At 49.8% G+C, this 129,953-nt stretch overlaps 5 protein-coding genes and 1 long non-coding RNA gene across 11 annotated transcripts; 3 read left to right on the top strand and 3 right to left on the bottom strand.

The window, feature by feature from the left end:
• Positions 1–9,682: 9,682 nt before the first annotated feature.
• On the top strand, positions 9,683–73,768 carry MAN1C1 (mannosidase alpha class 1C member 1). The gene is made up of 13 exons (XM_027740159.2): positions 9,683–9,797; positions 10,653–11,609; positions 30,689–30,785; positions 52,356–52,471; positions 54,574–54,654; positions 56,866–56,960; positions 61,178–61,301; positions 63,791–63,884; positions 67,386–67,501; positions 67,691–67,910; positions 69,423–69,595; positions 70,556–70,671; positions 71,384–73,768. Exons 2-13 carry the CDS (start codon positions 11,043–11,045, stop codon positions 71,502–71,504), a joined length of 1,920 nt encoding a protein of 639 aa, XP_027595960.1. The 5' UTR covers positions 9,683–9,797; positions 10,653–11,042; the 3' UTR covers positions 71,505–73,768.
• A 4,727-nt stretch (positions 73,769–78,495) lies between these two features.
• Positions 78,496–95,263, top strand: SELENON (selenoprotein N). Its single transcript, XM_027740301.2, has 12 exons — positions 78,496–78,638; positions 82,362–82,479; positions 83,568–83,698; positions 84,182–84,394; positions 85,185–85,309; positions 86,047–86,184; positions 87,940–88,021; positions 88,949–89,137; positions 90,044–90,149; positions 90,882–90,994; positions 91,671–91,772; positions 92,922–95,263. The coding sequence occupies exons 1-12, from the start codon at positions 78,525–78,527 to the stop codon at positions 93,090–93,092; spliced, it is 1,602 nt and encodes a 533-aa protein (XP_027596102.1). The 5' UTR covers positions 78,496–78,524; the 3' UTR covers positions 93,093–95,263.
• Positions 95,264–95,494: 231 nt separating this feature from the next.
• Positions 95,495–105,723, top strand: MTFR1L (mitochondrial fission regulator 1 like). Of its 2 annotated transcripts, XM_027740312.2 has the most exons (8): positions 95,495–95,616; positions 95,758–95,852; positions 97,194–97,298; positions 97,965–98,074; positions 98,936–99,147; positions 101,318–101,630; positions 104,745–104,870; positions 105,165–105,723. In XM_027740312.2, the coding sequence occupies exons 2-7, from the start codon at positions 95,838–95,840 to the stop codon at positions 104,848–104,850; spliced, it is 861 nt and encodes a 286-aa protein (XP_027596113.1). In that variant the 5' UTR covers positions 95,495–95,616; positions 95,758–95,837; the 3' UTR covers positions 104,851–104,870; positions 105,165–105,723. The 2 variants fall into 2 exon arrangements, with proteins under 2 accessions (XP_027596113.1, XP_027596112.1); XM_027740311.2 differs by having other exon boundaries at positions 95,497–95,616; positions 104,745–105,723.
• A 440-nt stretch (positions 105,724–106,163) lies between these two features.
• LOC113998006 (membrane progestin receptor alpha) lies at positions 106,164–115,718 on the bottom strand. 4 transcript variants are annotated; one of them, XM_039381227.1, is made up of 3 exons: positions 109,239–109,438; positions 108,429–108,564; positions 106,164–107,197 (listed from the first exon to the last, which is right to left on the bottom strand). In XM_039381227.1, the coding sequence occupies exons 1-3, from the start codon at positions 109,326–109,328 to the stop codon at positions 106,350–106,352; spliced, it is 1,074 nt and encodes a 357-aa protein (XP_039237161.1). In that variant the 5' UTR covers positions 109,329–109,438; the 3' UTR covers positions 106,164–106,349. The 4 variants fall into 4 exon arrangements, with proteins under 4 accessions (XP_039237161.1, XP_027596110.1, XP_039237162.1 ...); XM_027740309.2 differs by lacking the exons at positions 106,164–107,197; positions 109,239–109,438 and adding exons at positions 110,371–111,616; positions 113,625–113,680 and having other exon boundaries at positions 108,503–108,564; XM_039381228.1 differs by lacking the exons at positions 106,164–107,197; positions 108,429–108,564; positions 109,239–109,438 and adding exons at positions 110,225–111,616; positions 114,698–115,718.
• Positions 115,719–115,795: 77 nt separating this feature from the next.
• On the bottom strand, positions 115,796–122,020 carry STMN1 (stathmin 1). Of its 2 annotated transcripts, none has more exons than XM_027740317.1 (5): positions 121,959–122,020; positions 118,588–118,658; positions 117,675–117,847; positions 116,702–116,893; positions 115,796–116,327 (listed from the first exon to the last, which is right to left on the bottom strand). In XM_027740317.1, the coding sequence occupies exons 2-5, from the start codon at positions 118,598–118,600 to the stop codon at positions 116,259–116,261; spliced, it is 447 nt and encodes a 148-aa protein (XP_027596118.1). In that variant the 5' UTR covers positions 118,601–118,658; positions 121,959–122,020; the 3' UTR covers positions 115,796–116,258. The 2 variants fall into 2 exon arrangements, with proteins under 2 accessions (XP_027596118.1, XP_027596114.1); XM_027740313.2 differs by lacking the exon at positions 121,959–122,020 and adding an exon at positions 120,212–120,297.
• A 3,313-nt stretch (positions 122,021–125,333) lies between these two features.
• LOC120323241 lies at positions 125,334–129,373 on the bottom strand. The gene is made up of 3 exons (XR_005563535.1): positions 129,206–129,373; positions 128,903–129,103; positions 125,334–125,481 (listed from the first exon to the last, which is right to left on the bottom strand). It is a non-coding gene; the product is annotated as an uncharacterized LOC120323241 (long non-coding RNA).
• Positions 129,374–129,953: the final 580 nt, after the last annotated feature.

The raw sequence follows: 129,953 nt of genomic DNA, 5'->3' as shown, positions 1-129,953 counted from the left end.
TTCCAAGAGCCCCAAAACCTGGGAGAATATCAGCAGCATGAAGTGATGGCATTGCAGCAACCCATCAGCAAGGCTGATGTCCCCACAGGTCATGTCTTCCACATCTTGACCGAGAAACCTCTGGGTTTTTTGTCCTTTCTGAAGCTGAGACAGGAGGATGCCACCCTGAGACAATAATTTCCTTACCTCTCCCTTCCCCTGTAACTACCTGATTTCCCCCTCCCTCACATTTCTGATACCTGGCAGGTAGTTTTATAATCCCAAAACTGTTATTTTTCTTCAGCTCTCATTTTCTGTTTTGCAGCCTGGCCACCTGGTCAGAGCCTTTTCCATCTGTATGCGGCGTGCACGGCTGGAGCAGCCCACAGGAGACCAGGATTAAAAACTGTGAGCTAACACAGCAGCTCAAGGCTCAGCAACACAAATACCTCCTTTCCCATTTTTTTTTGGGCACTTCAGCCAGGCAGAGTGTCACCCTGACACGGAGGAGGGGGAGAAGGCACTGATCTATACAGGGTTTGTTGGGGTCCTTGAAGAGGAACTGCTTATCCTGGATGAGGATCCAAGGAAGATTTTTCTTCTTTCACATGGATTAGGCATTGCCCTGTGTGCAGGCTTAAGGTAGGAAAAGGGAAGCTGAAATGTAGTTGGATCTATGGGTCCAGCTATGAGATTTGTCATTCCATGGGACCTCTTCCACAACAGATGGGGAATGACGAGGTGGCGAGTCTGGGCTGGGACCACCCGGAGACACCAGCAAGGAAAAGCATTTTCCCATTTCACAGGGCTTCAGCACCAAGAAATTGTTTTATTTTATACTGATCCAGGAAAAATTGAGAGGCCTCTGAGGACATTTCTGAAGTCAGCAGCAACCTGGAGGATGAAACCTTCGTCTCCCAGCACAACAGGGGGGCTGTGCTGGCCGTCTGGCACCAGCAAAGCCCCACAGTCAGGATACTGGATGATACTGGAAAAGGGAGCTCCTCTGTCAGGACAGTGCAGTGTCCTCTCGAGGGCTGGGATGACAAGGCACCTACAGGCCATGCCCTTGCAGATGCCACGAGGTAGGTGGGACATCTCTGCTCACTGGGCTCAGACTGGCAAAATGTCAACAGTTTGGTGCAGACCTCCCCAGGCTCGGGATAAATATAGTGCAGACAGTGATTCATCCCAGCGAGGTTTGGAGTGACCTGTTTCTCAGGTCGGGATGGATGAACTTCACCCTGAAGGTGACTTGGAAGTTATTTTGGGCTGCACTGAGCCCTTTCTGTATTTCAGGGTTTGACAGGGAGCTCAGTGCGGTGTCCAGGACAACCAGCTGAAGGGATTTGGCCTTGCAGGGGGACATGGACGCTCAAGAAAAGTTTATTTTTAAAACAGAGCAACAATCCTGCCTTTCTGAGGGGAAAAAAATAACCTGCAAAATAGGACTGTGACACCAGCACGTCTGCAAAGTGCGGACTCTTCTTTCATGGCTTTAGCTGATGACTTCCTGTGATGGTTTAAAATCTTAGCTCTTTTTTCTGGCCTGGATCCTGATGATCTGGCACAGAAACTCCCACCCTGGAAATGCTGAACTCCGCAGGGGCTCTGCTTTCCTGTTTTGGTTAATGGCTGGGCAGGGAAAAGGGTAATTCTGTAATTTGGCAAAGCGCTTCAACAACTTCTACTCCTCTCTACAGGGAATAGAAATACATTTAGTTGCTGGAACATCTGCCCCATTAACCTGATATTTTCTTTTTTCCCTACGTACTATTGACCTCCTTGGAAGAGGTTTAAATTCTGCTTACCTTGAAAGTCCCTGGGGAGGGACTTCACCTGACAGGCACCAGGATCTGTGCAATTTATCCCAATCAATAACCTGGCAGCTTTGCATCACTCCAGAAGGAGGCTGGTGACATCTGAGTGGTGCCAATAAAATGCCCTTAAATCTTAAAATAACTGCCCAAAGGGATCTCCTGATCTGCTTCACCCTCCAGCCTGAGCTACAGTTGACAGATGATTTTAGCCAAGCCTTAGTGGTCACCCGAGGATGGCCAATATAGAGAGCTATAAGCTGGAATTTTCATTGCAGCACCACAGTTTAAATGACTTTTAGCTCTTTGGAAATGCTTCCTTTTCCCTACAATGGAAGTATTTATGTTATCCCATTCAAATGCTCTGAGGTGTCCTTATTTCTCTTGGCCTGGCTCATAATGGCCTGGCTCAAAGGCATTAAAGTTTAAGGGAAATGAGCCTGGCACCAGGGCAAGGGGGAAAATACTTTTGGCTCTAAGATGGATCTGTTTGCTCAGGCTTCTCACTGACCACGTGCAGGGGAGTGACTCTGCAGCCCACTCAGGGTCTCTCTGCATCACTTCAGGAAAACAATCAAGGGGGGTCGAAAATTTGATCCAGTGAGTTTATCAAGGATTTTCTAAAAAGTGTCAGAGAGAATCCAATTAAAATCAGCAGCGTTGGACAGTAACTTACCCTGTCTGTGGACAAATGGCCTGAGGACCTCCGTGGCTCCCTTGCCATCAAGTCTAATAACTCCAATTAATAACTCTGATTAATAATCTGACCCCAGAGTTTCTCATACTGTTATCTCTTGCTGAAAGATTCCAAAACTGCTTGTCCTGTAACAGCTGCTTTGATAAATTTCTTTGCAATGTGTGTAAACTGGTAGGTTTTAGTCTTTGACTTGTCTCCTAAAGACAAACGTCCTCTGTGTATCTTCCCATATGGTTTATATGAAATTGGTTTTTTCTCCAGTATTTTTTAATAGATTGCTACTGAGCAGTGTATTAACCCCAAGGGTCTGCTAACCACAAGCTGGAAATCTGTCCTAAATTATTGTAGCACTTATCTATTAGTCCAGAAGAATTCACACACTAATCCTCATCTAAAACTCTCCCCGTTGGGCAGGATCCTCTTCAGACTCAGCACCAGAGCTGAAAACTGTCACAGCTCTGCTGAAATCACTGACCCTGTGGCACAATTATTAACCCAGGGGGCAGCTGGGGCAGTGGGGCTGATATAAACCACGAGAGCTCTGAGGCAGGTAATGAAAATGTACGGCTGTGTTTCATCTTTGGCCAAAACACAGAGCAGAACCAAAAGAATATATGGGTTTGTTGGGGTTTTTTTTTGTCTTCTAGTCTGTGGACAATGAATATGATGAGCAGAAAGGCTTTTCTTCCCGTGTTCCCACATGGTGATTAATCTTCCCAGTGTTTGAAGGTATTGGTTGTTATTTTCTGGCTTGCCTTGAAATTCACTGTTTAAAAAGCAGCAACAGTGGGATATATTTATATGATGAAAGAAGATTTTTTGTGTGTGTGAAATATGCATTCCTGACAACGTTCTCAGAGCAAACCCAGCCCACCCCTTCGAGGAGAGCAGAGATTATCACACTGGGGGAGAGCAGGGATAGCTGCTGGCACGTGAGGATGCCTCTGGACTGCACAGATGGTTGTCAAATGAGTGGAAATTCACCCTTTGGGGGTTATTTTCCTTAAAAACTAAACCAGTCTTTAATGACTACTAGGAAGCCTGGCAGTTTCCAAAAGCATTGGTCTGCTTGGCTCCTTCTGCAGCCGGAAAATTCCTGTATTTTCTCAAGTAGGGTCTCCTGGCACGCTTTTAGCTGTTCTCAGTCCCCACTGATGTCAGACGGGTCTGTCACCTCCTGGGTTCTTCCCAAACAATTCAGATGTCTGCTAGGAAATGTTGGACAGCCAGATTTTACCTCAAAAAGAGGGGAGATCTCTCTGTTCCAAACAACTCCAGATGAAAACCTCCTATAGACAGCAGGTAATTCAGTCCCAGGAGGCCATTGGGACCACCACATCTCACACAAACTGCTTCTTGGGTTGACTCCAGATGCTTCTTTGACACCTCAAACAAATATTTAAGTTTGGTTTAAGGTTATTGGGCTTTCTCAGTGCTTCTGTTTGTGGAAAATTGGGTTTGTTTCACCGAGTTCATCATGGATTCACCTGGAGTTCTGCTTTGCCTGAACTGCATTTTCTGACAAGTCAAGTCTCGGGCTGAAAATTATTCTTAGACTTTTTTCCACTTGGGATCTTATTTCTGAAGCCATCTAAAATAGGCTGTTGCTCCACATTCACAAGAGCAGATTCACTGCATTCCCGTGGCCCTCACCTTACTTAAGTAGGGGAAAATGGAACACAGACATTCTGATGATGCTGATTTTAATGGGGAAACAATGTGCAGGCTGCTACATTAGTCACCTGCTATTACAGGAAAGTAATAAACTAGAACTGTTTCTGCTCTTTTCTCCATGCACCTTCTGCTATGTTTCTGCTTTTGTACTATTTTTTAGCTTGTTTTATATTTTCCCTGGCACAGAGGAGGTAAGATTGCTGAGACCTTCACCATAATTAAGCAAGATTCTTCCTCTGATGAAAGCTCATTCCTACACAATTCTGGTTTAAGAGACACAGAACAGGTTGTTATCTCAGATGTGAATGGCTTTTTTCCCTTTTTCTAAGATAAAATATAAGCCTGCCCGAGGTGGTGGGGGTTATATTGTGTAAATGTTTCCTGCTAGCAGAGAACCATTGGAATTCTCAGCGAGGCTTCCGTGCATCCCTAAATGTGAGTGTTAATTCAGATAATTAATATCTCATATGCCTGAATGTGGAGTTGAAGGAAAAGCACCCAAACCTGCAGATATGTGTGATGTTGCCTCTGAATTCTGAGGGTTCGGGGGGCTAAATATCCATTTTTCTACACATTAAGCTCATTAAAATTATCACATGAAATTTGTCCTCCTGCACAGCACAAACTGAATTAAAGCAGGGCAAAATCCACTACTGGTTTATCCGTTCTTGTGCCTTCCAGCCTGCAAACCTCCTCCTGGGCAGCACAGGATGGTTACCAGATGCTGATGGGATCATTTGGAGGAGGAGGAGGAGAAAGGCTGCTCCAAGGAGCCAAGCTTTAAGCATGTCTTCCTATACCTTTATCCTTTCCTTCCTTTTCTTTCCTTCTCCTGCCTTTATCACCCACTTTATACATTAGTCTTCTCACACCATGTGCAGGTTGGTAGAGGAAACTCTCTCTGTTGTCAATACATCCACCCTGTACAGGTGGTATTTCCATCACCTGTTGGATTATTAGTACAGTTTAGCCTTTCAGTGTTTTATTAGAATAATTCCTACGGAAACAATCCTAGTAATCCCTCAGCACATGGTTTAATCTAAGCAGTCATGCTCCCCACTCCCTGTTCCTTAAGTAAGGAGCACACTCTCCCAGGTTAAACACCCCAGCAGCCCACGTTCATGGAGCAGATAACGAGGCTCTTCATTATCCAGGCTTCTCCACAGCCTCATGCCCTCTGCTTGTGTTTCTAAAACCTTAAAATAATCAATACCAGACAGATTTTTTCTGCCTTGAGTCATTACAGGCCATCAGGGACTGTTTTGCTCATTCTCCCTGCTTGGAGAAGTTTGGGGGCTGTTGTTTGTATAATGGATCAGCTGTTTTAAATGTATGGATTTCCCCTTATCTGATCACAACTGCAGGGAGACTGACACATCTATGCTTGGATAATATCAGACCTTGCTGCTTGCAGGTGGGGAACAGCTGCCTTGGGGCTGCACAGAGGAGGAAGACGCCTCAGAAGCTTCGTCCTTCCCGAAACATTCCCCACTGGGCCACGGGTGAGTAAGAGCCCGGGGTGGGAAGTGGGAACAGCCACATCCATCCCACGGAGCAGGAGCCCTCTGTTCCCAGCACGGGGGGACTCATCAGCTCCTCAGATCAGGCTGCAGAAAGCTGGGCCACAAATTGGGCTCCACACCACGGTGAGGTGTCAGGAATCCTCCAGAGGTGGCCCCTTGTTCTGTCACCGCCGCGCTTGTTCCTCGGGAGGTAAAGGAGCCCTTCCTCTCTAAAGCTGGCAGTTCCAGCAGGTTTTGTTGTCACTATCTGTACTTTGTAGTAGCTGTCAACAGAGTTTGGGTGTCTGGTTTACATGCTGAGGCTGTGCTGTTTTGAGGATGCTTTTAGATGTTCTATCCCTTTCCATTACAATGAAACAAGGCTGGGTTGTTGGTTGATTTCCTTTCCCTCCTTTTCTCTCCCTCCCTTCCCCCTTCCCTTCCCTTCCCTTCCCTTCCCTTCCCTTCCCTTCCCTTCCCTTCCCTTCCCTTCCCTTCCCTTCCCAAACCTTCCCTTCCCAAACCTTCCCTCCCAACCTCCCTTCCCAACCTTCCTTCCCCAAACCTTTCCAAACCTTCCCTTCCCAAACCTTCCCTTCCCAAACCTTCCCTTCCCAAACCTTCCCTTCCCAAACCTTCCCTTCCCAAACCTTCCCTTCCCAAACCTTCCCTTCCCTTCCTTCTTTTTTTCCCCTTTCTTTCTTTCCCTTTCCGTTTTTCTTTCACAGAACCACATTAACTCTGGCCCTGCTGCCCTCACCACAGAGCCTCTCTTCCCATCTCCCTGCTCTATCCTTTCATCGCTGTGATGCCTAAAAATCACCAGCTGGAGTGGTTCTGAGAGCCAGAGAGGGCTTTCTGGGGAATAACTGGAGTGCTATTCCAGCATCACGAGACATCCCAGCCTCTCCTGCAGCCACAACGGGAGCATTTTCTGCAGTGAGAGCAAAATAAACATCAAGACTCTTTAAAAGATAGTCTGGAGGGTTGAGTGCAATTATCGGGCCAAACTCCGTTGCCTTGAGTGTTATCTATCACTCTGTAGTTTTCTTCCTCATAGAAAAGTGGATATTAGATTCTGTTTTTCTTATGGCCATAAAAAAAAAAAGTAATTTTCTCTAAATTATTTCTTCCAGACCTGCTAAAAACAAGAATCATAATGCAGCAGGACCCCCATCTTCCCAGTAATTACACTCTGCCTCCTAACTCCTTCAACACCAATTTCTCAATTTATTTGGCCTCCGTCTGGAACCACAGTCACAGGCAGAGCTGGGCTCTGTCTTATTATTACATGGACAAAATTGTTTTTAAAATGTAATTAAACATTTACCTTGAAGACAACGCTTTGTCTTCTTTAAGAAGCATAATATCTTAATTTAACCTAATCTAGAAAACCTTCCATTTCTGAGCTTTTACCTCCAAGACAATGTTATGCTAAACACAAAGCAAAACAAAAAGATTTCCTAATTTAACCTAATTAAAAGATAAGCCTCCAACTTCTCCATTGCTGCTGTCTGAAATGAGGAGGGAGGCGTAGCCCTTCCATTTGCTCAGAACTGTTTTATTATCCCTCTGGTTTGTTCTCTGCTGTCATTTTTATTATCCTCCTTGATGCCCCCAAATCCTCTTAGGAAGCGGAGCCATCTAACCTTTCCCATCCTGGGGCCATGTCTAAGAGGATCGAGGGACCACCACCAGAATAGTTGGAGGGGTTTGGTTTGGTGGCGTTTTGTTTGGTTGGGTTGGGTTTGGTGTTTTTTCTTTTAATAAGGCTGAGACAAAATGCAGCCTGCTGTGTGAGGTCTCCCAAGGGAAAGGGGAGATTTAAGGAAGGTGAAGGATTATTTCCATTCAGTGAGGCCGGGGCAGGTGCTAGGTGTGGGGAGAAGGGGTGATGGAAGCCCATGGAGTGATTCTGTCTCGCTGGTGCTGTTCCCTGGGGGGTTGCACGAGGCAGGTCAGCAGTAAAAGCCCTGCCAAACTGCATCCATGCTCGAAATACTGGAACTGGCAGCTGGCTCTCAGGGTTCTCCCCTTCTCCTTGTGAAGCCGGGCAAAGAAGCAAAACCAAATCGTCCTTTACGGGCTGCTCCCCTGGGCTCCGAGGAGCCTGTGGAGCATCTGCGGCGCTCCGCGAGCTCCTGCGCGACCTGCCAAGATGAAGCAGCTGAGTCTCCTCCTCCTCTCCCTCACGGTGCAGCTACAGGGCAGGGAAGGGAGAGCAGCTGTGCCGAGCGTTCCTCCAGCAGCTGCTCCGGAGGAAACCAAACGCGGCGGGTGAGCGGCGGTGCCCACATCTCCCTCGTGCTCAACCGGGTCCTGCCTCCAAACCGCAGGCGATGGTTGAAAGGGCGTTTCAAACCCAAACAATCAGGATGCAAATTTGCCTTCGAGGGGTGGCTACCGCGTTCAAGGTCCAGTGGGCAGCCACCAGAGCTAAAAGCACGAGGCTTTTCAGGTTTATTTTGACAAGAGGAAAACCTGCAGAGGCTGTGGAGGCGTGGAGGAAGGTGAAGGTGAAGATGATGCTTGGGCATGGCTGCGTCAGGAGCAGCTCCAGAATCCTTCTCCTAGAGTGGTTCTGCTACCTGCTTAAAGTGCTTTCCATAGGAAAATGACAATACAGTTACACAGTTATGTTTCTGATACTCAGCCGAGCAGTTCAAAGTCTGGGGCCCTGCAATCAGCTCAGGTATTTCTCCCCTGCGGTGTTGGTTGTTTGTGCAGAAGGCACACACTGCGCGCAGGCAGACGCAAACAGCGAATGATTTCTTTCCTCTCAGCTCCAGCTCCTTTCCAGCCTACAAAATGTTCTCTTTTAGCTCTTCCAAGTTTAGTCACAGTGATGCTCCAGTGGTTGCGTTTACCCTTTCCTGGGAGCCTCGTCCTACCCACAGCACCCAAATCCCACCTCTGGAGCCCCATTCCCCCCATCCAGCTGTTCCTGATCAATTCCAGGTGCTGCCAGGTTTGGGTGTTGCCCTTTCTTCTCTTTCATTGCTAATTCTGCAGGCTTGGTTGGGGTTGTTTTTGTAACATTTATGAGCAGCAGCTTTGTTTCACCATCTTCCCCTCTGGTACAGTATTACCTCACGGGGTCGCTCTCAAATTTACTTGGTGTGGTACCTTGAAGGTTAAGGGTGAGGATTTAAGGATTTGGGGTTCATTGCATTTGGCTGTGGGCTCATAAAAACCAGAAAGGTGGTTTCCAACCTGCCCCCTCTGAGGGCCCTTCTCCTATCAGGCACTGAGGCAATGCCCTCAGGGCCATGTCGCCCTCCGGGTACGAATCCCATCTTGTGAATTCTGCCCTTCTGGCACACATCAGACCTCGGGCGGGCTGTGCCGGGTAAATTCGCCCCTCGGAGCCCTCACAAGGTGTAAGGAGAGCCCCTCAAAGCCCTCATAAAGTGTGAAGTGACGGAAAAGCAGCGCTACCTCCAAACCCCACCTGCCGAGCTCTCACAGCGTCTGGAGCCACCCCGTCCCCTCAACCCCTTTTTAAAGTAGCTGCGCCCCCCCCTCCACCAATCACAGCGGGCACGGCGCGTTCCTCGCGGCCAATAGGAGGCCGCCGCTGGAGGAAAGGGGCGGGGCCCTCCGCCCCGCGAGCCGGAGCCGGGCAACTGTGGTAAACAAGGAGGCGGGCCCCGCGGCTTGTCTGACATGCCGGACAGCCAATGGAAAAGGCGAGGCAGGCTAGGCAGCCAATAGCGAGCGAGGGAGGGCGGGGCACTGCGCGCTGATTGGCTGGCGGTGGCGGCGGGGTGACCGTTGGCTGGCGGGGGGCGTGGCGGGGGGCGTGGCGGGGGGCGGTGCCCCGGCGCTGTCGCAGTGAGCGGCGGGCGGTGCTGCCGTGAGGGGGCACCGGGCGGCGACAGCGGCCCCGCGGGTCCCCTCCGAGGTGAAAAGCAGAGGCATCCAAGTAGCTCAGTGCAGTTAGGCATTCCCCTCCCGCGTGCCTGGGTGGGCAGGGAGAGCGTAGCTGTCTCCCAGAGAGCCCAGCTTCTCCTAATTGAGCGCTGGCAGCAGCGAGAGTGGGGCTCTCGCTGTTTGGGATGAGCGGGCAGGACTGAGAAGATTTTTTGCTCACTGTAGGAGCCGGAGAGGCTTGGATTTGTCAGAGGGGTGAGTAAAACAGGGCTGGGGGTAGGAAAGCGTCCGCCGAGCGGGGCTGGCGGCGTGTTTTGGGGGGGCAGCGCTGTCCCTGCCCGTAGGAGAAGGTGTGTTTTGGGGGCTTGTAGGGTAGGATTTTAAGCCGTGTCCTGCTTGCTTTCAGGGTCTGAAAGTTGAGCGCTGTCTCTCCCATAAGGAGGGGATTGGTGTGGGGATGTGGATAACTCTAACAGCCAAGCAGAGATTTGGGGGAAAGAGGGAATTTGCCGGCATCTATTTTAGCAAGACCAAAACCCGTAGATTTTTAATTTTTTAATTTTTTTTAATTTTTTTTTTTTGCCTTAAGAAGCTCAGCCCGAGCCGAGCTTTCCGCATGGCTGGTTTGCAGCCCCACCGTCCCCCAGCCCTGCGCGGGTGAAGGCAGCCCCTGGCAGCCTGGAGAAGAGCGGAGCAGCTTCGTCCCTCCCTGTCTGTCTGTGCTGTGTCCCAGGGCACCCTGCCCCTTCCAGGGTATCCTGCCTCTCCCGGGCTGTCTCAGGGCATCCTGCGCCTTCCAGGGCATCCTGCCTCTCCCGGGCTTCTCGCTCCCCGTCAGGGAGGAGCAGGAGGACCTTCTCGCTGCCCCTCTTGCCCCCCGGGCTTCCCTACCAGCCAAGCCCAGCAGCCCGGAGCTGGAAAGGGAGATGGTGCAGAGCAGGAGCTGCTCGCGGACTGGAGAGTTGATGGCAAGTCCGGAGAGAGGGAAAGCGAACTAGTGCAGCTGGAGGGCGGGAGACGGGCAGGGGACAAAAGCCTTGTATCGCCGGCTGCCTCCTTCGTTGGTGTTGAATGACCGCGCTCTTGTGTCTCTCCCCCCCCGCCCCGCAGAAATGCTGCAGCATGAACCCACCGCCTAGAGAGACCGGCTCGCACCTCCCCGGCGCCGCTGCCTGAGCCAGCCCCACACCGCAGCCGTCCGTCCGTCCGTCTGTCCGTCCGTGCGTCCGGCCGGCCGGGAGCCTGCACGGGGAGCGCCGCTGGGAGCAGCCCAGCCCAGCCCAGCCGGGCTCCGGCGGGATGCGCTCGCCGCCGCCTTCATGCCGGCAGGGGGGACGCTGAGCCGCCGCTCCGCCCGGCCCGGAGCCACCCACGTGCGGTCCCCGGTGAAGGCGGCCGGTGGTGCGGGCGGGCACCGCTGAGCCTTTGGCCGCAGGAGCCCGCGGCGCTCCCCGGGGCGGCGGCGGCGGGTCCCGCCCGGCGGCCGCGATCCGGTGCCCCATGGTGGTGCTGCGGAAGCTGCCGGGCATGCCGGGCTGGCCGGCGGCGCTGGGGCTGCGGCTGCCGCAGAAGTTCCTGTTCCTGCTCTTCCTCTCGGGCCTGCTCACGCTCTGCTTCGGGGCCCTCTTCCTCCTGCCCGATTCCTCCCGCTTCAAGCGCCTCTTCCTACCCCGCCGGGCCACCGCCTCCGCCTCCTCTTCATCCTCCGCCTCCTCGTCCTCCGCCTCCTCCTCCTCCACCCGCGACACCGACCTGCCCCGCAGCCCCCCCGCCGCCGCCGAGCCCCGCCACGCCAGCCCCGCCGCCCCCCGCCGCCTGCGGGAGAAGCTCCGCACCGCCGCCCGCATGGCCGGCCCGCCCGCCCGCACCGCGCCCGGCGCCCGGCAGCAGGTGCAGGGCGGCGAGGGGCGACCCGAGCCCGCCACCGGCGCGACCCCCGCCCGGGAGACGCGGGCTCCGTTCCGCTTCGACTACGAGCGGTTCCGCCGGAGCCTCCGGCACCCGGTGCGGGGCGGGCGGCCCGGAGAGGACCCCGAGACCCGCGCCCGAAGGATGAAGATCAAAGAGGTGAGGAGCGCCCGCGCTGCTCTCAGTCAGCACTCACTGCTGGGTACCCCCTCTATCAGCACTCGCTGCCATGTCCCCCTCAGTCAGCACTCACTGCTTGGTACCCCCTCAGTCAGCACTCACTGCTTGGTACCCCCTCAGTCAGCACTCACTGCTGGGTACCCCCTCAGTCAGCACTCACTGCTTGGTACCCCTGAGTAAACCCTCATCCTCCCCTCACATCATGTCCCCCCTCAGTCAGCCCTCACCTCCCCTCAACAGCTGCATCCCCCCTCACTCAGCCCTTGTGGCCGTATTCCCCCTCCGTCAGTTCTCGCCTCCTCTCACAGCCATGTCCCCCCTTAGTCATCCCTCGCCTCCCTTCATGGCCACTTTCCTCCTCAGTCAGCCCTCACAGCTGTGTCCCCCCCAGAGTCAGCCTTCATCCTCCTCTCACATCGTGCCCCCCTCTCAATCAGCCCTTGCCCCTCCTCACAGCCATGTACCCTCTCAGTCAGCCCTCGTGTCTGTGTCCTCCCTCAGTCAGCCCTCACCTCCCCTCACAACCTCCTCCTCCCCTCATTGCCTCCACTCTCCTCACCCTCCCTCACCTCCCCAGCCTCACCCTCATTTCCCACACAACCCTCCCGTCCCCCTTTCTCCTTCCTTTTCCCAAGGAAAGTGGCAGGAGTTGGGGTTGTCCCTTTCCCAGGGGGTGTTCCTGTCAGCGGGTGCACACACCTCCGCTCACAGGAGAGGAAATGTCAAGGCAGCCTGATGGGGTGTGACTGGAAATTAAAGAGCTGAAATTAAGCAAAGGGAAATTTAAATTTCAGCTTGGTTATTATTAGGGAAAAAAAAAAAACTCGCTTGACGGGAGGTGTCTGGTTGTGCAAGAGGTTCCATCCCCAGGGGGGTCGGTGTGAATGTCTGCAGAAATGGGGACAAAACTTGTGCTGGTCCACGGGGATGGGATGGGATGTGCCCTCACAGGAGCTGGGGAGGAGCAGGAGGGTCTGTCCCTGTGAATCCTTGTGGAACTGGCACAGGAATTGTTACCCACTAACAGGGAGCCGAGGGCTGCCCTCGCTGTGACCCCGCCGAGCCAGGATAACCTCGTCGAGGGGGTTGCAGGGGTGTGAGGGTGAGGGGAGAATTTGTCCTCGTGCCCACAGCTCGTGCATAAAAGCCTGGCAGCCTCACAAACATCGCAGACGGGCTGTGACCCAGTTAACCAGGAGCAATAGGCTCTGTGTAGTATTCGATTGTGTTTGTTGTATCCTTTTGCTATGATGAATAACCAACTTGGAGGGAATTTTGCTCCAGAGAGAGGTGCCAATAAGAAAAAAGCACAGATTTAATTAAGCAGAGTGTGAATTTCCCAAGTTTGTGCTCTCGCAGAGGTGCAGCCATTCAGCAAAGATGCTACCCCAGGTTGAAGAGAGGAGAAAGTCAAAGAGTAACACACCGAGGGCTCTCATCCGCTCCAACCTGCATTTTAAAAACAGTTTTTTCAAGCTCTCATCCCGGTATCTTTGTCAGTCACTAAAACAAAGGCTGCACGGCTGGTAAAATTCCAACTTCTGTGCCGGGCAACCAGACACAACACACCCAGGGGTGCTGGGTTTCTTTATGATCCCAGTCGGGATTGAGCCATCCTTTCCTGCTGCATCTCAGCTCCGGGGCATTTGGAATATTCCAGTACCCGACCGTCGCGTGTGCTGGGAGTTGGGGAGCGTGTGCCTGAATACACTGCAGAATCCCACTTCCAAGGTATTCCAGGGAGCACCACATACCTGGGAATAATCCAGCTTCTGCTCCGGGCAAACAAGTCAAACTGAAAATCGAATTTGGGAAAGCGAGTGGTGTTCATTCAGTCCTTTATTTGTAGTTAATTATTTTTTAAATGTAGGATTATTTCAAGTTGTATGGATTCAGCCCCATCTGTTTCTAACAGCCATAATCAGTGCTGGGTAGCAGAGTTAGAGTTTTCAAGGATGAGAATCCATAAATATTAGTTTTATGCTGACAGCTAATTACTCTTCAAACAGAGCCCTTATTCCTTAAAAGTGCCTACACTCTGTTTATTCAGAGAGAGAGAGAGAAATAAATATGGTGCTGAGATATGAGACTGACTGTGCAAAACAAGGGAGGGTGGTGCAGCCTGGGAAGGAGATAAGGTGTATCTTTTTTTTTATGAATCAAAAAGACATGAAGAAAACAAATCGGGAAGGTTAGAAGACAAATGCTGTATAAAAAGAAACAGATGGGGAAAAAAAGAATTGCAAGGCAGAAGTAAGTGATGATACAGCCTTTGGATTAGCAAATATTCCTCATGTGATCTGAGATGCTGGCAGGGCAGGTATTGGGTTTGCTGGCTGGTTTAAAGTGTGTGCAGTAGCTGCAAGTAGCTTTTCTCTCCTTCCTCCAGAGCTTTAAGTCCTGCAATTTGCTAAAATGTGTTCCAAACTATCCTTGTACTAAAAGCTTTGTTGTTTTCTTTGCTTCCCCTTAGGCCATTCTTACAGGTCAGCACCTCTATAACAGAGAGGATGGATGTGGATGGAATTTGTTGATATTTTTTTTCCCCATCTGCCAGAGTTTAGATGAAAGCCAGGAGGAAAAAACAGTGCATTATCAAAGATGCCCAGAGCTGATGCCCAGCCTAGAGACTTGGAACTTTCTGTTTTCCACAGGACCCCTTCAGTCTGAGCAGGAATCCAAGCTTGTATCTGCTCTTTCCCACCAGCCTCTAAGCTGCTGGATGCTTCAGCTAGGGAAGAGGGTGTGTCATGACTTTCTTGGCTGGTATGTGTGGAAAGTGCTAATGCAGCCCTGCCAGACTTTTCCTGTTTTAAAAGATAGAGTGTGAAACCCACAGCTGTGGTGTCTCCCACTTTACTGCTGTTTGGGAAAGCCCTCTGGAGTGTGAGGGGCACCGGAGCTGTTTGCAGATTGAGGAGTCAGGCTGGGGGGGTGTATTTGCCTCACTCACTCATGTGCTTTCAGTGCTGTGTTTCCTCAGAGTGCAGAAAGGAAAAGAGGTGGATTAGCAAGTTGAAATGACACCCAGAAAAGCCTGTTAGAAGAAGTAAGTGCTGCAGGGAGCTGAGCTGACATGTGCATGCAGGTGTCTGCTTTGCACTGGTGGGTAACAGAGTGGCAGACAGCTTGGGTTCTGCTTGCCTTTAAAGACAAGTCCAGGGTCAATAAATGGTTGTTTTCTTGAGAAGAAAAGAGAGCACCTCTCTTGCACAGGCTGTTTACTGCAGAAAGGTCGTTGGTCACCTGGAGGATTGTCTGGGATATACTGCTGTGTGTTCCTGTGGGCAGCTGAGTACTGTGGGCACTCTGACCTTTCCAAGAGAGCTGCAGAAAACCAAATAACAACCTCCCCGTGCTGCAGGTTGGGAAGTTTGAAAGGGATTATTCATCTCTTAAACTGACCTCTGGAAGAGGTATTAGTTCTGTAATTGATCAGTCAGGCATGGCTTCAGGGAATAGCTGATTTTTTACATGTGCCAAATACTAATCACTGATGCTCCTGAAAGAAGGGAGGTGGTTGTAGCTGGAGAGCAACTGCAGAAATGCCACGGTGGGATTCCATATTTATTTGCTCTCAACAATTTCCAGATCAGATTGGCTCAGTGAAAAGTCAGAATTATTTCCCCTCCAACTGCTGGTGTTGCAAACTCAGCCTCAGATCTGGGGAAATCAGACCGTGTGGTTTCTGCCTTTTGCATCATAACCAGTAATAAAGATTTTGCTGTTGGAGCTGAACTGACAGTTTTGCTGATGATGGATGAACCAAACAGACTGTTTCTTGCTGTACTCCTGCTGTGTTGGCTTCACGGGCCTCATAGGTAGGGAAGCAGTGGGGAGAGAAAAGAGCATTTCTTTATTTTTTATACCAACCCTACTAATGCCATCCAGTGCTTAAGGACAACCTCTGTAACCAGCCAGACCAGAAAGTGAAATACTTGAGTTCAGTCACGGGACGTGAGAAAAATGTGAAGAGACAAAGAGATTTACTAATTTTTCTTTTGTTTTTTGGGTACAAAAGGCAATTTTCTGTGCTTTGTGTCTGGGAATACCTCATACCTTAACCTGACAGTGTCCTTTGTCCCTTTCAAATAAGGGAATATGTCAAATTCAGGCAGGTGTTTAGTCCTGTGCTGGGATTGTACCCTTGGGTTTGACACATGCATTAATTTCCTTTGGTTTAGTAATACTGAAGCCTATTTATTTTACATTACAGTTCTCTTCATCTTGGCTTTTCTTCTACTTGCCTCACCTTGCTGTCCTCTGTCCTCTTTTTAAGACAGCTCTAAAGATGTATTTGCTTTCAAAACTCACACCCTGGGGGGAAGGAGGCCATCAGAGTCCGTGTACACAGTTACCCTGCATCACTCTGCAGATTAACAGGTAGATCAGTCTTTTAAACACAAATATCTTGACAGCTTATCACTGAAAGATAATTAGCAAGAAGCAGGAGTGTTATCAGGAGCTCAGCTTTTGTGGGAAGTTCCTTGGTGTTGGTCGCTGAGCTGCCTTTGTGTGGTTTTGACAGTTGTGACTGCAGTGAAAAAGTGCTCGTTTTTGGGGCAGAGCTGGGGAAGTGCTGCTTGTTCTCCCGAATTTGTGCCGCAGCCCTGACCCCTGCTGGGAGAAGTGTCTGCTCTGATGCTCCTTCCCTCTCGCACACCTTTGGGGAGGCGAGGTGTGGGTGTTCTCAGCGGGAGCTCACAGGGGTTGTGGTCACCAGTTCATTGACAGCAGGGCTCAGAACAGTTCCCAGTTCGAGTTAGAGTTGCCCTGTTGGTACAGCGCTGTGAACCACGTCACTGATGGTCTCTGACCATCTCTCCTTTCTGCAGCCAGCAATAAAAAGGTCTCAGACCTCTCCCTTTCCCTGCTCTGTGCAGCTCCTATTCTTCCACTTGGAGAAAATGCCTTTTCTTTGTGTAATCTGGGGCTGAGCAGCACGACAAGCAAATAACGTGATCCATCAGTGGTTTCGGTGCATGAGTAGCACCACGCACAGTTCCAGATGGAAATGCTCCTCCCCGTGCACATCTTCCTCCCTGAGACACCTGGAAAGTGTCTAATCCTTTGTGCCGGCCAAAGGTAAAACCAGTGGCTTCCAACAGACTTGCTTTGGGTGCTGGGGGTAAAGAAAAGAGTTCTCATGAAATATTGGCTATAATGGAGTGGGATAATGATCTCAAGCCAGTCAGATATACTGTGATCAGATCGTAATTCTTCTTTCTCTGGGGTAAAAACACCTTTCCAAGAGAGAATTTCTCTGCAGTTTGAAGCACTGGCTGGCTCCAGGCTTGCTGGAATTTTCCTTTGCTCCACGCTCCTTCTCTTGCATTTATTTACTGAACCTGTGAAACGGGTACTGTAGTGTAAATCCCACAAATGGTGCATACAGTGGATTTTTTGCTTCAGTAGCCTTTGGTGGATTCATGCAAACACAATTTAGAGCTGACCTAGAGCCTCTTTCAGCTGTAGGGTGTACAGTTAATTGACTAAAAATGTATTTGTTCTGTTGATAGAGTGCATGAGTACAGAAAATGCCTCACATGCTGTGATCTGTGCTGCTGTGCTGTTTGCCTCAGATGCCAGTGATACCTCAGTGCTCGCTATTACCGATCTCTGTCGAGCTGAGGGTGTTTTGGAATTTGGGAGTACTGTGCAATTTGAAGTCATTTGTTCTTATCTCCCAAATCTAGCACTGAAAGCACTTGTTCCACAACAGCTAAATTTGATGCTAGACTGGTTTATAAACTGCCACTTAAAGGCAGTGCCCTGTTCACAAGGGCAGAATTGTTGGGTTTTGGACCTCTCTGGGCGGATGATGAGTGACTGCAAGTGCTGGGCATGGTGAAATGAGTTTCCAGGATGCAGAAGGGCCTACAGCTTCCTGAATCACTTCAGTAGAAACACTTATTTCCCTGAAAATGCTCAGGTAGAAAGACGAGGGATTTAGGGCAGGAAGGATGGAGCCTGGCCTGTAACCTCCCTGTTCTACCATCAGTCTGTGGGGCTGTGTATGTCCAGTTCTTCAAATATTTACTAAAAAGCAGTCACCTGGGTTAAGATCCCATCTTTCCAGTCAAAATTTTTATAGACTCTTGATTAACTTTTTAATCAATGATTAAATCTGCCACTTAATGGGAGAAAGATTTTTGTGCTAAGTGTTCTTTCCCTTGGCTCTGTATGCAGGGCTCTACCAGAGGAGGTTAATCAATCATGTTTGGTTTACCCTCTGATTCTGTTACTGTTTAGGTTGTTTATCATTTTGATGGTTTTGAATATGTTTTCTAGTATTGAGAACAATTCAGGTTTTAGATGGGAGGCTGAGAGGGGGAAAGGGGAATGTATCTTTAGTATTAAATGACAGACTGATCTGAGCATAAAACTGACATGAAGCTGTCAAAAGGAGAAGGCAGAAGGAATATTCACTCCATCGGTGGGAAGAGGAGGTCTTATGCTTGGAGCATTCTGATTCTTAAACTTAGGAAAGAGACTACATTTACATTCCCCAGAAAAGTACTTCTCACTGAATGCTGTGAATGGATTTGGCAGGAAGAGCACACACTCCCATGATTGCTGTCTTTACTGCGTGTCCCCTTGGCACTTCAGTTCATCATATGACACAACATTTTGGAAGGGCTCCAGAGGAGCTGTCATGGGCAGTGATGTCCCTGATCCGTGCATAATGTGAGTGCATTGTGCATGATGGACCCAGACCACTGCAGGAGAGAGAGCACAGTGGGAACGCTGAAGGACTGGATAATAAACATCCTCTGTTTATGGGACAGGGATGTTACTCATTTGTACCCTGACTGGAGGAGCAGAGCACCTCCTGTTAATGAGATCAGGACACTCGGTTCTGTGTTCTGTTCCTGATGGCAGATTCGTTGTGGCACCGTGTGGTTCCACTGGGCACCTCTGTGAAATGGGCACAGGTTTTTTAATCCCTAATCCAGCAAGTTAATGTACAGCAAAACTGCTTCCTCTCGGGCCCTTCAGCGTTCCCTGGGAGGACTCTGGAGCGTAAGTAATGGCAAGAGGTTGCACTAAACTGAAGTGACTTTAGTGCTTCCCTTCTGCATCTACTTATCTTGACAGCAAGGATGCAGAGTCCCTCGTGTGCCTGTCTGCTGCGTGCTGGAATCAAAGGAGAGATCTCCACGGTGTTGGAAAAGGGGAAGTGTGTTCATAAAATTTCTTCCCTTAGCAGGAAAGGTGATGGATTCTGGTTCTCTAGGAATGGGAGCCCCGTGTGCTGAAACCCCCATGCATCCTTAGATCCATCATGGGGGTTTGGGACTTTCCCCATCCTTGTGTTTGTAATCCTGTGTCACCCATCCCTGCCTGGTGGTGTCCATTGCTCTTCCCAGTGTCCCTCCTTGGCCGTGTGAGCCAGAGGCACCCATCCACACCCAGCTGCCTGTTCCTCAGCGGGCTCTGGGCGACCAGAGCAGGAGCCTGTTGTACCCCCCTGTAGTGGGACACTCTGTGGGTCTCCCCACCACTTTGTTGGCATTTTGCACTGAACTCTAGTTTGTCTGTGACCTCTCCCCTCTGTCAAACCCGTCTGGAGTTTTCCAGCTCAGGAGTTTCTGGGGAGGACGGGCAGACGACAGCGGAGCAGAAAACGGTTCTTGGGTTTATTTGAGCTAATTGTTCTGATGGTTGTGATTGAGTGGCAGCCAGGAGCTCATTAGTTCTAATCTGGCCTCCAACACTTGCCTTGCATGGCCCTAGAGCCGTTGTTAGATTTCTCTCTCTTAGTTTATTAGTGGGTAGAATGATATTCTGCTGCAAAGAATAATAAATGCGAGAGATGTAGAAATTCTGCAGCATCTCGTGCCAGCAGCTCTAGCACAGATGATGATATAGAGTGAAGCTGTATCTTCAGTGCATCCTGGAGAGTGTCTCTTCTCTTCAGAGGAAGTGACAGAACTCCCACTGATTTATGGAGCAGGATGGCTCTGAAGACTGTCTGTACTGAGAATTGGAGCCGTGTTAGTAACGTCCAAGCAACCATGTTTAAAGCAGGGTTCTTGCTCTAATTGTGTTAACATGATTTCCCTGGGCAGTGAAGAAAGTGCATAACCGTGTACTTTGCAAAGTAACAAAGGATAATTATAATGTAATCGTATTTCATCCATCCTGAAACCCTCCTGCTGTCTGGGTTAGCCAGCCCAGCTCACAAGTGAAATACTTCCAGTGGAAATGGGATGTTTCTGCCTCTTCTTCCATCTGAGCCTTGTTTTGCTCTGGAGTTTTCTGGGAAGGACACGTATTTATGTTGGAGTTCAGCGTTGTGCTGAACCCAAACAAATCCTTGGCTGATTTCTGGTGCCGTTTTGGCTTTCCTGAAGTCCTTCCTCCAGCACCAAGACCGTGTTGGGATTCCTCAGTCCTGAACCAGCACAGTTGTGTTCGATTATCTTGTCTATGAGACATTTGTTCTGTGTGTTGGTGAGCCCTCAACAACCAGAACATTGTCACTGCTGGCTGTGGATCTGCCCACTCTCATCGGTGGCTGCACAGTAGCATAACTCAAAAGGTTGGTTTCTGAAAGGCAGCCCTGGCTGCAGTAGGATAAAGCAGTCTTCTCACTTGGTTCTTTCATTTCTGGATTTCAAAGACTTAAACAAAATTTGGAGTTGAATATTAGGGCAGAATTTGGTAAGTGGAACAGAGTGGAACCTTGTTCCTTAGGTCTTGAAAGGCAGCACGGCCAGAGCAGTACAGTGGGTGCCTCTTCTACGCTGACAGGAACATGGAGTCTGTGACCTGGGAGGTGCCTTCTGTCTCTAATTCTGATGAATCTTTATGGCTCTCTTCTTTAGTTTATTACCCAGATCCCTTAACTTGCCATTTCTTGCTTTATTCTTTCAGCAGTTCATTAGTCACTGTCGTATGATGCCTGTGTAGTGCAGTGCTGGAGTGATGCCAAGGCCAAGCCTTGATCCCTCTCGGGATGGGAGGTCAAACTAAATGAAAACGAGTCCCCTCCATCCTGCCAGCTGAATTCTGACATTGTTCTAACATCCACTCCTCCAGCTTCATTTTTATTAAAGATCTGGTGTTTGCAACCTGATTTGTATGATTTATTGTGGGCTGTGGGACTCTTGGAAGAGTTTATCAGCCCCTGGTTAATAAATTTGCTACCGTGGTCCAGGAATTTCTTGTAATGCTTTTGTAAGGTGACAACTCTGACATGAGGCTCTAGGAAGGCTGTGAGTGAGTTTCTGGTGTCTGTTATTAGCTATTACCTTTGATAAATTATTGGACTAATCTCAGTGGACTCCTTAATGCTTGAGAACTGCTCTGTTCCTCCCGTCAGAAGTTCAAATCACAAGTAACTCTGGGAAGGGGAGAGGACAGCAGTGCTCCAATCTGTCCCTCTGAGCAAGGACTACAAAGACAGATGGGGAGCAGGTGAACCAGCAAGAAATCATTAAACTAAACTCATCCTCCCAGATCTCTCCTGTTAAGCCATCCAAGTGTGAGATAAAGCACGAGGTGTGCTGGCAGTTCTCAGCTTCCCTCTTTCTCCTGTTCCAGCATTTGGACTGAAACAAGGACGGTTTCCAAACAGATGTTCCTTCTGCTCCCTAAGTCGGTTCTCACAGCGTGGAACAGGAGTGATGCAGGGTAACTCTTGGCCTGTATTTACATTTTTTTCCTTTCTTTCTCCCCTTCCTTCAGTTATCCCATCTGCTTCTGCCTGCGTTTCGGGCCCTTGAGCCATCCATGTGTCAAAAGCAATTCCCTCTTTGTGGATGCTGGGAGGGAAGAGGCAGCTCAGCTGAAATGGGAAGAGCGAGATGAGTGCACTGAGCTCCGAGTGAGCCCGGGATGCTGCTAAGGTTTCCTTCTGATGTGGAAGGACTCCTTTTGTATCTTGCAGTGTGGGTCCTGCTCAGAGCTGGGATTTCCTTTTCCAGATTTAAGGGCCTGTTCAGGTTGTCATCAGCCAGGGCTGGTGTGAATCGGTCCCGTTTATCCACCTGGCTCCTGCTCTGACTTAGCAGCTCCGTGTCACTCGTGTTCCAAAGCCTCTTGCTGTATCCCAGGCCGAGAAATCTCTTCCCCAAAAGAGGATTTGGCAACTTTGAGGCTGGTCTTCACTTTTTGTATATCTGAAAACGCCTTGGAAATGTTTCTTGGGCTGGACTAGAGCTCTCCGGGTGTCCAACTTGGACTGTGGAGCCTCACACAGAACCCCAGCCTGGTGCATCATGATTTCCATAACCTTGTACCACAGTGACTGTCAGGATGTCTCTGCTCTGGGCGAGGAAGGCTTTATTTACTTGCCTCAGGTTGGTTTCGTGGCAGATTAACACACAGAGACTCTGGTCCCTGTTTAGTCTTTCACTTCCATACCCACAGAGGATTCCTGCCATGGTGCCACATCCAAGGCTCAGGAGCACAAAGCCTGGTATCTTCTCTTGTTCTGTTTCTTTTCAATATTGATCTGTTTGACATCTGTCCCCACAGACAGGCCTAATAGGTTCTAGAGACTTTTTTCCCCTGTTCTTATTATCCTTGAAAAAGTGAAGCAAACTGTTTCCACGATCTTTTTTTTCTGTTCCTCCATCTCCTTGCAGTCTGCCCATTTTGGGTTACTTATGGCTACAGCTCCTTTTAGAGCATCCCCTTGGGCTGCAGCTCTCCAGAAATGAGAATCTTGTGCAGATGGTATCTGTAGGGAAAGAGAAAATTACTTACCTTGTCATAATGCAGGTCTGTAAAAACAGCCTTGCTTAGTGCTTGTGTTTCCATCCACCTTCCCATTTAGCATGGGGACGTTATGGTGAGGAGCTGATGGATTCTTGGCCTGGGTGTTTGACTGCTGTCCATCACTCACCTGGAACGCCGGTCACTTTTCTGTAGCCTGGGTGTAATTAGGGATTTACAAAGCCCGTGTGCTGTACATGCTTGAAGGGACTTAGCTGAAATGTAAGAGCCCTCAGGGCAGCCTATGGGTATGTGACAGTGCCCAAAATCTTGAGGGCTCAGGGAGTTTCCTGCGTGATTTGTGCTGCGGGCGCAAAACTCAGGAGGGGACTTGGAGGTGACATTTGAAGGAGCATAATTACTTGGTAAGTAATTTTTCCCCACTTTCTTTCCTCAAAGCCTGCTGGAGTGAAATAGTAGTTACTAGCAAAAGCGAGACTGTCCAACCTGGAGTTAAAAGGACTTGAAAAATCTAAGTGACAGTGTCACACGGTGTGTACTGGTGGCTTTGTGGGTCTGCCTGCTCTCCTGTGTTCCTGCACCCCCCACAGTAGCTGAGGAGTTGTGGTGTGTTTGACAGACACCTCCTAATACACAACTTTGTTAGCAAAAGTCATCTTGTGAAGTGAACCAATACGTTGGATTGTAAATGAGTTGTGATATTTTAGCAGTGTCAGGGAAAATATCTGCTTGATGTGCCTCCATGTGTGTTTGGGTGTATGGGGTACCTTCTCACTACCAAAGTGCAGCATAGCCCATAATTCCTGTAACTAGGAGCGTGGAAGAGTATAGCACAGTGTGATGTAGTTGGGTATATTTTAATATTTTTAAGTATCTGCTATTATTATGTAGCATTCCAGTATTTTACAAAAAGGGATTGATTCCTGGTCTTCCGTTTTTCACATTCTGGTACCTTCCAACACATTCTGGTACCTTCTGCTTTGAAAGCAGTACTTAAGTGCTACAGATATATCCTCACAGCTGCAATTTCCATTTACAAAATCTGATTTGGGTGGGAAATCTGGCTGCAGGGAAGCCATAAACCAGGGTTAAGTTCAAATTCTGCACAGTATATACATTTTAAAAAAAAACCCACAATGTTTTATAAGCACCTTAAATTTCTTTCCTGATTTCCTCATGTTGCTCAAAGAGCTACTTCTGCCTTCATTCTGCGGTAATAACGAGGGGAGATCATAACTATTGCTGTGGTTTTAAGCTCATCTTTGTTGCAGTGTCACCTCTTCAATCTCTAATCCTTCCTGTATCTCACTATTCCCTTTCCATGTGTTTGCTGGCACAACATCTTCACTTTGGTCTCCATCACTCAGTTAGACTTGCCCTCCGACACCAATTCTTTTTTGCACCATCCCAGATTACCTTTGGAGTGTCCATCCCTGGAAAAAAAATCACCTCTCAGATTTAATGGGGTCAGTTTGTAGCCTGGCTGAGGCTGCGAACTGGACACCATGGATTGCCTTTTCCTGCCTGTTCCCCAAACCTCGTGACAGCCAGTGCCTGAGTAGCTGTCAGGGGCAACAAACTTAGGGCAGAAAGAATCTTTATTGGTTTTTATTGCTGGATTTGTTGTGCAGCATCAGCCTGGCCGTGCTCTGGAATATCCTGTGTGTGATCAGCTGTAGAGGCTCGCAGGGAACATGAAGCTGGCAGCACTGGGAACACAAGTACCTTTTTATTTCTATTAGATTTTTCCCCAAGCTTTGATTTTTGGGAAGCGAAGGAGCCGAGGCTACAGCTCTTCTCATGTCTCTACTAAATCACTCTGTGCTTTGGTCTAGACTTGCAAATTTGTTCTCAAAACCGTTGTTGTCCTCTTCCAGTCCAGCATCTCATTACTGGGCTAACTGCAAAATCAACTGCTCTTGCTGACATGTTTCCTGATTTAGATGCAGCTGGATCCAGCTGGGTCTTAATGCCTGAGATAGCCCTATCAAAGAGTTTTAGTGGGTTTTTTTTCCCCTCTTGACACAGTTAAATCTAGTTACATTAGGAATTTAATTAGGTGTTAGTTTAATTGTGGCTTGAGCTGTTCTTTTCCCCCATTCAGCTTTCCTAGCAGGGACTGTGAGTCAGGGAGACTCTTGAGTTCTATTTCTGTCCTTGTCACTAACACTAATGACCTTGGACTGCTCTGTGCTGGGGTGTTTTTCCTGTTCCCCCAGTGCAAATCAGGCTTCTAGCCCTGCTTTTTCCCTGATTGTGGCGGGGAGAGAGTGCTTACCTCTGCAGATCTGAGCTGGATGCAGCCATTACTCAGCTGGACTGTCTGACTGGGAACAAGCAGAATGTAAAACTTACTTTTTTCTTATTGTAACTTGCTGGAAGGTGCCTTGTGTCTGGATGGAGGGTGATTTCTTCTATCTTCATAAAGAATTCCTCTGTTGTTCCAGTGATGGGGATCAGTTTTCTTAAGCAAGGAGCTGTTGTGCAAGAGAGAGGGAGCTGTGATAGCAACTGATGGCATGAAAAACCACCCATGCCAGTTTGAGGACAAGCTGCCAAGACTTTGCCAGAAAAAATCTGAAGCAAAGCCCCACTAACCTGTTGCTTGAATTACTGTTATATTTACTTTTAGATAAAGCTGCATGTAGCAAGTGATTCACAGTCTCTATCTGCCATCTAACACCCAACTATCAGCTGATGTATTTACAGTCAGTAGGCTGACAGGGTTTGAAATTTTGGGTTAGAATCCATTAGGAAGAGCTGGAGCAGAAGGGAGGAGTTCTGTGCTCAGGCTGGTGCTTTAGGTGTGGAAACATGAGCATTTATCTTGTGCTTAAGGAAAACTCAGCAGAACATTGTGCAAAATGATTCTGGGTTTGCAAGATCTTTCGGTGAAAGAATATTGAATCGTGGAGTCACAGAATGGTTTGGGGTGGAAGGGACCTGAGAGATCATCCAGTTCTACCCCCTGCCGTGGGCAGGGACACTTCCACTAGCTCAGGTTGCTCCAAGCCTTGTCCAACTTGGCCTTGGACACTTCCAGGGATGGGGCAGCCACAGCTTCTCTGGGCAACCTGGTTCACCAGGTGAGCTCAGTCCCACAGTGTTTATTTAATGCACACTGGTTTCTCTCTATTCCCCCCAGTGCTTTGAGAAGAAAGGGGTGAGGTCTGTGTTGCAGAGGGATGAGCTGAGGCACAGGGTGGTGGAAGTTGCCCAGACAATGTGTGAGAGTCAAGAACAGAACTAGAGAGGAAATACCTGTCCCGTTGGAGTCAGGACTGTGTTCACTTGGCTTTGCCTGGGCTTTCATTTGGTAGTGACAGACTCAGGTTTTACCCTCAGTCACCCCTTTGCCATCAATTAAAAGAAGAATGATATTTGATTCAGAGTTAGAGGAGTGAGGTGACATTAGATTAACACTTCCCAAGGTGAGACTCTCATGGTTGTCAGTTGTTTGAAGGCCAATTAAATGAAAATCTCAGCAATTCACTCAATGTTTTATTCACAGACAGGAGCTAACATGGCTCCTGGAAAATAGACAGGTTAGCCAGCGTGTCTTTGAATTGCTCAAGTTCCTGTTGGGATCTATTGGATTTACTGTAATCTTTAATTATAAAGTTTAATTACTTTAGAATGGATTATCAATGTTGGTGTCCGTCTCGGTGAGTTGCCTGGTAACGTCTCTGGTGCTGCAGCACTGTCTGTTCTGCAGTTCCAGGCTTTTAAACCCACCAAGTAAAAGCCTCTGGATATTTAGTGCCTGCCTAAATGGAACATCTCAATCAGCTGAGTTAACACACAGCCTTTTTGTTATCCTTTTGCTGTTACGTAAAAACATTACTGAGGACAGAGTCCCAAAGAAGTAATCTGAGGAGTTGCTCAGCTTTCTATTCAAGATTTTCCAGTGAATTCCAGCTTTTTTGTATCGTTCTGTTTGTATGGATATTTATATCTCCATGTGATAATACTAAAAACAGCAACACGTAATAAACATGATGCTGTTTCATCACCTTTCCCGCAGTCAATCCTGAATTATACAAGTTTATGCAAGTCTGATTAGGGAAAAATACATCCATTATTCCAAACATAAATGGCTTATCCTGGTGTGTTCAGGCAGACTTTTTCTTCTGCCTGCAACACTGGCAGTCAGTCTCTCTTTTTCTCTGCATCTTGTCATCTGGCAAATTATTTTTTTACACAGTTGGGGAAAATATATGGAATTATGTTGCAGCTTAAAAATCCAAACCAGAACAGGGCTATTTCGGGGAAGCAAGAAAGTTAGAGGTGGGAAAGAACAGATCTTGGGTTTGAAAGGGATGAGACAACTCATCTGCCTCCAACTCCAGAGAAAGGAAGAGAGGTGGGAAAAAACCAGTTAGGAATACAATGGGGAAAGAAATATTTAAAATTACCCTCACTTTCCCTTTTTGTTAACCCAAACTGGAAATTTCCCAGAAGCTTTATAGTGAAATGTTTGAAGGGGAGTTAAAGAAAGGAGGCTGAAGAGCCACAGAAGTGGTTATCTTGTGAGGATAATGGCTTTGTGTAATGTTCCTTGGAAGTACTTGAAAGGGGCTGATTGGTCAGTATATTTAGATTTCATCTTTTAAGCATTTACTAATTAACCCAGTCTAGATGGATCCAACTAATCAAATAGCTGTTTGGGAATGCTCTGTGTTTGGGAGTCTTTCCTGTTAACAAAAGGAGGGCAAGTGATAGCAGGGAGGAGGTTTTTCCCCCTTTTTTTTGTATTTTTTCTCTCATCTCTCTGCTTTTTGCAAGACCATAAACTCAGAGATTTCGAGTGGTTTAGTTATTAAATGTGCTAAAGATCTGTGCATCTCTTCAAAGTGAAAACACTTCCTTGGTCAAGTTTTTATCCTGAAACCTGTTTCATCATTACCCGGATCACAGAATTCACCAAACGCCTTTTTGTTCTGCTGCTGCCTGTATGAAATATGTGGGCTTGAAAGCCAGATTCTTTTTGGGTTTGGATGGACCAAAGCACAAGGAAAGATAATGGCCTAAATGATGAAAGTGGTAGTGCAGATTTTCAGAATTCAGTTTCGTTATTTCTGGTTGATTTTAATACATAATTGTCTGACTGGGCTGCTGAAACTCTCAAAAGTAACAAATGACTTACAGGTTGTAGAAAAGAAAGAGCAATCTGACAAATTAAATTATAAATTTGGAAGTCTCTGCCATAAATCAGCTGAGAGCCAGAGTGATTAGAATATCAGGGCCAAATAGATAATTATCTATTAGATGGCAGATGGCTCACTGGTAAGAGCAAAATCTAAAATTATGGATCTATTTCCATAATTTTTGTGGTTCTGGGGCCATTTTTCAAATGTAAAATGGCATAGTGTTAACACTGATGTATTGTGATGTGTCATGACTGGAATGGCATAAAATATTCACTTCTAACCTTCGTGTCTCATCAGAAACCTGCCCGAAACACCTCAGCAGGCACATTCCTCTCCTGCACCTCTCAGCTCCAGCCCCTTCCCTTTCAACCTGGAATTTGGAACCTTGGTCAGAGAAGGCTTTTGAGAGCTCCTATAAATGTGGACTCCCCACTTTTAGAAACTTAATGAATCTCTTCAGTGGTTTGGAAGTTGAGCTGCTAAATTTGGCCTGGAGAGGCAGCTGCAGGGAGCCAGCACGGGCAGAATGGTGCAGATGCTTTTGGCTCTTAAACTTTTCCAGTTGCTGCTTTTGGAGAGAGGAAAGCTTGATCTTGGAAAATGAAAAGGGAGAGGAGGGGGCCCACATTATGCACCTTGCCTCCCAAATCTACAGGGTTTAAAAGCAGCAAGCGAAATTTTCTTCACGTAACGGAAAAAACCGGCAGTTTGATGAGGCAGCATATCCAATCTCATCCATCATCTGTCTCCCTGACTATCAGCTCAGGACAGAACAGAGAAGGAGAGTTTAAGACACCACAGCCAGTGCAGCCCAAGAAATCATTTTGTAGGGGAACTTTCTGCAGCACCGTGACAAATGCAGCTTAAGTGGCTGAATAGGCAAATGAAGAATAAACGTGTTTATTCGAACAGCGCTCGGAGCCCTGTGTGAAGTGGGTCACTCTGGGGAGCCTGTCAGGCCTCAGGCTGCCCCTCCTTGTGTGAGGAGACAGAAGAGAGGAGGAGATTTCCCTTGTAGGACATAAGAGACTGTTGAAGAGAAATCCAGGGTAGTTTTCCATCACCTCCCTGCAATGGAGGTGCTGGGGAGCTCTGGATCACGGGGAGCCGTGTGAGGCAGCGTGGCAGAGATGCCTGGGTTTGGAAACTTTGGGTCTTCTGGAGTGGAGGGGTTAAAAAAGCAGAGGGAAGGAATTAACTTTAAATTCCGTACTCAGCTTAAAATGAGGCCGATTCAGAATTACAACGTTAGGAGTTTCAGGCAACAAAATAGAGTCATTTCCACATCCTCTCCACGTCCAGGCTCTCTGTGTGCCAGAAGGGTGGGTCCTCCTTCCTCAGCTCTGATTTAGAAGAGGAGTGAACCCAGTAGATTGACTTGCTGTTTCCTTTCTGTCAGGAGCCCTGCTGTGGGAATGCTGTCTTTATGGAAACACCATCTTTCCTGCAGGGAACTTCAGGATCAAGCTCTGAGACATAAAAGCATTTGCTCCCTACTGTCCGAGAGAGGCCAGAGTCCCTCAAAGATTTGCCCTCTTATCTTGATGAAGAGTGAGAACTTCCCTTTTTGAATAGCTGCCACTGGAAAAAAAAAATCCAGAGATTTAGCAAAAATAAAGTAAACACCCTGAGTCATATGATTGAGACATGTTCAAGTGGATTTTGTGGAGGATTTCTTCCCCCCCCCCAGTCATTATTTAGTTTCCTCTCCGCTGACTAATTCGTCCCACACTGAGTTTTTAAAACCCAAGTTGACTTTATTTGTTTGTCCAACATTCCATCTCCTGGTGGTGTCAGAGTCCGAATGTTACCAATCAGTCCAGCAAATGTTTATCCTTCCTCCATATGACCAGCTTTATGAAACTTTACTTTGGAAGCTTGATGTTTGAAAAGGGCTGGGGGGGGAATCTGGCGATGTGGCTTTTTGGGGCCGTGTGCTAATTAACGAGGGTACTGCCAGAGGCTTGTGATGTTGGGCTTGTGAAACACACAGCTGGAGGGGAAAGTAAGAACTGAAATGACAGCAGAAATTCCAGACCAAAGCAACCTGCACATTCCCAATGCTGAAATAGAGCAGCAGAGGCTGCTGCAGACACGAGGCAGGGGCACTCTGTGGAGGAACGACTTGTTTTAAACTGTCATTTTCTCTCAAAAGTCTGGTTTGAGTGAAGCATTTTAGACAACTCTTACCTTTGTTAGGCTCAGCAGAGAATATTGTTGATTCTCTGAAGCTGCTTTCCTCCCCTTTGTTGTCTTTTTTTCCAGGGATGGAATCAAAGAATGTCCAGGTCACTGCGATGCTGGGGCTGGAACTGCTCAGAGCCAGGCTGGGTGGGTTATAAAAGGCAGCTTTATTTGAGGCACTCCTTAGAAGCTGACAAATCCCAGTCTCTCCCAGATGAAGAAAAGTTGCTTGTAGGTTTAATTTTTCCTACCAGCTGGAGCCAAAGGGGCAGGAGGAAAGAAAAGGCTGTGCTGGGGGGTGTGTGTGTGTGTTGGAACCTGGACAGACTTGCCTTGCAGTCCTCAGGGGAAGGTTGATGTGCTGGGCCCGGGCAGGACAGTTCAAATGTCCCAAAAGGAATTGTTTGAGTTGGAAGGGGTTTCTCAGAAATCACCCAGCCCTTGTGCAGAACTCTCTTAAGGATGAGACTTTGGAGTTTTGATAGAAGATATCAAAATTTGGATTTCCCCTTTCTGAATGTATTCTCTTAATTAATAGAAAGAAAACTTCTGTGCAGTCCTTAAGACCAATTTCTTCCTGTACTTAGGGATAGATCAGCTTTGGCTTTACCATTTTGAAATACTGATAAAATTTAAATACTGATAAAACTGAAATTCTGAAATACTGATACTCCCTGAAAAATAGGTCAGAAAGTCAGAGGTAGAGACATCTTCCTACAACTCCCTCTTGGTTTGGATAGCTGAGGGGAAAAGTAGGCTCTTGGTGTGTTGAATACTGTGGTACTTCTGAGATGTGCCAGTCCCAAGTTGTGCACCAGGAATGATGAGTTGGAGACTTCCTCAAACCTTTGGATGCAGCTCCACTCATCGTGTTCAGTGTGAATTCAGATTTTCTAATTAATGGGCCATTGCTTGCTGGGTTTAGCAATAAATGAGAAACTCCCATTCCTTCCCAGAGCTGAGGTTCAGAAGACTTTCAGTCCTGTTAAGTGTTTTTATTCAATTTTATTCAATTTTATTCCACTTTTCTCTTCACAGATGATGAAATTTGCTTGGGATAACTACAAGCAATATGCACTTGGAAAGAACGAGCTGCGCCCGCTGACCAAGAACGGCCACATCGGGAACATGTTTGGTGAGTTCAGACTCAATTTTAGTGCAATTTCATTGAATTTTTTAAAGGTCACATGTCAGTTCCTCTCTCTGCAATGCGGTGAGGAGTCTGGAACAGCTTTGATCTCCTTCCTCTCTCCGCTTGTGTGAAGCAAGACTTTGAACCCCTCTCCTAGAGGTGACCTACCCCTGTGCCATCGCTGGGAATCTCATTCCTGCAGGCATCTCTCAGTCCCGGCCTGTATCACCTCTCTGTGCAGGTCTAGCACCAAATGTGTCTGCAAACAGTGCTAAACTGAAAGTGTCTTTATTAAAACATGAGGGCAGTCCAAGCCTGACAATGGTGCTATTTGTCTGAGCTTGTAGACATCAGGACCTGACCAAACTGAGCATTTTCTCACCCGTTTCTCCACTGTGGAGCAAGATGTGAGTTCCATGAAATATTGAGTGAATCAATATTAAAAGTTCCTTACAGTATGTGCACACTGGCTGGTATAATTTTACTCTTTAGCAGATTACCTCTTTTTATGTGAACTGCTTATATAATTTCAGTGCTGTTCCCCTGCTCCTTCTGCTGGGATACTTGTTGACTTCTTGGGGTACTTTTTGATGCTTTGGGATATAAATCATCTTTTTTTTTTTTTTCCACTCAAAGCATTTCCCTGCTCTGCTCACTCTGCCCCTGCTTGGCCTTGTGTCACAGGTTATGCCATGGTGAGACCAGCAGAATCTGCCTGAGCAGCACTTTCCCACCCATCCTTAGGGAATTCTTGCTGAGCAGGGGTCTCTCAGCTCCTTTACAACAGGAGTCTGTTTTGCAGAGATTAACTCCTGGAGTTTCCTCACCCAGATTAGAGCAGAATAGAGTTCTTTAGTGGGCAAATTATCTGTGAGTTTATTTCCTCGGGGCAAAGGGATAGGACTGATGGTATGAAGAACACTCCCATTTCCTGTTTTGTACTCTGTAGGTGTCCCAGTCTTTCCCTACATAAGGCACATGACGTGGGGATCTTTCAGAGTGGGTGTGGAGATCTTCTGCTTTGTGTGGAGACTGAGTTCAGCCTCCTACAGAGACCTCCTTAGCTCTGGGGGGCCAGGAGATGTGTGTGAAAGGGAAGGTTTGAAGGTAGAAAGGAGTCAGGTGTCTTCTGACACCATCAGCCTGGGGAACAGAAGCTTCAGGGTGACCTGATCGTGGCTTTCCAGTACCTGAAGGGGCTAAAAGAAAGATGGAGGGAGACTATTTACGAGGGCCTGGAGTGCCAGGACAAGAGGGAATGGCTTCACACTGACAGAGAGTAGGTTTAGATGGATATTAGGAAAAAATTCTTTGCTGTGAGGGTGGAGAGGCCCTGGCAAAGGTTACCCAGAGAAGCTGTGGCTGCCCCATCCCTGGAAGCTCTTCAGTTCCTCAGAATATCCCAGAGGGTTAACTCACATCTGATTGTGCAATACTGGGCTGCAAGAAAGCCACGTTAATGGCTGTGGGATATCTGGAGGAAGCAGTGCTGGAAGTGGGCTGGAAGTGTGTATGACAGCCTTGCTTTGTCAGGAGCTTTGATTCGGGTTGGTTTGTCCTTTTTTCTTGTTTCTCTTTTCAACCCCCTCCAGCAAGACCCAGGTTTCTTACTTGAGAATTAAGTTCAGCACTAAGTTAAGCATTTTGCAGCCTTTCCATTCTGGCAAGCTTGTCAAAATTCCTCAAGGAGCATGCCAGTAAACAGACAAAAATATTGAAAGCTTTAAAATGCATTTATCATGCTAAAACAATTGACAGTACTTATGCTTGTTTGTAGCGTGCCTGTGAGCACTCTCAAGGAAAATGCTTTGGAGCACAAGGATTTGCAGACAATTGCAGAAAAGAAGCTACATGGTACATTTCAGCCTTTTAATAGGCTTTTCCTCCTTTTAGCTGTGACTGGTAAAGAAGGGAAGCATTAGGCAATCCCTTGCTGCAGCCCTCTATCCCTCTTCCCTTCAGAGACTTTTAGAAATTAGGACAGGGCACTGTTGCCCTTCATTGTTGCCCACTGCCCCTGCTGTCACATCTTGCATCTTTTTATTCCTAAATGCAGATTTAATGGAGGCCAGTTGGGTGCTCTCCAGGCTGGAGATGTCAATATTAAGCTGAGATTTCTCTGCAGCTGCTTGCATGTGGGAGGGAAGGAACCTCTTTGGGGCTATTTTCGCGTGTGTTTGTGTGCATGAGAAGCAATCAAGCTCTTGAAGGGTGATACATTTTGCTGTTGTGGATGTGATGCTCACTTGTAGCCTTCAGTTTAGCATCTCGCCCTGGGGGAAGCGGGGGAGCTGCTCTGTATCAAATATTCTCTCTCTAATCAAAGTAGAAATAAAAATAAACATTCACCTTCTGCTCCTACGTAGCATCCTGCTTCTCCTGACAGCTGTGAGTAGCATCCCTTCCCAGCGTTTTTCCTGCCCAGGTGGCAGGAAAATCACTGGCAGGAAAACTCTTGTATCCCCAAATCAATCAATCTCCTTGCTCCTCTGCCCTGGAAGGTGGCAGCTCACCTGGAAATTCAACTTGCCCACTCCCCAAATGATTTCTAGGCTGCTACACCCACTGCAGGCAGCATCCCACTCCCTTGGACTTTGATCTGGTGACTTGGTCCTTACGTTCCTGCTTGTGATTGATGTTCTCCAGATCCTATTTCTAGGGCATCCATTTCATCAAGGCTCTCCCACGTTCTGGACGTAGTTTATTTGTACAGAACTCCTCTGATTGCTGTCATTTATAATCACTGCAGCTTGAGAGCCCTTTCCTCAAACCCACAAGCTGTGCTTCTTTCATGAGCATTAATTATTCATCTGTGATGCTGGTGATAAGATGGGCTCTGCAGTGGGGTAAACATGTTTTACACTTTCAGATGTGGGATGATTTGCCTGGAAAATGTGCCGTGGAAATGGGCAAAGCACTCTGCCAGGGGTGGAGGGATGATCCCTTGCTGGAATAAAACCTGCACCACAAGGTTCCAGTGGGGATGGCTGCACAACTTGGGGGTTTTCAGAACTTGCCTGCAAGGTTTCTCTCTGCACTTAAGGTGACTGAAGGGAAACCAGCAGAATATCAGGCCCAAAACATGCTTTTTAAGGGAGATTTAAGGAAAATGACACCGCTGAGCTCGTGGCTGAGGGTAAGGCTGGAGATCTGCAGGCACTTATGATGCTCCCAGTGCTGATCTAGTTATTTTAACCCTTCTTAACCATCTCAGCATTCCTGCCTTCGGTGCTGCAAGCATTAAATTTACTGATGTTTGCAAAGCCTGTTGGATTCCTGGGAGCAGGGCTGCTGGAGAGGGCAGTGGTGTTGTGTAGCACAGCCCTTGAAGTGCACCTGTCACTGGGATATCCAGCAGCAGAGAGCTGAATTGTTATTCTGCCCGCTCCCCAGGTCTGTCATAGCCACTTATTTCTCTGACAAAATGTTTTTAAAATCCTGTTAGCTTTACAGAGTTTCTCTAGCTATGGGAGAGCGAGCTGGCATCTATTGCTGCTCAGGCATCAGCTGAATTGTCAGTTCCATTTTGATTGCACAGTCTTTTAACAATGATAAGGTAAGAAGCCTGATTTTCAGATATCTCCTGAAGTGTGCAGTGCTGGCAGCAGAATAGAATCCTTCTTTGACTTATAACCTGAGCCAATTTGCTCTGAAATCAGTGAGAGAAAGTAAATATGGAGCCTTGGTGTGCTGTCAGACATTTTTTACCACCTTAATGCACGTTGGTATATTAATTTTAGTTTAAAAATAGCAATCCTTAACTAGGTTTCCCCTCTTGCTTCCTCTTTCCCCACTTGAAATCACACCTAAAATTATGAATTGCCTCGTTGCAGCCATTGCTTCTCTCAGCATATGCTGAATTTATGCAACACTGTGAGGCTCTGTAGCTTTATCTGATGTGAATCCATGTGACAACTGTCACATCCAGGGCACATCCAGGTCACCACGACAGGATGGCAAAGCTCTGACAGCAGCTGGATCTAAAAGGTGAGAGGTGTGTTTAGACCTCACCCTTGAGCAGGGCTCTTGTGTTGCTCCACGTTTGTTTGCTTGGTGACAGGACACAGGGAGATAGATCTGCACAGGGTGGAGAAATTCTTGGAAAAATCCGTGGCTGTGTTTGTGTACTCGGCTCAGACTTTGGCCTGAGCTGTCCCAACAGTTTGTTTGGAAGACAGGAGGTCATTGGTCTCAGCTGCCTGGAAATGGTGCTATTTTGGCTCTCCAGCATAAAAAAAAAGGGGTTGAAATGGCTGGGGAAGCAGAGCAGTGACCACATGAAGAGGCAGAGAGGCCTCTGGAAAATTGTCCTGAGATCCAGAGCCCTTCAGGTTTGTTCTCCCTGGCAAATCCCACCAGGCCTTGTCACTGCACTGTGACACTGTGACCTGCCAGGCTCAGATCTGGATGGGGATTCAAGGAACATCTTCCCATTGGATTTAACACCACCAAGCTCCTGTCACAGCCAGCTTTTGACAGCAGCTGCTCTGTGACTGTCACCTCAGGTGCTGGGCCCAACTGGCCCCAAAAAGCTCCACATCCCAGGATTAGTGCCTTCAACCATCCAGTCTTGCCAGCTGAGCCAAACATTTTCCAAACAGCTGCTTCCTTCACCACTGATTTATCTAGGAAACCATGGAGCAGGCAGGAAGTGTTCCCACCTCAATTAGAAGCAACAGGAGTTGATGTACGAATACATAACACAGGAAAGGTAATTGGATGAAAATATTAATTCAGCAACATTCCAACTACCAGAAGGAAATGGTAACCTCCAATTGTGCTGCACCTTTTCTGTCTATAAGTCTCTTACCCTGGGATCACAAAATTACAAAACCCTGGAGTGTCCTTTTATGTGATTAAAATAATAATAATAATAATAATAATCATCGCTTTCTTAATTTGTATGCTGAATTATTCCTGCTGCCTGTTGCACATGACATTACATGGTTGGCTCTGTGGGCTCTTTAAAGAGAAAAATATATTGTAATGAAGATGTTGCTGGAACTCTGTTGCTCCCTGGCATCATCATCTTTTTAGGGTTTTTTTTTGTGTGTAATGTTACCCAGTTGAACATTATTTTCAGGAGGGTGTTTGGAGTTGACTTTGGCTTTTGCTGTCACTGAAATCCGTAGCAACAAACTTATTTCCTGTCAGCAGGAAGCAGCGAATCAGGATATCCTCCAAATACCAACCTCATCAGGGACTGGCTGTGTGATGCATGTTGGTGCTGACATTAATCCCTGTTGGGGGGTTTTTTTTTTTCCTTGTTTTGACCTGCCAGAGATCACTCCTTGCAGACCCCAAGGTGGCCATTAATACTTCAGGAGACTTGTTCCCACTCTGCCCTCACCTTGGGTCGTGCTGGGAGCGGTGGCTTCCACTAAATGTGCTGTTCCAAGCATTAGCTCAAACATCAGGGCTCCGCTGAACCCTGAACCTCACACAGAGATTTAAGCTTATTACAGTGGCTCAGCTGACAGGGAGCAACTTGTCAGCTTGAAATACTCATTTCAAAAGTTTAAACAGGAAAAACTCAGTGTCTCATAGGGTGGCCTGTGGCCTTCTGCAAACACCTTTGCTACCAAAGCCTTGTTCTGGGGCTGAGCAGAGCGGCAGTTATGGAAAAAACTTCATTTGAATCGAACAGATTCACCTCCCTTCAGCTGAGATTTGCATCTTAGAAAAGAAAGAACCCAGGGAGGAGAATGGAGTGGAGAACAGCCTTGGCCTGAGCTGCAGAGCCCAGATGCACGTTCAGGGTCTCTCTGTTTGTGTTCAGCCCTGGAGATGCGAGGGCAGCTGCGAAGGCTGGACAGCGTGGTTTGGTCTGGGCCTGTGCTTAGCAGGAAGCTGGGCAAGCCTCACGTTATCTCCATGCAAACCCATTAATCATCCCAGCTTCCTCATGAGCTTCATGAACTTTCCATTGACCCTGAACACAGTTTTGAGCTTAATGAGGCCTAAAAAGTGGGAGAGAGTGTCTTGGGATTTGTCAGAACTGCTGTGCGCAGCAAAATGGAGGAGAGGGAAACGAAACGAAAAAAATAGAAAAACAGCCACTAAAGTAGCAAATGAAAGCAGAAAAAGAGATAAAATTGTGTTGAATTGTGACTGGAGAGGGTTCTGTGGGGCCTCTTTAAGTTGCTGAGGAGTGGAACGTGCAGTGGCGTGGAGGAAGCCCCGCGTGAGCAGCCCCGTTACCAGGCACGCAGGGAACAATCAGGCTGTAGCTATTTTTTCATCCCTCTTTTTCAGATTCCGAGGGCTGTATTTCAAAATACAGTGAGCTTGGCTTTAAGATTTTTTTTTCTCCTTTTTTAAAAATTTTTCTCCTTAAGCACCCCGTTATGGATGTTGTCTGTGCCTCATTCCGGACACTAATTATGCGGAAATAATTGCCTAATCTTCAGCGATATTGAGCGTGTGATTAAAAGGCAGCCAGCTGAGAGTGGGTGGTGTTGGACTGCTCACAGATTCATCTCTGGATTACGGAGGCTTTGGTGGCAACTCCACAGCAAAAGCTGAGTTGGAGGTTTGGCACTTCCAACCGGCTTGAACAAACATCCGGCGTCTCCTCCAGGGACCTCACCGGCACCACTCGGTGTCGGGTTGGAGTTGTTGGACAGGCCTTGGAGCAACCAGGGGTAGAACAAGATGAGCTTTAAGGACCCAAACCATTCTGGGATTCTGTAGGGAGTTCAGTTGCAGACTGGAAGCTCCTGAGTGCACAGATGCCTCTGCCTTGGTCAGAACGTGTCTTTCGGGAGCACTGAGGGCCAGTTGTCTTCTGGCCACCGTTGGCAGTCAGATGCTTTACAACATTTCCTGCCAGAATCACAGGATTGTGAAGGTTGGAAAAGAGCTTGAAGATCATTAAGTTCTACTGTTGATGCAGCACTGCCACCGTGTTCACTATTAACCCTGTCCTCAGGTGCCACATCCACATGTTTTTGAACACTTCCAGGGATGGTGGTTCCACCACTGTCCTGGACAGCCTGTTCCAACTCTTTCTATGAAGAAATTTTCCCTGATATCCAATCTAAAACCTCACCTGGTGTAACTTGAGGCTGTTTCCTCTTCTCCTGTCACTTTTTCTCTTGGGAGCAGAGCCTGACCCCCAGCTGGCTCCAACTTAATCTCAGATGGAGGTTGCAGACACAAACCCACCTGCAGACAGGCACTACCACAAACTACGTAAAAAAGCAGAGCAAGTTAAGAATATTTTAAAAATATACTTTTAGCCGTGCCTTTTAATGTTGGAAATATCTTGAGGCTTCTGGGTTTCTTATCTTTATCCCTCTGTATTTAGCTTTCCCTTGTTTATTCAGAGGAGATGGGGAGCTAGAAACTGTGCAGCAGGAGAACCCACTTACTTTGGTTTTAATTCACTTGTTTTCCACTCTTGAAACTTCTGAGGAGATTAGGCAGGTTCCGAACTGATTTTGCTGTGTTAGATTCCACATTTAGAACTTAACTGCTTTATCACATCATTTTGTGCTGCTGCTAAAGCTTTTTTCCACCCTCATTATGTATCTCATTGGATATTCATCTGGATTAGTGTTAGATTTTGACATTTTTCTATTCAACTACAGGAGATCACATTTCAAATGGCTCCTGCTACAGCATTTCCTTCCCTATAATTTCTCCAGGTACTTGTTTCTGATATTTTTTTTCATCTCTGGTGCCTTTTGGGGCCAGAGAAGTCCCTTATCTCACTTAATCAGTGGGTTTAACATCATCCCATAGGACATCAACTTTCAGGTTTGTCACTGGTTTCCAGGCTGGATCTGTGTGCTCTGAATGTTGTGGTAGGCATTTGTCATTCAAAGACCTTTATGCTTTTAAAAAACACTTTCTTTTAGCCTCTCAGGATTGTTCTTGTCTCTAGAGAGGATTTTTTGGAAGTTCAAGAAAATCCCTTAGCCTTTGCTTGAGGCATCAGTGTGAAAAACGTGGATGATTTTTTTTTTTTTTTGGACTTACTAAAATTGTTCATCCTTCTTCTGATGTTTTATTCTCCAAAAAAAACCCACTGCACCCTAAGACACTTTATATGCAGCTCCCAAAAGAAAAAAAAAAAAAAAGGAGAAAAAGCTCAGTGCAGGAAAATGAAGGTGTTTCAAGAGGAAGTTCTAAAGGCAGAGGTCGTTTCCTGCGAATTTCAATATACCCAGAATATATTTCTCTGATAGAAACATGCAATTAAGAACACCTAAGTTGGGCCTGTTTCTCACCATGGTGCTTTTATCTGAATGCATGATTACATTGGGATATCATTTCCTCACAGCTGGAGGCTGGGAAGGCACAGACTGTGTCAGTGGTGAAGTGCAGCGTGGTCCAGGATCACAGCATTCCAGTGATGGTCTCCACAGCCCTGCTTTCTCTGCTTCAACTTAATTTCCAAACTCCAATCTGTGCTGTGTCCTGCAGGCAAGAGCAGATAATTCAGGAACAAAGAAACCAAGGATCCGTTTTTTCCCTTGCATGAGTGCCAGGGAGAGCTTTCATGGACTTCTCCAAGGCCTTCTTCAGGCATCTGGAAGTGGAAGTCGCCTTCAGGCATTAAAATTAACACCTTTTGACTAGGCTAGAACATTCCTTCTCTCTTGGCAGGCTCCATCCTGGTTGCTGTGGGAACGAGCATTTTTAATTTCCTGACTTGTGTGTACATCCCAAATTGTAACTGTGATGTTCCCTGTCACTAAGGTAGCTTTGGGGGTTTGAAGGGAGCGGAGCCATCAGAAAGCATTTTATGTAGCACTTCCTTCTCTCAGAATCACTTTGTTGCATCTGCAAGGGGCAACTTCATGAGGCTTTTTGGAGACCTGCACTTCTCCTTACTGTGAGTAACAACAGAATACAAAAGTAACAGCGAGAAGTCATTTAGTCCTTCCCTTCCTAAGGCACCCTGAGGGCTCCCCCGTGTTGGAAAGTCGTGGCAGGCATTCTGCTTCAGTGCTTTACAGCTTTAAAGCCTGTGCTGGTGTCTGACCCTGCTCTCCTGCGGGGAGTTAAGCCGTGACTTCTTGGCCTTTCCCCGTGGATGTGGAGAATGGTTTTCCCGTCTTATTCTTTGCAGCATCTCTCTGTGCCTTTGCAAAACGTTGTCAAGTTTCCCTCAGTCTCCTCCCCTCAAAGGGTGAGCAGCCCCAGACCTTGCCAGCTTTAATTGTAGGTCACATTCCGTGCCCTCCTCCTCACAGATGTTGCCTCCCTCTTGGAGTCTCCCGACGAGCCAAACGCTGCCTGAAGTGGGACGATGTGGAGAGCGGGGCCAGAGCCCTTTCCCGTGTGTCACACACGTTATTGCTCATCCTGGGGTGGGGTTTGCTCCTTTTTGGAGCATTGCAACGGTGTTGATTTGAGCTGGATTCCTGATCCTCTGCAGCCTCAGTATCGTTTTCGGCCGAGTGCTGCTCGAGCTGTTTATTCCTTATGCTTCATGGTTCGTTGTGCTTCCCTCGGGCTGGAACGCGTTGTGTGTCCTTATTGAATTGCATCCCGCTTGTTTCAGACTATTTTCCCAATTTGCTGAGATTATTTTGATATCTAATCCTGTCAAGTAACATACTGGAGAGCATTTGGAGGCTTTCAGCCGGGGTCTTGTTGGTGTGACTTTAACAATATGGGAGAGAAAAGGAAGAACACGGACAGATGGTCCCAAGTGACAGAGTTACCACAGCTTAATGTGTTCCTGCTCATCGCTGAGACATGGTAATGGACCATTTGCATTCTCCTGACCCACTGCATTCACAAATAAAATGCATTTAAATTCCTTCATCCTTGATTATTAGGGTTCCAAGCTCAGCTCGTGGAGCTCTCAGCAGTTGTCCAGACCAGCAGCTCCACTCTGTTCCGTGCTGAACAGCACAATTAATCCTATTAATTTATTTTTGAGGCAAAGGATGGTTTCATTCCTTTTATCTCTGAATTCTGCTCTTGCACCTGGGCTTGTGTTAGGGACCGGATCCTTTCTGGGAACACACTCTGGGAGGTGATGTTTGCTCCTCTGGACTGTCGATAAAACCACGTCAGGGATGAGCAGTTTTATAACCCCAAACTGGAACGTGGTGTCTGCTCTGCAAAGCCCATCCAGAGCAGATCTGCTGAGGGAAAAACGCTGTCAGGACTTACAGGCTGCATTTCTGCTGTGCTGTCATAACACATCTGCCACAGCACTTTTTGGGAAGTGTGTTTGGAAGATAGAAGGGCACCTTCTTTCTAATTATTGTAACGAAGTGCCTCTCCTTTGAATTCTAAGGTGAATTAGCAGTCTCTGCTCATTAACTGCTACCTGTGTCTCTCGGAGAACATGGATAATAGTTGCAGGTAGGACGTGTGTCTTTGTTTTAATGGGCCTGTTGGGACCCCTCACATTAAATGATGCAAGTCCTCGAGGAGGTGTGTGAAGGAGCAATAAATAGTACATAATCAGATTACCTTTAACCACTCTAAAATTAATTTCAAGCATCCAGACCAGGAGGCACCAGCAGCATTTTGCCCCACCGGTATCGCTGCTGTTGTCTTCTGCTGAACCTTCTTGAACTGGTCCTCCCAGAATTGCTCCTTGCTTGTCAAATTACCCATCATTGTCAGAAGTGATTTCCTCTGCCTCGCCGACATCTGAGCCCCCTTGCCCAAGAACAGGAGGAAACCTCTTTCCCCAAGGAGCATTTGAGTGATGATCACTTCCCATTTTCTGCTGAGCTCTCCATAGCTGATGTAGCCTGCCTGCAATAGAGTCTGTGTGTCAGGGGAGACAGATTGGATACACGTGGAGAGTGGATTTGCAGTATCTCTGCTGTATCAGGGATTGTGTTCCTGAGGCTCAGTCAAACCAGCTTCCTCCTCTGTGACACTTTCAAATGGAGACAGTTTGATTTGAGCTCCAGGAGGTTTGGAGTCATGCAGTGACGGGCCAGGGCCTGTTGTTGGAGGATCACTGAATGATGAAAGATGGTTGGAGAAACTGGGGAAAAGAGGATTAAACTGGGGAGCTGCTGCCAAGTATTAAATGCTTAAGAATCAGTTGGCAATAGGTGCTTATCATATGTCTTCTTTCCCCTTCCTGAAGGAAGTAACTATCTGAAGGGCTGTAGCTGTGACAAGCAATTCGTTTTTATGCTGAACACCTTTCTTCTCTTTTCTTTTTTTTCCCAGTGCATAATAAGAATATTGCTAACCTGTTCCCATCAGCCCACTCTCCTCCAGACTCTACCTGCTTTGCCACGTTCCTAAATGAGCACGAGCTCTCTTTTTCTGTCTCTCACCCATGGCTGGTTCAGGGGAGAGCTGCCACCGCTGGTTCAGCCTGAACGACAGGCTTAATTCTTCAGGGGGAATTGATATTGGAAAAAAAACATGAGTGGTTTGTAATCCAAAAAGGCGATTTCTCCCCCAGCTGGAACAGGTTCTGTATTAAATTCGATCAAAGCCAGCACTTCAAGATGCTCCTCTGTGGTGCCAGATTTGCCCAGAAGCTGTGCAGGCCATGTGCTGACACCGTCGTGTGGTGCAGGTGGAACAGGGATTCATTATCACTTCCCGGGAACTCGGACGATCGCTCCTGTTGACAACGAAAAACAGACTGGGCTGTCTTGTGAGCCAGATGTTTGGGTGATTTCCCCAATACCAGTGTTGAGAATTCCTTTCCTTTAGGCGGGAGGCTCATCCTTGTTTGGCAGGTGGATTTTTTTTCAAGGCTCTGTTACCTTTTAAGTCTCTGCATGGTCTGATGTGCTGTAGGCTCTGCTTCTTCCAAACCACATGCTCCAGGATCAGTTGCTCTCCTGTTCCTAAGCATCTCTCCAGGGAATGATCAACACTTTGACCTTTCCTTAGGTGGAGCAAGTGTGACTCTATCCACCCTACAGTGGCACAGGACTAGGGTTTGAGTTGATTTAGGTATGAAGCTTATGGAGTGGTGGTAACCTTGGCATGGTCTTGAGTGATGTCCTGTGTGGAATTCTGATGGGTCCACTAAGTATTTCTTCTAGAAATACAAGAAAATTCACCTCTCCAGGTTCAGGGAATTGGTAGCTGGAGAGATTGGTAGCCCCTTGGTAGCCACCATCCTTCTGAGGAAGTCCCTGAAGTGTAGGTGTTTATTTGGAAAGCAAAGAAAAATGAGGTTGCTCCAAAGCTAATGGACTTTTTTTTTTCCCAGTCTGCAAGAGAATGTGCTGATAAAAAAAGAAATAGATCTAATTCTTGGACTGCTTCTCTGTCCCCTTCATCTCTCTCTTCTGCTTTCTTGTTGCTCAGATGTAATTTGTTTAGTTTACCTTAAATAAAGGGAATGAAGTTGCTCTGTGTTACAGCTCTCAGGCTCACAAACAAAAACCTCAATAAATAAGACACAGTGGCAGGGTTGTAGCTCAAGTCTGGTGCTACAAGTCTGGCTTTGCAGGCTTCATCTGCAGTGTGTAGGTACCTCTCACAGGCAGCTGAAGGACTGGGCTGTAATGAGATGATTGTGAAGACTTAACTGAGAAATTTTCTTCCTTTCTGAAAAGGCCTGTAACCCATTTCCTAGTTTCATTTGTGTCAGCTGAACAAATAGTCCCAGCTCTGTCCTGGAGATCACTGACAACTGGGTTGATCCTCCTTGTAATGTGAGCAGATTGAGTTTCTACTTGAGAGTATCAGCTGGAAGTGGAGTGTATTTTCCAGTGCTCATTCTTGGTGCAAGGTGTCTGTGCTGGAGGACAATTCTGATAGGAAAAGTTTAAAAAACAAGCTGGTGGGAGTGTTTCTGCATGGCCAAGAGCACCATTCCAGAGGGAGGATGACTGGCTGGTGCTCAGTGCTCGGGATGAACAGAGGCAGAATTGCCTGGACAGAGGATGGTGGATAAATTCACGGGATCAGAGGAGGTGGTGACACAGCAGCTGGCACAGGGACAGCTCTGTGCACCAGAGGCTGTTTGTTTGGTGTCACAGGGGTCACCTGTGCTTTGCTGTCTGGTGACTCTTGTTCCTTGTCTTCCTGTAGCCAGTGCTGAGAAGAGCAGGCAAAAACTTTGGTCACTGTGCTGCAGCATTTCCCTGAATGGGGATTTTAATACCTTCTTATTTCTCTAACCAGCACGTTATCTTTATTTAAACCCTCTTTCCTTTCAAACTTGGAGGGAAATGCCTCCTGCCTTTTTGCTGGCAGAAGAAATTAAGGCCCAGAGCAGGCAGGGAGCTCTGGCCTAAGCCCAGATCCTGTCTCAGGAGTTCCAGACTCCCATCGCTCTGCCTGACCCGGAGCGCTCCGCAGAGGGGACTGACTGGCAAATCTCTGCTGCAAGGCAGATCTTTCAAGAAACTGTGCAGTGATTTTCACAGTTTACTTTGTTGCCAAGATAATTCTGAGCCGTGTAAAACGTCTCTGTGTAGATTTCTCCCAGAATTCGACAGTTTGCCACCACCCAGAAGCTGTGTGGTGACGTGGTCCCAGCCGGCTCCCAGGCTTCTAGCACGAATCCCTGGATAAATGTCAGAAGTTCAGGCTGGTCTCCAAGCACTGCCAGTGAGAAAAAGAACCAAAAAGACCAAGAAAAGCAGCACTCGGGAGATGGTCGCTTTTCAAACTCCTGCTTTAACAAAGCACTGATTTTAATCAAAGCCAGACCAGCTGTTTGAAGCCTTCAGACCAGCAGAACCAGGCAAGGGCATCTCCATGGTTTTGGTTCTTCTTTGGCCCTGGCACCACCTGCACCCTGAGGGGTGAAGGTAAATAACCAGTAACAACCGGAGCCTCTTGTGCCTCGACAGTTAACAAGTTCATCATGTTTCATAGAAACTGCATCCTAATTTTTATTCCAAACAAGATTTCAGCACTAATTTCTGTTTTGACAAATATGATTTGACATAAGAACAGTGGGAGTCAAGACCTTTCATTTTTGATCTGGGTTTACATTGCGCTGATCTAAATTCCTCCCCCTTCTGCTCTTGCCTTTCAATTGTAAACTCAGTTATTAAAGTTAGCAAAAAGCCATTTGAAACCCTCTGTTCTGTAGCATTTAAACAGTCCTGCTGTATGCAAGATTAAGTCTGATATCTTCCTAATGACTTGTGCTGCTCATTTGAAGCCTTGCACAATGCATTACTGTACAGATTGTTTAAATGGCTTTGTTGAAAAGGAAGGATTTGGTTTCTGTTCACTGGGTAACTTCATAAAGGATTGTTTGCCAAATGGCAGGGCCAGGCCCCCTGGGTCTGAGTCTCCGTGGCATTAGAGACGATATTCCCCAACCTTTTCTTGCTCCAGTGCTTTGGCACTGCCTGACTGGGTGTGTTGGTGAGGTCAGTTTGGGCTTCCATCCATCTCTGGGGCAGACAATTCACAGCAGTCACAGGGATACGTGGCTCTAAACACGGGTGATGTGGCACAAAGAACCTTCTGGGGGAAGGTGTCCCTGCCCATGGCAGGGGGTGGGAACTGGCTGAGCTTCAAGGCCCTTTCCAACCCAAACCAGTCTGTGATTCCATAGTTCTGTGAAAGAAGAATTTTCTTGGAGGTAAACCCTGACATCAGGGAGGTAGTGCTGGAAAGCTGGTGAAGATACTCCCATCTCCTGCTGCTTGGGAATCCTTGCACCATGTCCAGCTTTCCAGAGGTGCATCTGGGAACGCTCTGAATCCGTCCTTGCTCCTTGCACCTCGACAGCAAAGCTGGTGGGAGGTGAGACAGGGAGACTCCTGCATGTGATGTGTGGGTCATTGCAAGGTCTCACCTGTGAGCCCTTGTGCTCCTTGGCTCCCCAGGCATGGAATGTCAGGTGGATTCGGGAATGTCTGATGGAGTCAGGCAGCGCCGTTGCTAAAAGGCATTTCTCCTTCCTCAGGGAAAGGGCTATTACAGACCCCACTCTTAGCTACTTGTCTGCTGAAGCATCACTTTTATGGGTTTTTTTAAGGCTCTCAAGGGACAGACTTGCAGCTGGGAGCCCTTCAAGTCTCATATCTGGCCTGTGATACTCCAAGCTGGCTATTTTGGGAGGAGGGGAGTGAGGGGAGGCGGCGCTCTCTGTCCCTCCCGTCACAGCTGCTCCACTTTGGAAAAATCAAACATTTGCTAAGCTCTGGGGGCTGGATGTGTCCTGGGGTTGGGCCACTTGTTTAGTTTGGGAGAAGCAGGTGCAGGTCTGTGTGCTAAGTCTGGACTTGCACACGTAGATCCCCAGCCTGTGAATACCTCACCCCAAGGAGGTATTTCATTTTGGCCAAAATTCCTTCCTAGAGCCTGACTGAGTAACTTCCCACCAAAAAAAAAAAGAAAAATTAAAACCCCAAAAACAAGGCAACAAAACAGGGCAAAAAACCCTCACAGCCACCACAAAACTGATTTTGACCAAGGTGTGCTTTTTGACCCTGAAAAGTGATACCCCTCAGGTAGGGATGGAGCTGGAAAAGCCAGAAGGAAGAGCAAGGGATTGATTCACCCCTGTGAGCTGCCATGGGGAGCGTGCAGGGGTGTCCTGTGGGATTCTGGAGAGAGGTCCCAAAACCCAGGGTGCTGTACTGGCCATCCCTTCTGTTTGGCCCTGCTGCTCTGCATCCTGCTTAATACAAGCCCTGTGAGGTGAGTGAAGGTAAATGAATTGTGCTTTGTTACCGGTGAGTCACAACCATTGTCTCTTCTCCTGTCAGTGAGTCACTGTCAGCTCGTTGGAGCAGCCTGGAAGGATCTGATGGGGCTTTGTGTCCACGGCAGCTGCATGGGCTGAACTGAGGAGAAGGCAGGAGGCTGAGGCTCCAGGGCCCAAGGGGGTGACAGATCTCCTCTGTTAGGGGCAGCACTTTGGTGTTTGAACTGACAGAGCTGGGGAAGACAAACCATTTTCTGAGCACAGCAAAACCCACCATCTATTTCCTGATGCCAAGGGAACACATTGAAAATATCCTGGATGCTCTTGCAAGTGCTCTGCAATCTCTTTGTTCTTCATTTTTCTTTCTCTGTAGTCCGGTTCTCTCCCTCTTCTTTTTCCTTCCCTGATTTTTGTCCTTTCCTTCAGTTCCCTGCTCACTCCTGAGTCATGTAGCTGCTGTTAAATCTCCCCAGCACTGTCCATCTCTGCTGGCTGTTGCTGCCCGTGGGTGCAGAGGGTGGAGGCCAAGGTTCTTTCGAGCTGAAGGTTCTGACCTTGGCTGCAAGAAGCTTTATGAAAAGTTGTGGCTTTCTCTGACGTGCCTGTCTGCTGTTCTGTGTCACTCCCACAGAGACTGAAGGAGAGCTGAACCCAGGGCAGTGCCACAGTCTCCTGATAAAAGGCAATTCTTTGGTGTGAACTCTTTGTCTTTTGCTCAGTAGGTCACCTTACTTCCTAAAAAATGCTATCCTGGGCCCTTTCTAATGAGGGAGCTGGACTGTGCTGTGTGAGCAGTGCCTGGATCAGTGTTCTGGCCCGGTGCAACCCGTGGCCATCCCTTGCTATTGGGGTGCAAAGCATCACAGTTGAATTTCACATGTGGATTTGGTGGCTCATGAAAGCTTCAGCAAGTCAGGAATATACTCTTAGTGCTCTACTAATGCAGTTTCTGTTGTGTACCTGGTGCTGGTGTGTTTGCTTGGCCTGTTTCTGCCTAAATTGGTGGGTTTGATTTGCAGATAATGGGTAGCTAAAAGGAAGTTCGCTGGCAGAGCAGCAGTTGTGATTGTTACCATAGTTATACTTAGTCCCTGCTTGGTGCTGTGCAGTGCTTTTCAAGCCTTAATTATCCCTTTCATGTCTGGCAGGTGGCAGGGCAGGTACTCCCCTCCTCTGAGAGCCCTCGTGGCCTCCCTGTAAACCATACATGGAGAAGAAACTGCTCCCTGTTCTCCTCCACGCCCGGGGATGCTGGAGGAGAGCAGGGCCATGGGACATGTGCAGATGAGTGAATCTTGTGCTTGTGCCAGGGACCCCCATCTGTTACTTGTAGGTTCCCCACTCACCTGACTTGGAGCTTTTCCCACCCTCCGGCTTGTGATCCGGATCCCACTTCTGTCACTTCTTGGCTCAGAGTCCATACAGATCTTCCTGTTGGGGTCAGAGGAGCCCCAGGCCACGGTGGCAGCTCTTCCCTTCTGCCCTGTGCTCTGCCAGGGGCTCCAGGAGGGTTGTCCCTCACCTGGCTGGCAGCTCCCTGGTGTACTGGACTCGGCTGTAGCCCGGCAGACTTTTGTACCTGTTAGTCCCTTTGGTCATTGAGATTGGCATGTGTCTTCCAAAATGTGTGTGTGTGTGTGTGTGTGTGTGTCCTGGCCCAGTGACACACGTTAAACCTCCTAATGAGCCTTTGGAATTGTGCTTTGTCTTATGAACTCTTGCTGCAAATGGCTCCTTAGAGCCCCTGAGCTATCAGGCATCAAGGACAGAAGAAGAGGATGAGCCCTTCTTATTCAGATTATGTACCCCAGAGCAGAACAAGCTGCTCTGGGCTTTATCTGGGGTTTTTAGAGATAGCACTGCCATTAATTCCCATGAAAGCCCTTCTGAAGCTCCGCTGCATGGAAGGTCTGTTCCTCCAGACTGGCATTAGAGCACACTCCCAGGGAGCCGTGGGGGCACGGTGTGAGTACAATGCCAGCTCCTCTCCGTGGAGGCTCCATTCAGCACCTTTCACAAGCATTCTGTTAATTAATGTAATGTTTGTTAGTGCTCTCTGTGGCAGTGCTCACTCCTCTGGGTGGGTGGGAGCAGGAACAGAGCAGCCTTGTTGCCTACACTCATATCTCCATTCTTTTTGTGCACAAAAGAGCAAATGCAGGGTGGTACAGGCCCTCCTTCGGCTCAAGAAGAGATGAACCTTTGTCTTGCTTCCATGAGCTGCTGCTTCTCCTCTCTTGCTGTTCACTCACTTGCTGCCACTTGCTGTGACAAGAGCTGCTCTGAAGTCCTTCAGCTGGAAATGTCCCCAGACAAGCATCCCTGAGTTCCACCTGAGGTCCCAGTTCTTCTCCCTGGTCCCGGTGGAGGAGGATCATCCCATCCAGGAGGACTGTGTGCTCTCACTGGGCGGTGCAGGAGCTGGTGTGGATCCCAAAGCTGTGCCCCATAGACCCACCTTCCCTTTTGGGCATCAGCAGAGTGACTTTGCCTCTCCCAGGTGAGGTGTATCTCCACTCCAAGCCAGTTTTGGAGCAGGATTAGGGGGAGCTCTTCATAGAACACAGAGCCTTAGGTTTGTGGAGACAGGTAGAATCTCAGACATGGAGTCCTGCTTAAAAGCCACTGCTCCCATCTCTGAGTACTTTCAGGAGCGTTTCTTCTGAGAGTTTCTTGGTTTCTACTTTAAAACTCGAGTACAATGAGGCTGAAACCAGCAATTTAGAGAGGAGAGTGTCAGCAAGAGTCAGAAGTGACACAGTGGGGTTTGCTTCCTTTTTCTTTTGAAGCTGCTTCCCCTTTGATTATATCCCTCCCATGTGCAGGTTTGGAAAGGTGATGATTTCTAAAGGAGCGTGTCAGGCAGGTGTCAGCACCTTTACAGTGGGTGTGGATATGTTGTAGTGAACACACTGGGATGTGGACAGCACCATATTTTGACAGCTGAGTATAATCAGAGCTGCTGGACGTTGTGTCACGAGCTCTGTCGTGACCCGGTGAAGCAAAGTCTGAGCAAGAAGGAAGGAAGATGCTCCTGTAGCAAAGAAGTAACAGGGTCAGGGACCTTCCTGGGTGTCCTGGCAAGTGACAGGCAGAGCCAAGTCCTGATGCCTGGTTTGCTCTGTGGTTTTTTATCACTCTCATGAGGCTGAAGCTGAGGCGGCCGCTCTGGTGTTGTGATGGGCTTTGGGAGAGTCAGTCGTGCCTTTGCAGTGGCTTTAAAGCTGGTCAAGAAGAAAGGAAACATTGCCAAGACCCTTGTACAAAACACACAGTTCATCAGATACAGAGGGTTAGGGGAATATTTAAAACAAATGTTTAAACTGACACAAAGACAAACCAGCAGGGAAGGGAGGTTTGCCCTCCACTTTGTCAAACACAGGGAGGAAAGCTGAGCAACTCCAAGCTCTGCCATAGCAAAGATCCAAGCATGTTCCCAATCCCCAATGCAATTCATGTATTTAAAGGCATTACTTGCTAAAAACATAAAAGGCTCTGTCAATTCAATAATTTTTCACTTCAATTAATCATCCCAGAAAATTGTAAGTTTATTGTCCCTTTGTCTCTGTTTAGCTTGAGCAAATCCAACTTTTCTCATTGTCTCTCTGCAGATTATGAAAAGCTTTGTTGATTATATCATCAAATTAAATCGAGCCCATTAGTGTTGCTCTCAGAACATCACAGTAACAGGCTGTGCCTCAGGTGGCATTGCCCTTCCTTCTCTTTTTAAATGCTTTGCCTGCGTCCGTGTCGTGTCTCTCCTCGCTAATAGGAAAGTGTATAAAAGTCACATAATCATTAATATTGAAGGTTCATTAAGGTTGATAAAAGCAGCGCTGCCTGCCATGGTGTTGTTTTTCCTGGTCAGTGCTTTTGGCAAGCACTCCAGACCCACATCAGCTCAGCTGTGTTTTAGGACCCACCAGTTGATCTAGTGACTGTTTGACTCCATCTCTTGCGCCCTCGGAGATGGCTCCGGTTAGAGGATCATTTCCCAAGCCTGTGGGAATAAATGGATTTCTAGAGGCTGTTTCAACTGTCTCCATCCTTTTCCACAGCTCCTGCTTTTGATGCAGACAGCATCCGAAAGGCAGCAATCTGTAGTTGAGCAGTAAAGTCTTGGTTGGGTTTTTATTAAAGCAATGATGTGCTGGCTGGCTGAGAAGTGTCAAAACTGCAATCTTGTAACATCAACAAAATAAGGCAGGATCCTTCCTTACGGGAGAGGAATGCTGAGAGCAGAAATGAGCCCGACATGGAATTGTTGGATTTCAGCACTTCTCCTCTGGGGATGATGTTCATCAGACACAGTCGGTTTTTTTTCCCCTTAATAAGAAAAGACCAAATTCTGAGGGTTCATGACAACTGATTCACCTTTGCCTTCCCCTCCCCTCTGCAGTAGTTCCCCAACAGTGCATCCAGCTGGGTTTTCCTCTCTTAAGCAGAACAGGAATTGAAGTAACACTGAAGGTATTACAAAGGTGCCAAACCAATCTGAGCATGCAATGAAAGGCCAGGGGCGCTGGGGGAATTTGGGATGGTAAAGTCTGTTGGTGAGAAGAAGGGGCTGACCTGAGCCAAACAGAAATAAGTCTCAGGAAAATCCCTGGGCACAGCAGTGTGTGAGAGTCTTTCTGCTGGAAAGGGAGATGATGGGGACAGAGCTGGTAGGAGCAGCTTCTCCTGCAGAAATGAAAGCTGAACTTCATCCAAGTCTTTGCTGCCGGAGATTCCCAAAGGTCTGGCTGTCAGGGGGTGGGCAGGAATGTGGCTGCAGCTGAGCAGTGTGTGTGTGTGCGTGGGCCCAGCTCGCTGATGGTGATACAGAGGCAGCTTCACGCCTGTGTCCCTGGTGCGTTACATCCACGGAGGGATGACTGATGATCATCCCAAACTGGAGTCCTCCACGTGAGGATTTGTGTTTGCTGAGTTATCCAGGAATGGGGTGGCCTTCGTAATTAAAGCACCAAGGGGTTTGAGTCACGATGTGCTTCATTCCCTCTGCTGTCCCGTGCCAGGAATAATTTTAGGGAACCCAGACAGAAATAAAACTCCAGTGCTGAGGTGTTCCAAACCCGGGGTTGTTACATCTCTAATTCCTTTTCATCTCAACTGCTGTGAGATTGTCTGCCTACACACCCTGCGTTCTGCCTCACTAGGAGCTCTCCTGTGGTCCTTTTGCATGAGACAATGCTTGGCATGAAGTTTTTTACATAAATGACCTGGTTGGTCCAAGTACTTGGTTGGAATTTACTTCAGCCTCGTGTGTCCCATTGCCACCTGCTGGGGAATGGTGAGTGTGCTCACAGGGACTGTTCTGTTGGCAAAGGAAGGGACCGGTCCCTAAAGTCACCCACTCTCTGCTCAGGGTTCACTGAGGTTGGTTTCTGGTCTCTCAGCCTCCAGGGGTGGCTTTTGTCCTTTCTGTGGAGTATTCTGTCCATATGCTGGTGGTGGGACACCCTGGGTCGTGGCATGGTGCAAAAGGATTTGTGCCCCAGAAAAACAACCCTGCATGAGGACAGGAGGATCAAGGTCCTGCCTTGGATGCTCTTGCACAATACAAATACAGTTCTGTCACGTAGAAGGGGCTTGTGCTGGTAACTGGGTTGGAAAGAGGCTGAATTTATGTTTACAGGTAAACAAAGATTAGAGCTGGAATTGCCCAACCACTTTGGCCAAGACAAGACTGGAAAAAAGGCCAAGGCTTGCAGTCGTGACTAGTGGCTTCAAGCGTGGACCTTGAGCTGTCCCTTGGGGGAATTCCTTCAGAAGTGTCAGGCCTTTGAAAATTGGGTCTCTCCAAATTTGGGTGGCAGAGCTCACTAGTCCTGGTAGAAGATCTCAGCCTAGGCCATGGCCTGTCTGGATCCCATCCAAACATCCCTGGTACTGGGGCTGGGAGCTGCTGCCTGTGCCAGCTCCCATAGATGGGTTTGGAGCTGAAGAGGATGGGGTGAGTGGGGCTTCATCACTCCCTTGTGTTTGTCATGCAGGAGGCCTTCGAGGAGCAACTGTGATCGATGCCTTAGATACCCTCTACATCATGGAACTCGAGGAGGAATTCCAAGAAGCCAAGAAGTGGGTGGAGAAGAGCTTTGACTTGAATGTGGTGAGTCACTTACTGGGAATGCCTGTCTGTGTCACCTGTACAGCCAGTTCTGATCACAGTCTTCTCTAAGAATCCTTTGGGGAAGGGAACCATGAGGTCTGTGGGGGGAAGAAACCACTCAACTGATTATTTTCTTTCTGAGGCCAAAGGGACTACAATGATTCACTCCCAGCCAGGGGCCACCAGATCAGACTCACCATGTCTGGCTGAAAATAAGATTCAGTGTTTAATGGTTTTGTGTTTTGGTCTGGGTTATGAAAACAGCTGTAATTATTAGACACTCCAAGGAAGTTTTGTTCATCAAAGAACAAGTTCTGTTTCATCTCAATTAAATGTCTGCCTGTGATAAGACAAGGTTTCTGTTTCAAATGCTGTAGATCAAGATTAAAACCACAGATCTCCTTGTCTGGGCCCTTTGTTGATGTGTCACTGCTGGGACTTGTGCAGTGGGACTGTGGCACCTTGGCAGCAGAGTGAGAGCAGAGGTTTGGAAGGAAGAGCACCTCTAAAAATGGCCAGAGGTGCTTCTCTCTGTGGCTTCTGAACCTCTCCTAGATACTTTTGGGAGCTGTGTTAGACATGCTGGGGCTCTGGGTGCAGCACATGCCTTGCAGTGCAGTCAGCTGCAGGATGCTGTCCCTTATCCATCCCTTGTCACAGCTCTGCCTTGGCCTCCAGGCCAGCTCTTGCATTTCCCGAGGCCCAGCTGATGGGATCTCCTCAGTGGCACACAGAGAATGTTAAAACCAAAGTGCAGTTCAAGCTTTTATTTGTTTAACGCCAGTCTAGTTGTTATGAAAGATGGTTCTCCCAAGTGAACAATGCCTGCAGCTGCCTTTCTAGAAAAGCATCATTTGGGAGGGCATGACTGGCACTCGTGGATTCATAAAAGGCAGACCACATCTGATGGATTTGGTGAATGGTCTCACAGTCTGTTACTGAATCAATAAACAAGGGACAATATCAACTGGGATATAATTTATCTGGATTTCATAAAAGCTTTTACTCTTGGTCTGCAGAATAGATTGATCTGTAAAGACAAGAGTGAATGCTATGGATTGATCGGTGGACTCAGGGAGCTCAGCACAGGGACACAGGGAGGGAAATTAATTAAATATTGGCTCTGTACAAGGAACTCCAATAGTCCAGAAAAGCAAGATGGGAACTCCAAGGCCCACAAGCTCTGTTGGAAATCGGGTGCTGTGATCTGTCTCATGCAATTGCACTCATCATCTCCAGAAAGCACTTGCTGTGATTTGTGACCTGCAGGTATTTGCAAAGGGCAGGGTAGTGCAGAGGTTCAAGTGTCCCTTCGCTCACTCAGAGTGTTGTGTTGGTGGAAGATCTTTCTGGTTGTTGGCTTTGTGTGTTTGTGTGAGGGTAAGGAATCATTTATGGTGCAGATTTGATAGCCAGGAGCAGGTATTTTTTGTAGGCCTTTTTGAATGCAATTGTTTTGACATTTGCTGATCATCAGCTGAATTGGCAGAGCAGGACTTGTTCCAGGTGAGTGGGTTCCTGAGGGATTCAGTGAACCACATCCACGTGTGTCTGCTCTGTGGGGTGTGGGGCACACGAGCACCACGCAGCCTGTCTGTCCCTTGATATGACCAGGCTCTGGTCCTCTCCCAGCCTGCACACAGGTGAGTCCTTGAATGACTGAAAATATCTACCTAAAGGAAAGCAGGAATTGCATCACATCCATCTGATGCAGTGCCCTCTTCATGAGAAAACAGAAAGTATTTTTTTCCATGGGGCTGCACAGTTTCCTCGTCAAATAAAAACACTTTAAGGGGTAAATTTTTACCCTGAACTGGCTCTTTGCAAGGCCTAACCCAAGAAAAGGGCTGGCTGGACAATACATCTTCCCTGGCTGACTTAGGTGTTGTGATAAATGGGGCAATTTGGGTGTTTCTCTTCCCTTCAGACTCCACCTGTCACTGTGGAGCAAATAAAGCGCTGTGAGATCTTGGGCAAAAAGCTGTGCTACCCTGTGGGTGGGGGACTGGGAGACTGAGGGATCTGCCTACAATCTGTTCCCCCTCGGCTGCCAGTTGCCTGTGCAGACTTTGCAGTCAAGTGTTATCCTCGTGTTCTTTCAGAATGGAGAAGCATCCTTGTTCGAGGTGAACATCCGCTACATCGGAGGGCTGCTGGCCACGTACTACTTGACTGGAGAAGAGGTTTGTATCAGCAGCTCTTTGTGCCTCACACAGTCCCCTGTAGTGAACTGAAAGGGTTCTCCAGCAGCTTTTCTCTGAGCATCAGATAATCCCTCCATAACAACAGGCTAAACCTATCGTTTTTTGTGAATATGGAAATGCCACTAATGTTCTTTTAATTAAGCCTCGCATAATTACCTTGCACACACCGGGCACGGCTCATTTGCAAAGATCTTTTCTCCTGTGGGCAATTCTAGCAAGACATGTTTCCAGCTTGGACACATTGCTCCCCAGGGAAATGCCATTTGCAGGGATCTTTGTCTTTGCACTTGTTCCTTTCTTTCTAAAGGGGCAGTGAGATTTCATCAAACATCATTCCAGATTCTGCCTCGGGCTAAGGAGGGCAACTGCTGAGGGGCAGGTGCTCCAGACTCTGCCTGGACAGTCTCTCTGTAGCAGTAGTTTCTGAGATGAAGTGCCCTGGGATACAGGGAAGGAGGCTGGCAAACTGTTCCTAGAACACCTTCTGGTGGAAAGGGGTTGGAACTTCCTTGAGGTCCCTTCCAACCCAAACCAGTGTCAGATTCTATGTCCTGCCAACTCCTGTGACAGTGGTACAGCTCCACAAAATGTCCCCTTGCTCTGCAGGTGTGGGCTGGGTGTCACAGCCCCTCCTGTACCGTGGTGGAGCAGCCTTTTGGTGGATTCTCCATCCCCCTGGAGTCCTGGATAAAGCAGGAGGCTCTCACTTCCACTTCCCTTCTTTCTCTCCAGCCTGGCAGAGGCCAGGGCTTAATGCCATAATCTGTTTTATAATGTGGCTGGGCTGGAATTTTACAGCTGGCTGTAGAGAGATGAAGAGATTATTCCTTTGCCCTGGAAGTCTTTGGTGAGCAGAAACTCTGATTCAGGGGGGAGTTTTGTGAGTGAAGGAACTGGAGGACTGGCTCTAAATGACAGCTCAGTGCCCATGGCTGGGTCCTGTCCACCACAGCAGGGTGGGATGGCTCCTCACTGCAGAGTGACACCATTGATCCAAGGAGGAGTCACAGGAGCAGCTCTGTTACTTTAGTTGCATTTTAAATGAGTTCCAGGAATGACTTCTCTCCGTGATTTCCCTCCAGGGAAAGCTCTCAAAGACTCAGTGCCCTGACTTGGAGTCTGTCTCAGTGACAACTTCAACAGGTTTCAGATCAACAGAGCAAAAAAGAAACCACATAAAACTCCAGCAGTGACCTCTTGAAGTCCAGTCAGCAGTGATGCTCAGGAGCCAGGGCAGTGCCTGTCATTTACCCAGTCAGTGTCACTGGGCTGAAAGGCAAAAATCAAGGCCCTGTCTCTTGCTTTTCCTTCTGAACCAACCCCCTTTTTCCTTGTGAGTGTATCAAAGGTCTGCAAGCCCACAGGAGAGCTCAGGTTTCCTCAGTGCTGTATTTTTAGAGCAATAAATTCCTGCCTTCTGAGCACTACCACGACAGGGCTAGAGGTAAAAGGCTTGTGTTTTATCTCCTAAGTCACTTACAGGCTTCCCTTGATCAGGACTAATCTCTGGAGCAAAGATAAGTGCTTGTATCAGTTTGTCCCAAAATAATTGTAGATGGTTGCCCTGTGCTGCAAACCACCATAAGCTATAATTTGACTTGAAGGCCCCAAACTGAGGCATTAAAAATGGAAAAGGAGCAGCTTAGCCATGAAACCACGAATCCCTCTTGGAAAAGAGTTGCAAGGGAAAGATTGCTCTTTGGAAATCAAGGTTTTTACAACAGGAGATGACACAAGCTGGACAAACCCATGTTGTAAATCTTAACAGTGCTTCACCCTAGAAAGGTTTCCTTTGATTTTAATTCAGTCATTTCACCTCAGCCACTCTGGGAAAGGGAAAAATTTGTCCCCAAAGAGTATCCTTTGGATCAGCTCAGATCATAGGGATTTACTGCCAAAGTATTGGGGGTGTTGTGAGCTCTGGCTGCTCTTGTCCAGGCCAAGGGTTTGGCAGGGGACTGGGCACAGGTTTAGTGTAGATTTTAGGGGAAATTCAGAGAGATACCAAAATTCAGTGTGACTCTTGGTTCAGATCTGTCAGTGGAACCAGGGCAGCAGCACACCTGAAACAGGGGATTCTTGCAGTTTTTTATGATGGTGTGCTTGAAAAAGCGGATTTGAAAGAATCCCAAGTGACTCTTATTCACAAGGAATCATTCAGACACTTATCCTCTCTTCTTCTTTTAACAGGTGTTCAAGAGTAAAGCTCTGGAACTTGGAGAGAAACTTTTGCCAGCTTTTAACACCCCCACTGGAATCCCACGTGGCGTCATAAATCTGGGCAGGTAAGACACACGTCCTTACAGACATGTCCCTTCAGTGCTGAGCGTTTGTAAAAGCCCAGGGCTCGAGCAGGAACAGCAGCAGTTCCTCAGAGGTGCCCCCTTCTAGTGCAGATTCTTCGAGGTCATTTGTTTTGCCAACTCAAACCCAAGAGGTGCCTTGGCAGATACTGCAGGTGACTCAAGTCAAACCCAGCTGTGTTTTATTAATTTTGGGCTGTCCACAGTTTCTCCCTCTACCTCTTGGCAGGGCTCCCTGCTGCAATAGCATTTTCCTCACTCTCATTTTCTTTGAAAGGTTGTTTTGTAGTCTGCACGCAGCGTGGATTTTTGCAGTCTGCCCAACTGGATGCATGTGAATTTATCCAGGCTTCATGCTTGGCAAAAGTGGGAAAGGGGGTGGATGGGACTGGCTGACAGTTTTGCTGCTGAAAAGAGGGGGAAAATACAGATCCTCTGGTGGTGTCCCTGTGAGCAGCACTCAGCCAGGTGTGTCCTTCCCTTGGAGCCCCAGCATTCTGTGTCAGGTAGGGGATGTTCTCATGCCAGAGGGGAGCGTTGGGGCAGTTGAGTTAAATACCTGCTGGAGGGCTGTCAGCAAGCAGAGACAGAGCTGGAGGCTGCACTCTTGGTCTCTGCTTCTTGCTCCCTGCCAATAAGGGCTGATTTGCTTGTTTTGATGCCTCCAAACAAATCCCCCGGGTAAGAGCTGAGACAGACAGCAGGAAATGTGGGTTAACAAAAGCCTTTCATCCTCACCTCTTGCAAAACTGGGAGCAGCAGCCATGAAAGTCATTATTCATCTCTTAGCCCAAATCTCCTCTTTGGCTCTGCAGAAGCACAAGACTTCCAAATATTTGGCTCGTGCTGCTCCGTTGCTCAAATATCACTGTCACCCTTCGTTTGTCTTATGTGCTCATGATCCCAGTGAAAATTTGAGCCACCACCACGACTATAATTGTCTCTTTTTGCAGAAGAGACATCCTGCTTCCTCTGCAGCTGATAAAGGCTCGGCAGAGGCTAACCTTTCACAGAAATGCCAAACCCTCCCCTGCCCTTTGTGAAGACAGTTGAAGCAGCCTGTGTCTGCCTAGACATTCCCAAAATGTTTTGCTGATGACCTTGACTAAGAGCAAAGAAAATCAACGTAACACTGAGCCCACATCCAGAACCCCTGTTACTGCCTTGAGCTCTGGCTCCAGGGCCGTGAAACTGCTGTGAGGGTTGGAGCATCAATTGATTTAGGAGCAGGGATGAAGGGAGCTGTATCCATAGTCTGACTGCTGCAGGAACATGATGAACAGCCAAAGGCTGTAAACCCAAAGGGGAAGGGATTTACTCAGTGTAAGGGAGTGTGTGGAAGTGGAAGCAGAGGAGGAGATCGAGGTGATGCTGTGAGAGCACACTGACCCAAAATCGGGGCCAAACCAAAGCCCAGAGGAGTTTTGCAAGAAGGAGTTCTCTCTCCAATTCTACTTTTGCTGATTCCAGAGAGACATCTTCATCCCAAAAGGAGAGTCTTGCAGCGTGTGTGGGCTTATGTTGGTGGTTGCTCGGGGGGGTGGGTTAAGAATGACATTCAGAAATTTGAATCAGAACACCCCTGGCATTAGGACAGTTCTGCATATTTTTGAGGGCCCAAGCACAAAGACAGCCACCCCCCACCTCTTCCATGGCCAACTGGCTTTATCTCTTACTATCAGCTCACACCACCTTTTCCTGTGTCCCCTCTCTGCTGATGTCCTTCCCTGTGCCTGTTTTCCACGAGCACTGGATCGTATCTCACACAGGCTTGTTTTCCATCCTGCTGCTCCAACTGCCACGTTGTCTGCCAGGTCCTGGAGTACTTTGTCTTCTCCAGCTGCTGCTCTGTGCTCTCTGTGTTGCTCTGTGATATCTCTCCTGATGCCTTCTGTGCTGTATCCCTGGCCCCTGCTTTCCTTCTCATCTCCCCTAAACCCTCTTCACCTCCAGATTTTTCCTCATTATTCACTGCTGGCCTCTCTCTTGACTTGGCACTGGTTTGCTGCCTTGGATCTCCATGAGGGAAGGAGGTGATGCAACATTTCAGTCCATGCTTGCACTAGACAGTGTTTAAGGGAGACCCACTTCTGTGGGGGATAAAGAGAGTTCTGGGCATGTTCTTTTCCCTTGAAGGCCAAGCCCCTTTGAACAGTGGCTTCCTCTGAGATGTTACAAAACAGGGCAGCTGTGAGGACCCAGTTTGTCCAGTCTGTAATGCTGAAAAAATGTTTTCCTCCAGAGAGTCATTCCACGCTGCTCTTTAACCCAGGGACACGTTGCAGACAGACTCTTGTTTCCCCCAGGCCCCCTCCCCAGGAGTTTTGCTGCGATTTTTAACCCGAGGCTCGGGCTCCTGGCAGCACATTCCATGCCCTGCTGTGTTTTTGGGAGAGGGTTGTGTCGGCCGCTGTGACCCCACATGGCCGCTGTCACAACAAACACAGCCCCATTTGGCTGCTTCCAGCACTCCTGAGCTGTGCTGGCTGGGAGGGCAGTTTCTGTTTGTGAGATCGTATTCGTTACAGCGTCCCTTCGGTGCAGTAAATAAAGAAAAAGTAATTGACTGTTTATAGGTGTGAGAACACTGTGGGGTTGTTCAGCTCACCCAGCCCAGGGCCAGCTGCTGCCAGGATCAGCAGATATGGCCACTGTGATCTTAATTCCACATTCACCTTGGTCAGGCTGCGGGCCCCTCCTGCCTGCACGGGAACATTTCTGCCGCAAACCCTCGATGTTATTGGGGTGCCCATTTGAGCTGCACTCGGCGTTTCCAAATGAAAAGTGGTGCTGCAGCCTCCTGACATTTTGCAGGGCAGGCTGACGTTTGGCAGTGACTGAGCAATTTGAAACAGCGTGAACATATTGCTTATCTAATGGCTCTTTTTGTCTGGAGGCGAAACAAACAGCTCTGGACCTGGAATGGTTTTCCGTATATCACATGGAGGGAAAACTTCTTTTTATTTTTTTATTTTTTTTTTTCTCCTCCTCCTCGGAAGGATCATTAGTTTTCGCCTCCTGTAAACAACAAACCCTTCTCTTCTCCCAGCCAAGCTTCCAGGCGCCATCTAGTGTCACCCCCACCCCCATCCCTGGAAAGCTGTCACCTCCCGGGGATTAACTGCAAAGGGATGGAAAATCGAAGCTGCGTCACGTCTGAGGTGGCTCAGCCAAACTTCCCTGGGCCAGCACCTGCAGAGGCTGGTTTGGGACCAAGGCTCGAGGTCCTTATGTATATAACCCTATATTCTTGAGGACACTGTCATGTCTGAGTAGGTTTCAGAGGGCACAGAGCAGAGGGGTACCAGGAGGAAGCGGTCGAATGTAAAAGCAGATCCACATCCTTTGGTTAGTTTTCTTTAAGATTTAAGGGAGAATTGTTGCTCTCCTCATCCCCAGAATCGATCCCTTGCTTTGCTTCAGTGCTGATCTCTCTCTTTGCCTGGATTTGGCAGGTGAGGGAAGTCAAAGAGAACCTGAGAAGGGATCCCAGTACATCAAACACAGGGGCAAAGGCACTTTATGTAACTGCCTTTCTTCACACGGTGTTTGTAGTGCTCTGCTGCCCTACTGTTCTTGCAAAGCATGTGAGATGAGCACCAGTGGGGAGCTCTCAGAGTCAGATTTCTCCTGTTAAGATTCCCCGTGGCTTTTCCTTCCAGTCAAGTGTTCCCAGTGGCAGCTTTCCCCTCTCCCCGATGTTGCCCTGTGAGCGGGCACACACTGGGAATGTCAGTGCCATGAACACTGTGAGGTCTCCTTGAAACAAGGTGCCTGGGGACTGTCTGGATTCTCCATAAAATATCAGGACATTGAAGATGTGAGAGTTCAACCCAAAGCTGCTTGCAGACGTGTTTTACCCCAAAATGTCTCGTGTAGGGCAGGGTGTCAGCGTTCTAACAAAGTTTGCTTGGAGCTGATCCGTTTGGGAGCGATTCCTCTCCCACAAAAAATGTGTTTTCCCAGTATATGCGTTAGCCCAATTCTAAGCAATCCTCTGTAAAACTGCTGCTCCATCCCACTGGAACTGTTCCTTGTGAGAGTCCTGAAAATCTGTGTGTGTCCTTTCCATGGCCCCTGTTGAGACCTGGTGTGCAGCACATGCCCATAGCAAAGGGAGATCTGCACTGGGGCAGGGGGAACCTCAGGCTTTGGCTGTGTTTTCCTGGCAATGAAGGCTCCCTTTTCTCTCCTTGCAGTGGCATGAGTTGGAGCTGGGGTTGGGCATCAGCTGGAAGCAGCATCTTGGCAGAATTTGGTACCTTGCACTTAGAATTCCTGCACCTCTCCGAGCTCTCTGGCAACCCGGTGTTTGCAGAAAAGGCAAGTACTTCCCACCTTGGTCTTTAGTGAATTGGTCTCTTCATAATTCTGGGATGTTTTTCCCCCTGTGTGTGACGTTGTAGCAATTTTGCTCAGACAAGGACACAGCCAAAATTAAACCATCAAGTGGATGCAGACTGCACAGGGAATTGTTAATTCTGATATCCCAACAGCAGTGCCTTGTACTTGCAGAGCTTTTGACTCTGAACAGGCATTAAATGTTGTGCTCCAGCCAGCAAGATTTCTACAGAGGTTATTTTGTGTAGGAAAGGCCTGACGGTCGACATGCTGCATCCTTTTGTGTAACTTTAACTGAAAATCTATTAATGTTATACATTACCTTGTGGTTTTCTATTCCACAGCTGATCTTGTAGTGCATGTGAGAACATCTTAATAAATACCAGCAACTCATCAGCTTTTTCTGCTCGTCCCTCAGGAACCATCTCTGAGGGAGACAAATTGCTCCAGTTAGAATCCAAACTGCTCCTATGAGCCCAAGGGAAATGGGGCTTGTCCCAAGTCCCAGAGCAGGGTGAAAACAGGCAGAGGTTACAGGATTGTCAAAAAAAGCTCAAAATGATGGTTTTCCAGGGTGTGTCCAGTGCAGGTCTGTCAGATGTGAAACAAGGAGAGAATCTGAAGGAAAGACAGGAAGAAAGAGGAGGAAGAAGCTGGGAGAGCAAAGTGGAGACTAGGATGGAGTGAGTGTATGGAAAGCAATAAGGGTGGGGTGAGCAAGAGGAATGTCAGGGGGTGAGCAGGAGAGAAAAGCAGAGGGTGAAGGGAAACAAACTCTGTAAGGAAGATGAGGAAAGACTGGTGATTTGAACTGAAGAGACAAGCTAGAGATTCCTGAGGACAGTGATAATGACAAATTGCTCAGAGGAAGGAGGGAGCTGAGAAAAGGCCAGTAAAGGGAACAGTGGTCTGGAAAGAAAATGTGTGTGAAGGAAATGAAGGGAATGAAGGGAGGGGAGTTGTGTGGGGGGAGATGAGCACAGAAAACACAAGGGCAGGGAGATGCACTGCTAAAAACTAGAATTGCATCTACATTCCAGTCTCAAACTGTGGTGGCATTTTGAGCCAGGGTCAAGCCTCTGTCCCCAGCCTAATATGTTTTCCTCTTTTCCTCCTAAGCCCATGGAGGGAAAAGGGCAAAACCTTTCTAATGGACTCTCCTGAGCTGATGTGTGCACAGAAAATATATCACATTCATCCTGACACCCTCTGAGAGGCAAAATATAGGATGATGTGGGCTCAAACAGCCCATCCTGTGGGAAATTACTGCAGAGGAACCGATCAACTCATTAACTCACAGCTTGGGACTCCTGTGATTTTAGGAAGAATAAAGTCCATCTGTGTCTTTTATTCAAACATGCCATTAATATGCCAGGCTCCTAAACTTCAGTAAATATTATGCAGCCTGACGACTTACTTGGAAGCACCGACTTAAGTCTGTAGCCAGCTTTGGGCGTACAAATTGTCTAATTTTATAAAAGGTTTAGAGGGTATTAGCTGCTCTGTAGGTTATAATAGAATATTTATGCTGCACAGCATTTAACTGGGTCCCTTATGGGAGAGGCCTATTGGATTTAATGGGAGTGAAACCAAGGGGAGGGTTTAGAGAGTAAGTGTGGCTGTTCTGGGGGTATTAAAGGAGCTGCCTGTCGTTGAAATTAAAGGCCCCAATTCATCATGCTAAGTGACCACGTGGTGAATTTTAGTGCTGTGTGAGTCACTCGTCCCTGCCACTCCTTTCCCTTTGGATCATGGAAAAAATCACCCTCCGCATCTCTCACGTTTCACATTTCCACCCAGATCCCAAGTCATGGAATCACAGAGTCATGGAATGGTTTGGGTTGGCAGCAGCCCTAAAGATCATCCAGTTCCACCTCCTGCCATGGGCAGGGACACCTTCCACTAGCCCAGGTTGCTCCAAGCCCCGTCCATCCTGGCCTTGGACACTTCCAGGGATCCAGGGGCAGCCACAGCTTCTCTGGGAAACCTGTGCCAGGGTCTCCCCACCCTCACAGGGAGGAATTCTTCCTAAAATCTAATCTAAACCTGACCTCCTTCATCTTAAGGCCGTTCCCCCTTTTCCTATCACTCCATGCCCTTGTGAAAAGTCCCTTTCAGCTTTCTTGTAGCCCCCTTAGGTATTGGAAGGTGCTATAAAGTCTCCCTGGGATTGCTTCTGGACCATGTTAGTGAGCTGCTTCCACTGCCTGCTCAACTGAGGCCTTGCAGGGTTTTCAGAATCATTTCTAAAATCCCACAGAGCTGGATAAAGATTGGGCTGAGCAGTCCAGCCCAAAAGCTTCTCCATCCCAGAGAGCCGTGTCACTGGGCTGTGCCTGATCCCAGTGTTCCAGGCTGCTGTGCCTGTTCAGGAGGGATCAGCACTGAGGAATTAGAGACCTTGGTGACAGAGCAAGCCTCCAGCTCTGTCAGCAGAGCAGTAACACCATTCTGTCTCTCATCTCTCCTAGGTGATGAACATCCGCAGAGTCCTCAACAGAGTGGAGAAGCCCCAGGGCCTTTATCCCAACTTCCTCAGCCCGGTGACAGGGAACTGGGTGCAGCGTAGGTATCTCTCTGTGTTCAGCCCTGCCTGGAGCGTTTCAGTCTTTCCATTTTTCTTCAGGAAGCAGTAGCAACTGTCAGAGCAGCAAGCCAAGAAAATGTCTTGTCAGGCAGCCTGTTATACATGTGATTGGATAATACAGCCCGATTTGTAAGATGCAATACAGTAATTGCACACTTATTCCATCAGCCTTGTTTCCAGCTGAGTGTCTCACCTCCAGAGAGAATTAGGGCCTTTCTTGCACGGGGGAGGATAATGGCACATGGTCCATCACACAGATATTAGAAATCAGCACATCTCTTTAAGACTTCATCCTGCAGTCAGCACAGAGCCCGTGGACCTGCTCGGGAGCCGCACGGGAAGGCTGAGCAGAAGCACTGTGAGATTTACCTCTGGAATGTGCTGCAGCAAGTAAGGAGCCACCTGGAGAGGCAGAGGGCTTGTAAGAGTCTTGGATCCCCCTCGGATCCGGGGCTGCATTCTCCTGTGTGCACTCCTGTTCCTGTTACCATGGTACCTCTGCATCGTGCGGTTTGGTGCGAGAAGGATGAGACAGGAATGTTTTCCTTCCTCTTGTTGAGAACCCAGCACGGGAGATGTGGGCATGAAGTAGATACTGCCCTGGTATGAAAGGGGAGCAATAACAAGGAAAGGGCTAGAAAAGAGCAGGGAAATATTAGAAGCAGTGTGCCCAGGGACAGGTTATTTACTTTCCTGCTTTAAACACACAGCCCCCTCCTTACCCAGAGAAGAGACTGTACCCCTCTTCTTGGGTCACCCAGGTTTGCCCTCTGCTAGGAACAGAAGGTGCTACTTCTGCTGCTCTGACCTCAACCTTCTGCTCTCTTATTGATTTGCTTGTTTTGGTTGCTGGATTTCGTGTTCCTCTGTCAAAGGAATGAAAAGTCTCTTCGTGCAGAAGATGTTTTGAACCTGTCAGTGGATTACATTTGTTGTCTGGGCAGGTTGCTTTTAGTCCTTACATTACCCGGTGTCTCCATGTCTCGCTGCACTGTTTGTTCAGCTGGATCACTCCAGGCCTTTCCAACTGTATTAATGGCTCTGATGGTACCTGACAGGCAGTTGTGTGGCTGAGGCAGGGACAGAGCTGTGGCTGTGAGCAATCCCTGACCTTCAGCTGCCACATGAGCACCTCTAATAGTGACTGACAGGTGTCCCAGCAAAGTGTCTTGGATGGTCACAGTTATCCTGTTAAACCAGAGCTGTCCTTTGGGGCCATGGGGAAAGAAAACAGGTTTCTGTTCAACCCAGTAATTGATCTTCAGAGTTATCCCATCCCTTTGTAAGCAGTTCAGCTTCCCCTCTGCATTTGTCTCTGCAGAGTTGTTGTTATATGTTCCACTTGAAAAGCTCATCTCCCATCCCCTGCTGCACCCTGAGATCCCATTTCCTTGAGGTTATTCCCAGTGGCAGTTCCCAATTCCACGCTGTACATTCCACCAGACACCAGCATTAGTTCTGCCTGTTCAGTGGTGCTGAGAGGAGGAGAAGTGCCTGGCTTTGCCATAACTGGTCATTACAGAATCTCTGGGAAACTGAGGAGCTGTGCTCTTAACCCAGGTGGGGACGATTCTCAGCTGGATACCCAGCACTCATCTCTTCTGCCACTGATTTAATTCTATTTTATGCCTGCAGATTTCACTTCATTGCCCTGACCTGCTCCCACCCCTTGCTGACGTAAAGAGAGGCCTGTTGCTGGTTTTCAGAGCATATTAAAAGTAGCCTCTGATTACTTGTTCAGGGATAGGCAGATCTATGCCAAAGCCTGCAAATAACCTGACTCCCAGACAGACTTTCAGCCCATGGCACAGGCTGTTTGTGGCAGTTGCTCATCATATGACCTTGTGATCTCAATCCATATTCCAAGGAGTGAAAAGACTGATCAGCCCCTTCTGCATCTGGTGAGAAAGAGATGAGGACCAAAGCAGGGAGGCAGCTGCAGCCTGTTCCCTGTAGGTGCCAGGCTCTCATCTTCTCTCATCTTCTCTCTTGCCATTAAAGCTCTTTGCAGGAAGCTGTTTTTCTTGAAATTGCTGTGATTTTCTTAAAAGGTGTATCTCTGACCTGGTTGGATGAGCAGATCTCCTAAATGAAGAGACTGTGCTGTACCTCTTCTGAGTGCAGTTGTTACCTTTAGAAAATTAAAGCCCAGTCCCCTGCTGAAAGAGGAGATTTGTTTATGCAGAGTGCCTGGGAGGCAAACGCTGGCAAAGCTGATGCCATATGGAAAGCAATTATGTACCAGAGCTCCTGCTTTGGTGATTTTATGAATGACACACTTAGGATCACAGAGCTGCTCTTTGAAGACAGGCTGTGCAGCCGGTGTTTGCAAATAGTCTGTCCTCTCCTTTTTTTTTTTTCCCCACTGAATTCATGCGTCTAATCCCATTGTTGTGCTATGGATTATTCCGTGGATCATTGGACACAGTGTGTCAGGGATGTTTGCTCTTCAGGTCAGGAAAATGCATGGCTGTTGATTTCTTCTGCTGGTAGGATTTAGCATTTAGAATAAGCCTTGGGACTTTATATTTGTACAAGGCAAAGGAAAACAAAAATCCGAACATTTTAAGTCCGAACACCTGCTGCATCTGCTTCCCTTGGAAATGAGGATGGTGCAGACCCAGGGGTGGACACTGTTAATTAACAGGGGCTGCTTAGTCCACGGTGGGTAATTTGTCTTGCTCTCCTAGAAAGGGGAGTGCTTGGCTGCTTAAAGAGTGAACGCTGCTCTTCCCCCCGTGGTACAGTTGAAAGCCATAAATCCATCCAGCAGTTCCCCCCGGGCACAAACCCGCAGCTGTCGTGCCCATTTCGCACTGCAATCCTTCAGCATCCCCCCGTAAGGTCAGAGCAGGGTGTTCTCTGAGCAGACAGCCTTGGAAATCTGATTTCTGCAGAGGGAGATATTCAGTGCACATCCTTGTACCTGACTTTATCATTTTAATACGCCAGCAACCCCAGCCTTCCCCAGGGCACAGAGTCCCACTGTGGGCCAGGAATACAAATGGCACGACGGAGAAGTCCCTCCAGCAGCCCCTTGCTGGCAGCTCTGTGGGATAGAACACACATTCTCCCTTTCCTGAGGCAGGGAGACAGCTCCCAGGGGCTTCATATACATGGAGATCTATCAACACCCCCCCCACTGCTCTTGGTTTATGAGGGTGGGATTTATGATGATCACTTCATAAACAGGAAGCATCTTCAGGTTGCAGTATAAATAACTTGTAAAATAAGACCTCTGAATGGTTTTGGTGAGGGATATTAATGCTCTGTAAAATGACAGGACATTTTTCTTCTGATTGCACTTTCCACCTTTCTTCCCCTTTGAAAAAGAAATGCTGCAAGCTCTCCCCAGGAAAACTGGGAAGAGGAAGGAGAGAACAAGGGCATTAAATAGGACGTGGTCGTTTCCCCTTTGTAAAGCGACTGCTCATTGTATGTCATGAACCTGAGGTTCTTTTCTGGCTTTCCCACTACAGACCACGTCTCCATTGGGGGGCTTGGGGACAGCTTTTATGAATATCTCATCAAATCTTGGCTGATGTCAGACAAGAAAGACTTGGAAGCTAAAAAGATGTACGACGATGCACTAGAGGTAAGGAGCAGGTTGCTGCTCTGTGGTTTTTTGGGGGGGGACATTGTTCACAGGAAGGTTTCAGATCTTCAGAATGTCTTGGATCTTTGGGTTTCCTTGGTGTTCACTCCTGTATCTTGAAATACTTAGTGAGTAAGTTTTATTTACTGTCCACTAAGTGTCTTGAAGCCTTGATTTTCATCCCTTTAGGCAATAGAAAAGCATTTGGTCAAAAAGTCTGCTGGAGGATTGACCTACATCGCTGAATGGAGGGGAGGCATCTTGGACCACAAAATGGGCCACTTGGCTTGTTTCTCTGGGGGCATGATTGCACTTGGAGCTGAAGATGCTGGAGAAGAGAGGAGGCAGAGGCACATGGATCTGGCTGCAGAAATAACAAACACGTGTCACGAGTCTTATGCACGCTCAGGTAAATCCGTGGGCTGCCTGGAAGTGTGAGTGAGGGATCACCCACAGCCTCAGGAGGCTCAGGGTTGTGTGGCAGAGGTTTGCAGTGGGGTATTTTGTGCTTCAGCAGCATCTGCATCCCTGTGTGTGATTTTCACTTGGCTTTTCTGGGGTATCTGGAGGAGACAGCAATATGTTTTACACAGCAGGCAGCTGGAGCAGAGGGACAGGCAGATGTCAGGCCCTGTGGCAGAGCTGGGAATTGAACCCAGGGCTGAATCCTAGTCCTGCCTCCCAGTCACAGAACCAGCCTTCTCCCAACAGGACTGTAGTTTGAGTCTGTCCTTTCACATCCCTGTGTGGACAAGAAGGGAAGATTAACAGAGATTAATTGCAAAGCATCCCACTATATGGAGCAGAGCAGCTGAGAAGCCCAAGAGGGGAGTGCTGGAGACCTGCAGCTGCTGGTAGGAACCAAAAAAATGAAGTTGCTCAGCCTTTCCCAGCTGTCTGAGCAGAGGCTGAGTGAGTCTTTTCATTTCACAAGTTCAGTAAAATTTGTTTCATCACCCAGTGCTTATCAGTGCTCTGGGAGAGCAGGGACTGGTGATGAATGAAGGACTAGGTTAGTTCTCTGCCTGCAGGAGCTGTTTTGGACACCACTCCTTTCTTTGTAGGCATCTCTGCAGCTCCTGGGAGGCTGCAGGCAACGAGGCAGCTTTCCAGGACTCTGTCAGGCACAAGTCTGCCTCCACTAACTGTTTGTAAAGATTGTTTCACACCTTCCTCACATCCCCAAGCCCATATTGGCAGTCGGTGTCCAGCACGTTTGCCCAGTAAACTTCCAGCTAACATGAAATGATGTTTGCAAAGAACTCCTCCCCCCCCAACACTTACAGAGCTAAAACAAACCACATGAACTAACAACCCTCTGGGTGTGAGTGCCTGGAGCCAATTTTCACCTTCAGCAACATCCATCATCTCAGAAAGGACAGCAGCAAGCTGCCCACAGAGTTTCAGTGCTGGCATTTCAGCAGGCTCAGTGTTCTGCAGGAATTGTCTGTGCATGTCACCCTGTTCCCCCCCCTGCCATGGGCAGGGACACCTTCCACTAGCCCAGGTTGCTCCAAGCCCTGTCCATCCTGGCCTTGGACTCTTCCAGGGATCCAGGGGCAGCCACAGCTTCTCTGGGCAACCTCATAAGCAACCTCTACAGTTTCCCTGTTTTCAAACAGGTGTTGCAAATGGGGATCTGAGTGCTAGTTAATGCCTGCAAGAGATTTGAGTGTCCCTCTTATGTAAGGGACACTCAAAAAGACCAAGGTACTCTTGATGCTTTATTTATAAAAGCCCAGTGAAGTTGGTTAAGCTTCCCCATCATCCCCTTGTCTCCTCTCCAAAGAGGCTGCGAGCGAACCAGAAGAAAAGGCTCATCCAAGCCTTTGTTCAGTGTTGGCAGCCCTGAGCAACACAAGAGCACCTGGATGGTCTCTTTACTTGTTTTGTCCTCCTGCATGTGTGTGATTTTGGGCAGATACCAAACTGGGCCCCGAAGCCTTTCGCTTTGATGCCGGGAGTGAAGCCATGGCAACCAGGCTGAGCGAGCGCTACTACATCCTGCGGCCAGAGGTGGTGGAGAGCTACATGTACCTGTGGAGGCTCACCCACGACCCCAAGTACAGGCAGTGGGGCTGGGAGGTGGTCAAGGTAAGCCTGAAGAAGTCACGGTAATAACTTTTCTTGCTGGATTCCTACAAAAATCTTTCCTTCGGTCAGTAAAAAAAACCCCAAAAAGCAGAAATTATTTATAAGTCGTGTTAGGTGTTGAGATACATTAGTGGAGGTGTTCAAGGCCAGGTTGGATGGGGCTCTGAGTCACCTGGTCTAGTAAAAGGTGCCCCTGCCCGTGGCAAGGGGGGTGGAATTAAGGATCTTTAAGGTCCCTTTCAGCCCTGTGATTTTACATCAGCAATGGGGCAGGAATACACAAAATAGCTCAGTTTGGTGTGGCATCTCTGTTGATTGTTGTGGATGTTTCCTCCTCATTTGGGGCTACAGTCAGTCAGGGCAGCGGAGGTTTGTGGACAGGAGTGCTGCAGACAGCAAAACCTCCCATTAATGTAAAAACCCTCTGCAAAAAGGAGTCAGCCTTGTGTTTGAAGTCTCTAGAGTGCTCAGCACCACTGGTTTGTAGTTAGCCAGGGAAACCCAGCAAAGCTGCCTCTGTCCTTTGTTGTGTCTTCTTCCTACAAAGACCTCACAGCCAGAAGGCCCCTCACCCATTCCCAGCTCATGCAAAGCCCCTTGGCTGCTGCCCCATGTCCTGGCAGGGGCTGCTCCTGTGGCAGAACTGTCATTTGTGTGCTTGCCCTGGAAAAGAGGCCCCATAAACAGCTTGAGCTGCCTCTGGAGATCTGAGTTTGCTGTTTGTGTGGTGTCAAGGTCAATCAATCACCTAACTTAGGTGGCTGATGTTTCTCTTACTATTTCATTAGAGCTATCTTGATTCCCAGAGTCTGGAGTAATCACCACACTCTTCAGTGAGGGACAGAGGCTGTGATAAACCCGGAATTTGATTTGTACAGCTGGCTGGTAATGCAGCTGATGATGATTAATGAGTTGCTCCACACTGCTGTGTGTCACTGAGGTTTCTTTTTTCTTTCTCAGGCCCTGGAAAAACACTGTAGAGTAGAAGCTGGTTTTTCTGGCATCAGAGATGTTTACACCACAACCCCAACCCACGACAACATGCAACAGAGTTTTTTCCTCGCAGAGACTCTGAAGTAAGTCTGGTATCACAGAGGCCTTTCAGAGTAGCATAATTCCTGCAGCACCAACACTCTGGTCTGCAATAAGTCTCTTGTACTAAGGGGGAAGTCTTCTCTTCTAGTGGAAGGTGTCCCTGCCCATGGTTGGGGGTTGGAAGGAGGTGATCATTAAGGTCTCTTCCAACCCAAACCATTCTGTGGCTCTGGGAGGAAAACTGGGCAGGCTTTGGGTGCTCTGAAGCTTTGGCAGTTTCCTGCTGTAGAACCACTGCTGTCCTTGGTCTCGAGGTTCCTGCTCATGTGCTGGATTTAAAGAACTCTCTTCCTTGTGCCTTAGAGCTGCTCTAAGTGGGCAGCTCTGACTGCTGATCTCCCTTGAATTTGCCTCTGATGGTTTGAGGCAGCCCTGTCCTCTGCCAGGTTCATGTCCTGCACTCGGAGGCACGACTGTGGCCTGAATCTGCTGCCCCTTGGTGCAGATCTGCTTTGCTGGTTGTGTGAATGTTTGGGGAGGGGCTGAGCGTGGATGCTCATCCCTTTTTGCCCCAGGGGTGGTGGTTTCCAGCAGGAGAGTGAGCCAGGGGGTCGGGAAATGTGCCACCACAGATTGTGACACCTGTGGGCAATGGCAGCCCCATCACAGTCCTGCTGCTTGTGCGTGCTTGGGGTCCCACCTGGGCTTCCTCTGACCTCCCTTTGTGTCCATCTCCTTGCCCTGTGGCTCCAGGTACCTCTATCTTCTGTTCTGTGAAGATGACGTGCTGTCCCTGGACGACTGGGTGTTCAACACCGAGGCTCATCCCCTGCCAGTCAACCACACGAACTTTAAAGCAGCTGTGCAGCAGTGAGGCCCTTGCCCAGCACCTGCTTCTGTGGGTCACTGCTTTTCCTTTCCATTAAAGGAATCCCTGTTGTTCCTAAAATGGTATTTTGGGGCACTAGTCCAATTCCGGACAGTATTCTACTGGGAAGATGGAACCATGATGTAAGCACCTTCTTTTCCTCTGTGAGGAGCTCTATTAGCCTGATAATGAGATGTTTATTCTGGGCCATATTGTACACAGTTCATAGACATTCCTTTATACAGAGAATTTATATGAAATCCACTGATTTTGCTTTATAGTGGCCAAAGGACTGGAAGTTTGCCATAAAATAGACCCAAACACACACACACACATCCTCCTTTCCTTTTTCTGTTTCATTTTTGCCTTTTATATGCTCTTGGATTTATCAGCTTTCTAATGAACAGTTTTCAACATACTGTGCTTTCTGGTGGTGGGCTTTGGGGGCACTTTGGGAAGGGCAGGAGAATGAGGAAGGGGAGTTGCCCTTGATGTGGAGTGTGTGGGGATGGATGAGGAGCCAGCTGAGAGCTCAGGGCTTGGGATTAAAGAGAGGACAGGGAAAGATGACCTTACAGTGGGTGTCTGCTGTAGGCACCTGACCAGGGAGAACAAGAGGATCGGACCCTCCACAGACAGGTAGGAGCAGCATCAGGTGTGAATTTGCAGACCTTGAGTCTTCATGGGGGACTTCAACCCTCCTGGTATCTGCTGGAGGGACACACAGCAGGGAATGAGCAATCCAGGAGGTGCTTTGAGTGGATTGATGATAAATTCCTCCCCCAAGTGACAGAGGAGCCAACAGAGGGGCTCTGCTGACCTCACACCAGCCAGGGGCTTGCTGGGGATGTGAAGGTCAAAGGCAGCTCTGGCTGAAGCGACCATGAGCTGGTGAGTTCAGCATCCTGAGAGCAGGAAGGAGGGGGAAAAGCAAGCTCAGCCCTGGGCTTCAGGAGACCAGACTTGGACCTCTTCAAAGATCTGCTTGGAAGAGTCCTATGGGATCAGACCTGGAGGGAAGCGGGGCCTGAGAAAGCCAGTAAATATTCGAGAGTCATGTTCTCCAAGCTTAAGAGAGTTCCATTCCAGTGAGCAGGAAGTCAGGCAAAAATGCCAGGAGGGCTCTGTGGATGAGCAGAGAACTCCCAGTCAAACTCAGACACATGAAGGAAGCTGAGGGTGGAAGCAGGGACAGGTAACCTGGGACCACTGCAGAAACTTTGTCTGAGCATCCAGGGCTGACATTAGGGAAGCTAAAGCCCAAATGGAATTGAATTCAGCCAGAAATGTCAATGACAAGAAGAAGGGCATCTATAAGAAAATAGGATACAGAAGGAAGATTGGGAAAATGAGGGCCCACTGTTGAACAAGACAGGAAACCTGTTACACGGGACATGGAAAAGGTGGAGATACCAAATGTTGCCTTTGCCTCTGTCTTGACTGGCAGGACCAGGACTCCCAGGTTCCACAGACTGGGGGGGAAGGCTGGAGCAAGGAAAGGTGTTCCTTCTCCTCCCCTCAGCACAGGTGAGGCTACACTTGGAGTGCTGTGTCCAGTTCTGGGCACCCCAGTACAGGAGAGACATGGACAGGCTGGAGAGAGTCCAATAAACGGCCAAGGGGATAATTAAGGGACTGGAACATCTCTCCTCTGAGGAAAGGCTGAGAGAGCTGGGACTGTTTAGTCTGGAAAGAGAAGGCTCCAGGGGGATCTTATTAATGTATAAAAAGACCTGGAGGGTGGGTGCAAAGATGAGCCAGGCTCATGCCATGGAACCCAGTGACAGTTCCAGAGGCCACGGGCACAAACTGAACACGGGGAACGTGAGGAAACACTTTTTTACCCTGGGGGTGACCAAGCTCTGCCACAGCTTGCCCAGGGAGGCTGTGGAGTCTCCATCCTTGGAGATACTCAAAAGCTGCCTGGACACAGCCCTGGGATCCAGGTGGCCCTGCTTGAGCTGGGGGTTGGGGCAGGTGGACCCTGGAGGTCCCGTCCAGCCTCTGCCATTCCGTGATTCTGTGACTCTGTGGTGTCAAAATTGTAACTGAACCAAAACCTCTCTGCAAAATCCTTGATCCTAATGTATTTTTATATACTTTATCTGTGCTCTTAAAACACATTTACCACACATCTCATTTAACTTTCCTTCATCGTTTTTGTGTTTTTCTACTTTTATTTGGAGCTAAGTGTTACGAGTCACTTGTAATAATTTCACTGCTGTAATAGTCAAATCTGTGAAACAGAATAAAAGTCTTGTAAAATAAAATGCCTCTTCGGGTTGATCCTGTAAAATACCTGTTACACTATGTTTGGAATAACTAGGTGACAATACTGGTTGATTTAAAGAGTTTTGCACAATAGATGATGTTGATTTCTAGAGTAATCCAGCCCAGTGTATGGACAGCAATTTCCAACTCTCTTGAATTTCTGGATCTGGGATCAGCATTCCCTCTGATCACTGCAAAGCTGTGTGGCCTTTGAGGATGGAAGATTTTGGTTCACTCTTGTGACATTCTCTCGATAATCGGTTCATTCAGCGACTGGGGAAAATAGGAGTTGCTTCGAGCAGGTTGTGAAGACAAAAAATGTTGTTTCTAAATTCCTGCCTTTGTAATTCCCCAAGAGAAATAAGGTTGTCAGATGGGGACTTAGCATTATCCAGGGGATAAAGATACTGGCTGGTAAGTCTGGCCTAGAGGAATGGTTATTGGTAAATAAACGTCTTGGGAGTGAGCTGTGTTATCCAAGAGATTTGGATACCAGGAAGCTGTTCTAGCTCAGAGGATTTTTATAATGGATTAAGGGAATTCCTTAAATAAAAATGTCCTGCTCTTGGAGTAACTCAGAACACTTTGCCTGGCAAAATTTAAACCCCTAAAATAAACAGCATGGTTCTAGTTTCCTTTAGAAATAGGTGCTTGGTGTTACATTAAAACTCCGTGGTTGTTTTCTCTTCTGCACAAGGGAGCAGGAGCTTGTTTGTGGCATCACACATCTGCAAATGCCTCTGCCTGTGCTCTCAGACATCCACTGAAATCCCCGGGGGCCAGAGGATTAATCACAGGCATCAAGTTAAGCATGCCTGTGTTTAGCAGGAGTAAAGATTTATTCCAAGGATCAGCTTTGTTCCAAGGCCTGGCCCTGATCCATAACCGGGATTTTTCTGTCCTACGGCAAGGCAGGTAACAGAAATGTTTGTCCTGCTGGTGTCTTGAAATGCTTCTGCCCTTCCTTTCCTCGAGCCTTGGCTGGAGGCTCCTGCTCAAGCAGAACTTGGGAGCCTTGTGTGGGATTTGGGCCCGTATTCCTCCTGCCAGGTGGGTGTGTGGGGATTTCTGTCCACCCAGAGGGGAACCCCTTGGTTTCCAGACTGTGAGCAGGTCAATAAATGGGGTGTCACGTTGAACCAGAGGTTTGGCTTTAAATGTCTGATGGGAGGATCTGGGAAGATGTTTGTCTTTGAGCTGCTTTCCTGCCTTTCTGTCCCAGGCATGTGGGACGTCAGTGGGAATTCTGTTGTCTGTTGTTGCCTTTTTAGTGTTTTTTCCCTACTTTGAGCCACCAAGCAATTTGATCAGCCTGGGTTATTGCCCATTTCCCCTGTTACATTCAAATTCAGAAGCCGTGATTACCATCTTAATTTTCACCGCCAGAGCATGTGATATTTTATATCAGAAGGAATTTCCTGTAAAATGAAGTTCTGATAACAGAAAGTTGCATTAGTGGTGGAGATGAAAACTAATCCCTATCGCTGAGGCTGCTGTCGCCCGGCCTACACGGAGATAAGACAAAACCATCCAGAAAACAAATGCATCTTTTTGTAACCCACACTTCATTTTTACGGCGTTATTAAATTCCCTTGGAAGGCTTTCAGCAGAATTGGTTATTGAATTCAAAAGCCTGGCAGCCAGAGTATTTTTCCACATACGTTTTGATCTGATCTATTTATCTGATTGTTTCAGATGTGATGCACGAGCACTGGCTCCCAGTGCCAGCAGAGTTCCAGCAGCTCCTCCTGATCACGTTTGGCTCTCTGGCTTCATTCCCTGTGTAGCCTCCAGCAGGTACCGTGCTGGAGTTGAGAGTCCTCTCAATAAAACACCTGCTTTGTGAATGATTTCGTCCAGGGAGAGCCACGGTGTCCAGACTGTAAGTGACCCACAAGATTGGATTGCTTCCCCCCCAGGAAAGGCCAGGGAGGAGTTAGGAATGCAAGACATGGGAATTGGCTCTTGCCCTTCAGCTAAATGGTTTACTTTGAAATGTCTCAAACTTCATTTCCCTCCGCAGCCTTTGCTGGCCTTTCATTTTCTGGGATGAACTCTGTGATTTCCATGGCTGTGAAGCTTTGTCACCTCTGGTTTTCTCGTCCCCTCCAAAAAGCCCCACGTGAAACCAGACTTGGCTACTCCTTGTCCCTTACAGTTTCCAGAGGATTAATGTTTTTGAGCCTCAGTCTGGTCGGGACTTGCTTCCCCAGGGAGGGGGGTTCTGTTTCCAGGTGCTTTTTCCATTCGAGCACAGAGCTCAGGTTTTACAGCCTCATTCCATTGCTCTGTGATGGGTTTGGCTTTTGATCCAGGGTTTCAGGCAATGGGAACAGGGCCATGGATTGAAACAAGGACAGGGTTCCTCTGCTCTCCCAGCGTGCTGCCCTGGAATGTGGAGTGACTGCCTGTACTCTGACACATGGAAAACCCATCCATCTCCTGCAAAAAAGGTTGCTCCAAGTTTTTCATCCCTGCCACCAATTTCTCGCTGTTTTTATTAACGTTCTCCCTCCTGACAAAGGGAAAATCTGGGATAGTTTTTCCTGCTGGGTGAATTCTCTTGGTGGAAGTCTTCCCTGTTATTTTTCTGGGATTCCCTTTGATACAGGTGTGCCTGGGTGGGCCACACAGCAGAAGTCTGGATATTTAACATTCTTCCCGAGTGCTGTAATCTCAGGACCCAGCAGTGCAGAGCCAGGAGCTGCTGGGTTTGTTCTCTCTTGAGGAGGATCAGCTCCCAGCAGGCACCCTGAATTATTTGACCTTTTGTCTTTTCATTCTTTTTCCTATCAAATAATTCTCCCGTTTGTCATCTTTATGTGGTGGCTGATGACACTGGAAATGGTTCAGCTGTAAAATGAGCCTCTCATTTCAACAGGATCACCTCGGCTCTGCCAACCAACCTTGTCAGGTCTCCTCCACCGAGGAAGCTCCAGGCGTTGTCATCTCATATCACCTCTTGCTCTTGCTCATTTCCCAGACAACCAAGTCCATTTGTCCTGTTACATTTTGTGCTGTAAAGGTACGTGCTGGGTTATTTGAGGTCAACAACAGCTCTCCACACCTTAATGGGGCCGGGAAGTTTTAAAGCACATCTAAAGTGCTTGAGTGTTCACCTCATTCACACCTGTCTCTGCTCCAGACACCATTTCAGTCCTCTGCTAATCCCGTTCCTCCCATCTCCTTCCCATGGCCCAAGCACAGGTTCTGTGATGGATGGGGAGGTGCAGAGTGAAGAGCAGCTGTAGAATCACAAATTAACTCAGCTCTCAGCTGATTCTGGTTTTTGGGCTCCTCTGCCTGGTCCCAAGCTTTCACCTTCACTGCCAGAGAAACATCAAGGGCTGTGGGGATCTGTGGTAGAGAGAGGAACAGTCCCAAGTCCCAGTCCTGGCCCAAGACACCACACAAGTTTTGCTGGCTGGTGAAAACCACCCACTCCCATCCTGTGCTGCCCAGGGGGACCATCCTCATCCTCCCTCCTCCATGCAGTCACCACTGCTCTCTTAATGGCTTGGTCATGCTCTCCTCATCTCCATCTGAAATGCTCTTTAAACCTAAAACAAAAATGATTAGGCAGGCTTAGGAAACGGCAAAAGCTTCAAAGGATTAAATGCTAACACTTCCTGCTACCCTTGGAGAGATCAAACACTCTGTGCTGTTCGCCCTGCAGCGGCAGAAAACGGCACTAAATCTTCCCCTGCAATCAGGGGATTTCGGGATTGCGTGTACTGAGGAGCAGGAGGCTGAGTTATGAGGAAAGATTAAAATGACAAAATATATATATCTTGGCCGAGCCACTGCTAAGAGACGGTGTGACAACAACGTGACACCCGTGTGGATGGACCCGAAGGGCACAGAGAACACGGGGAGGTGGAAGAGTTTGGGGTGAACGTGGGGTGATGGTAGAAATGACCTGAAATGTGAGGGTGATGTTGGAGGCAGGAGGACTGAGCACCATCGCCCCAGGCTCACAAGCCATTCCCATCCACTGATTCCCATCCCTGCCATCCCTGGGCTTAAACATCAGCGAAATCACTGCAAGTGAAACCACTGCTACCTGTTTTGTTAAAACACACCCATTTCGGTGAACTAAAACCAAGGAGAAGTTCAGGATATGGCTCTTTTTTGGGGAAGTGCTAAATGAAGGGCCAGAGACCACTCTGGAAATTTGGGAGTGGACACATACACACACAGCTTTTCCACTGATAATAAAGGCAAAGCCCACAGGAAGCATAAAACCAAGGAGAAGTTCAGGATATGGTTGTTTTTGGGAAGTGCTGAATTAAGGATCACCCTGGAAATTTGGGGATGGACACACACACAGAGCTCTCCCATTGATAATAAAGGAAGCATGAAAGTAACTACAAGTTCAGGACATGGTTATTTTCTGGGAAGTGCTGAATTAGGGGCCAGAGACCACTGCAAATTTGGGGATGGACACCCCGCTCTCCCATCGATAACAAAGGCAAAGCCCACAAAGAGCACTGGAGAGGAGCGGGTCCATCCCCTCCGAGGGCCCCGCCAGTGGAGACATTTAAAGCCAAAAAGGATTTTTTTTTTCCTGAGCCAGCGACGGTCGTTTAACCCTAAAAAAGAGGGTTTTTTTTTCCAGACCGAGCACTAAAAAACACTAAAAAAAAGTGTGTTTTTCCTGGCCGAGCCCCGGCCGGCGGGGCCCGGCCCCTCCTCGGCGCCTGACGCCTCCCCCGGCCGGGCGGCCATGGCGGCTCGGCGGCGCTGAGCGGGGCGATGGCCATGGCGGGGCCCGGCGCGGCCCCTCCGCGCCTGGCGCTGGCCCTCGCCGCCCTCGCCGCGCTGGTCGCCGTCAAGTACTACCGGGACGCGGAGGCGGCGCGGCGGCAGGTACCGGGCACGGGGCGGCGCCGGGGCCGGGAGGGGACACGGAGGGATGAGGGGATGGATGGAGGGCGGGGGGGGGGGACGGGGAATGGCGGGCGCGATCGCGCCGCCGCCCCGCCGAGCGTGAGGGGGGAGGCGGCGGCCGCGGGGCTGAGGGGGCCGAGCACCGCACATCGGTGGCCAGCGGGGCTGAGGTGGCCGCCACCGGGCTCAGGGGACCACCGGGAGTTGGTGGCCACCGGTGGTGAGGTGGCCGTAGCCAGGCTGGAGGGACCACCAGCCATCAGTGGCCGCTGAGGTTGAGATGGCCACCACTGGGCTGAGGGGAGCACCAGGAGTTGGTGGCCACTGGGGTTGAGGTGGCTGTGGCCAGACTGAGGTGGCCGCCAGGCATTGGTGGCCACCAGTGTTGGGGTGGACACTGGCCTTGAGGTGGCCACGGCCAGGCTGAGGTGATGTCTGCCAGTTTAAGTGGCCGCCAGGGGTTGAGGTGGCTGCTGCTGGGCTGAGGAGACCACCACACTTAGGTTGCCACTGGGGTTGGGGTGGCTGTGGCCGGGCTGAGGGTGCCGCTGGGGTTGGGGTAGCCACAGGGGCTGAGATCCTGCCACCAGGCTGAGGTGACTGCCACACATCAGTGGCTGCTGGGTTGAAGTGACCACAGAGCTGCGGTGGCTGCTGGCGTTGAGGTGGCCACAGGGCATTCGTGGCTGCTGGCGTTGAGGTGGCCACTGCCAGGCCGTGGTGACCACAAAACCATGGCAGCCACTACTGAGCTGCGGGGACAAACAGGTATCAGCAGCTGCAGAGCTTAAGGTGGCCACTGCCAGGCTGAAGTGGCCACCATTGAGCTGTGGTACCACACGCCAGTGGACACGGGGCTTGAGGTGGCCACTGCCAGGTTTCTGCAGAGCTGTGGTGGCCACCGGGCTTGAGGCGACCGCAGGGATTGTGGTGGCTGCCACCAGGCTGAAACCACCACGGAGCTGTGGTGGCCACCAGGCTCCAGCAGTGACCAGTGAGACCAGCTGCCCCCTGGAAGGAGGAGGAAGAGCAGGAGCAGCAGCACCTCCTCTGCTGCGGGCTGTGAAGGACACTGCAGAAGCAGCAAAAAAACAGGGGATGAAAACAGGAACAGGGTTTTTATGGGGGTTTTGTGTATGTTTGGGTTTGTTTTTTTTTTTCTTTGAAATTAGGCTGATTGACTGGTTTTGATTGTAATCCCCATAATTCCAACGGCTGTGCCGTGCTTTGGAGAACACCTTTGTTGGAGATGGCGCTCCCCTGGCTCTGCGCTTCGTCTGTGAACATCTGAGAAGGTTCTGGGAAAAGAGCAGGCTTCCCCTTCTTGATATTTCTGTAGTACAAGGAGAAGTGTTTTTAAAGGATGTTTTTAAAGGATGCCTCTTTTCTTTGTGTCTTCTTGCATTGCAAAAAGGGAAAAGTGGTTCAAACCAGTTAGTTAGAAGAATTTTTCCTTCAAGGACAGAAGGGTGAGGACAGTCCTCACAGCCTGACACAAGCCAGGTCTTCTGGAGGTTTGTTTTTTTCCAGAGGACAGGCAGACAGCTGTCACTGGGTCCTGCTGGAGAGGAGAACAAAATGTGAACAGCCCAAGGGTTTCATTTTTTCTTCCTCTTGCTTCAAACATATGTCTTGTCTCTTTCTATGGAAATGTTTGTTTAGCTAAGCAACCCACAAGCAGGTGGGAGAGGAAAACTCTTTGTGAAAAACCACAACTCTACAGAAAGACTGAAGAAGCTCGGTCTTACCCCTCTGGCACAAACGGGGGAACTTTGTGTTTCTTATAATCCCAGATTAGAAAGAAAAAGGAAAAAACCCCACAAGCTGTGAGAGCTTTCTTTCATGTGAATGTTATCAGAAAGCAGAAGGCCGAGCCCTGACATCTCTCTCCCCTTTTAAACATCACTTTTATCGTCCCTCGTGGCCGAGTGCAGCAGGACTGGTGTGTTCTCCCTGGAAACCTTTGTTCCTCCGTGTTTGGGGTCTTCTCTCCAGCCAGGTGGGCACTCCTGGGGTCCTGCTGGTGGTTTGTCACTTCTTAACCCGTGTGTCAGTGCAGCTGAGGGATGTGACCGTGCTTTCAGCGCTGTCTGAACGTTGATTTTTGGATGCTCTTATCCAACGCCTGTGTTCCCACTTCACGTCCTGCTGTCTTGGCTGCAGCCAGAGATGTTCCTGTGGGGTGCAGCTGCTTCTCCTCCTGCCTCCAGCCCTGCTCAGTAAGGGATGATGATTTCTCCCCACGCTCCAGCAGCAGGCAGAGTCCAACCAGATGAAAGCTGGGAGAAGTCCTGGAGCCTGGCACAAGGCTTTGTGGTGTGATCCTGGCACCTGGCTGACAGGGCAGGTGCTCAGGGAAACATTCCCCATTTACAGGGCCAAGGATGCACATCCCCATTCATTCTGGGAACAGAAGCACAGTTTTAGCCCCAGGAGTGTGGGCAGCCCACAGTGGATTGTTCCTGTGCACAAATAACCATCTTGTTCCTTCATTTTTTCACCTGTGTAGCCCCTGCACTCTCCCCTCCTTGTCTTTCCTCAGCCATGCCCACATCCAGATCTCCAGTTTGTATTCCAGGGTCTTTATTTCTCTCTGTCTCAGGCCTGGAACTGCCCTGGAAGGCTCGTAAGTGCTTTTGTTGCTGCAGCTGATGGGAGCAAAGCCTTCCAGGCTGCATTAGTGCTGCTTCAGGCTGGCAGGCAACAGATGGAAAATAAACTCATTCAGGAGCTCTGGGGATGGTGGTGGTGCTGCAGGCAATGGAGAACAGCAGAATACAGAGGATTTGTGCTCACAGCTCCAGGTCTTTCCAGAGGGGTGTCAGGGGAAGCTGCCCCAAGTGATGGATCACAGGGGATGTGCCGAGGGCTGCCAGTGAGGGGCTTGTCTCGCTTGCCCTATATCTCTCTCTCCTCTCACACCAACGTGGAGCTCTTCTGTTGTGCCTCCAAGTTTTCCCTTTCCCTGCAGGGCTGAGACTGTGGAGTGGAAATAACTGGAAGCATCCAGAGCCCTTCTGGGGCTGCTCCAAGGGAGACATCGCCTTTCAGCCATGCTGGGTCTCCATGTGGGCTTTGCAGAGGGAGAAACTGAGGCACAGGGTGGCTGGAATCTTGTGGGGCTTTCCGGAGAGGACCATGGGGTTTGTGGCTCCCTGATGGATGGCTGAGGGAGCAGGGAGCCAAAATGCTCCATCCAGTCCCAAGGCTGGATGACCAGAGCAGGGCAGTTGTGGGCAGTAGTGCTGGCTTGGATCTCACGAGTTCCAAGGGCTCAGCTCATTCCCTTTGTGTTTTTGTGATGTGGATACTCATGAATTTGACTGCCTTTGTTTCACTACCCATCAGTTCATTCCAGCAATCACTATCTCCAGGTGCTCTGAATATCTACAGGTTTAGGACTCACTAGCTGGAAAAAGTGGGAAATGTGTCTGACAAAAGATTTTTAATCTGACTCTGAGCAAATGGTTCAGTTTGAATTACTCAGCCAGATGCAGTTTTAATATTCTCGTGCCAACAGTTCCTGGACACTGATCCCAACTGTAAATAGCACAAAATCCTGCCAAGGGGTGTTAATCTTTCCCCTGGATGGTGTTTGTGTGCTGGGAAGAATGCAGATTAACTCCAGGGCTGAGAGGGGCCAGAGCGGATTTCTGCAAGAGATTGGGATGAAATCTCACTTGCCTCTTCTTCCCAAACTAGGAGCTGGCTCTGAAGTCCTTGGGAAATGAGGGGCTGTTCCTCTTTTCTTCTCTGGACACAAACAATGACCTGTACCTCAGCCCAGAGGAGTTCAAGCCAATAGCTGAGAAGCTGACAGGTAGGTACCTGTGTGCCTTCCAGAGCTCTCCCTGCACAGACCAAGCAAAAACCAAAGCTAATGCACTCCACAGGTTTTATTCACCTAATATTTTATTCACTTTATTATTTTCTGGGCGCTGTTTTGGGCCCTATTTACACGAAGAGAGGCCGCGAAGCTTTACATGTTTTTGGAAAGGCTTAAGCCCTAGACATCACTTTCACAAAGTAGAGTTTTTATAAGATGGAGGATCCCATTGCTGGACTAGCAAAGTACATAAGTTACTTTGTCTGGAGCTTAAAGGGGATTTGGGATGGGTGAATGCAACAAATACAGCTCAGCCCAGGCTAGGCCAGAACTATTAGTGAGTCCCAGCGTTCCATTCATCCGCTCCCCCGGCTGGGGCGGCCTCTCTTGGATGGCAGTTGTGGGAGATCATGTTTGGAGACCATATCAGTGCAGAGCAAATGTCTCTGCTGGTGCCAAGCAGGGAGAAGTGTGGGGATGATGATGCACAGTGGAGCTCCCAGTGCAGTGGAAACACAGACAGTGTTTGCTTGTGCTGTCATGGATTGGCTCGAGCGCGTGTTGGGATCGCTCCGAGGTGTGGGGAACCTTCCTGGCTGAGCTGTGGGGTTTGGAGGCATGGAAACATGGATTCCCTGACAGGTTTGGGTTGGAATGGACCTTAGAGCTCATCCAGTTCCAGCTCCCTGTCATGGGCAGGGACACCTTCCACTAGCCCAGGTTGCTCCAAGCTCTGTCCAGCCTGGCCCTGGACGTTTCCAGGGATGGGGCAGCCACAGCTTCTCTGGACAACCCGTGCCAGGGCCTTCCCACCCTCACAGGGAAGATTTCCTTCCCAATATCCAATCTAAACCCACTCTCTTTCAGTTTAAAGCCACCGAGTTGGCTGCTAAAAGGAGGACTCCCCTTTAATTCTTGCAGCCAAAACTGTCTCTGGGGTGGGTCTGAGTTTTGCTGCATAGGGACAGCTGGGAAACTCCCAGTGCTCCTGGATTTGCTGGGATAAATGTCTAATCATTTCACAATTGCTTAAAAAGGGAGGGAGGGGAAACAGCTGCTTAAATTCCTGTCCTTTTGTCTAGGGGTTGCTCCCATCTCAGAATTTGAAGAGGAGGAGATGCCTGATCCAAGCGGGGAGACTCTGTCCGTTGTGGCAAAATTCCAGCCTTTGGTCATGGAAACAATGACGAAGAGCAAGGATGGTTTCCTGGGAGTAGGTGTCATGCAGAATGTGTTTATCCACAAATTCTGGAATAAATATGGCCACAAATTCTGGAATAAACACGTCCAGTGGGCTGGTAGCATCACTGGGAATGTGTGCTGGAGCGTTAGGAGGGGGACATAGTCCTGCTGAAGCCTTTGGGATTTGATGTGATGAGGAAACTCTCTGCTTCCTGCAGCATTTCAGTGTTTTCAGCACACTCAGCAGCTCCATGCCCCAGTTAAGACACCCTTCCTGGGAAGCTGGGAGTAGGAATTAGACGTGGCTCTCCTGGAGCTAATTCCAGGAGCAGTGGTGTTAGGTGGCACGTTCCCCTCTCTATTACTCACATTCTTGAAAGGTGACAGAACTGTTTGGGTTGGTCAGAAGAATTTAGAATGTGATATATATTTTTCCCCCTTTTCTAAAGCCTCCTTACATCCATGAGCATTGGAAGGGTCCAGTCTGGGCTCTGATAATGTCTTTTGTTCACAGATTTCTCACGTTGCTCTCTCTGGGCTGAGGAACTGGACGGCCCCAGCAGCCCCTATGAGTGTGCTGCTTGCCAGGCAGTTTAAAGCCTTCCTTCCTCCAAAGAATAAACTGGATCTCGGGGATCCGTGGTGGATAATTCCCAGTGAACTGAACATCTTCACTGGGTATCTTTCCAACAACAGATTTTACCCTCCGCCTCCCAAGGGCAAAGAGGTGAGAGATGAAACTCAGTTTCTATATACCCGAGATGTAGTTGGTGGAAATGTTCTGCTTCATAGCCCAGATGAATCACAGGAATGCCCAGAGGGACAAGGCTGTTGTTATGTGTCTCCCTGGGTTTTCTAAGGAAGCAGAAAGCCAGGAGCACCGTCTCCTAAGCTGGAGGTAAAACTGAGAGCAGGCAAGATGAGGCTGACTTGAGTAACTTCATCTTGCTTTGTTAATCATGTGGGATTTTAGGATGGTTTTTCCCAGGGGGGGTTATCCAGAAAGCAGCTGTGTGATGTGATCATTCCTTGTGGAGCAGTGGCCAAGTGCTACCCCAGAGGGGAACACTTTGGTTGACAAGTGAAAAACACTGTGTGTACACAGCAGGTAAAGCCAGGCATGAGCATCACCCTCCCCTGGGTGCCCAGGCAGGTGTCAGGGATCACTGAGCTGATGCACCTTCACAGCCTGCTGTGATTATTGATTGCACACCCACTCCTTCAAAATCTGAAACCCTATGGATGGAGGCAGCCTCGTAGATCAGTTTACTGTCCTGACTGGGATGATGGAAACCTGCAAACAATGGGAATAGCGTAGAAACCCTGGAAGATGGATTTATTTTTAAAAGCCATCCCTTGCTTCATCTCCTCGGTTTGGGAATAGGTTGGTCTCTGAGCTAGTTTTGAAGTCACAGCCATTCTCTCGCCTTCCTGCTCTGGTGGGGAGTTGCTTTGGAGCTGCAAAGCTGCGTGGAGGAGCTGTCCTCATTCTTGCTCTCCTACAATTGCTTCTCTAGGTGATAATCCACAAGCTTTTGAGCATGTTCCACCCCCGGCCCTTCGTGAAGACCCGCTTTGCCCCCCAGGGGGCCGTGGCCTGTATCCAAGCCATCAGCAGCTTCTACTACACCATAGCATTCCGGTGGGTCCAGGGGGCTTGAGGGGGGCCTGGGGGCACTTCTGAGTTTGTCCCATATCCCAGGGGAGTGGAGAAGGCTGCTGTGAGCCCGTGGCAGACAGCACACATGCTGCCTGTGCAAGGCCAGGTGTGTTCTGGCTGGGAGGGAGGGGAAGTGTCAAGGAAGAGGGGGGTTCACAGCCAGCTCTTGCTCCCAGTGTCACTGTGTCCCTGGTGAGGCAGGGACTGTGCCCACATGCAGGACAGCAGCCGTTCTCCATCACCCTTGGAGCTGTTCTGGCTGAACGGGGAGAGTCTGATTAGCAAGAAATTTGCTAGATTTTGGTTAATCAGGTGGTGGGTGTCTTTGCAAGGGGGAGAGTCTGGGGAATTATTCTCTTGTTTTATTGGGAGTGTTACAGCTTTTATTTGCCTGATCAAGCTGGAAGGGAGGCTGAAGGGGTCTTGCTCTGTGCTTGTGTTTCAAGAAATGATGATGTAATTTGTCCTCCTGGATGGACACTTAGTGCCCAATTCCAAAAGGCATCAATACTGGAGATGTTCCTGACCCAGAGGATCTTCTCCAGTCTTTTACTCGCTTAATTGTGTGACATGAAAAGCTTTTTGAACTCCACCTCTCTGCCCCAGTTTAGGTTCATAATTTCTGGTGCCTGGAGACAGCTTTTCCCTGCTGTCATGTGCAGCACATGATCCTTTCTCTCCCCCGAGAACTGCAGCTGACGGCTCCTTTCTCTTTTCAGGATCCACGCTGAGTTCCAGCTGAACGAGCCACCAGACTTCCCCTTCTGGTTTTCCCCAGGCCAATTCACAGGTCACATCATCCTCTCCAAGGACTCTTCCCATGTCCGAGAGTTTAAGCTCTTTGTCCCTAACAACAGGTACAGCTGTTTCTCCCTCCCCCTGGGTGCTGAACAGACTTGAGGATTGTTACAGACAAGGCCCGGCTGGAATCCAGGGGCTCTGTGTGCGTGGGGGGGGCTGGTGGGCTCTGTTTAGGTGAAGGTACAAGTGCAGTGACAGCCCTGTCCCCTGTGGGCATCCTGGAAGTGCAGGGAAGGCAGAGCTGCAGCCTGAGCTTTGGCCAGGCTGGTTCTGCTGTTTCCTCATCTGCTTTCCCCACACGTCCTTCCCTGCCAGCGGCCGGCACGGTCACCGTGTCCTCAATTCTCTAGTTGCTCCCTAAACCGGTTCTGATGCAATTTTTTAGGAATAGCTTTGTTTATCAACAGGTCCAGGGGGCATCTGGCTTGGGAGACGCAGGGAAGGACAAGGATGGAGAGGGGACAGGAGGGAAGCAGGGCACAGGCTGCTGGGAACGTGGAGCACAGGGTTGGGAGTAGTTGTCCTTGCACAGCCTGAATGCAACTGGCACCTGCTGCAGCTGAGTGTCCAAACCCGAGCTATCCTGTGCCAAACCACTTTGGAAGGAGGTACCTGCAGGCATGTGGGAAGACAAACGTTGAAGTTGTCCTGCTGTTGCCCTAGACAGGCAGCAGCCTCCTCATTAGTAGCACTGCTGCAAGCACTGCTCCTGTCCCAGCACTCCCTGGCTGTGGCAGGGGCTCCCACGGCCGTCAGGTACCTGTGGGAAGCTGCAGAAGCTCCCTGTGTGTCTGTGATCACAGAATCATGGAATGGTTTGGTTGGAAGGGACCTTAAAATCATCACCCCCAAGTTCCAACCCCCTGCCATGGGCAGGGACACCTTCCACTAGAACAGGTTGCTCCAAGGCCCATCCAGCCTGGTCTTGAACACTTCCAGGGATGGGGCAGCCACATCTGTCTGTGGTGGATGAGCCCATGCTGTTTTGAGCCAAGTTCCTGGAAAAGGAGTAATTTGAGCTCTGCAGTTGCCTGTAAATGCATCTCCTCTAGTCACTGAGGATCCCTGACACATTCCAGCGTCTGATTCACTCACCAGTAACTGTCCCTTGGTACTTGGGGGATGAGGAGGGTGTGGAAAGCAGCTCTAGGCACAGTCCCAGTGCCTGGCTTCAACCACTGAAGTTAAGCAAGGCCTAATGCTCCTTCTTCAACATATTTTTTGCTTGGAGTCTCACAGGTTAAGGTTTTGTGTGCATAGCTTTGCACTAGCTCATTGCTGCTCTCCTGGCAAGGAGCTGGAAGTGTTTCAGGGGAGAAAAGCTTCAAATCTCTTTGCCCATGACGTGTGGAGTGAAAATTCTATTATAACATTACCCTGGCGACTCAACCCCAGTGGCTCTGTCAGCACATTTCTTACCGCGAGCAGACACTCGGGGCTCTGCCAGCAGCTCCTTGCAAAAGCCTTTTGCTTCCAAAAAAACACTTTTAAAAGTTCAGCAGGATTAGAATGTGCGAATTAAGTGCTGGGAAGGCAGAGGGAGCAAAGACATCTCTCTCTTCTGTAATTTGACAGAGCTCAGAGGTGTGAGGGCGTTTTCCCAGGGAGCTGAGTGGGTGCCTGGGCCCTGATCCAGCAGGGATCTGGTGGTGTTGGTCTGGTGGAGGGAACACGGTGATCTCCAAGGAGCCAGAGCCTCCAGGCTCCAGTGCTGACCCTGCAAGAGGAGTGTTGGATGTTGCCTTTTTTGGGGGGGTTTCCCACATGCAGCTTTAGCCTTGGTTTATGGACATGCTGGGTTCCCCTTGCAGGTCTCTGAACGTGGACATGGAGTGGCTGTACGGGGCGAGCGAGAGCAGCAGCATGGAAGTGGATATTGGATACCTGCCTCAGGTGTGTGGTCACTCCCAGTCCTCCATCCATGGGCAGCAGCTCCACAGGGATTTGTGCTCTGGTGGCCCCAAGCTGTATCACATCCATTATCCTTGATCTTTAGAGCCTTCTCTTGAGTATTGCAATATAATTTCCACTGGTCTGTGTATGTCCTCTGTGTGGCTCCCTACTGCCAGCTTTTGTGATGTATTCTTTTTTCCCTCCATGTGGGTTGAATCCTAAGCTCCTGGAGTCATGTGACTTTTTCCTTTTTTAAAACATCATCTGACAGGCAGGAGGGGAAGATGAGGAGGTGAGCTCACAACAGTGGGTCTGAATTTAGAAACTGCATGAGGTTATTCCTCTGTTTTGTGGTAATCCTGGCTCTTGGGACAGGAAACATAAGTCAGGGTTTTGAATGCCTGAATTGAACAGCCCCGTTTTCTCCTAAACTAGGTCCATGTTTATTTTTAATTGCCAAAAGACAGGAAAACAGACTTACAATCATTTCAGCTGTACCAGAACAGAGCCACAGGGAAGCTCCTGAGCAGCTTTCCCTGTTGCACCCTCTTGTGGCTTCCCAGGGCTCTGTAAGGGCTGAGCTGGTGATGGAAGCAAGAGCTTCCCATCAGCCCTGCAGGTCCTGATGATTTTAAGGATCTGGTGTCCCACAGTTAAAAATCTCCACTGGGAAGGTGGGAACATGGAGTCTCATGCATTTCCAATCTGGCAAGCACAGCCAAGCAACAGCTGAAGGAAATGAAGTTGCTTTCTTGGTATATCCCCCACATCTGCAACTGGTAAAGTGCAGCTCCAGGAGACAGGAGATCAGGCTGTACCTTCATTAGCAGCTGCACAGTCTTATTTTGGATCTTCATCCTGTCCTGGAGTACAGAAAGACCAGGATTGGGGTGTCTGCAGTGTCCAACTCAGCCTGTTGTCTTGCAGATGGAGCTGGAATCGACAGGACCTTCAATCCCCTCCGTGATCCATGATGAGAATGGAAACATCATTGACGGCAGGGATCCCTCAGGGGAGCCCATCCAGTTTGTGTTTGAAGAGATAACCTGGCAGCAGGAAATCCCTTGGGAAGAGGCAGCCCAGAAGCTGGAAGTGGCCATGTATCCATTTAAGAAGGTGAGGAAGGGGCTGGGCTCTTCCTTGGCACGTTTATTTGGGGCAGGTTGTCTTCACTGGGACATCCAGTCACCTCAAGAACAAGCAGAAAGCAGATCCCACAGACATGAGCAGCATTCAGAGCAGTGTGAGAGTCTCCAGCTCAACATGTGCCTCCAGGCACTGCGTGCACGGCTTGATGGGCTTCAGCTTCCAGATGAAGGAGTGCAGCATCTCTGAAAGGGCATTTGGGGTCACAGGGCAGCACAGGCAGGAGCAAAGCCCTCATGTCAGGTGTCCCAGGCTTGTCTTGTAAGCAGAGGCTCATCCTTCCTGCCTCTTATCAGTGGCTGCTGCCGTGATGCCTGAGGAGGCTCGTGCTCCTTACAAATGATTTTCCCCTGGCATTACTTTTGCAGCATTCAGGTACCTTTGGACCAAGCTTTCCTTATCAGCAGAGAACACACAATCTGCCTGTGCCTCTGCATCCCGCAGTGAGACACAAATTTATAGCTCTGGGTGACCCAAACTATTTAACATGCCAGCAGCCTGTGGAGCAGATGGCTACTGCCTGTCACTGCTTCCTTGGCTGAAGGGACACGTTTCAGTGGCTGCCTTCTTGTGCCTCAGCTTACAAATGTCCCTTCTTGCTGCCAAGATGTTAATATCAGTTCCTTTCATTTGAGTGATTGGAACAATCTCTGTGCAGGGTCAGTTTTTAGCCTGTTTCAGTGAGGTTTTGTAAATAAATATCTCAAGGCCAGATTTCCTGGGCAGCTGAGGTGGGGTTGCAGATGCTTTGTGCAGTCAGTAAAATCAGGGCTCTGCAGGTGCCAGTGAGGGATCACAGTCTGGTTCCTTCAGAGCTGCTCCTCTTTGGGCTGGGCAGTTCTGTGTCTGTTCCTCACGCTGTCTCTCTGCCTCCAGATCTCCTACCTGCCCTTCACAGAAGCTTTCGAGAGAGCAAAAGCAGAGAAGAAGCTGGTGCACTCCATCCTGCTGTGGGGGGCCCTGGATGACCAGTCCTGCTGAGGTGAGGGCATTCCCAGCCTGGCTGGGAGGGATGATGTGCCTTGTTTGGGCTCCGAGGAGAGCTGGGGGTCAGGGAGCTGGTCACGAGCCAGCAGTAAATGTTCTGTTACTCTTTTTGGCACTGAAGATGCTGAACAGACAAAGGCTGGAAATGGGGAATTACTGATATGAGCTTAGTTCCCCAGTGGCAGGATCAGATCTGTCTGAGACAAGCCCCAGAAGAGGCAGCACTGGCAGGGTGAAAGGGACACTGCTCTCTGCTTCAGCCCTGGCACCTGCACAGGACAAGCCAGAGCAAGATGTGGGCTTGGCATTGTCCTGATGTACAGCTTTTCCCCCCACCAGTGCCTAAGAACTTCCATGCCACGTTGGGCAGGAGGGATGGATGGGAGGGGGTGGGTATCTTTAGTTCTGTCTGCCCTTAAATACTCCCCAGCACTGGGCTCTGCTGGGCATGAGGAGCGAGTGGCACTCGAGGGGATCCGCAGGGATCTGTGGCAGACTTTGGCTTGGGGTCTGCTCTGGTGAACCTTCCGTCAGCAGCACCTGCAGGAAACAAAAGCAGTGGAAAACTGCCAACAAGGGAGGGAAAAAGACAATGGGAAGGGCTGGGGGGAGCCAGAGTCAGCTGCCACACCAGCCAGAGCGGTGGCATCAGGGTGGCATTGAATGATGGTGGTGACAGTCACCTCAGGAAACACATCAAACCCCTCTGTGCCTCTTCCCGCGCCAGGTTCGGGGCGAACTCTCCGGGAGACCGTCCTGGAAAGTTCGCCCATCCTCGCCCTGCTCAACGAGAGCTTCATCAGCAGCTGGTCCCTGGTGAAGGAGCTGGAGGAGCTGCAGGTGAGGCTCACACCACACTTGCCACTTTTGCTGGTGCTGGGGAGCACAGATGGGGCTTGGCACAGGGGTGCCAGGGGAGGGGGAGCTCATACCTCTGCCAGGGGGGTGGATTTTGGTTTCCAACCCTCCGTGTCTGAGCCCCTGCAGGGGCCAAGCAGACACCAGATGGAGGCAGCCTAAGAAATGGCACAGTGACCCTCTTGGTTCTGTCCTGGTGCCAGTTTTAAAAGCTAAACCAGATGCTCCACTGGGAGACAGCCCTGCCCAAGACCACTGGTGCCATCCACCAGCTGACTTCTCTGCAACCCAGGGAGCAAACAAGTAACCCTCTGAACCCTGAGTCTCCTGATTGCACCATTCACCACTTCTGAGCCCATCTCTGGGCCTGTGCTGTCAGTCACAGAGCTGGAGACTCTGGAAAAGGCTGGGATCAGACTGTTGGTGTGCCTGGAAACCGCCAGGGATGGGGTGATTTTATTCTTTAAGGATAAAACCTACAGCTGAAATGTAAGAGGGAGACTGAGAGGGAATAGTAAAGCAAGTTGTGAGAATGGTACCAGTTACCACCACGCTGCAAAGCAGCTCTTCAGTCCCTCCCTCACGTGCTCAGTGTACTCGTGTGCTGTTCTGCCAGTTCTGGGGTGTGCAAACGTGTTTCTTTGGGGTCTCCCTACAGAGCAACAGAGAGAATGAGTTCTACAGCAAACTGGCTGACCTGCATCTGGAGAAATACAACTTCCCTGTGGAGATGATCATCTGCCTCCCCAACGGCACCGTGGTACAGTCAATACCCTTCAGCTGGGCTGGGCTCTTCCCACTAGAAACTGTTCTCTGCAGGGTCTCCCAGACCCTGGAGTGAGTGTCCACTGCCCCAGCCATTCCCTGGCCCCTCGAGCCATTGCCCTTCATGGTGTGGTGCTCCCAGGGATGCTGTGGCAGACAGGCAGCAGCTCTACCCAGAAATCTGAAACAAATGTGTTTTTATTCAGAGCCAGAGCAGCAGCAGGGCTGGAACAGACCTGAACCAAGTGTCTGCCTGCGATTCCTCGTTGTCCCTGGTTGGAGTCAGCGACCTTTGAGAGGCCACTGTAGCTTGTTTCCTGTGCCCATTGTCCTTTGTGCTCATCCTTTGGAGAAAATCTCCTTATCAGCTTCTTCTAGCACATTTATCTTTCTCTTGATTCCCCAGATTTGTCATGGCAGATCAGCCATTAGCAGGTCCACACGCTTTGGCTCTGCTGTGCTCCCCAGCAGCCTCTCAGAGCCCCCCCCCTTGGATTTGATGAACAACAGTTCCAGACACTTGGCAGCACGGTGCTGTCTGTGTCAGCTGCTGGGCTGGGCTGTCTGCAGGGGAGGATCCTGCCAGGGCTGGTCCAACTGTGCCCCTCGCTGGGCAGATACCAGCTGGTCACACCTGCAGGGTCCCCTCACTGTCTCTTCATGGCTCCCCTGCAATGAGGCCACGGGCTGGGGACAAACCTCAGCCTCTCTGTGGTCAGTGGCCACATGTCCCCCTTTCCCAGCTCCATGGGGAGTGGGAAGTGTTTGAAGCTCAGGTGCTGGTTTTGCAGCTGTGTGGGCTGAGGGCTCACACCAGCATGGTCAGGCTCTGTCTCCCCAGCCTTTACTCCCAGACAAATGATCTGAGCCTCCATGATTTTTCCCAAATCACTTTCATCTTCTTCTTAACCTAAGCCGGGGGTCAGCACTTGGGGGAAGACAGACACTGTTGTCTTTCACACACCTTTCTCTGATTTTAAAATGCAAACCTGGATCCTGGTCCCTGAATTAGCATCTGCAAAGCATTAGAGATTCTGTAAGAGTTGTTACAGCCTTGTCACCTCTGTCCTGGCCAGAGGCCAAGGCAGCGGACGGGGAATTGTTCTGGCCCTTAAAGTTCCCTCTCATCTTTTTTCTATCCCAGATTCACCATATCAATGCCAACTACTTCCTGGACATTACTTCTATGAAGCCTGAAGATGTTGAAAGCAGCATCTTTAGTTTCTCAACCAATTTTGAAGACCCTTCAACTGCAACGTACCTCCAGTTCCTGAAGGAAGGACTGCAAAGAGCAAAACCATACCTGCAGACCTAAAAACAAAGGCACCTGAATGCCCCACAGAGACAGCCAAAGACTTCAGAGATCTATTTTGGTTACAGCAACTCCTCCTCATCTTCATGCCAGACATTGATGTTAAGCTGCAAAGAGTCCCAGGGCAGGGCTTTGCTCTGGATGTTGGTTTGAGGCTGAGTTTCAAGTGATACCAGTTTACACAACCTGCCCTTTTGAGTTCAGGCAAATTTTACAGGAGTTAAAAAATACTTGAATACATTCTCAGTGCATATGCCTTGGTCTGCCACCTACCCTCATTTGTTTTTCCAGCTCCTGTTCAGACTCAGGAGCATCACCCAGATGTAACAGCATCACCCAGAAACCCTGATCTGCAGGACTGGACTGTTGCAGAATTGCCATTATGACCAAACACTCGTGGTGAGAACAGACTCCAGCACCAGTGGGAAGCTCCCTCCTCCCACCTCCGTGCCAGTGCCATGGATGCCAGCTCCTGACAGCAGCGTTTATTGACAGTGACAACCAGTGTGTGATGGGACTGTAGCTGGGAATGTGCAGACAGGAACGTGGGAGGTTTGAACTGGAGGATGAGCTCTGGAGGGGCCTCCCAGGGCCTTGTGTGACCTGGTGGCAGAGGGGTCTCACTCATTCAGGCTCTGTGCCCCTGAGGGAGGTGCTGAGCTTCACACAGGAACATTAGGAATGGAGACCAGGGCACTTGGTGCAGCTCAGAGGTGTCAGGTGAAGGATCAGTTTTGGGGGCTGAGCCCCCCCAGTGCAGTCCATGCACTCCAGGCTCTGGGACACAGCAGTGAGCAGTGTCCCCCGTTCATCCCAGGGCTCCCACCCCGCTGGCTTTGGGACCCTGGTTCTCCCAGTGTCCCCTCAGCAATGCCCTCTCTGTGTTTGCTTTGAGCTTCCAGGTCACCCTGGATGATAAAACATGAAGTTCCCTTTGGGAACTGCCCTGAGAGCATTACCTGGTTGAGAACTGAGCAGTTCTAAAAGCCAGCAGTACTAAAAATATTTTCAGGAGATTTTTCCAAAGATGTTGTTCAGACATAAAGCCTTCCTCCCTTATCTGAAACCACCCTGAGCAGTTGCCCCTACTCTCTGCCAATGCCTGGCTACAGAGCGAGCATAATTTTGTACTTTGGAGAAGGAAAAGTTAAATGAAACGGGTTTTAGGCATATTCCTACAGATATGTGAGGAGACAAAGCATCTTCAGTAGCTGCCTGCAGCCAGTTGGTGATGCTTTTTCTGCTCCCTGAAGCACAATTTTGTTGGACCAAATCAAAAGAGGTATTTTCATTCCTGGGCTCCAGGTCCAGGGAATATCCTGGGAGTGGTGATATCCTGACCCCACCCTGCCCCAGCCCTCCTGTCTGTACCCGAGCCTGGAGACTGAGCTTAGCTGGACCTCTGGGCTGAACCAGTGCCACTTCACTAATTGCTCTAGTGAGATTAATTACCCCGGGAAGTTTCTCAGTATTGGCTTTATAACTATGCATTAGCTCTGCACTTTCCTCACACTCCGAGGGGCTGCACTGGGACAGGCTGGGACTGGCAGTGCCGTGTTGAGACACCGAGCTCCTGCCACACCGACAGTCTCATCCCTTCGGGGGACTTCGATCCCTTCAGGGCTCCGAGGAAGCCTTTGGGATCCTACAAAGTACCTTGTTTTTTACTCTCGTGAACCCCTGGGCTCCTGCAGCCACCTCTGAGCGCTCCCGGGAGAGCTCAGGAGAAGGGGGTCGGTCTGAGCAGCGGCAGAGGGAGCCCAAACAGCCACCCCCAGCCTGGGGGGGTCCAGGGGGTCCTGGATCCTGTTAACCTGCCAAACTGCTCCGTCGCTGCCCACCCGCTGCCGTGGGTGGGCTGTGGACAAGCAGCTGCCGCGCGAGGCTTTACTAATCCGTGCCAAGCCTGTGTCCTGTTTGTAAACCACCGATGTACTCTGTAAATTCTCCGCAGGGTCAGCGATACCTCGGGGAGGGTTGGGTGGCTGGTGCTGTTTCCCCCCCTCCTTCCCTGCGCCTTGTGACGCCCTGGCCTGAAACCCACGGCGGGCCAGGGCCGATGTGGGCCGGGGAGGGCTCGGGGGGAGCAGCCCCTGCGAGGGGCGGTGCCGGTGGGCGCGGGGGGGCCCTCGGGCCCGGCTGTAGCTGCACCGGTAAAACCATCCATCCCACCAGCCTCGGCCTCCTGCAGTCCGTCCTTCCGTCCTTCCGTCCGTCCGTCCCTCGGGGGGGCGCGGGGAGCGGGGAGGGGGTCGGGCTGAGCCCGCACCGGGGGTGTCTCAACGCTGTCGCCCCGAACCGGGACCCCCCTCCCGGCCACCCCCCGATCCCGGTCCCGGTCCCGATCCCGGTCCCGGTCCCGATCCCGGTCCCGGTCCCGATCCCGGTCCCGGTCCCGATCCCGGTCCCGGTCCCGGCGCCTGCGCCGCGGCCCCGGAAGGGCGAGGGGCGGGTTCTGGTTCCGGGGATGGCGGCGGAGGGCCCGGGAGCGGCGCTGGGAGCGGGGCCGGGCCGCGCCCACCCCCAGGTACGGCCGGGAGCGGGCCCGGGAGCGGGGGGCACCGGGGGGAGCGGGGGGAGCCGGGCTGGGGGCACCGGGGGGAGCGGGGGGAGCCGGGCTGGGGCCGCCCCGGCGCTCCCGCAGCCCCTCGGGGTGTGTGTGTTGCAGTGAGACGCGGCGGGGGGAGCGGGGTACGATGAGCCCCGGCAGCCGCAGGAGCCAGCGCTGAGCCCGCCCCGGCCGCGGACATGGACGCGGAGGCCGTAAGTGAAACGGGGCCGGGACACCGGGAATTGGCCCCGGGAACTGACCCCCAGCACCTGCCCTCGGCAGCCACCCCCGGCATCTGCCACTGGCGCCTTTCCCTGGAACCAGCCCCCGGCAGCTGTTCCTGGCCACTGCCCCGACAACTGCCCCGGTGCCTGCCCCGGCACCTTCCCCCAGCCCCTGGCACCGGCCCCAGCGACTGCCCCGGGAACTGCCCCCGGCACCAGCTCGGGCCACCAGCCCCGGCACTCACCCTGGCAAACTGCCCCAGCACTTGCCTCCAGCAACTGCCCCTGGCAGCTGCCCTGGCACCAGCCCCCAGCAACTGCCCCAACACCCTCCCCAGCACCAGCCCCCTGCCAGAGATCACTCACGGCACTCACTGCACCCCCAGCTCAGAGATGCAGTTTAAAACACACACTGGGAGTTTCGGATCTGGCTGCACAGAGCTCGGTGCAGTGTCACTGACTGCACAGTGACTGCCTGGGCTCAGTGTGTGGAACGAGCTCCGTCAGTCAGTGAATTAATGGGTGTGTTGTGGCCCGAGCAATAAAACCTGTTTGGATTCCCGTTTGTCCTGGTGGTATTTGCTGTCCAGAGCCTTGTGCTGCCTCCTGGCACAGGAGCCTGTGACAGCGTAAAATGGGCAGGGGGAAGAGAACTTCACCTTTTGGGTCTAGTTCAGTGTCCAGAGATCACTGAACCATTTGCTGTCTCTGAAAACACCCACCAAGGCTGTTCTCCATGGCCCTTGGTTGGGAGAGGTGTGGAATAGATTTGTCACTTTGCTGTCACCGAAGAAATGTTCAGTCTTATCCCAGAGTCCCAGAAGGTGTCGGGTTGGAAGAGACCACTGGTCCAACCCCCCCTGCTCAGGCAGGGTCTCCTAGAGCAAGTTCCTCAGGATCATGTCCAGGTGAATCTCTCCAGGGAAGGAGACTCCACAACTGCTCTGAGCAACTTACTCGTAGATTATGTGAAGGCAAGAGTGTCCCTTTAAATAAGTCTTTATTTGATCTTATTTTCCTTCTGGGCCCATGATGTGCCACTGTTTTCCTCCTTTTGCCAAGTTTTCATTTGTCACTCAGTGCCTGTTACTGAGTGGTTTTAGTTTGAAAGTGCTACAGCAGTGTTCAAAATGCTCCTGTATCATGTGACTTCATGTATGTGATGCTGAAACACAGTTTTATGGAACGGGGCCCTTAGTTCCAAATTAAAAGTATCACTGAACAAATAGAGATCAGACTCTTGACAGTTTAGGAGAATTTCCAGTTTAATAAATTTCGAGAAGGGCAGCAGACCTGAGGCACTAATTCTGTCACGTGATTGTCTTGCAGACAATCCCCATCTGGCAGAACAAGCCCCATGGCTCAGCACGCAGCGTGGTCAGGATGATCGGGTCAAACCTCCCTCTGAAACCCTGTCCCAGAGCCACCTTCGAGGTAAGTGGCTCGTGGGGTTTGGGGGTGGCTGTGGGAGCTGCAGTTCTGGGGCAGGACAAGGCAGTGCCTCGAGATGCTCTTTGTCACCGCACACCCACAGGGTTGTAGCCACAAAACTTGTTGCAGTACAGTTAATTTCTTTTTATCCTTAATTCTGTTCTTGGAAAGCGATCCTTGGCAACTTGAGGAAATACCTCCTCGGACGGTGCCTGAGGAGCGGGTTTAACCAGCTGGAGGGGATGGAAACTGTGGAGCTGCTGACTCAGTGCTCTGTTGTTCGACCTCCAACAGGCCTCGTGCCCTCTGGGCCTGTTTCCTAAACAGTCAGACAGGGTTTATGGAGGCACTGACGTCACTGCTGGAGCTCAAGGACAGCGCTGGGACTTGTAGTGGCAAAGTGTTGCACGTGGCCTTGGCAGTGTCTGGGCTGGATCAGGTGTCCCTTCCTGCCTCAGACACACACCAGCACACCAGGAACACGTTCAGGAGCCAAGGCAGGGAAGCACAGCAGTTCCCAAACCCGATGGTGTTGCTGTTGTACATCTGACAGAGGCAGCTGCTGCTCTGTTGCTGAGGGGATGGGCTCTGCCAGCCAGTGCAGCACATTTTGGGTGGCTTCAGGAGACAGAAACACCCGTCTCCTTAACAGCATTTTCTTCTTTTCAGGTTCTACCAAGTGTTTCAGATCTCTATTTAAATGATGTGCCCCCAGTCCCCACCTTGGCTGACATTGTGTGGATCGCAGCAGACGATGAGGAAACCTATGCCAGAGTCAGGTTGGTTCCTCTCCCTGTCTGCAGGTCCCTGTTTTTATCCCCTGGTTTGTTTTGCACAGCTCAGGCCGGGCATTGATCAAATGGTCACAACTTCCAGTCCTCACAGGCTCTGATGTGGTGCCTGTTGAAAGACATTTTTCCCAAGAGAAGGGGGTAAAAAAAAATTACAAAGGACCCCATGAAGAATTCCTGTAGGAAGTGCCACGAGTCTGTGCCGTGCCATGTTATACTCACTGGCTGATCTGTGCAGAGTAACCCCCTGATCCGGGGTGGTTTCTGGTTAGGAAGTTGGAGAGTTGAGTTCTCACAGGGCTGAAATGTTCTGCCCTCGGGAGTTTGGTTCTGGCCAGTGGAACTTCTGTCCTCGAGCAGGGCAGTGCTGACAGGTGTCTTGTGAAAGAGAAAACAGGCTTTGGAGTCAGAGGCAAACGTTCACTGGTGAGTGACATTTCCCATGTGCCCCCAGCGTGGGGACACAGTCACCAGGAGAAAGGTGACTTCAGACCGTGTGAGCACACACAGATTTTTGCCCCTGAGTCCTCTCACCCCATCTTGTGCCACCGGGTCATGATTTCTGTGACAGACTTTCACAGAATTCCAGACTGGTTTGGGTTGGAAAGGACCTTAAAGCCCCTCTCATTCCAGCCCCCAGGGGCAGGGACACCTTCCACTAGACCAGGTTTGCTCCAAGGCCTGTCCAAGCTGGCCTCGAACACTTTCAGGGATGGGGCAGCCACAGCTTCTTCTGTTCCTTGTTAATTCACTGTGTTAAAAGCTCCTGCTGCCCTCAGTGGAAGCCCAGCACTGTTGTCACAGAGGGGTTTGGGCCCTGTAAATGCCCAGCAGGTTTTTGCCCCCCAGGAGCGACACTCGCCCGCTGAAGCACAAGTGGAAGCCGAGTCCCTTCACCGTGATCCAGCGGAACGCCTCAGTCCCCAACCTGAGGAAGCAGGAGGAGAAGCTGCTCGCCCTGAAGAAGCCTGGCTTGCCAGCCCTGAGCCGAACCACGGAGCTCCAGGATGAGCTGAGTCACCTCCGGAGCCAGATCGCCAAGATAGTCGCTGCAGAGTCAGGTAGGGCCATGATGAGCTTTATTCCTCTTGAAGGCTGAGCTGCTGAGCTCTGTTATTTCCTCAGTGCACTCCAGGCTCATCCCAGCCAAGCCATGTCTGCTCTGGGGGCAGCTCAGGGCTGGGTCTGTGTTTAGAGCTTTGTGCCTTTCATTGGAGGAATTCCAGCCCGTTTTTAAGAAATCCCAATTCCTGCTTCGTGGCTGCATTTGGAGGCACCTCGTTCCATGAGAACGTTGGTGTGTTCTTGCCATTCCTGCTCCCAGCTGGCCATCAGCACAAGGGTTCTGCCTTGATTTGGGTAGGAGGGAGGTGTTGGTGTTTGTCTCTGTGCAAATGACAGAATTGTTTGCCATCTCTGTAGCAAAACAAAGCAAAAAAAGGTACTGGGGGAAAATCTCTGCTGGAGTGATTTCTTTCCTTTTTTTTTTTTATTAAAATTTTATGCAGTTAAAAGCCATGATTTAGCCTCAAAGCTGAACTGTGAGGAAAGACTTTATACTTCTCTTCTTTTTGTGGCTTTTCCCATTTAGTCAGCCCTAAAAATGTGACACTGTTTGGTAGGATACAAATCCAGGTGGTTCTACAAGTCTTGCTGCAGCAGTGGCTGCTTCAGAGTGTGTGAGTGTGAGTGTCTGTGAGTGGAGAATTCAAAAGGCAGAGTTTATCTCCCAACTCAAAAAATATGGGAAGTTTTGCAGACTAAAGGAATTCAGTCCTTTCTGAAGACAGTTTTTCTTCAAAGCTGCGTTTCTTTTATGCAGAACATTTTGCCAGGTGACAGCTGTGTTAGGGCTGCTTTCCAGGGGAAAAGAAGGACCTGTAATTCTTCCCATTACTTTAAAAATTGTGCCACATTTTAAACACAATAACCTCAACCATGCAGGGAACGAGCACAAAACGAGGCAGCACAGATGTCCCCTCCAGAGAGGCTGTGTGTGCCCTCATCCTTCTTTGAGGAGCAGAGAAATTGAAATTGAAAAAAAGAAAGTCTGTGATTTTTTTTTTCCTTCTCGGTGTTGTCCCAGCTCTGCAGTTGGTTAGAAAAGTCTGTTTAAATTCAAGGAGGGTAATAATGAGGGAGAATTAGAGATGCAGATGGGAGGAAAACGATTTAATCATTTAATACCTTTGTCTTCCTCCTGCCCACTCCTGACGTGTGAGAAGAGCTCGGATCGACTCTCAGTCAATAGCAGGAGCAGTGATTTAGAGCCTTTGCTGCAGCTCCTCATCTGATGCAGGAGATAAGCACTTAGGAGGCTTATTTTGGAAAGATTGATGTCAAAAAAAGAAATACTGTGCACTCTGCTTTATTAGCTACTGATAGAGACATCCCTTAATTGGGAACTGATGACTGTCTCGAGGCCAAGGGCATCAGTGCTTGGAGGTACAGTTTGTTTCCAGTGCCTGAAGGTTCTTCCAAGGAGATGTGCCCTTGACATGTTCCTGGCCTTGGATTGGTTTCCCTTGGTGTTTTACATGGGAAATGCCAAATCCTATTTCACTGAACACTGGGAATTCCTGTAGCTGTTGTTATCCTCACTGTGTTTTACATAAATCCCGTCTTCCCAAATAAATCTCATCCTCCCCGTGGGAATAGGTGGGTGCTGTGCACTGTGCTGACGGGAAGCAGAACAGGTCAGAGCAGCTGCAGGTCACAGGGTGAGTGGTTGTGACCACCTTGTGTGAAATCCTGGAGCTCCTGGGCAGGCTGTGCATTCCCACCAGGCATCGTGGATGTGGGGAAGGAGCCTGGCAGGAAAAGAAAGGCCAGGAGTTCTCAAGGCAGTGGAGGAAAAGAGGAAAAAAATTAACAGTTAAGACCTGACTCCTGACACAAGCTCCCTGGGTGACCCTGAGCAGCAGCTAAAATCTCTGATCCTCCTTTTTACACCTGTAAAAAAACCCCAGGAAAAGTAAACATCACCTGGCTTGTGCTGGGTTTGGACTGGAGGGGTGATGGGCACGGCAGGAACAGAGATACATCAGGGGCTTGGTGGGATAAAAGGTGCTGGAGAAGGAAGCAGAGTGGCCGTGGAGGGCAGCAGAGAACTCTGAGGGGTTTGTTTTCTTGCAGAGGCCGACGGTGCCTCTTGATTTATATTTGGGGTAAAACTGTCCCGCGTGGTTTGGTGTGAGTTTGTTTATCCACCTCTGTTGTTTTCTTTTCCAGCTTCTGCTCAGTTAACACCAGATTTATTATCTCCAGGGAGTTCAAATGCATCTTCTCCTTTACATTGTTTTGGACCCTCTTTCCAATCCACCACTTCCTTTGTCATTAGCGATATCACGGAGGAGGAGGCAGAGCTGGAAAGCCCCGAGCTCCCGTCGGTCTCCCTGCTCTGCTCTGCAGCCTCTGAGAGCTGCAAGCCAGACCCAAAGGATCCTGATGAGGAAGACTCCGTGTCCCTTTCCAAGGCCAGCAGTTTTGCAGACATGATGGGAATTCTTAAAGACATTCACAGGATGAAGCAGAGCAAAGACTTGTAAGTGCTTCCTGAACTCCCTTTGATTTTTATCTCCTTTTGGTTTTGGTGTTAAATCATTGTTTTCTGGACGCTGGACGTTGCACTTGCTGCTGGTGCTGCTTCTTTATTTGTGATCTGAAGGGAAAAATACCTGTTTAGAGCAGAACTTGATAACACTTTCCTGGTTTTTTGTTTTAACTCTGGCTTACCCACCCCGAGAGGAAACAGTGGAGGGGGATTTAAACTGATTAGCCCAATGTTTGGCTGTTCCAGCTTTTTCACCTGGCAAAAAGCTGTGTTTGCCCAGATGCCAACCAGGACTGTGTGTGTTGGCAGCTTTCAGAGTGAGGAAGGGTCACACCACCAGTGTTCCAGGTGCTGGTGCCAGCCCCACCTGACATTCCCAGGCAGTTGGGAAGCTCAGCAGCCTTTCCAGCGTGGCACAGACAGGAATTAACACGTGGAGCTTCTCAGCTTCTCTGACTGTGCATCTGGCCCAGCCCTGAGCGTGGGCAGGGTGAGTTTGCACTTGTCTCATGACGAGTTGACACATTGATCATGAGAACTCCTGAAGCTGCTCCACGGCTGGGACAAGATTCTGCCCAGCTGAGCAAGTTCCTTCTTCGGTGCTGGCTGAAATCACAGTGAAGAAGTTCAGTCTGCACATTTTTCAGCCCAGCCATCATGTTGTGTGAGATTCCTGGCCAAAAATAACACCTGTTGTGTGATGGCTCTTCACAATTTCTCTGCCTGATTCGGCTTAAAAGGAATTAAATCCTCAGCACTGAGAAAATTGTGTAGTCACATGAGAGGAACATGTTCAGCTTCCACCCAGAGCATCGTGGGGGGGTTACACCTCCATCACTCACCCCTTTCCTCTTGTTTTCCTGAGTGTTGAATATGACTCAAAGCTTAAACATTTGATTGATTTATATAAATGCCTGTCATGTGCCTTGGGGGTGAGGATTCATGGGCCACAGGTGAACTGCTCCTCTTCTTTCTTCCTGTCTGTTGCACAATTATTGATTTATGAGGCAAATGGAGAGAGGATTAAGAGAAATCTTGTATTCTGTGTGTCTCAGTCCGTTGCACAGCAGAATTATTGAATTTTTAGGCAAATGGAGGGAAAATTGAGAAAAATCCCGGGGTTTGTGGGGCTCAACAGGGATTTGGGTTTGGCTTTTGGGAACTGTAACTGCCCCATTCTCATGGTCACTCTGGTGTTGCAGGTACTTCATGCTGTGCCAGGGAGTGTTTTACCTGTACCAAAACCTGCACATTCACCTATAACAATGCAATTATCACTCTTCTAATCAGTGCAGGCTGCTGTGTCAGCCTCAGGCTCTCAGGGCAGGGAAACTGCTGCTGTCTGTGCCAGGGGAATCGGGGGAAATGTGCATTCTCCAGGGGGGGAAAAAACTTGTACAAATCCAGATAATGGCAGGGAAATCCAAGGCACTTCTCATCCGTGCCTGGATGTGCCAACAAGGCTCCTGCAGAGTCCAGGATTCCGGCACTGGCCGAGTCACGAGGGGCTGGGGGGGAGGATGTGACAAACAGTGTGTGGGTGACAGGGAATGCTGCGACACAACGGGCCACAATTTGAATTTCCACCATGGAATGTGTGAGAGAAGTCCTGAGGGATGAAGGTGTTTGATCCTGCTGTTCCCTGGGAGGTTTGTGCTCGAGGAAAGGCTTTAGTTGTGTTTAAAGTCACGGGAGATGGGGTGAGAGCAAAGATTTGGTGCTGAGAGGAGGGGAGAGCTGCCAGATCCCTCCTCGACAAGGTGGGCAGAAGGATGGGGTCAGCAGGACCCTTCTCCCTTGATCCCTGACTGATTATCCAGGGAATGCTGTGACAGAAAGGCTGCTTCCTGCTGGAGCTGAACCGTTTTCCCCTCATCCCTTTCTCTGTCTCAGCCTCTGACTCTCCTGAATCCAGCAGTGACATTTTGGGGTTATTACAGCTTAATTAAAGCTGTCTGAAGACTGGCATGGAGTTGGAAAAATTCAGTTAATCACTGGTGTTCATGACTTGATGAGATTTAATTCCTCACACACCCCTCAGTGCAGTTGTGGAGCAGCTCCCCCAGCTCTGCTGGGCAGCTCTGGGAACCCTGAGCAGGGTCAGGGGCTCTTTTAAGTGGATGAAAGTACCAGAAGATGCTTAAAGAGATAATTACATTGATGCCTCTCTGCTGCTCCTGTGTAGGACTTGGTGCTTAAACTCAGCCTTGGTGTTTAAACACAGCCTTGGAAGCTTCAGGAATAAGGGAGAAACTTGCAGAAATGTGCCTGTTTCAGCAAATCTGAATTACAGCCTGTTCCAGTGTCTGTGGTGGAAATGCTCCAGGGGGATTTTTATTTTTTTTTTTTTTTTTTCTTTTAGGAATGTTTGAAACACCCATAATGTTTTCTGAGCAAGAGAGGGCTTCAGCTATGAAAAAAAAAAATAAAAGCTCTGAAATTGTCATTACAGGTTGTGAACAAAACTGCAGTGAGCAATTCATGACACCTGAGGGAAAAGAGCTGGGGCTTGGCTTCCTGTAAAAATAATCTGCTTCTAAAAGGAGCTGCTTGTGTGAACTTGTTGAAGGAGGAAAACTGCTCTTAGAATGCTGCAGAAAAACTCATGTAGTGGAAGGAAATGTGTACCAGCCCTGCTTTAAAATGTCTGTAATCACCCATGTTTAAATAGGAAATAATACACCCGTTGTGTGGCAGAATTAATGAAAAAATGCATATAGTCCCAGGAGTTCACCTCAGACACCTCACTGCTTGCTGATTTGTGTTGAGGGGCTGTAGGCTGTAAATAATTGATCGAGTTTTGGGTTACTTACTTGTTATTAGCACAGCTGAATAAAAATTATCCAGAGCTTTGATGGTGAGATTTTTCAGGATCCCCCTTGAGCCACGACACGGGCTCCAGGTTTTCTGAGCCGACATGAAAGGGCTGAATTTCAGCTGCTTTTTGTTGTTCTGTGATGTTGTTCTTGCACCTCCTTCACTTGTGACAACAGCTGATGGCAAAGGCTGCAGAAAAAACACTTGGAAGACTCTACCCAGAGCTGTTAATCATTACTTTTGGCACTTGCCTGTGCTAATGCACAGTGATTTTTGTCTCCCCTGTAGAAACCGACCTTCCATGAAGGAGGAGGACCCGGCTGTTCTTATTGCAGAAGTTCTGAGAAGGAAATTTGCCCTGAAGGATGAAGATCTGGCCCTGAAGGAGAAGTGATGTCGCTGTCATTCAACTCTGTAAGCAAAAGTGTTATGCTCCCAAAATTTTTCTCCACAGTAGCTGCCTTCCTAAGGATTGAGCCTTTTGCCTCTTTTATTAATTAGACCTGGTTTCTGCACTGGACACTTAGGAAAGACCCTACGGATTTGATGTGTTTTCCATGTATTGTTATATTTAAGAAAAAAAAAAACAAACCAATCTTTTTAAGAAGATGGAAATTCTTTTCCACCTGTGTTTTGATGTTGATTATTGATAAGGATCTTCTGGAGTGCTGCTGGATGACGTTCTTTCTTACCTACACTTTTCCTTAGGTTCCAAATTAAGCATTAACCTCCAACGGCCTCGTTACAATAGAACCAGTTTCCATTTCCAGTACAAACAGGACAAAGCCCTCCAGTTCTTTGTTCTGAGTGTGGTACAGAGCTGCTGAGAATAAGCTCATTAATGCTTCCAGGTCTCCAGGCTGTTGGATCAGAGTGGTAAAAGACGTTTTCCCAGTGACAGGACGGAACGAACCCCTCGGTGGGGCGTGAGTGGATTTAGTGTGCCCTGGGTGTTTAACTCACAGATTAGCCCACAGTTGCATGACAGAATGGCCTTAATTTCTTGCCAGTAACTTAATGTTTCATTACTAGTCCTTGTATTCCAAACCTGTATTTTATTTAGCGTTCAAAAGGTCTATTTATTGATGCACCAATGCAAAGGGCCGGGCACCCCCCGAGAGCAGGGGAGGGGTTTGGCCTTGGCTGTGGCTGCAGCTCTCACCCACTGAAGAGTTTTTCCTTCAGCCCCACCTTCGCTGCAATGTTCCTCATGGCTGTATTTAAAGTATGATTTTTTTCCTTTGTATAAAATGGAGCCTTAATAAGATGATGGTTGTCCTCGAGATGATTTAATGCGCTCGTGTTTGGGGGGTGGCAAGGATTTTTTTCTTAATCCACCTTAATTTTCTTAACCAAGGGCCATTGGCCCTTAAAAAATTAAATCATCATCCCCACCTTAAAAAATGAGAGGAGGCTTTTATGGCAGAGAACAGGAAGAGCACTGAAGGCTTAATCAGTTCTACAGGGAGTGATACAGCTCCTCCCCTCCTGGATGCACCCCGAGAGCCCCTGAACACTGGGATCCTTCTCCCTGTCCCCATAAGGCTCCTCTGCCCAAGGATTTGGTGGGGATACACCTGCCTGTGGAGAAGATGGAGCTGTCACCAGGAGTCCCATTTCCTGGGAATGTGCTCCATGTGCAGGCTGGACAGGAACATGGGGCAGTACTATGGGCTCTGATCCTGAGAGAAGCAGTCAAACCCCTTATAAATAAACTCCTTCAACATTTTATTTGTATTAAAGCAAAATAAAAAACAGAGGGGTGCTGCCTGTGGCTGCTGGTTATACCCTGCACACAGACACAGCAGGTTCACTTCCCAAATTCTGACAACTTTCTTACAACTCCCCCCCCCCTCTTGCTGCACAAGAGGCCACACAGGACACTGAGGTCACTCACCAGTGTTTAATCACCCTGTTCCCTTCAGAATCCTGTGTGAACAGTAACTCAGGGCACAGCTCCAGCTGCTGCCCCCGGGGCTGGCTGGAGGCAGCACAGCTGGAACTGTCCCCGTGGGAAATGCCCCTGTCCCTGCAGTGAGCAATGACCCTGTTCCCCTCCGAGTCCTGGCAGAAGAGCTCCCTGCAGGGGCTGTCCCAGCCCACCCCGGCCCCTGCTGTGTTCTGGCCACGCTCTCTCAGGGGCTGAGCTCTCGCTGGGCTCTGTGGGGATGAACAAACCCCCCCAGGAGCCCAGGGCCTGGCTCCTGGCACAGGATTTATATTCTCAGTCTCAGCAAAATCAGTTAAAGAACTAACACTACTCCACTGCTGTGGTTTCTTACTCTGCTTTGCACCAAGCCCTGGTTGGAAATCGAGTCCAGCCTTCACCTCCTGGCCCTCCTGTTTGGTTACCCCCCAGTCTGATGTGACACTGCTGCTTCCCGAAACCGTTTCTCCAGCAAATAACTGGGATTTGTTCCTGTGAGTGATGATCCGGGGGCCCTCCGAGTCCTGGGTGAAGCTGAAGCACCAGGAGTCCCCTCCTGGCCCACAGGAGGCTTTGCCCTGGCTCTGTGACTCCACTTGTAGCTCCGAGGAGTCTGGCAAAGGTGCTTTCCCTGCCCGGCCCTGGGATGTGACCTGCACCCCCTCCTCGGATCCAAAGGGTTGATCCTGGGCTGTTTTTATCTGTGGCAAGGCCAAGATCTTCACAGGGCAGGCAGCCAGAGGGACACCTGTGTCTTCACTGTCCTTATTTGGGGTGAAAGGAGACGGCCTGGAGTTCTCTTTGTCTTTTTCATCTGAAAGCAACACAAAATGGGTTAAAGCCAGAGCTGGCAGACACATTTCTCAGGATTAGTCACTACCCACATTCCTCGACTCAGACCTGCCACTCTCTCCCGTGGCTTTGCTCTCCTTTGTGTATCCCTAAGGATCATCCCAGTGCTGCCACCACCTCACAACAATCTATTTGTGCTGCAGAGGCTGAGCTGGAACAGCACCCAAAGCTCTGGGGGGGGTTCACAACAGTCAGAGTCCCTCGAGTGAGGTCAAGAGCTGCATCTTCAGCTGCTCCAGCCTTTGGCTCCTCCCTCAGCTTTCCAGGCAGGTCACCTCTAACATTCCCTTTAAAAGCAGCAGCTCAAGAGTCACTTAAAAAAAAAAAAAAACACAAAACTGCCTAGTGAAACTCTATCTGTGCCTGTGTGGTCCCGTGGAGGCAGAGACCCACATTTGCTTCTGAAACCATTGAACATAAAACCCAGTACAAGTTCTCAGTATAAACCAGCTCCCCCTCAGTTCAGACTAATTTAAAAGAATAAAATCTTCCAGCATCCCAAATCCTCCAGGACTCTGGATGAACATTCAGACACGCCCAGGGAGTAAGTGAATGCAATCAATGGGGGCAATCAAATGGGAAGAAAGAGGAAAGCACAAACCATGTTCAGAAGGAGTAGGAATGACGACTCCAAAGCAAAAACCATCAATACCCCTGTCACAACACAGAAATTCTGTCAACCTGTGCAATTTCTGTAATGCCTCCTCTCATCTGCTTATTTCTAAACCAGTTTAATGCTGATGAACCAACTCTTACATAACTCACAACACACAAACAGCTCCAGAGCCCTGCTCTGCTGCTTTCTGCATCTGTTTAATTTCTCTCCATAGCTGTTAACTTGAGACCCCTGGAAAATCCCAGTTTTTTCAGAGCACAAAAAAAACCCAGCCTCAAAAGCACAGAGGTTGTGAGCTGGCTTAATTAGCTTAAATAGTCCAGTTCCCCTGTGATGGGGGAACTGGCTCCATTAGGATTAATCACAGCATTCCTTAGAAAAGGCTTTGTCCAGCCCTTCATTAACAGCTATTAACAGCTGCACCTGCATTTGGAATAACCCTCACAATAAAAGCCTCTCTGGGAGTTCAAACTTTTACTCTCTGCACTAGAAAATGCACTTTCCTGCCCAGCAAAGCTGCCAAGAGATACAGTGAGATGGGTTTGCTGTAACACCTGGAACTGCTTCCCCTCCTTACCTGTGTGGGAGCTGAAGAAGGTGGGGATGGTGGTTTGCTTGGTGCGAGTTTGGGGGGCTCTGCTCTGTGTGAGCACCACCGAGGTGGGTTTCCTCTCCAGAATTCGGGTGGGTGCTTTTAGCTTGGCTGTGAGAGGCTGGGGGGGGGGGAAAGAAACAAGGGAGAATGAATGTATGAATATATTAAAAAAACAATTCCTCCTTCTTCCAGAGCTCCCATCTCCACTAAACAGCAACACAGATTCATTTGGGTTGGAAATCACAGAATTGTTGGGGTTGGAAGGGATCTCTGGAGACATCCAGCCCAAGGCAGGGTCACCTGGAGCAGGTGACACAGGAACCAGGTGGGTCTGGAATGTCTGCAGAGAGGGAGACTCCACGCCCTCCCTGGGCAGCTGTTCCAGGTTCTGCCACCTCCACGGAAAGAAGTTCTGCCTCATGTTGAGGTGGAACTTGTTGTGTTTTAGTTTATGGCCATTGCTCCTTGTCCTGTCGCTGGGCACCATGGAGGAGAGTCTGGCATCATCCTCTGACAGCCCTGGGAGATATTTGTATGGATTAATGGGTATTTGTATGGACTGATGAGATATTTGCACGGACTGATGGATCCCTCCCAGCCTTCCCTTCTCCAGACTGACCAGGCCCAGCTCCCGCAGTCTCATCCCAGAGATGCCCCGGACCCCAAAACGAATCTCAGATGACGGAGTACCACTATCAAACGAAGTGAAACACTTCAACTCTCCAACTCTCCGGGCTCACCCGACCCCTCGCAGCTCCCGAGACACCCCCGGTGCCCCCACCCGGGTCTTACCGGCGCCGGTCTGCGCTTCAGCTCGGCCGTGTCCAGCCACACGCCGCACGCCTCGGCCGGGGCGGCGGGGCCCCCACGCCGGCGCCTCATCCCGGCACCGTTCCCGGTGGTTCCCAGTTCCCGGGGGTTCCCAATTCCCGGGGGTTCCCAGTTCCCGGCGGTTCCCAATTCCCGCCGGTTCCCGCTCGTTTCCCGTTCCCGGTTCCCGCCCAACGGGCCCCGCGCGCGCCGCTGGCAGCTGACGGACCAATGGGAGCGGAGGGGCGGGGCCCCGGTTGCAGCTGGCCCCGCCCACCCGGGCCGTGCCCTATATAAGGCGGCGGCACTGCGGGGGACCGTCAGAGCAGCGGAGAGGGGGCTGAGGGGGGGGCGGTTCCCTCATGGGCTGGACCCGGGACAGGGATCGATCCGTGGGTGTCAGAGCGGGGTTGGCCGGTGCTCCTCGGCAGGAAGGGTCTCTGGAAACAGCGGTGCCGGAGCGGAGCAGCACAACACACAACGCAGGGGGGGCGTTCCCCCGCCCCGCTGCCCCTCCTGCCCCAGCCCCTCACACCGTGTCTTTTCTCCCCCTGCGTTTGCCCCCTGTGTGCTGTTCAGGGGTGTTCCCCTGTTCCCGAGGCCTGATCCAGCCCCATCACATCAACCCTCTCCTCCCACTGCCCTTCCCGGGACAGGCTGTGCCCGTCTCGCTCCCACCACTGAGGGACAGGGCCCTGCCACTGCACGGACAGCTCTGAACAGCTCCCCGGGCTGTATATGAGAGGCCTGAAATGATACTGAGTTAAGTTTGCCACCCTCGTTTGTGGTTTAAACAGCCTCAGCTCCTTACCTCGTGCTGTGAGACCTGGCAGCTTCCAGGAGCCTTCCCCAGCCCACCACTGTCGGGGCACAGGGCCGCAGCACCGAAACACTTTGTTCCAACTCTTTATTCAGAGCTGAATTAAATATGTACCATTCTTAAGAGCAAGCTAGAACTATTTCTGAATTTAAAAAAAAAAAAAAAAGGCATAAAAAAAAGCAGCTTTTACTTTCCCTTCCTATAGAAAGCACTTGCTGAATAACAGTTCATGAAGCGTCTCATTCCTCTTCTCAAGGTTTGGGGCGGGATTCATCCAGCACGGGCTGAGCTCACCTGCTTCTCCTTCAGGGCTTTTACTCTTCCTTGAAGCCCAGCTTGTTCTTCACCTTCCGGGCCATGTAGGCGGCTGTGAGGACAGAGCAGGTCACAGTGAAGAGGCAAAGGGCAGAGAAGTTGTGTGCCAGGTCCCCCTGGAGAGCGGAATAAATGTGCCGCCTGGACTCGTAGTCCAGCACCACGGCCTCGATCTGCGCCAGCGTGCAGAGCACCAGGCACACGTGGAAGATCTGATGGCTCTGCCCGAAGAAGTGGCACTTGCCAGGGAACCACTTCTCGGGGTAAGGCTGCGAGAAGAAAAAGGCACCGATGAGGAAAAACAGCACCTGGCACTTGTGGTAGAGCAGAGCCGGGTCCGGGCGCGCCGAGGGCGGCGCGGTGCAGATGCGATGGACCACGGGGCTGATGTCCAGCAGGTAGGCCAGGCCCGAGGGCAGCTCCTGGCACAGCCGGCCCAGGAGCCGGGCGGACTGGTGGTACCGGTACTTGGCATAGCAGGAGCCAGCACAGGACAGCCAGGCCAGGAGCACGGCCGCCGGCATGTAAAACCCCCGGACCCTCTCGTGCCAGCTCGGCTCGATGGCGTAGTAATAGTGCCCCAGGGCGCTGCCATACTGGTAAACAGCAACCCCCACGTAGTCCATGAAGAAGAAGCTGTAGTGCCAGAACTCGGATTTGGCCTGCAGGAGGTGGGCGAGGCTGCTGAACGTCAGGTAGGTGATGGAGGCCGCGAGGATGATGAGGAGGGGCTGGGCGTGCAGGTCCTGCCCGAAGTCCACCCGCCGCGAGAGCTGCTGGAAGCGCAGCAGCAGGATCAGCGCTGCCACCAGGTGGGTCCAGACGTTGATGGCCTCGTTGTGCTGCTGGAAGAGGGTGGAGAAGTAGTAGCGCCAGGTCTGCTGGACGGGCCGGTAGCCGGTGTGGATGTAGGGCTTCCAGAAGACCTTGGGCACCTCGGAGCTGCTGACGGTGGAGGGAGAGAGGGGCCCCAGCAGCTGAGGGACCTGCCTCACGTTAACGAAGAGCCGGCTGAGCTTCTCACTGACAAACGTTGCCATGGTGTGGCCCCACTCCGGGTCCCCGCTGTGCGAAATAACCTTTGGGGTGGAAGGAAAGCTTTGCTGCGGGGTTTAAAAGTGGCTTCGACACAAAGTCAGCGAGCGGGGGCAGCTCAGATGCTTTGCCAGATTTTTTTGGTTGGTTTGTGTTGTTTTTCCAAAGATAAGTTTGGCCGGAGAACAGCCTGAAAATAAGAATCACCAACAGGGGTTAGGAAGGAAGGAGGCTGAAGGGAGATTTAGGAAGCCCTGACGTGCCTCTGCTGCACAGGTAGCAGACTGCCTGGAGAAGCACAGAGGACACGAGTATGGGGTTAATTGATGCATCAGTTCCTGGCTCACCTTTTCCCTGCAGTTTGGGAAGTGCTAAACAAACCAAACATCCTAAACAAACCTCCCACTCCAGATTTTCCCCCTTGTAAACTGTTTACAGTCCCTGTCCTTACAAGTGACACAAGCCACCTTCCCACCAGCATCGAGGTGGGATCAACCTGCTCTGCCTCCCAAGGGGGGGCACCTGAGAACAGAAATAACCAACGGCACTAACAGGGGGTAAAACTCCTGCATTTGGAGTTTCACCTCCTTTTTTGAGCTCCTGATTTTCCAAGCAGCTTTCCACAAAAACAACACAGCTCGAGTGAGTTCATCCTGTTGCATCACTGAGGTCCAGCAGCACAATCTTTGCGGAGCAAACGTTTCCATATTTACATTTTGGAAGCTGCTGCCCTCACCCGGATAAAAGCAGCCCTTTCATAAAAGCTTATTGAACAGAACATGCCCAAAAGGAGATTCTCCCCCCATTTTACCTGCTCGTGCTCAGACAAGTCCTGAGGAAAACAGCCCGGATCCCATCCAGCTCCAGAGCTGATTTATGCCTCAACCCCTGGCAAGTGCCGTTGTTTCAGGGACAGCTCAGACAGGAAAAGCTTTTCAAAGTTTGGGAACAGGAGGAGGTGGGGATGACACTGTTTGTTTTAAAAATACCCATAATTTCTTCATCAGAATGGGTCTGTAACCCATGCCTGTCTGAATCCAAGGGGCACAGATGCAGACAAAACCAGGCTGTTCACTGCTCAGCTTCCCTCCTGAGTGCTCTTTTCCCACTTTGCCTGGTTAAAGAGGCCCCACATCCCAGACAGCCCCCCTGGCTGGGGCAGCAGCTCACAGAGGGCAGTCCTGACCCCTGCTTGGCCTCCTAAACCCTCCTGCAATGCTGCAACACGCTCTGGCTGCCAGTGAAAAATTAACTTCACAAACCTCTTCTGGACTCGCAGCTCCCGTGCTGAACTGAAACAGCCCCGGGTCCCACCACAGAGATGAGGGCAAAAGCAGAACTTCCCAAATTCAGCTGTTTCAACCAAAATACGATGGGCAGTTTGGAAGAAAACACTGCCCAGAGAACTTGCCTCTATGCCAGGGCTGCTGCTGCTCACAGGGATATTCAGGTAGAGGGGAAGGGGCTCAGCTCCAGATCGTGTCCGACCCCGTTTCGGCTTCCAGGAGAGAAATTCCTGTGGGAAAGGCACCCCTGGTTTGCTCAGGGAGATGCTGTGGCAAAAGCAGTGGAGAGCAGCCAAGCACAAGGCAGGAAAGGGAGTGGTGTTCACCCCAGTTCCTCCAAAACTTGTCAGAGCAGGGCTTCTTTTGCCAAGCTCTTCCCAGCTATCAACCCTTGAGCAACGCTCCGTTAGGAACGGAGCACATCTTGGAAATCATTCACCTGCCTGGTACTCCAAATAACAGCCTCCACATCCCCACGAGCTGTCAATAGCACTGCCTCAAACGCCTGCTGCTTCCTCCGAAGCATTTCCTTTCCGCAGCAGCATCCACCCATCCCGCCGAATTTTTTGGTGATGATAGAGCCTCGGCCCCGGGCTGTTTACATCCCTGTTTGCTCCCGCCACACAGCGGGATCCACCCTCCTAAGGCACAAATATCTTTCTTTTTTTTAAGTTGGGATGGGTTTTTTTCCACCTCGGCTCACCGAGCCCTTGATAAACCGGAGTCCCCCCCCCCCTTCCAGCTGCCAAAACCTGGGAGCCAAGGGATGGTTCTCCATCCCCTGGGATTTCCCCCTCCCCGGCGCGGGGGATGCTCCAGGGCTCGGGGGGAGTTGGACACGAGGATTGGCAGCGCTCTGGGACCCTTCCCCTCCCGGTGCTCCCCCCGGGACCCCCATCCCCGCCCAGGCACCTGCAGAACGGACCCCTCCGGGCCGGGCTCAGCCTCCGCCGCCTCCGTTTCCCTCCCCCGGGCCCGCCCCGCTCCGGCCCCGCCGCTTCCTTCCCTTCCTTGTCCCCGGTGCCCGCTCGCCCCGGCGGCCGCGGCTCCTCCCGCTCGGATCGGAGGGGAAAAAGGAGGGGGGGCTGTCAACCGGGGGTCCCGTCCCCCCCGCAGCCCCTACGAGCTGCTGCGAACCTGCTCCCCCCTCCCCGTGCCCTTCGCGGCCCCCAACGCGGCTCCCCATCGCCCCTCCCTCCGCAGGGTGGAAAGAAGCTGCGGAGCCTTTTTGTCCTTTATTTTGAAAGAACCTGTTTCCATCTCACCCTGATTCCTGTTTCCCTGCCCGACCATCACCCGCATAGTTCCCCTCCCTTATCCCTCTCTCACATCACTTCTGTCCTCTCACCGCTCCCACCCCTCAAAAATCCCCCCCCCCCCAGCAGCACTCGGGGGAACCAGCCCCAGTTAAGCACAAACGACGGCAGACACGCAAAGCAGAAGGAAGAGGAGGGAACAGAAGGCCCCGCGCCGAGATCTGACAGCCCTGACAAGCCAGAAACCCGCGTTTATCGTCTTTTTGGGCTCTAACGCCATTTGGGGTTTGGCAGCTCCGCCATCCTCCTCCCCCACCGCGGGAGAGAGACGAGAGATAAACCCCCACAACACGGTATTTGGGACACTTGGTCTGTTCTCAGCAGGTAAATAAATACATTAAAATGAAGATCTGGGGAGGGTTTTTTGATAGTTGGTTGTGCCTCATCTTGTGCACGGGCTCTGATCCAGGGATCCCCCCAGCCTCCATTACACAGTACCAGGGATTCAGCTCCTTATCAAGCCTCGTCTCAAAGTTCAGCTCTGTATTTTCCTGCCCTCATCCCTGACCCCATCCCTGTGCCCTCATTCCCCTGGACAAATCCTGCCCCCATCCCTGTGCCCTCGGCTTACCCAGTGTCGATATGAGCCACTAAAAGCTCCAAACCTGCCCCGTGCCCCCACCCCGCGGCCGGGCAGTCGCTCCCCACCAGGGAGCAGCACAGACTCACCTCCGACTGTGGAGCTTCTGGAATTCCTTCGGGGAGAGCACCAGCTCCAGCCTTCCAAGCACATGGAGCTGGGCTGTACCTCACTGCTCCTCGATGGGTTAAGCACAGCTCAGGTGCAATCCAAGTGCCCGGTGGGACACAGGAAAGCTCCCTAAACCGAGGGGTTCTTCTTAATCAAGTGACCAGGACTCCTTTAGCCCCTTAGAAAACCAGTTCCCCACCAGCTTTTCCATCCTCGGAATTACGTGTCAGCTGGGCTGCACCAGATGCTCCAGGTGTGGAGTTAAACCTGAAAGCAAACCTGGGAAGCAAAAGGCTCAGGATCAGGGGTACAGAGAAAGCCAGAGCCATGAGTGTCACACTGAGGCTGTGAAATCCCTGGCACCCACTAAGCCAAGAGTTCTGGAACAGGTTGGTGCTGAGGAAGTTGGGTGCCTGCTCACCCCCCCTTGGCTCTGCCGAGGGCAGCTCAAGCACCTGTGGATGTTCTTAGGGGAAGGATTTGGGGTACAATACAGCAATTTTGTACCCAATCCACCTAAAAAAAAAATAAAAAAAATCATCTTTTCTCAGAGCACAGGTACAGCCCCATCCATTCCTCACACCCCAGGAGGAGAAAAAACCACCGCTCTGGCTGTGGGCAGGAGTTAACCTTGGTGTTCTATCCCAACACAGATGTGTGACACCCAAACAAAAACAATTCTTATCCACAAACAGCATTTTGGAAGAGGTCCAGCTGACTTATCCCAGCACCAACACAGGTTCCTGACTCTCCCCCTCTGACACAGCCACCATTCAGCAGCACAAGCCATCTCCCAGAAACCCTTCCCAAAACCAGGCTCAGACCAGTCATGTGGTAACAAGGGCCGTTTGTTGGGGCGTCAGAGCCCCGGGGAGGTGGCTCTGAACCCTCTGAACAAAAACACCCGACAGCTGACAACTGCTGAGGTGTCAAAACAAAGCTCTGATTGTCCAGCTAAGACAATGCTGTGCTCTGGGGGAGCAAGGAAATGTGCTGCTCCAGACCTTCCCACCGGGGTGAGGAGTCCCACTGCAGCCCTCGGCTGGTTTTTGTCCCCTAGGAAATGATTCTCGGGATAACAGCACTGTGCAGCTTTATTGAGTCACTCAGTTACAGCAGTATTTTAGCAGACTGACTGGGACAGAGTCAGATATTTACTTTTTTTTTTTTTTGAAGTGTAACAGATATTCAGCATGGAACAGTTACTACAGATTCCTTTCACAAAGGTCTTACAGAGCTGATACAGTACTCGCCATCAACCCAGGAGCGAGAGCACTGGCGTAGAAAAGGATGCAACAAGAAGAAAAGCTACACTGGAAAGACAACACTTTTAGAAAAGTGACACATGGAAGGTTCTCCCCTCTAGCCCCCAAAGCAAGTGTACAGTTTGGATCTAATTTTACAGTTCTACATCAGTTTCTAGAAACTTAAAAAAAAAAATATATATATATAACCGAACCAAAAACCAAAGATAAAACCACTGGCCAGTACAGTCTTTGGATATTTAGAGGAGGGGGAGAGTAAGTTTCCAGAATGAAATCAGTCGGTTTCGGCCTCACCGGGGTCTTTGCCTTCTTTGTTCTTTCGAACCTCTTCGACGTGCTTGTCCTGAAAGACAGCAGCAGGAAGCAGTTAGATCCTGGGAAAGGTATGGATCCTGGGAAAGGCACGGGGCTTCCCACCCCCAGCTCATAGCAGGAACCCTGACGTGGGTCACCGAGGGGGTACGGGGTGGAGCTTTAGAGGAGAAAGCAAAACACTGCCCTAACTCACTCCCTCCGTCCCGTCCCCTCTCCCCCCAAAAGAGCTGCGTTTCTGCACAGCCTTCTGCAGGTTTAAGAACCTCTGAAGGTCACAGCACTCCCAAGGACACCCATCTATTCGCAGCACCCCCTTCACGTGGCCGTTCCTCTGGGGTTTCCAGCCAGTTTTCCAAGCGGGGAGCAGGGATAACTCCCTCTCCAAGGGGCCCCCACACCCACCTTCTCCCGCAAGCGCTCCAGCTTGGCAGCCATTTGTGCCTCACGGTTCTCTTTGTTGGCTTCCATTTTGTGGGTCAGCTTCTCCTCTGCCATTTTGCTGAAGTTGTTGTTCTCCTCGATGGCTTTCTGCAGCACCTCCTTCTCGTGCTCCCGCTTCTCCGCCAGCTGCTTCAACACTTCTGCTTCGTGAGACTGGCAAAGCAGAGGGTGCAGGCGTTGAGGAACCGCACACAGGCAACCTCAGTTGCCCCCAGCTCCTCAGAGAACATGTTTTCTACCTTTTTTTACTGCAGAACAGCAGCTTGGTGCTGCAGGACAGAGCTCCCAGTGCTCCCCACCCCGCCCAGAACCTGTACTTCACCATCACAAGCTACCTGGGAGGTTCAGTTTCTGTCACCATTGTTCAATGGGATTTCTCTGGAAAGAGAACATCAATTTTTTTTTTTTTTTCTTAATGTTAATACTGATGGAACTTTCCTTGAAGATTCTCCTTTCACAGAACGGTGAATCACTGAGATTTAGGTCAGGCTCACTTCAGTCAAAGCCTCAGCACCATCAAGGGCTCCAGGCTACACCAACAGCCAGATCTTTCATCAGTCAGACACTGCATTAACAAACTGCTCATTACAGATTCACCACTACATTTTCTAGGGGAAAATTAATCTGTTCTGGTGCCAAAAGACAAGAAAAGCAGCTTCTTCCTGAAATAGCTGCCCCTCTCAACTAAACGTTTCCCCCCCTGTTTTAATTCAAGTGACAGCTCAAAAATCACTTTGGAAATAAAGCCATGGCTTTCCACACCATGACAAAGGTTCACAAGAGCCCCAGGGATTCCAACAAAGCTCAGTTAATATTCCATTTATCATAACACAAACCACTGATCACTTCTCCCAAACCATTAAAAGCCCAAAAAAACCTGCATGACTTGCACCGGCTGGTTGAGCAGAGCTCGCTTGGGCTGCCCCAGATTTACCTTACGTCTCTCTTCTGCTGCTTCCAACTTCTTTTGAATCTCCTCCAGTGACACATCCTTCTTCTTTGGGGGAGAAAGAGGGAATTCTGGAACGGCTTCTTTCGAGCGGGGACTGAGGATCAGCTCAAAGGCCTGCCCAGAGGCTCGCTTCTCCAGCTCCTTCACTTGGATGTCTAGGAACGTAGGGAAAAAGCCAAAATAAGAGCATTTTTAAGCCACCAACTGGCTTAAAAGCCTTCAAACATTTTCTGCCACAAAGCTCACTGGAGGAGAAGGCATCCAAGACAACAGTTTTGTCTTAAGCACAAGCAAGAGCATTCAAAAATATAGCAGTTTTCTTTGCAATTCCCTCTTGATATTCAACATCACCCAAGCACCTGACATTTTGTTTTAGCCTTTAATATCCAGAATTGGGGGGAAAAAAATAAATTGTCAGCGCTTCAAATTAAAAATCATCATTTCTCCAATGACAGGTCTAAGGATGTTTCCAGGTGCCTGCCTGAAACCCGACAGAGCCAAGAAGAACAGGGAGTTTTCAAGGAAACCCAGAAGCAGGGTTGTGTCTCCAAACCTTCTGAGAGGCACATCAGCCCTGCACAGTGTCAGCTGCACCCGTTTGGGTCCCCAAGATGCCTTGATGACAGTCAGTTCTGCTGAGGGAGCAGATGGCTGCAGGGAGCTGGAGCCCATCTGCTGACACTCTCATCTGAGGAGGCTTTTTGGGGTGTTTTCACAACCACCCAGTTTCAGCAGCTTCACCCAAGCAGCCCAGAGACACGAGAAAAGCACGGGGAGGGAACAGTTTATTTCACTAGATTAGATTTTTAAGTGATTTCTGAGGAAATTAAGAAGCAAAAAAAAAAAAAAATTAAAAATAAAAAGACAAGAGCATTTAGTACATAATGCTACATACCAGAAGTAGCCATGACCAAGAAAATAAGATTCCAGAAGCCAACCCTGGGAGAAGGTCAGTCAGTTGGATTCCTAGATAACAAAGAGACGTGCCTTTGAACAGCAAGCCCACGGATTATATTCCTTCTAATAAAAATTGCTAAGCATAATAAGATCTGCTGAACAAAAGGCAGCCAGGTAGGTTACTGCAGGCAGTGATTCCAGGCAGTCTGTGGGGATGAGGCTGATGTACATTGCTAGGAACAGTGGAGAGGTTCTGCATTATGGGTGTTATTCGAGCATCTTCAACCTCTGTTTTACTCCACCGTAATTAAGATGCTCAAACAAAGACTCAGTTTTACTGAGTGCTGTGGATATTTCACTGCTATCACATACAGGTAGAGCCATCTGAATTAAAACATGGCACACAACAGGGCAGCACAGGCAGAATCCCCGCTGCTCCCGAAGGATCTGAAATGTGCGCAATCAAACCTCATTTAAAATTCTATTTTAATTGCGCAGCCGAAGTCAAGACGTGCAAGGCAGCGAGGGCGCACACGCAGCGCCCGGGGGGGACACACACCTCGTCAAAACGGCGGCGTCATAAAAATCGCCAGCAAAGGGTGTAAAAACCGTTAGAAGAGGGTTTTTTTCGGGGGGTTTTAAGCGATGAGGACGCGGGGGGACGGGCGGGGACGGGGCAGCGAACGGGCGGCGCTGGGACCGCGCACGCCCCCCCCGCGCCCAGCGCGGCCCCGCCCACTACGGGACGCCGGCCAATCAGCGCCGAGGCGGCGGCGGAGGCCCCGCCCCGGCCCCGCCCCCTCGCGCCCGGCCGCTCCGAATTCAAACGGCCGGGGAGAGCGCGCGCGCGCGCCCGCGCGAGGGGGCTCGAGGGAGGGGGGGCGGGGCCAACGGCAACATCCGGGCACCTGCCGCCCCCCGCCTCAGGTGCGGGGCCGCGCCCCCCCCCATTCCTCCCCCCTTCCCGCTTCAGCCCCCTCAGGGGCGAAAGGGACGGAGGGGGGTGAGGTGGGGACGACACGGGCACAAGGGGCTCGAAGAGGGTCCCCCCCAGCTCGATGGCGTCGTGGCGCGGCCGCCCGGACACCGCCCCTTCCCCACTAACAATGGCGGGGAGGGGAGGGGGCGCCGCCGCTGCCGCCGCGGGTAGGGCGTCGCCCCTCGCTGAGGGACAATAGACACCCCCTTCCCCCTCAGCGATCGGGGCGCGGGGACACACATTAGGCACACACACCCCGTTCCCCCCATTGTCTCCCTTCCCTTTGTCACCGCGACGCCCCAAAAGGCGAGCGGCGACGCGATGCCCGCGAGCCGGCGGGGGACAAAAGCGACCCCCCCACGCCGAGCGCCCGCGGATCCCCCCTGCAGCTCACCCTGACACCCACCCTCAGAGCACCCTCCGCCGCCCGCCCCAGCGGGGCAGCGAACCCCCGTAACCATCCACACACACGCATACATACACACAAAAATACACGCACACATATGTAAACGCTCTCAAGACGCGGAGGGCGCCGCGGGCGCACCTCGCGGTCGCGGCCGGGCCGTCCCGTCCCTAAACGCTCTGCTCTCCCACCCCTCCCCTCACGGCAGCACAGCACAGAACAGCCCCGCTCCGCACCCACCTGCCCGCGCCGCCGCTCCGGCCACACTCCGCCCGCGCCCGCCCCGCCGCGCTCTAAAGCGCCAAACAAAGGCACGTGATCCGCCCCGCCCCGCCCCGATTGGCCGAGCGCGCCGGCACGTGCCGTCCGCCGCAGGGGGGGGGGGGGGGGCTCGCGCCCACCCCCTCAGTCACACACACACACACACACGCGCCCCCCCCGCCCCTCACGGCCCCCGCGCGGTGCGTGCCGGGAGCTGTAGTTCGCCCCCCATGAGTGGGGGGCGCGGGGGTCGGTCCCAACGCGACGCCCCCCGCGGCTCTGAGGGGCTCGCCGGGGTCGTAGCCCCCTCGTTGGGGTGTGGTTGTTGCTCCCCGCCCCACCGCCGGTGGCGGGGCTCCCTTTGTCTGCCGAGAAAGGAGAGGGGCACCCGGGGTGGGTGCTGTGGGCGGGGTGAGGGGGTCTGAGCACACAACGGGGTGGTGGGAGGGGGTGTGGGTGGGATGGATGGGACTGGGCATGGACTTTGGGGATGCAGGCACTTCATGGCCATGGGCACTGGACTCATGGCTGTGGTCACCCAGAGCCGTGGTCACCCAGAGCCATGGTCACCTGAAGACTATGGTCACCCTGGGACCATGGTTATCTCAGGCCCACGGTCACCCAGAGCCATGGTCACCTCAAGGCCATGGTCATCTCACAGCCATGGTCATCTCACAGCCATGGTCACCCAGAGCCATGGTCACCCAATTCCATGGTCACCCGGAGCCATGGTCACCTTGGCACCATGACCATTTGCATCAAGACCTTGACCACCTCAGAGTCACAGTCACCTCTGGGCCACAGCACCTACCTCAGGGCTTTTGGTCCCCTCAGGACCATGGCCATTTACTCTACCTCAAGATCATGGTCACCTCAGAACCATGGTCAGCTCAAAGCCATGGCCACAGATCTTTGGGTCATGGCCATCTCAGAGCCACGATCACCTCAGGGCCATGATCTCCTGCACCTCAGGACCATGGCCACATACCTCAGAACCTTATGGCTTGTGGTCACCTCATGGCTCTTGGTCACTTCAGGACCATGGTCACTCCCAGGTCATCATCACCACTTACCCTGGGTCCATGATCACCTCAAGGGCATCATGACCTACCCAAGGGCATGGCCACCTCAGGGCCACAATGGCCTCAGGGCTCTTGGTCATCGCTGAGATGACCACCGTGTCCCTTTGGTCACCTCCAGGTCACAACCACCACAAGCCAACCCCAGAGAGGGTCTGTGGCTCTGACAATGCCTTGGCCCCACAGTGTGTTTTGGGGGACAATGCCATCCTCTCCTTTGGGGTGACACCAGCAAGTTCAAGCACGTCCAGAAAAGCCATTGCTTGTGCAGATTCCAGAGTATGGACAGAGTGGCTCCGTAATGATCCGTCCTTGTCCAGGCTGCCCTGGGAACATTTCCTTCCCAGGACAACACTATTGCCAATCCCAGATAAGCTTTTCCCTCCCAAACGTGCTTTAAATGTTCACATGTTCCATTCAGAGGAATTCTGTACAATTCCCGTGGTGGTTTCCATCCTACAGTCGCTCCAGTTACAACAAGAGTCAATCCACACAAAAGGCAGATGGACACAGAACAGCACAAATCCACAGCCCAGCTCAGCAGCCTCCACACCCAAAATCCCAAATAAAGGACTTTCTGGGACCCCTCTTGTTGTGCACACCCTTAAACCCAAGGATTTTGCACCAAAAAAGAAAAGAAATCTTACCTTGCAGAAGGTTAATATTGTGACAGAAAGGCAAAAAGCTTTCAAAACAGAGATTATTTTAAACACTTGCCCTGTTTTTTGCTGATCTGACGTCTATTTCCATGGAAACCACATCCAGCGCCGAGCTGCTAGAATTGGGAGAGGCTTCTGCCAGAGTGGGCATGGGAAGAGCCATTTTCCCAGCAGCGTGGAAGGACCTATTTGTGGGATTGGAGGGATTTCAGGTTCAAAATCTGAAATCTGGTGTGGCTGCTTGGCCCTTTGGGATCATGCCTGGCACCTTCCCGGGGTTCCTGGCTCCATCCCAGGGAATGCACATCGATGTCACCCACAACACACGTGTTTTTCAACGAAACATCTTGAGTGCTTGGATGAAATGGCATCAAATGTTGCTGGAAGACAAAGCAGCCAAGAGCCCCTGCCATCAGCCTGTGTTTTACTTTATCATTTATTAATTATCACCCGTGTAGCTCAACAGTGCGTTGGATGCTTTAATATTAATGCTTTTTAGTAAAATCAATGAGCTTATCCTGGGATGATCTCAGGATTTCCCAGAGGGAAACAAGGCTTCCTGGGCTCAGGGCTTTTTGGTTTAGTACCTGTGTGATGGCCTTTAGTCAGCACTCACCCCCCAGAGGGAGGATGATGAAATATCCTTTACAGCTTTTGAAGAAGGGATGGAGGCTGAGATAAATCTACTAGTCATGCCTGCTGTTCTCAGCGCTTTCCATCTTATTCCTTGTCCTCTCAAAGGGAAAAAAAAAAGGGGGGAAAAAAAAGGAAAAAAAAAAAAAAAAAAAAAAGAAAGACTTGACTGTAACTTACCTCCCCTTGCAGATTGGCTCTAAAGCCAAAAATATTTCTTTTGGGTAAGAACTGCCTTATGTAAGAGGCAACATGGTTTATTGACGAGAGGCACCGAGCTGGGAATAGGATTTGGGATCTGTTCTGAGCTCTGGTATTTTCTATTTTGCATTATCTGGGTTGAGACTCTTTACCAACCCATTCTGGTGGTGCATCCTGCCCCTTGTCACCCCCTACCCCGACCACACCATGACCTGAGTAATGATCTGAGTAATTCTCTTTAGGCCTTGGCTTTGACAATGCCCAGGCTGAGCTCCTGTGAGCTTGTCAGGAATCCTGTCTGCTCCTGGACAGTGTTGTGCTGCCTAATGACTTTCTTGTTTTTTTAACAGACATCCCTGGAAATTTTTGACCGAATAAAGTTTTTATTGTGTAGTAAATCATATATATAGATCCAAGTTAGATTGTTAAGTTAATAAGTGTTAAGTTAATGCTGCTAAGTGTTAAGTTATAAGTTAAGTGCTGCTAAATTAAGCCATAAGCAAAGTTAAGTGTTGCCAGGCCTTTGGGCCATATCCCTTTTTGTCCTTATATCTTCTGTCCTTTTGTCTCACCTATCCCCCCACCCCACCCCAACCACAGCCTCCATACACACGGTCTTGTGTTTATTTCAGCCCAGACTGACACTGATTTTGGATTTTTGTGTGGTTTTTCTCGGTGTATTTTAGCTGCTTAGTGAGTAGTAGAGTGAACCTTGCCACAAACTCTCTTGTGCTGTTGCATTTATATTAAACCTGCTTTCACTGATACCTTTGCTGGTGACTTTTTGAGCGACCCTGAAACACTCACTTCACAACACCCCTTTACAACACCTGCCACAACTGGTTTGAATTTAAAACAAGATCTTTTGAGTGTTATTGTGATGCAAAGAGAAACAACACCTCTCAGCAGCTGGAAAGGCACGGGGACTATCTCATGTTTGGCCTGATTGCAAGAGTGGTTTTATTTTTGGAGCGTTTCATAAAAGCCCCATTTGTTTACGTGGCACTTATTTTCGTCTGATCTCAAGGAGAATGGAGTATATGAAAAGCTTTTATTTAATTTGCATTTGATTTGTGTTTATTGACACATTTACTGCAATTCTAAAGAGACTCTTCCTTCCTCCAGCCCTGCAGCATGTGGCTGTGGTAGTTTTTATCTACTGGATTCCTTATCACCAACAAAAGCATTTTTTTGCTTTAATTCCAGTTTTACCACTAGAAGAGCAGGCAGCAGTGGGAGAAATATCCTCCAACATGTCATATATAGCCCCAAAACAGGGTTCGAGAAGGAAAATACCGCTTCAGGCCCAAATTTAACATCAGAAGGAATTTGTGCCGGATGAATTTAGGCATCCTGAGGAAAATAAAGGATCACAGCAGAACCTGCAGAAGATATTCCCAGTGTAGAAAGGACAAAGGCTTTGTAAATTAGGAATATGACCAGTGGCTATGACCAGTGAAGAATTTGAGATGGTGATAACAGCACCCACTTAGAATCATTGCCCTCATGCCTCTGGCAACCACTGTAGGTGCTCAAGGGGAGCTCATTCCCACCACAAACTAAATATGAGGCCCCTTGGCTTCATCTCAGCCCACTCTGCTCTTGGTGAAGCAGATAAATCAAGGTCTCATAGGAGGGACTCCTGGTACCTGTGAATTTAGGACGTGACGTGACCAGATTTAGCATAAAGATTAAAGCATCTCCTCTGATGTGCTTATCAAAACATCCCACAAAGAGACTGACATAATTAGGTGACAACTCAGCCCACGGCAGCTCTTTTAACTTGCAAAAATATTTAATCTCCAATAAGGAAATGTGCTTTCTGAGTGTTAAATTGCCAGCCTTGAGCACTGGTGGTGGGGGGGACTGACAGCTTATTTGTTAATGGGAGGATGTTTGAAAACACCTTGGTAAGTAATACTAGTAAGTGTTGGCTAAGGCTGGTAACAGTCACTGAATTAGCAAAGTTTATTTTAAAACTAGAAATCCAATATATTATTTGACCTGAGTGGATCAGTTTAAGAGATTTAATAAATAACCTGATAGAGGAGACAGGAGTTAAAAGAAATGTTCTCTTGGCTACAAGATTTCTTTCTACCCATGAAATTCATTGATCTTTGATTTTTTCCAATCCTAACAATTCTATGATTTTGTGGTTTTCAGTATTAATATTAACTTGGAGCCATTTTTTCCCCCTCACTTGCAGCTTCCCCACCCTTACACTGGATGTGCCAATGTGCCCCTACCCAACAAAGGCCTTGCAAGGAAAATTAGTGGCCACAAAGGTCTCATTGGTCTTCAGATAAAACTACATTTTAATCCAAATGCAGCTGAGTTGTCCACAGAATTGAAGAATAAAACAAGACTTTTAGGGACTGTCTCCCTCACAATGAAAGCTTTTCCACAGGCAAGAAACATTCAAGGTAATTGGTATTTGTTTACTAGAGGTGTTTAGGCTGATACTATATTTATGCTGAAAAACACCATTAAGAAAATGTTCCCTTCGGAATAAATTTGCACTTGCCAATGTGCTGTTGGAAGTAATTTAATTTTTTTCAAATCAGACAGGGTGCCTGGCTCCCAGTGCCAGGTTGTTTCTTGAGAAATTCGCTCGAATCTGTTAATTCCTCCTTCAAATGAGACAAGTAAAAGTGCTCAGAACAGATGGTGACTGCGCCTGCAGCAACAGAGATGAAGATATTAATTAATTGCTTTGATATTGGGGCAATATAACCCTGAAATGTCACGTTCATCTCTTCAAATGCAGCCACATATTGCATGATACCCAAATACTGTGGTGACGGGGGCTGACAAGGCTCTAGAGTAGAAGAAGAACATAAGTTGCTGATGAAATAAAGAGAGAGGCTCCAGGAGAACTCTGTTCCCCTTCCAAAAAATTCTCAAACACACCAAAACAGCCACAGACCCTAAAATAAGGTCAGGGGCTGTGGTACCCACCACGAGCACCTTCATCCTCAGGATGCTGAACAAGATCTGTCTTTCCCCTGTCACCCAGCCTGGTCAAAGGAACAGCAGAATTCCCTTCCCAGCCTTCTGGCATATTTTTCATCCTTAGTTTCCTAAGAAAACGAGGGTTTACATGTTCAAACTCCTTCTGTAACTCTGCCTGGTCCTCTCCCCCTGAAGCTTTTAGCTTCAGTCCCTGCCACTCCGATAAATATGGATAAGAGCTCGGTGACATGAATTCCACAAGTTTCTTGAAAACAGATGGCTGGGGAGAGGCAAGAGCGAGGAAAAGGCTCCAGCACAAGCCCAACTATTATTAGAGAGCAGAGATTTCACACCAGGCAGAGCTCTCACAGCCACTCCCTCGAGCAGGGACGGTTTCAGAGCTGTTTTGTTTCCTTCCTGGCACCAGCAGATCCTGCAGGACATTCCTCTGCAGGTGTGTTCTCCTGGCAAATATAAGGACAGATCCATGTGGGTGCTGGCTCCCAGCTCCACTACATCCAGAAACACGTGTTGGAAGCTGTCCTGGAGATCTCCTCACGTTGCTTCCCCCCTCTCCTGTCTCCCAACCAAGCCAGGAGCCTCGACCCATTTCTCTGCGTCCTCCCTGCTTTTCCCTCTCTGCTCCAAACTGGAGCTCACCAATTTGCATTTCCATATGGAGCACCAAGAGCTTTGCTATTCAAGGAAGCCTGTAAACATCTCACTACCAGGGGTTCAAAAATAACTGTGCTGCTCTGAGCTCCATCACCCTGTGGTAGTGAGGGGCTGGGGAAAAGCACAAAAAAAAGGTATTATGGGGTGGTTTCTTTGGTGTACGAGCCAACAGAAGACGTACTAATTAGATTTCAAAAGTGTCAGAGTCAGCCATTTCAGCTGGGATACAGCAAAGGAGACAGTGTGATTCTGACAACCACATGGAATAGAAATGCATGGGGAAGGCATAAAATATTCAACAGCCATAGAACATTCCAGTAAAGGCATTTGGATCTTTGAAAACAAGGTGGGGAGGAGGAAGGAAAGCTGGGTATAGCACTAATTATTCCCCAGTTCCTAATTAGTTCCCTGAATTTAAAATATGGATTCAGCTCCACCAGCAGCTCAGCAAGTCCTTTGTGCTATTAATACTTCCCTGGCGTGATATGGTTAAAAATACTCCCACCCTTTCAGGCGAAAATGTGGCTTGGAAGTGTCACGATGGGAGGAGTTCAGGGATGGAAATCCTCTTAAAGGAATATGACTTCCCCAATATCAAATAAACAGTATGAATGGGCTTGTAAAAGCCCCCAGACTGAGCCTGTTCCCACAAAGGGCAAATCTGAAAATAATTCTCAGTGCAGAGCTCTCGGGCCGCCCGATATCAGAGCGGTTTCCCTGGCAAAAATCGGTGCACAGCCAAATGGGAAGAGGTTTTTATTTTTCAGGAGACCTGCTGCCTGGGGAGCAGGTGGGTTTGCAGTTCTCAAGTGCCTGGGTCCCTCAGACACACGGCACGAGGCTGAACTCCCATCAAAAGGCAGGATTTTGAAGTGTTCCCCCTTCCTCCCACCCAGGGAACGCAGGGGATCCCAACCCACCCAGAGCAACAGCCATTTTTCCCTGGAATTCTATAGGTGTTTGTGGGTGAGATCCATCCAACACCGTGGGCAGAATAAAACATGCCTCTTCCCACAGGATTTGTGAGACAAGGAAACAAGTCTGGGGCAGGGGGAGAGTGTTTATGGCACCTTTTAACTTCAGTTTGAGGAGTCCAGGTTTGTGTTTCCACGTTTTAGATCCCCTCAGGAAAACAAGCAGTTCCCCTCCCAGCTCCACCGACAGTTCTGCACCAAAATGGGTTAATTCCTGCTCAGTTCCCCTGGAATCTCAGCAATACCAGCGCGGAAACAATACCTGCACTTAACATTTGCTCCGTGCTGTTTGATCCCTTTTCCCCCTACTAATTTGTGGCTGTAATAGATCAATATATAAATTAAAAGACAAAAGAACCTGACACAGCCACTGCAGGCTGTGAGGGCAGACAAAGGCAGCCTTTGTAGTGGAAAAATATCTCTGTCTTTTAGGCAATAAAGGCAGCAAACTGCTGCTGTACACCAAAATCCACATCCAGAGAGACATCCTTACACAGTGGGCAACATAAATTTTAATTACATTTTTTAAATTTTAATTAAATTAAAAAAAAAAAAAAAACAACAACGACTCCCCCCCCCCAAACAACCCCCAAACAAGGCCTTGGGTGATAAATATCAGAGAGCCACTATCAACACGAGGGGCCAAGGCAGCCTGAAGTTGGTGGTTTGGGGTGTCCAGTGCCACCGTGTCACCCAGGGAGGGGTGCTGACAGTCTCAGGACCTTCCCACACCTCAGTCTGGAGTGAAAATATAAGCTAAAGGGCTAAAAAGGAGGGTGAGACATTTGGGGTCTCCTCCTTGCCCAGCTCCCTGCTCTCCCCCTCCTCACACTGGGGTGCAAGGCAGGAGCCAGGCTGAGCTCAGCCTGCCCTTCCTAAAATGGGGGAAAGCTGAATATTGACCAAAATGGACCATTTCAATCTGTTTCAGCAGCTTTTTCAGAGTAGCCTGGAACTGGAGAGACCTCACACAGCTCCTTCTCTCCTCCAGCACTTCAGTTTCCTCCCCAGTCCTTTATTCTCCTGTTTATTCAGGAATCATCTAGAGACCGCTCCAGCCCAAAACAGGGCTTCTGCTGCAGAGTAAAAGCTGTCAGAAAAACCAGTTGTGCCCCCCAGATCCCCTCAGTGCTGCTGGGTGAGGGGACAGGAGCCCTCTTGGCCCAAGGTGTTGTATTTTGAAGGGCAGGGAATTCGTCAAGCACCACACCCGGAGCACAGAGCATCGAAGCCGGGCAAGCACGTGCCCAGCTCTGCATCCCAAGGGCCTGTCCTGCCCCAGATCCCAGCGTGGGAGGAACTTGGGAAGATGACAGCACTGAGCTGAATCCCTCGTGACTGCAGCATTCCGGGCTTTCAGCTCAAGGGTTCGGCGGCAAAAACTCGCTTCGGAGATCGGGAGACTCGGGTTTCCTCCGGAACATCACCCAGGGCAAAGTTTTGATATTCCAAAGGAAAAAAAGAAAGACCCGACATAAAAGCCAAGTGTATACTCACCAATCAAAGGAATTCTGCTCGAGAAGGTGCTGCCCAGGGTTTGGGTCAGCACTGCACCTCTGCCCACGCTGTTCTTCGGGGCCGGTTGTGGGCACTGGGCTCCTCTACCAGGGTTTGTGTGTTCTCACTGCACACACTGGGCTCAGCTGGCAGGGTGCTGGACCCTCACAGCCTGTTGTGAATCCAGGCCTTGCTGCTTTCCTTAAAAAAAAAAAAAAAAAAAACCGAGAAAAAGGAAAAAAACCAAACAAAACAAATCCCCGCCACCACCCCCACCCCCCACGACAGCGTTACGGTAATTACAAGGAGGTTTAACACGCCTCGATTTGCATTAATTAAATCAACGGGGAGGCTTCAATTGAAGCAAATGAGGTTTTCTGTACACGGCGGCAGACGCTGGAGCTGGGAACTCCAGTTTGCTGCATGGATGTGCGGCGGGATGGGGAGGGACCTGCCGGCTGCAAGGGGCTTCCCAGGAGGGAGGGAGCCTCGGGCAGGATGAGCTGGGGGTGGGGAGGATGAGGAGAAGACTCTCAGCTCTGAGATGTGAAGAGCTCCAAGCCGGGTCTGTGCTGACACTGCCGGATTTGAGCCCTGGGAGTGGAAAGCTTTGGAGCAGGAGCCGTTTGGAGAGCGGAGGTTGCTCTGCAGGGATAAGCTGTGGGTAAGAGGAATGTTTCCATTCATACCCCGGCCCTGCTGCAAGCACAGCTGTGAGGGGAATATAAATGGGCAGCAGGGTGGGTTGTTTGGGTTGGGTTTGTTCTTTTTTTTTATTATTATTTTTAAAGCCACCAGTTTGAATAGTGAAGCAGAGCTGACACACTGGAATGCTTGGCTGGACGTGAGACCTTCCAACACCCACCCCTCCAGGGCAGGGCATGGCCAGCCTGCAGGGGGGTGCTCACAGGGCCGACCCCACAGCTTAACAGAGTCAGTGTTTCCTTCCCATGACCCTGAGAAACAAAATCCACCTGGATTTAGGGCTCTAAAGCATTCTAGTTCACATGCAAACCCAAACCTTCGGGTTGGAAGGACACGACCAGCCCAG

This window comes from Pipra filicauda, unplaced genomic scaffold, assembly GCF_003945595.2.
Source record: "Pipra filicauda isolate LSUMZ 115617 unplaced genomic scaffold, ASM394559v2 scaffold219_size1829416_pilon, whole genome shotgun sequence".
NCBI lineage: Eukaryota > Metazoa > Chordata > Aves > Passeriformes > Pipridae > Pipra > Pipra filicauda.
This window is presented reverse-complemented; position numbering and strand designations above follow the sequence as displayed.

Coding starts and splice junctions, on each gene's coding strand:
- MAN1C1 (XM_027740159.2), top strand. CDS start 11,043: ATGGTGGTGCTGCGGAAGCTGCCGGGCATGCCGGGCTGGCCGGCGGCG. Junction 52,472..54,573: donor AGAGCTTTGACTTGAATGTG/GTGAGTCACTTA, acceptor GTGTTCTTTCAG/AATGGAGAAGCATCCTTGTT. Junction 67,911..69,422: donor CGAGTCTTATGCACGCTCAG/GTAAATCCGTGG, acceptor GATTTTGGGCAG/ATACCAAACTGGGCCCCGAA.
- STMN1 (XM_027740317.1), bottom strand. Junction 116,894..117,674: donor CAGCAGAAGAGAGACGTAAG/GTAAATCTGGGG, acceptor CTGCTTTGCCAG/TCTCACGAAGCAGAAGTGTT. Junction 116,328..116,701: donor TGGAGCGCTTGCGGGAGAAG/GTGGGTGTGGGG, acceptor GCTGTCTTTCAG/GACAAGCACGTCGAAGAGGT.
- LOC113998006 (XM_039381227.1), bottom strand. CDS start 109,328: ATGAGGCGCCGGCGTGGGGGCCCCGCCGCCCCGGCCGAGGCGTGCGGC. Junction 108,565..109,238: donor TGAAGCGCAGACCGGCGCCG/GTAAGACCCGGG, acceptor CCCCCCCCCCAG/CCTCTCACAGCCAAGCTAAA. Junction 107,198..108,428: donor CTTCTTCAGCTCCCACACAG/GTAAGGAGGGGA, acceptor TGTTGCTTTCAG/ATGAAAAAGACAAAGAGAAC.
- MTFR1L (XM_027740312.2), top strand. Junction 97,299..97,964: donor GTCCCAGAGCCACCTTCGAG/GTAAGTGGCTCG, acceptor TCTTCTTTTCAG/GTTCTACCAAGTGTTTCAGA. Junction 101,631..104,744: donor ATGAAGCAGAGCAAAGACTT/GTAAGTGCTTCC, acceptor TCTCCCCTGTAG/AAACCGACCTTCCATGAAGG.